The 144,179-nt window shown below is 42.9% G+C and overlaps 1 protein-coding gene across 4 annotated transcripts; it reads left to right on the top strand.

Annotated features, from left to right (window-relative positions):
• Positions 1-23,679: 23,679 nt before the first annotated feature.
• RBM33 (RNA binding motif protein 33) lies at positions 23,680-139,329 on the top strand. 4 transcript variants are annotated; one of them, XM_045564610.1, is made up of 19 exons: positions 23,680-23,980; positions 42,117-42,195; positions 49,169-49,217; positions 51,578-51,654; positions 53,191-53,503; positions 57,273-57,392; positions 66,873-67,044; positions 73,772-73,980; positions 78,126-78,411; positions 85,335-85,393; positions 99,281-99,413; positions 99,783-100,126; positions 101,383-101,664; positions 103,245-103,532; positions 106,723-107,355; positions 121,715-121,924; positions 124,783-124,971; positions 132,477-132,565; positions 132,895-139,329. In XM_045564610.1, the coding sequence occupies exons 1-19, from the start codon at positions 23,938-23,940 to the stop codon at positions 132,941-132,943; spliced, it is 3,624 nt and encodes a 1,207-aa protein (XP_045420566.1). In that variant the 5' UTR covers positions 23,680-23,937; the 3' UTR covers positions 132,944-139,329. The 4 variants fall into 4 exon arrangements, with proteins under 4 accessions (XP_045420566.1, XP_045420569.1, XP_045420567.1 ...); XM_045564611.1 differs by having other exon boundaries at positions 23,702-23,980; positions 121,718-121,924; XM_045564613.1 differs by lacking the exon at positions 57,273-57,392 and having other exon boundaries at positions 121,718-121,924.
• The last annotated feature ends 4,850 nt before the right edge of the window (positions 139,330-144,179 follow it).

Raw genomic sequence — 144,179 nt, 5'->3', positions numbered from 1 at the left:
CCCTGGGAACGTGTGTGTGCAGGAAGGCCCCGGGTGACTTTATTTGCTCTCAGTAAAGGAGGTGGGTCTTCACTGATGTCCCATGTCACATAATCACATCAGGCATCTGGGGCTTGTGCTTAGACCTGGGCATGTCCTTACATGTGAGTCTTGCTGTGGCAGTGACAGACGCCACCCAACAGGCAGTTCCAGCTCTTGTCCCCAGGTGCCGGGAAGCCCCCTCAGGTTCCACTGGGGCGGGCCGAGCCCAGTGAGCTGTGAGCGGAAGTGCTGGGGCCACTCCTGTGCGAAGCCCCTGCACGCTGGCCGAGGCCCTCCCGCGCTGTCCCCTCTGCCTGACAGCCCACAGCACTCACGGTGCCGCCAGCGCGAGAGGGGGCATGGGCAGAGCTCGGCACCCGCGGTGGGCACACGGCATTAGTGCCTTTTTAGGTGCCTTTTTAGAGGACGTTAGCGTTTGTTACCACTGCATAGTCCGGCCTGTTCTGAGATGCACGTGAGCTACACCTGTTGCATGAAAACAAAAAGGTCTGAACCCCCGTCCTGAGAGACAGAAACAAAACCAGCAAACTGTGTGACTCAGAGTTCATGAGACATGAGCTGGCAGGTGGCCCCTGGGGTCTGATTTTCAGCCCAGCCAATCGAAGGGACCCGTGATGGGAGACAGGGAGAGTCCCTCAGGCACACCAGGCCCTGCGCCGGGGATCCGCCCGGCCCGTTTGGGCAAATGGGACACGCGGTCACAGGGGCACTAAGTGACCAACAGCTGGCCACCAGCTCAGACAGGGCCAGTGTCTTGGTCCCTTCAGGCTGCTCTGACAAAATGCCACAGACTGGGCGGCTCATCACAGTTCTGGAGGCCGGAAGTCCAAGGTCAAGGTGCTGGCAGATCCGGCCTCTGCTGAAGGCCTGTTGGTGCACAGATGGCGCGTTCTGCCTGTGTGGAAGGGGCCGGGGTCTCTGGGCTTCCTTTTATAATGGCACTGATCCCACCCACAAGGGCTCCACCCTCACGACCCCATCACCTCCCAAAGGCCCCCCCAACACCATCACCTTAGCAGTTAGGATTTCAACATCTGACACTGAGGGGGACACGTTCAGACCCCTGCACCAGGCCAGTCGGCGGCTGAAAGACAGTCCGGAGGCCGACTGAGGGGTGAGCTGCAGCCAGCCCCGTGCGGCTCAGACGAGCTGCGAGCCCCCTAGCCCCTGTGCCGACAGCACAGAGACGCCCGCGTGAGCCGGGCAGCTCACCGGAGCCCGGGGGGGAGGAGCATCCCGGGGCTCCACATGCCTCCCTCACCAGCTTCCAGCGAGTAAGCTGCGTGTCACATGCTTTGCACATGGGGACCCGAGGCGCGGAGAGGTGAAGCGATTTGCCCAGGTCCCACGGCACAAAGCGGTCCATACAGCAGAGCAAAACCTCAGACGGGAAGAGGCACAGAAACCGGGTAGAAAAGAGCTGAGCTCCCAGTGGGCGGACAGACCAGGAGGCTGTGACTTTCCAGGGAGATGGCTAAGGACCTGCCGGCCCCGAGGAGAGGTGAGGAGGAGGCGGGGCCCTGGGAAGAGGAAGGAGCCTGGGCCACGGCAGCCGCTTATCTCGAAATCAAGAGCCCTGGCGAAGCCGGGCCAGGCTGGGCAATGAGCTCCGAGACCCTGCGGCCACACTGCGGTGTCGTGGGGTAACTCTCACCCCAGAGGGTCTCCAAACAGTCGCCCTCCTTCAGGGAGCACCCTGGGAACTGAGATCTTTACCATCGCCCAATTCCGGATGAACTTGTTAAAGCATTTTTAGTGTAATGAAAACATTAGATCAGTCCCGAGCAGGAGCAGTTGTCATTAAATCAATAGCCTGTGACTCCATCATGCTGACGGCTGACACGGCGCGCAGGTCTGCTAACAATGCGACCGCGGCCGTGCCCTCCGCCGAGCGACCGGCAGGGAGGGGCTGGCGAGATAGGAATCTGCTCCGTCTGCCAGCCCCAGACACCTTGGAGAGGGGACGGGTGGTGGGACGGTCTAAATGTTGCGGGCGTCCTTGAGAAGACAGGGCAGCAAGGGCGCTGGCTCCCCAGGGGACACACCGGCACCTGCACGACGGCCGCTACATGTGCACCTGCTGGGAATCTCACCACGTGCTGCACCTTCACCTCCTCCCACACGGGTCACACGGGCCGAAGAAAGGGACGGGGAGAGCAGGGGACAGAAGCAATCCCATAATAGTAGGCCAAAGGGAGCCCCTGACCATCGAGGGGAAGCCAGGAGAGGGGATGGGGGCTCTGCCACCCCTGGTGGGGGAGACCCTCTGGCAGGACCGAGAAAATACAGGTTTAGGGAACACTCAGAATGCGTCCAGGGGCTGCGTGTTCTCAGCTTTTTAAGAGGGATCGTTCCTGAGAGAAAGGGGGTGGGGCTAGAATACAGGAACAAGCTGCTGGCTCACCGATGTGCGCACCCAGGAGGGTCACACCCATGACACTCCGTTGTACGCACACACGTGTGTGTATCCAGGCGCACATGCACACACACAACACTCGCATGCACACACTCTGTGGGCAGCATCTGGGTGGACTCAAGTTCACCCCAGGACATCAGACAGCAGCACAAAGGTCAGGGGGCCAGAGCTCGGCAGGGGTCGCCTGTGGCTGAGCCTGGGGACCCCGGCGGCTCTGTGCCCCGCAGCAACAGGTAGACGAGGGTGGGGAGGACTGGGGTCCTGGCCAAGTGGGGCAAGATCCGGCTGGGGAAACAGAACTAACTAGAAAGGGCAAGGTGCTGGCGCGGCACAAGCAAGCTGGGACTGTCTGCAGACGCTCCCTGGGGAAAGTGGACAATCCACAGGAACTGCCAGAACACTTAGGGGAGTCAGCAAAGTGATTATAAAGCACATAGGTAAAAATAACAAATTTCCTATATACATTACAGCCAATTAGAAAACACAGGGGAGAAAAAGATCCCATCAACACTAACAAACCAGCCAGAAATAAATGAAAAACTATTGTGTTTTAGGGCAGTGAAATGACTGTACAACATGACAGTGGTGGCTACACGTCACCACACATTTGTCCAACCCCAGGATGTGCAGGGCCAGGAGGGCGGGAGCCCAAGGCAGCCGTGGACTTGGTGATGAGGCGTCAGCGTGGACTCACCGCTGTGACAGCCCCACTGCTGGGGCGGGGACAAAGGGCCGCTTGGGAACTCTGCAGTCTCCACTCAATTTCGCTGTGAAACTAAAACTGGACTAAAACTTGGACTGCAGGGCCACCTATGAGCCCTGCAGTCCAAAAGGCAAACTTATATCCAGAAAACCTGAGGGTGTGCTTATTAAATAACTGGTGCCCTGTAACCGATAGCCCTGCGAGACACGCCAGCAAAGGGATCGGGGACAGACATGTGCCAGCCCCCAACCCCAGGCTAAACCAGTGCCCCCAAGCCCGCTCCAGCAAGGCTCAGAGAGGAGAGGTGACCGCTCCAGCTGGGGAGCCACAAAGGCAGGACTAGCGCCCAGGAGGGATTCCAAAGCAGCCGCCCTCAAGCTCGGGACCCCGGGCCCCGGCAGGCGGCACCACGTTGTAACCCCAAGGGCTTCTCGTTTGGGTAGCCTGGGCTAGAATGACAAGGAAAGGCAGTTGTGCAATGGCCCGGTCCCCTTGGGGAGGGGGTTGCCAGGCCCCCTGGAAGCCCCTGGGCCCCTCACACACACTCACCTCCGCAGAACACCTCAGGGTCCTGGGCACCCCGGGCTGGCACGGGCCACAGCAGCAGAGCCAGCAGGGCCATAGGCAACAGTGCAGGCCCCATGCCCCCGACCGTGCCCACCTGGCAGCCTGCCTCCTCTCAGTCCTGGGCTCCTCTGGGCGAGGAGCAGGGAAATGGCATGCAAAGTCCCCAGGTGAGGCGCATGGCCCTGGAGACCTGCCCCGCCCCTCCCCACCCCCGCAAGTGCCACACCTGGGCCCCTTCAGGTGGCAGCTGTCCCCCTCCCACAGCCCCACCCCTCCCAGCGCTTACTGCCTCCTGTTCTCCCCCTCCCTCCAGTCTGGTCCCCTTCCTCTACGCTCCCCAGCCCCCACTCCAGGGCTCTGCCCACCCCAGCCGTACCCAACCTCCCAGGGTAGTTTGGCCTTCAGAGCCCAGGCTCGGCACTCGGCAGGGCACTGCCCAGGTAAAGGTGTGAACTCCAGCAGGTCACTGGGCCTCTGGCTGGGGCTGGGGGGGGTGGTTCTGAGCAGCTCCTCACCCCCGGCCACACCTCCCTGCCAGGCTCCTGTGGGGCCTTTCTCCTCCCGGGACCCGCCCTTCCCCTCCTCACCCCTCCCTCTCCTCTGCCCTCCTGCAATGCCCTCTCCCCTGCCCGCAGCCACCCCAGAAGCCCTGTAAGTGGAAGGGGCTCATGGGCCAAGCTCACGTTCGCATTTTGACAGGACACTGCCTTTAGAAAGCAACAGGGCCCCGTTCCCAGAGGAACCCAGTATGAAAAGCAGCTGAGCACCAGGTCACCGCCGCCACTCCGCACTCACAGCCTCCTTCCTGCAGGGCAGAGGCTGCCACTGGGGACACAGAGCCTGCTGGTGCCACCCTGCTGTGGGCTCAGAGGGCCTTGCGGGGACAGAGTTGGGTGAGAGGGAAGGATGATGTCTTGTGCAGTGAGGAAAATGCTTTTTAAATCTGAATAATTTCATCGTTGCGAGTGGGTGAAAGGCAGTAACTCCGGCTTGTTTGATGCTGAGCTCTTGGTTCCTAGACAGTGCTGCCCACTGCAGATGACAACAGGCAGGGTTTAGAGGGAAGCGGGGGAGGGGCGAGAGAAAGAGACAGAGGGTGGGGGAGGGAGGCACAGAGGGAGGGGGATGTCCGGGATCATCTGGTTCCTGCTGCCCCGTCCCAGGTCAGCCGCCCTCTGAGCAGCCCCCTGGGTGCAGAACAGCACTTGGAAACCAGGCTTGGGCTCTCACCGTGTCCCTTGCTGCTGGGTGTCCCTGCTCTCTCAGGGGACCAAAGGAGGACGGCCTGTGTTTACCAGCATGCACAGACACAGCTGCAGGACTGTGCTGGTCTCTGCACATACGTGGAAGAACCAAGGAGCTGCACCCATACCTCCCAGCCCAGTCTGGCACCTCAGGGGCCTTCCAGGCAGCAAATCCCTGTCCAGCAGCAAGGAACCTGGCTCTCTTTTCCTTGAAATGCCACTTGCTCAGTCCCCTGTCTGCCCCTGCCTTGTCACCTTCCTCGTGGACCTGCTGCCCAGCCCCCGCCCAGCTGTGTCATGTTATTGGGGCTCAGAGACTGAGGCCCAGACCCAGTGGCTTTGTGTTACGTCACTGGTAGCTTGCTGTGTGCCCGGACTGGGACTCAACTTCGGTTCACTCACTGTCGCCACTCGCACAGGTAGGAATCCCAGCCTAGGGGAGATCGCGTCATTTGCTCACGTACACTAGTTTGTAGATTTAGTGCCATAATTTTATTTCTAATCAGGGCAGCAAGGTACCCAGCTGAAAGACTACGTTTCCCAGTTCTCTTGCTGCTAGGTACGGCCAGGAGACAAGGTTCTGGCCAGGGAGATGTAAGCAGAGGTTTGGGTGGGACTTCTGAAAAGCTCATTATGAATGGGAAGACTGATGCCACGGGAAATTTTGCCTTTGCTTTCTCCTTGTCCCTCCCAAATGATAAGACTGTCTTTGTTATTCATGGTGGGCCCTGGTGGTTTATACCAATGAGGTGACCCCTAGTGGCCCCAAGCTAACTGTGAGACAGGCGTTGGTCACTGGCAAGTCCAATCATGTGATTAGAGGTTGGGGCTTTGGGACGGGTGCTGTCAGCCCGCCTTCTCTCCTCCGGGGAAGGGAAGGGAAGGGAGCAGGAGCCTGAGTTCCCTCACTTGGCCAGTCGCTTGACCAAGCACGCTTGTGTAATGTGCCACCAATAGAAACCCTGGAAAATGAGGCCCAGTGGCACTTCCAGGTTGCCGAGCACATGGATGTGTCTTGGGGGTGCTATGTCCCGATTCCACGGGGAGAGGGCATGGAACTCTGCAATGGGACCCTCCCAGACTTTGGTCGTGTGTCTCTTCATCTGGCTGGTCCTGGGTTGTGTCCCTATGATAAAAATGTATCATAAGCACAATATTTTCCTGAGTCCTGTGAATTGTTTCAGTGAATTATCAAATCTTAGGGGAACCTCCAGATTTATAGCCAGTTGGTTAGAAGTGTAGGTGGCCTGGGGACCCTACTTGGGGCTGACGTCTGGAATGGCCACAGTCTTGTTGGGACCCTGCCCTTAAACCTGTGGAATCGGGAGCTAACTCCGGTGGTCAGTGCCACAGTTGAATTATAGTACACCAGTTGGTGTCAGAATAGAAAAAACGGGAAATGAATTTTTGTTACAACTGTTTTGCTCCTTTTAAAAGTATATTTCGTATTTTAAAACAAATGCATAAAATTTTTAAAAAGGTATTTTAACCCTGGGAGAAATAAATAGTTTTATATGAAAGCCAAAGTTTAGAGGCGAAGCCGATGGAAATGTGGCATAGCTTTGAGCTCCTGCTGGAGTGTGAGCAAAAAGCCTTCTTCCCACCGACACGTGGGGCATTCTCCTTTGAGAGGATAGGGTCTAACGCTTCTCACTTGCCTTATGTGCTTTTGTAGCTTTTTTCTCTCATTCTCTGTTTGTTCCACTTCCCCGACAGCCCTGAGCACGCAGACCTCCGACCCTTGAAGTCAGGAACGCTGAGCTTCTCCTGGCGAGGCGGGGGTGGCCGGGGCCAGGCTGCTCGGGTGAGGAGAGTATTTCTGTTCCCAGTCTGGAGGGCGCGTTCGATTTCACCACAGAAAGGAAAGCTTGTTAGGATGCACCGCGTGGGCTTGGAGAACGAGGGACCGGCGAGGGGCGAGGCGTTTAGCGAACGCTGTCTGCTCCGTCCTTGGGCAGTCTCTCTTCTTGGTTCCTTCCAGCTCACTGGGTTCTTTTCTTCTTTTTGCATCTTCAGTTTTCCTCTGGGCTTTTCTGTTGCACAAAACAGAAAAAGAGAAGAAAAATGCTTATCGGATTACTGTCTTCTGCGACCACAGGAAATCAGTACTGAAGCTGGGAGGCACTGAGACACACCGTGGCCACTCGGGTGCGGGGAAAGGCTGTACAACAGTTCAGCGGGAAAGTGGCGCTCAGCTGGGCTGGCACTGGAGCCCACCACTCACCGGGGTCAGCCTGGCTGAGTTTTCCACATGCAGCCCCTGTGTGACCTGCATCTCACACTGTGCCCTCTCTGGAAGTGCAACGTTGGTGACACCAGCTCCTGCCCATCAGCTGATGCAGACATTCGACCGGGCGCTGTCCCCATAGGGGGCTCAGTCCCATCCATCACTGCATAGTATCCACCTGGTGGTCATCCCATGCTCAGCCCTGTGGGCAAATCCCAGCTGAGAAGCAGCAGGAAGGACGGGCAGACCCCACCCAAGGACAGACACCGTCCCAGCCTCCTCCGGGGCCACCGCTCTGCTCCTCAGGGATTCTGCTGCAGCCTCATCTGCCTGGGGCAGCCTGGCACGGCTCTGTAGGGCCAGGAGAGCCCAGTCCTCCAAATGGCAAGTGCATTTCAGCAGCGCAATGTGGGTTGGTGGGCTGCCCTCTCCCCCTACTTCACGTTAGACCCTCAGGATCCTGTATTCAAAACCACTTCATGAAATAAAAATCAACACACAGACACAAGCCACGGTCCTCTCTCCACCACGCGAGTGCCCGGGATCACACCTGCCGTCTGTGCTCACCTGCCCAGGGAGGTACCTGTTCACGTCCTGCCATCCACGCAGCCACAGGAAATAGGCTAACTGCACGCCTGTCCTTCATTCACCCTAAGCTGTCCATCTAGGAAAAGACTGCGTAAAGCAAACTTGTTCGCAGACTGACTCAAGCCCGTGGCCCCAAACAGTTGGCCCGACCCCCATAGAGACAGAAGCTCCCAGGCATCAGGGTGGCCAGACGCCCAGAGCCTGTGAGCATAAAAATGGTAATAAGCTGGGGAGAGATCGGGGGTCCCTCCTGGTGGATAGAACTGTCTCCCGCGCTCTGCACCACCGAGCGCCGGCTCCTTTGCATTCTGAGAAGGGGCTCAGGAAGGGAAGTTCACTTCTCTATGCCTGATAAACAACTTTCAAGGTCATGACGCCCAACTGTTCCCTGAGCCTGTGGGACAGCGACTGCCGTCCTGAGCATCCAGTTCCGGGCTGTTCATCCCAAAGCTTGTTCCATCTTCCACCAGACGTTGATGATGCCCCTTCTACATGCTGGGCGTGGGGGTGCGTGGATGAAAATGCACAACTCACTCTCTCCCAGTCAACCACCATGACCTCGGTGTGTTGCCACCTGCAGAGCCAGACGTACTGGAGTGACTCCCTGGGTGTGGGATGTGTTTCTCGGAGGAGGCAACCCAGGGGCAGGGTTGGGAATTTCCAGGGCAAAGAATCTGCCTCCTCGGCTCCCCAGGGCGGGAATCGCAGCGTCCCGCAGCAGCAGGCAGCCAGGGAGGGGGGATGCTGGTGGGCCAGTGGCACCTGGGACAGATTCTACAACTGCCCTGTGTCCTTCACCGGCTGCCCCGAAAGCCACCCAAGGGGAGGCTGTGAGCCTCAGATTCAGAGGCCAAACCAACCTCAATGCCAGGCAGCCTTTTCCACGTGAAACCACTAGATTCTATTTTTCTTTTTTTTTTTTTTTTGAGACAGAGTCTCGCTCTGTTGCCCGGGCTAGAGTGAGTGCCGTGGCGTCAGCCTAGTTCACAGCAACCTCAACCTCCTGGGCTTAAGCGATCCTCCTGCCTCAGCCTCCCGAGTAGCTGGGACTACAGGCATGCGCCACCATGCCCGGCTAATTTTTTTTTCTCTACATATTTTAGTTGTCCAGATAATTTCTTTCTATTTTTAGTAGAGATGGGGTCTCACTCTTGCTCAGGCTGGTCTCGAACTCCTGACCTTGAGCGATCCACCTGCCTCGGCCTCCCAGAGTGCTAGGATTACAGGCGTGAGCCACCGCGCCCGGCCTAGATTCTATTTTAAATGGATGCCATAAACTTGTATTAACATAGATTTCTTGTTTCAAGGGTTTTTGAGGCAAGGTAGTGTTGAAAGTTTACCCTCCAGGCAAAAAAGAATGAATAAGAAGAGAAAAATCCAATAACCTCACCTCCTTTGAGGTTTAAAGCACCGTCTCATTTACCGGGATATATATTTTTCTTTCATTGAATTGTTTTGTCTCTTTTACTTAGACCGGAAACCTCCTGGGCAGGGATCACGTGACCCTTCCGCTCCTGAGCATCACCAGCAACGGTGGCTCGCTGTAGAGCAGCGCGAAGGCCTGCGTGTCCCAGCGGCCCACGGACGTCTGCGGAGGTGGGAGGGCAGGGGCGGAGGCATCCCTTCTACTTGGTGTTGGTTTCCTGGCTCAGACGAGAGGTGACCCCTTTCCCTGGGGGTCCCTGGGGGTGCCTCCCTGGCACCCCCATACCTGCACAGGTGCCTGCTGGTTTTGCCAGGGACCTGCGGAGTAGCAAAGCCCTGGATCATTAATTCAGTGAGAACACGAGGGAACCAATATCCCCTTTTGGTGAGGGACAGACGGGCCAGGAAAGGGGCTTTCCCTGAAACTCCCGAAAGTAACTGTAGAATGAGCAAGGATGGTGAGGCTGGGTCTCCTCGTCCTTCCTCCCTATTCTCCCCGTCTCTTGTGCAGTGTACTCTCGCGGAGGGCTGGGAAGCAACACTGTGTTTGGGGGGATTCTGTGAGGGCAGGAGCCTCTCAAGACCTTGTATGGTGGGCAAGCGGGGTAACCCCTCGGCTGGCAGGATGGGTGGGCGGAGGGCAGGAATGGGGGCTGGGAGCCTGGGAGCGAGGGTGCTGCTGAGAACAGACACCTGGACATGAAGACCCCAGCTGGGATGGCGACAGGGGCAGGAAAAGAGCAGCAGTGTGTGATCCCCAGAGTGCTGAGGGCCGTGGTGGGGGCTGAATAACTCCAGGGCCAAGCTCACGGCTTCCTGCGGGACAGGATCAGCCAGAGTCCTGGCAGGAAACAAATAGTATGTGCAAATTGGGTGACCCAAGGAGAGTTTAATAAAGAGACTATTTATGAAGATCTGGGAAGGATTTAAGCAAAGAATGCAGGGACAGTGCAATACCCTGACGCCAGTAAGGCCTGGGAGCTGCTACCAGCCCCCAGCCCAAAAGGGCAACTGAACCCCAAAGAAGATAGGTGTAGGGCCCTGCAGAAGATAGGGGTGTGGGAACCTGCAGAAGACAGGGGTGTGGGAACCTGCAGAAGATAGGGGTGTGGGACCCTGTAGAAGATAGGGGTGCAGGAACCTGCAGCAGACAGGTGTGTAGGGAAGGCTGCACTTCGGGAAAGGTGACTGCCATGGTCTGAATGTTTGTATCCCCCCAAAACCCACATATTGAAATTGAATCTGCAGTGTGATTTTACTAGGTGATTAGTTACGAAGGCAGAGCACTAATGGAATTAGTGCCCTTAGAGAAAGAGGCCCAGGGGAGCTCGTTCGCCCCTTCCGCCATGTGGGGACTCACAGAAGGCACCATCCATGAGGGAGGAGCCCTCCCCAGCTGAACACGGTTTTCTGTCTGGGACCCAGTAGATGCCCGGTAGTGAGTGCTTCTGATGCATAAATGACCAACCGACCTTGAGCAATTCACAGTCTTTGGGACTCAATTTTTCCCACTATGAAACATGGAGATATTACTAAATGAACTCTGGGACCACTTCCAGCTCTACTACTTCACCAGTCATCCTTGAACTAAAGCTGCAGGAAACAGAACTCATCATAAAAGGTCTTTTTTCAATGGAAGTTTCGCTGCTCTCAGAACTCGTCCCGCGTCGTGACTCGCCATGTTCTGCGGGCTGCTACGCCGCAGGGTTTGTGACCTTGGGAACCGCACTTCTGACAAAACAAATTAGCCACTGAGCATCGCTATCTACCATTAAACTTCCCCAGCAGCAGGGCGAGGAGCGGCTCAGACCTCGGTTCTGATCTCAGTTGTAACAGGAGTTTAGAGCCATATGCGCCCCGTTGCCCGAGGCAACCAGTTGGATGCATCACACAACCACCGTAGAGTCAGGGCGCCTAGCTTTGGGGCTTCCTCCAAATCAGAAGAGGGACCCCATGAATGCCACCAGCCTTGAGCAGGTAGAGTGTGTCTTTGCTGAAATCCTGGGTCTCAGTTTCCCACCCAGGTTAACTGGTGGCCGGGGCCTTTCGAGAAGGACTCGTGCATTGGAAACATAAACATGGCAGCTCGACGTGGAAAGTGACTGCCCAGGCCGATGTTGATTCTTTGGTTCCCAAAACTCATTTCAGTTTTGTTTTGTTTTCTTTCATAATAGCCATTTGATGGGCTGAGCTGCTAATGAGAACAGCAACCTTAGACTAAATAAACCATTAAGTTGAGAACTTGGGTGTCCAAACAGGCATGTCTTTCTAAACTGCAGACTATTAGCAGGTTCACAGACATCAGCTGTGACGAGCAAGTTGCATTGAGTGGCCTCCGTAGCTGGGTTTGTTCTGCTCTCACAGCTCAGTCCTCACGCTCCCCCAGCAGGAAATTTATTGTGAAAAAATTATTCGGACTGGAGAGGAAAAGAAAAATGTGCATCTTTCATCCAATACTAAAAGGTAAGTATTTGACGAGTCGTATTTCAGAGAGAAACTGACTTGCTGTGTGTGTCTCCTTTCGCTCTATTTTCTCACCATTTAACCCAGGCAAAATCTGCATGTTGTAATAAAAGAGAATACAAGATTACTAAGACTTTGCATTTCAAAGTAGTTTTATGATACTGGAATTGCTGCACTGGAAAAACATGAATGCTATTATGAAAATGTGCTAACTCAATCAATTCAATTTAAATGAATAAAAGAGCTGACATTTAAAAGAAACATAAAGCAGATTTCCCAGACTGAACCGTCCCTTTGTAACGCAGTTAATCAAGTTATAATGTTAAATCATCCACTTTATGAATTCAAGTTTTGAAAATCTTGTTTTTCTAAAGTAGAATATACCTACCCAGCCTGGTTTGACTCTCCCCCGCTCCTGTTTTCCCTTTGAATAGACAGAACAAAGAGAAAGTGTGCAACCTTCCATACGACTGTCCTGAAGGAGCTCAAATTCCTCCACCATTCTTAAAGACACTATAATAATGCTGCTACGCAAGGACGCTTTGTGTAACATCAACAGGATCTCTAGCTGTCCCTTGTGACCATCACCATCATGGTCATCATCATCATCATCATCATCAAACTTGTTGCAATGTTCAGAAACAAGATTAGAGAATCCAATCGTAGATCTGGCTTGTTTTGGAGCATTTATTCAATTGTGAATCCAGTTAACAGGCCCTCTTTAATAACTTGTGCTCATAAATTGCATCACATATTATGCAGAAATACAAAACAGGACTCAATCCTCAAACTCGGCTTCAGCCCACGTTGCAAAACCGGCCGTTTCCGGGGAGCCGGTCGCCTGCAGTGCTGCTTCCGGCCAGCAGGTGGCGCGGCCCAGGCTCACGCGGCGCGGGAGGCCCGAGCGGGGCTCAGTCCGGGCGCCTGAGAAAGGCGAATTGTGTCCTCTCCTTGTTATTTTCTTTCTAAACACACTTGACAGCCCGTCTTTTATTAACACGTCTGCGTTCTGCGAGACAACCCCCTTGCAGGCCGGCGCGCGGCGTCAGCGCGAGGCATCCGCCAGGGGCGCGGACGAGGCTCCACGCGAGCACATTTACGTCTTCACCGACTGGGACGCGCGGCGCGGAGGCTGAGGGACCCGCAGGCCAAGGAATCTGCTTTGCCCTCCTTGTCTTTCACGAAATCCAGGTGCCAACAGCACAGAGATTGACAGAAATACGTTTTCCGCGTCTCTGCCGCACGTTAGCCTGCGTGGGGAGGACGTCGGGCCGACAGGCCGCTGCGGGGCCTCGCGCCGAAGGCGACTCTGCCTTCGTGGCCCAGTGACGGGGCCGCTGGCGCCGAGGGGCGGTGCCGGGTGTAGAGCAGGACTGAAACAATATTTTAGTTTGTTTGATGGTGACTTGTTTTTTTGCTCTTAGCTAACAGCCAAATTCCGCTTCTGTACACAAAGCTTGCTTGCTTATTGCTTGATTACGATAAAGAGCTAAAGCCATGCTCAAATGCAGTTAAAAAAAGAAAAAGAAAAAAACCGCACCGCAGGTGGCTTCCTGATAGGGAGGCCGGCTGTGCAGGGCGAGTGTCCTTGGGGAGAGAATCTCCTGGGAGGGAATCTCTTGGGAAAGAGTCTCTTATCGGAAATAACTAGCAACAGACTCCAGCAAAAAAAAACTATAAAAGCTTTGTTTTTACCCCAGGGCGGGGTCCTGATTTGTAAAGAGACCACTGCGTTGGTGCTCTGGGACTTGGACCCTAGCTCGAGCTAGTCAAAATAAAACTCCTTTGCCTTTGCAGCCTCAGTGACTCTGTGTTTCTGTTCCCGGGCCTAGGGGAACCGGCTTTAACAGGGGAGACCACGGAGGCAGCTGCCGGGTCGGAATCGTGGCCGCCCGGAAACGTGGCCGCCCGGAAACAAACAGGGCCACCTGGAAACAGGGCCGCCCGCAGTGGCAGCCAAGTGCAAATAGACGCCAACCCAGACATGGCAGGGTGCACTGTACACGTACTGCACACAAAAACTGCCCTGATAGCAGGTATAATACTGCCCGGGAGAAGGTAAGCTGATCCAACCTTCCTGGAGGGGAACGCGGCCAGAGGGTCAGGAGCATTAAAAACAGTCGTAGTCTTTGACTCATTCGCAACCTTGGAACTCTAACCCGAGAAAAAGTCTGAAATCCAAAGACAGACAAGACTATTCACTCCAGCAGTTTGTATAAGAGTAAAACACACGTCACATTCCAACTATTGTAACACAATAGTTAACTAAATTATAAGATATTCGTATGATTACATATATTTAGTCAATAAAGCCTATACATACTTTCCGAGATAGGCACCTGAAAGAACATAGCTATGTTGTCTCTAAATAGCAGGATTAATGATATTTTTAATGCTGTTCTTTTGTTGGTCTATATTTTTAAGTTTTATGCAGTAAACATGCTTGTTTCAGTAATAAGGAGAAGCATTAAAAACACTTTAAAAAGATATTTATTGAAAGTATATGAACAAGAATTTATGATACTGAATGGATAAAAGTACAAATCCGTATACAGTGTGATCTCAACTATGTAAGACAACCTACTGTACATAGAGGAGATAACACTGATACGTTGAAAGTGGTTATCACTTATGGATGGGATATGGGTAATTTTATTATTTTCTCCATTTTAAGTTGACTACAATGAGCCAACAGTACGTTTAGTATCAGAAAATAATAATTTTTTAAATGAAAAAATAAGCTATGACCCATCATTCACACTACAATAAAAATTAACAGCCAGGCACAATGGCTCACACCTGTAGTCCCAGCACTTTGGGAGGCTGAGGCAGGAGGATCAGTTGAGCCTGGGAGTTGGAGGCTGCAGTGAGCTGTGATTATGCCACTGCACTCCAGCCTGGGTGACAGGGTGAGACTTTGTCTCAAAAAAAAAAAAAAACAACAACTCAAAATGGATCATAGACTTAAATATAAAACTTAAAATCATAAAACTTCCAGAAGAAAACATAGAATAAAATCGTTGTGAGTTAAGGTTAGGCAAAGATTACTTAAGACACCAAAAACACAACTGATAAAAGAAAAAATTGATAAACTGAACTTCATCAGAATTAAAAACTTCTGCTCTTTGAAAGACAGTTAGGAATATGAAGAGACAAGCCACTGGAAGAAAGTATTTGCAAAGTACATTTCTGATAAAGACTTGTATCCACCTTATAAAAAGAATTCTCAAAACTTGATAATAAGAAATAACCCAATTAAAAAATGGCAAAAGGTTTGAACAGACATGTCACCAAAGAAGATATATGGAAGGCAAAGAAGCACATGAACAGATAGATGTTCAACGTCCGTAGTCATCAGTAGGGAAATGCGAATTAAAACCGTAGTAAAATATCACTACACATCTCTTAGAATGGCTGAAATTAAAAAGAAACACGAACCTGACGGTACCGAGTGCTGGCAGGGATTCAGAGCCACCGTGTCCGTCACGTCCTGCTGGTGCCAATACGAAACAGTACAGAGGCTCTGGAAACCAGCAGGACGGTTTCCCACAGTGAAACATACACTCCCCATATTGCCCAGAAATTTCATTGCTAAGCATTTACCCAAGAGAAATGCAAACGTGTGTCCTACAAAGCCTGCAAGCGAATGTGTATAGCTCTTTGGTATTTTTTCTACTAAGTTCCAATGTAGGTTAATGAGAGGTTTATTTGTGACTTTCCCAATGTACTATCAATAACTTTTGTTAGCTTAGTAAGCATTGGTAAACACACTTTCCAGCAGTAAAATATTTTCATAAGTGACTTTCAGTTCAAACAAGATATTCGATATGTAAGTGATCTTTAAGAAAAAAAAAGAAGAAGAAGAAGGCCAGATCTTTGAATGACTTGGGCATAGAGCTCAATATTGAGGATTAAAAATTAGCAATGGCTTAGTTGTGTGCTCTTTGATATAGACCACACTGTAAACCCGGACCCCATGGCCCTTGATCCAGCAACACCCTTCCCCTCCCCTGGCTCCTTACATATTGTGAATGTTTATATGCATTGCTCCATCATCTCTTTAACCAGGTTAAAATCTCCTTCTGGGCAGAGAGAGCTTAAACTGCAGTTTCACTCCCAGCACTTCGTGGAACGTTGTAAACGGCAGGTGGCAAGTGAAAAAGGAACAAGCAGTCGGTGGATGCCTTTTGGACGGGATTGTTCAGACTTTATACCGCTGGCAAATATTTATCTACTGCTCAGAAGCCAGCAATCCACCTTCCTTTCATTTTCTGCTGTTGAAAATTCCATCCTGTGGGTTGCACAATAAATGAATCTGACTTTGAAGTTATAGGAAGATTTTTTTTTTTTTTGGGACTTTTGTCTCTCATCCCTGGCTCTTCATTCCCTTCTTCTGAGTCTGGGGTTCTCCTGGAGGAAGGATGTGGCCACTGGCCCCATTTGGGCTGCAAGCTCTCGATCTCACTGCCTAAAAGGACAGGGCCCCCCTCCCCCAGGTGAGGTGTGCAGTGTCCCGGCTTGGGCTCCGTGCCCACCCTACACCAGTCTCTGAGGATGGGGGAGTGGAGGTGGTGAGGATAGGGTCCCACCTGGGCTCAACTGACCAAGTCAAGCCCGTCCCACCCAGTCACCACCAGGGTGGCAGCACAAGCTGTCCCGTTGGCCACGTCTTGGGGTGGTGAGCCAGGGAGAGCCCGTCCCCCAGGGAAGGGGAGTGATTCTCCTTCAGTAGATGGACAGAACAAAACGTGTTCACCACACGGGGCATCAGTCCTGGCTCAGACCCTTCCAGGTTGTGTGACCTTGGCCAAGTCCTCGATTCTCACATGACCCAGTTTCCTTATACTCTACAGGTGCCTTCCAGGTCTAAAATCCTATTACTCTAGAAGGAATGGGGACACAGGGTTTCTTCCTTTCCTAAAACCTGTGCCAGGACATTGATCCTTCCTGAAGTTTTAGAAACTACAAGAACTTGATGGTGTACTGATTGTGTAGCTGGGATATCGTTGTGTACCTTAGGAAATGTTAGCCTCTCCACTTCAAGTATAAATGAGGAAATCAAGGTCCAGACATGTTCGGTGACTGCAGCGAGGTCTCTCAACATCATAAAAGCACCCAAGAAATGCTCAGGATGCCCACAGAGGCACGGTTTCAGGAGGCTTGTCATTAGCCAAAATGGTAAGTTACATTGTAACTTTTCAATTGCAATAACCAGTGGCCAGATTTCTTTATACAAGCAGCAGGCAATACTTGAGGAACTGAATTTACGGATGTTAGAATGACAGTGCCAGCTTTTGTGTTAGGGTGGAGATGCTGGTACATGCAGGTTTTGAGAAAGATTTCTCACCCAGAGATTCGGATAGAAAGAAGTTTATTTTCCCTGGGTGGGGGCGGGGGGAGGACCAGTGCAGAGGTGGAAAGGGAAGAATGTGCTGCCCCGAAAACCAGCTATTGGGGCTTTTTAGAGAGGGTTGTAACATGGCAGGTACGGTCGAGGAACTGCTGCATCTGCCCCTTTCTTTCTTGCTGGCAGCAGGTAGATAACAAAAAACTGCGAGGACGTCAAAGTCCAAGGTTGGCTCTCCTGCCTTTCCTTGGAGAAGGGATTGTCATGGAGAGGTGATTCTGTCCTCCAGGTAGGGCTGAGGCCTGGAGCTCACACCCTGCTGTTCACCCGGGAACTCTTTAGACGGTAAAAAACCAGATTCTTAAAAAAACAATTTTCAAAGTGAAAGGGGCAGCCTTGCAAAAAATAACAGGAAAAGACCCAATCCTACAACGTCCCCAGTAACAGTTAAAGATCAGTCCTGAGTTCTCTCACTAACAGGCACCCTGCAGGAGTTCTGTTTTGCACAACTTCTGAAAAGAGCTGAATGGACCGAAAAGAGATGTAAATCTCTCCCCTTCAGAATTGTTTTTGAGAATCTGCTTTTACAGAGTTCCCCAGTAAACAGCAGGAGAAGGAGCTACAGCCTCAGCCACATCTGAGGGCAGAGTCACATCTCCTGTGATGATCCCTTCTCCAAGGGAAGGCAGGAAACCAAGTCTTGGACTTCGACATCCTTGCAGTTTTTGTTATCTACCTGCTGCCGCTTTTGTTGTCAGCTGACAACTATCGCTTTTTTCCTCTTCATCCCTCTTAAAATAAATCAGCAAGACACTTGGCCTCGCTGCTGGCACCCCCTTCTTCTTTGGGATGCCACGCGTCTGCCTGCTCTCTTTCTCTCTCTCTCTCTCCTCTAAAGGATAAAATAAATTTTTATTTTTATATATCTTAATCTCTGTGTGAGAAATCTCTCTCCACCCGCCATGAGCACCCACCAGGCTTTCCACCCAAAGAGGGAGATTTACATCTCTTTTCAGGGGTTGTGCATAACAGAACTCCTGCAGCGTGCCTGTTAGTGAGAGAACTCGGGATTGATCTTTAACCATTGCTCGGGAAATTGTGGGATTAGGTTCTTTTCCTGTTATTTTTGCAAGGCCGCCCTTTCATTTGTACATGCCATATTTTGGGGAGATCTAACTTCTTTCAGTAAGAACATGTTTTAGTAACTTGATCTTGCAGACTCGCTCCAGGGTGGGGGTGCTGTAAGGTCAGTAACTGAGGCTCCGTGTGGGGAGGAACAGTAGGAACAGCACGGTATTCAGCGTATGCCCCCACTGCCCGGCCCAGGCCCCGCGTGTCTCAACACGGTTTGCTGGATGAACATCTAATGCTAACGGGAAGCAAATACACTGGCGGCCAAGGGCTGTGGGCCCCTGGAAGGCAAACCCAAAGGCAGGGGGCACACGTGAGTAAACAGTTCTAGGTTGGCGTAGTGGGAGCGTGAATGTGACGATCGTGAGTGTTCAGACAATGCAGATAATTTGGACTCAGAAAAATAAAACAATGTTAGAAAGAAAAAGATGGGAGCTTGAACTAATTTTGGAAGCAGAGGTGTAACATGGACAAATGATAAAAGATAAGTTGTATGTGAAATCAGATAGATTTAATTTAGATAGTTATTTAACATTCTCACATTCAGAAGCAATATTTTATTTGCCTTTACACAATTCCCAGTGTTATTAATAGTATGCAGTAATTGTATACACGCTCCACAAAACGGAAAACCGTGATACTGAAGACACCTCATGGGCGGGCTGTGCACGTATGAAGGTGTGAGCTTTGTTTGTTTCACTGGCCTCAGTGCTCCCGCAGTGACTTCTCCCTGCTTCCCATTTGCAAAACAACAAAGGAGGAACGTAAGAAGCCAGGGGGGAGCAGCCAGCACTCTGTGGTGCCCAGGAGCACTGTCTCTAGATGGACACTTTAAACATGCCTCCAAAACATGATCAGAAGCAACAGTTTAACAGAATAACACCAAATAACGCATATGTCACACAAGCCATCATTAGCAAAAGGAACAAATTCTTGCTTCATAAACCAGAATGGTGCAATTGCAGTTCATTAGCATATTTGTACTTCATCTCCCGTTGCTTAAGCGGAGTAGTAGGATTATCACAGAAGTGATGCTCTTATTATTGTATTCTCTTAGGTGGCAATTTTTTATTTAACCCATTACTGAAAAATGTTTACTTTGATCAAGTAGGGTGTTTTCTAGGCTTTTCCACTGGAAATTTATTTTTTTCCACTATATAATTAATGAGTATTTTCTAGGGTTGAACTTCGCAACAATTTTGATATACTGTTTTCATAAAAATTTCATCATTCTTTTATTTATATTTCTATAGACACATGGTTTCCTGTTTCATTGAGTTCACCATAATCTATTATTGTTATTTAATTTGATGCTCATCTACTCACTGCTTTGGCCAGTGGAAGCCCATTAAATCTCACTTCTGTGTCCTTTTGACAAAACCTATCACTATTTAAGCACTTCCTTGATTTTTGGAAGGAACAGAATGTTCCAGTGTCATTTTGTACTTTCCATGCTCTGAAATCAGTTATTTTTTCCAAGTAATACTGGTTGCTTTTTAACAGTGGTATTTAGAAGCCAAGATCTAGGTGCTAGACGTGCTCAATAATATCAAGTTGCTGTTCACCAGGCCCTCTTCATGGACATAGAAACACACAAACACATACACATATAGACATACATATATTTGGATCTATAGCTATGAACAATTATCAAAATTATGAAAAAAATTGGTCAGAAAGAGATTGCTAAAAAATCAAAAACAATGAATGAGATCACTCTGATTCCTTCTTGTCCAATAACACACCACAGGGTAACACTAGTGTTTTCTTCATGTAAGCAACTCCCCTTTCTGACAGTGAGAAACTTAGCTTCATTACTCTTAGTATTTGACCAATTTCCCTATTCATAACCGATATTCCATCTTTGCTACCACCACTTCGTCCATGCAAACATCCTCATTACCTGCTTGAGTTCTGATTCCTTGAGCCCTGCCTCCCACCTGTGTGGAGCTCTCACGATACTTGTGTTCTGACATCCCAGTCCACCCAACCCTGGCTACTCCCACCTCATCTCAGTAAGGCCCTGAATCTCCCTGCTGGGCCCACACCTGAGGCTGATGTCCTGGTAACCTTCCCAGGTGTGGCTCTCCATGGTGAACTGACCCCTCATGTGGATGCCCTCCTCATTCTGCTCAGGAGGCTTCCTACGTCAGTCTGACAATTCGTAGGGACACACTCCTCACCTTTTGGTGCTCTGACATCCCGTGCTGGGCAGCCCTCTCACTGGGCCTGGGCTGAAAGAGATGCTTGAGCTCCGATACTCTGGGCCAGCACAGACCTCTTTACCACACCACCATCAGTGCCATCTAATGGCTTCAGGATAACATTGTTCAGGAAGGAAAAGGTAGGAAAAGGGAAGTAAAGAACTCTCTGGTCACTCTGGATAGTCTCTTCTTGATTTCTCACTTTCATCTTTTATTTCCTTAAACATTTCATGTATTTGCCTTTCTGACAATTTCAGTATCTGAGGTCCCTGGCAGGTCAATCTTTAGTTTGAATGTTTCTCTCACCTACGGTAGTTTCTTCCTTCGTGTATTTTGTGACCTTTGATTGTAAGGTTGATCTTACATTGTGAAAAACTTGGGAGTATAATTTGAAGAAGCACTTCCAGGATTTCCAGCTTAATTTGGGAGCCTTAGGTTCAGATTCCTTCACCTCAAAAGAAGCCCAAGAATTTGTTTCTTAGTTGCAGTGCTAATAAGGATGACTTCACTCAGGGAAACCCTCCCTTTCTTGTATGCTCACTACTTACTGCTCAGGTTTTGGCTCAGTTTTTGTTTTTTGTTTCTTTCTTGATCCCTTGGAGACTTAATTCCTAAAACCCAGCAATACAGTAACAACAAAAATGTTTGCTGAAGAATTTGTTTTGTAGCAAGGGGGCCCCTAGAATTTCCAGTCCTTCGTATCAAAAGGAAGGCTTTCACATTTGCTTTTATCTACAAAAAAAGCTAAGCTTTTAAGATACCGTATTTACTAGAATATGTATGAAATTGTACTGCTCTTGAGGTCTTCTTAGGTTTTACCTTTGATACTTGGCCAAGCATTATGCCAAGTAATGCTGCACTTGGCAGCAACTCCACTTGGGAGGATAGAGAAGAAACATACTGAGCGCAGGCAGCATCAGGTGTCCCTTATCGCCGTCTACACGGGCACCTATACTCTTGGCTTCTCAAATGCAGCTCAGGTGGAATACAGTGAGGACATGGGCTTGGCTCAGAAGTCCTTGGCACATGGGAACCAGTAACTTTCATATTCGTACTGAGTTTTATCTTTTAAAATCCCTACTCAGTTAAGAGCAACTACACTTAGGAGACGCTAAAGGTATGGCTTCCCACCAGATGTTTAAGGATTACTCAGTGCTTTTAAGCTAGAGGCTGTGTACAAGTCAGAGGTCAATTTTTACTATAAGCAATGTTGTCTGATACTACAGTTGACACTCCACCTGCATCAGGTTTCTAGGGCAAGAAAGTTAACCCAAGGTGAAATTTGTCTGTAGATAAGGAAAGGAGGTTTGTTAAATCTTTACCCAATTTATCAAGATCTTCAAACATTAGATGTCCAAGCTCAGAAATGTCTCCAACGGGTGTTTGATCAAAAAAGATTAGAGACTCTTGTTTTAGAGATATTGTTTCAAATGGTTTATAACTGAGATAGATGTCTTTCCCTCAGGTATAAGATATCTATGAGATTGTTTCATCTTTGTTAATTTCTTTTTTTGAGACATCCACCTCAAGATCACCACTGAAATCACCTTGGAAAACATCTTCTGAGTTAGGCATTCCACCCTCCATATTTCAAAACATAATGAAAGGTGATGAGTTTAAGCCACTTAAATGTGGATGTATCAGTGTGCTTTCTAACGGAGACCGTTATTTGAGGAGGTTGCTTACAAGGCTTATTTTATTTTTATAGTGATTTCTCAGTTGAATAAAAAGGCTCTTTTTTAAAACTGTTTTTGGTTTTTATTTTAGATAATTATTATTTACATTAGTTATTAATCCAGGAATGTTTACTTAATATTTTATTATGCAAAATTTCAAACATATACAAAAGTTGAATGAATTTTCCAGTAAACATTCTGTTAACTGCAGAGATTCTACCATTAACGTTTTATTATACATGGTTGTTTTCCCACATCTCCATATGTCTATCTATAATCCAGCGGTCCCCAACCTTTTTGGCACCAGGAATGGTTTCAGGGAAGACAATTTGGCGGGGAGGCGGGGGGGGGGGGGGGGGGGGGGGGGGGGGGTTGGCGGAGACAGCAGCCATGGGGAGCGGCTGTAAATACAGATAAAGCTTCTTCTTCGCTGGTGACCTCCTGCTGTGCAGCCGGTTCCTAAGTGTCAGGGAAGACAATTTTTCTACGGAGGGGGCTGGGGAGGCGGAGGCCAGGCGTGGATGCGTGGCCTGGGGGCTGGGGACCGCAGCTCTGATCCGCGGGTGGGATCGCGAGCCTCACGCCCCTGCACACTGACAGGTCGCCACACTGCTGGCTTAGGCATCTTTCTAAAGCACAAATCTTACGTAAATTATGTTCTTGAAACCTTTCCACAGGCCCCACAGTCAGAAAGATGTCCTGAAGTCCAGCGCGTGCTCTGCCCCTGCCCACCCCGGCAGCCCTGCGCTCCCCGCGCCGCCCCCATCCCGACGACGCAGGGTCTGCAGTTCGTGTGTCCTCGACCCCACGGCCACCAACCCCGACGCGGCCGCTAGCCCCGGGCCCTCCCTGGCCGCCGGGCCCGCACCTCCTGCCCGCTCACTCACTGCCATCTAGCCTTTCAGCCTTTCTCGCCGCCGAACGCCAGCTCCGAGACGGACGCGGGCGCCGTCGTGTGTTCGCGCCTTGTCCCCAGCGCCCACGAGGCGAGGACAGCGAGCACCGGAGCCCGCCGCGGCACAGCCGCCCACCGCACCAGCTGCGCGGGGTGCGAGGGGCCTTGGGGCTCGGTGGCGAGGGTCGCCGTGCGGGGGTCTTGGGGCTCGGTGGCTGGGCGTGTGGGGGGTCTTGGGGCTCGGGTCGCCGTGCGGGGACCTTGGGGCTCGCTGGCTGGGCGTGCGGGCGCGGTACCAGTGCGCGTGCGCGACTGCCCGACCCGGGGACACCGCGTCCCCGCCCACGTGAGCACCCGGCCCTGAGCTGTGCCTCCCTCTCCTCCCCTCGGCAACCCCGTCGGCGCCCACGACTGCAGGCCTTCCCCGCCCCCGCCCCAACCTGCCGCCCAGCCGGCGAATCCGGGTTCAACGCCGGGCGCCGTCGCGCTCCCACTGCCCCGGGCCACCGGCTGCCGTAAAACGCCGTTTTGCCGACTCCTGCAAAGCGCTTTACGACGAGAACCCGGAATCCACCCACGGCCGCAGTCGTCCCTGCCCTGCTTTGAACGTTTGGGCTTCAGGGGCTGCGCGGAGGCGGCCGCCGAGGGTTTGTTTGCGCTCCACGCGCGCCGCCCGTCCCGCGGAGGCGGCCTCGCAGGCCCCGGCCCCGGCCCCCCGGCCCCGCGCCCGCCGCCCGGCCTCCATCTTCCCAGGGCGCACCGCGGCGCGCGGGTCCGCGGCCATGTTGCGGTAGTTTGTTGTTTTCTTCCCGCGGAGGCGAAGGGGCTGCCGGGGACCGCGACGCGCCCGGCCTCGCCTCTGCGTCCTCCTCGCTCCGGTCCTGGCACGCGGTCTGCCCCCGAGCCCCCGTCCCCGTCCTCCGCCACCAGTCCCGGGGCCCGGACCAGGCCCGTCGGCCCGCCAGCTGGCTTGGTGGGGCGAGGCTGAAGGCCGGGCCCAGCGAGCACCATGGCGGCCGCCCTGGGAGCGGGCGGCGGAGCAGGCGCCGGAGGTACGTGGGGCCGGCAGCGGGACGAGGCCGGGCCTTTCCGCCCGCGGCAGACGCGGCCCGCGCCGGCCCCGACTCTGTGTCCGGCCCCTTCAGTCCTCTCCCCCGCATTCCTTCCCCATTGTCATCCTGCCCTGTTCGCTCCTCCTTTTCCCCGGTGTGCAGTTCGTGGTCAACCGAGGACTTGTGTTTTCTCCTTGCTTGCAGTGTGCCTGAGGGGTTAGACCCGTCTTCAGTGTTGGCGGGCATTAAGCGGTGACACTGGCCTTGTGTCCCCGGGCGCGGAGGGCGCCCCCCGCCCCCCGTGCTGGTGTCCGTTGGGGAGAGCGGGGCTGCTTGCCATTGGGTGTTGAGATTGCCGGGCCATCCTGACCACTGTAGATTGATTTCAAGCCCGTTACAAAAGCATAACTAAAAAACTCAAGCTTGTGAAGGAATGTGTAAGAACAGTATGGCACTTTGGAAAGTAAAAAGTCTTGAGAAATGGGTTCAATTAATTCTTCTGTTTTACATTAACTCATTTGTAACAAAAATCTATTTGTGTTTTGTTACCAGCATCTTATAAAGATGAAAACGGGACCAAAAAAGGTTTAGATATTGAGTCAGTTCCTTTGGGTAGTTTCTCTTGTTTTGCAAGCATATACGATATTGTTAGACTACCTATCTCGAACAAATTTTAGGTAGAATCACTTTCAGGTAAAATCACATCTTGTTGATTGAGAGTTTTCTTTTAAGATGTAGAAATATACTGGAAAGTGACTTTTTAAATGCTTGTTTTGAAAACTTAGATAAAGGAGACATGGTGAAGTGTGAACAATAGAAAGCATTTGAGATTATTGTTATTGAAACATTCAAACATTCAAAAACCATTCTAGTGTATACTCCAGAGGTGTTTTTTAGTAAATGTTTGTAGATGGGTACATTGCAATAATCCTGCTTAGGAATTTTGGCCCAAATATCAAAACATTTGTATGACAAAATGGAAAAACAAAACTAGAGATTAAATGTAGGAATGTTACTTCTGGCCATATGATTTAGTATATGCCACCTTTCTGTCAGTTTGAGTAGATGGTGTTTTGTCTGTTAGATCTCAGGCTTTCTAGTTAAATTTTTAAAATATATGGCTTGCCTACCTTACTTGGTTACCTTCTGGGAGTCAGAATTAATGTGTTTTTTTTATCATTTCCAGTGTAGTCTAGGAACTCCTGGGTCAAAACTTTTCATTAAAAAGACTAAGATGTTTTTACATGTCACTCTTTTTTTCACTAGTGTACAGTGGAGTTTTCCTGAGGCTATATGACATGTGAAGAAGACATTACACTGATGACTAGTGGAATGTATGCTTCTGTGTTTTCAGTTTCTCATTTTTAATTTCTAAAATAATAACTATGAATGAATATAATCCATATAAATAAAAGCTTTTGGAGTCCTTAGTAATTTTAAGGCCACAAAGTTTGAGAATTGTTATTTTAGAGGAATAGGTAGGCTTTATTCTTGATGTTTTGGAGCTTTTCTTTCCAGTTTGTCACAAGTGCCAGGTTTCCCATTGGTCTAAAACTCAAGCCAAACTCCTCACCAAGGTTTATGAATTCTGTGTGAGTTGGTCCCAGCCTACTTCACCAAGATACTGTGTGAACGTTGTCCTTACCTAGGAAGTCCATTGCATGAGCTGTACCCTCTGTGTGGACTGCCTTTGCCCTCACTCTTGCAGCGCTGACTCCTGATCAGTTGGTCTTGGGCTCCTGTGGGAGGCAGTCCATGAGAAATCATTCTACCTGAAGTTACATCCATCTCCTGCTTAGGTGCCTCTCTCCTCTTCATTCCGTGGCACCCTTCCTTGTTTTTTTTAGAACTTTTAATTTGTAATTTTCTGTATGTTATTTGCTTGTTTTTTTCATCAGCCTCCCCCATTAGACCCATGAGAACAGGAATGCTGCCTGTTTTTACCATGCATTCCAAGTGTTCCTGGCACATAACATATCTTCAACAAATACCTGACGAATGAATGAATTAATGAAATGTTGCCTTTATGAATCTGAAAAAAAAAATCTACAATTGTGTACTAAGTTATGTTAGTCAATTCTATGTTATTTACCTATGTAACTGACTAACCATGTAAAATTGGAGAAATATTTATATCGTCTGGCAGTACCTCCTTTACACCTCAGACTGCTTATTTGGCAACTCAGTTTAGCATGTTGCTTAGCACTGTGGGCCCCAGCCCCCAGACCGTGGCCTGTTACGATCCAGGCCGTGCATCACTGCCTGAGCTGGCATCCTCCACCCTGTCTGTGGAAAAATTGTCTTCCATGAAACTGGTCCCTGGTGTCAAAAGGTTGGGGACTGCGGGCTAGCTTAGTGGCTTTCGAACTTTTTAATTACAGTCCACCATAAACTGGTTGACATTGTGATTTAGTACACATATAAAAATAAGAAAAAAATTCATTAACAATACTAGTCCATACTCTGTACACCATGCACTCTGTTTTCTGTTTCATTACAGTAAAATGCTGGTTGTGACCTAAATTAATTTCATAATCCACTAGATGTTCAAGATGGTCAGTTTGTAAATCATTGGCCTCCTGTGTAGTAAGTGGTTAGTGTTTACTGAATAAAATGGATCTTGGCTATCCAGAATGTAGCCAGAAACTAATGGAATCTTTGGGTAGCCAAATAGATGTCACAAAGTGCAGGTACTTACAGGAGTGTTTGCTTAGGCTGTCTCTGGAAGATAACTTACTCTTAACTTTAGATACAGTTCTAATAAATCATTTACTGTTGCAGCCAAATAATAAGGTTGGGGAAATGGAACTGTTAACCTTACTAATAGAATCACACCTGTTATGTATTAGAGATTGAAAACAAAAACATAAATGCAAAAGCATGCCATTTTGGCAAAGGAGCAAGTAGTTTAATAACTTTCAAGATCTTCCAGTGCTTCATTGTAAAATACAAAGTAAAAACAAAAAATCAGCATATAAATCTTAAGAAAAAACCTCCAACCTAATGTTTATATAATGACATACAGTTCATAAAGCAGTTTATGAACTGCTTTATGAGTGAGTGCATTATCTCACATAAGATTTACAACAGCATTCTTGGGCCTTTGATATTCTGATTTTGAAGGTGAGGAAAAACAGAAATGGGTGCTTGTAAATTTTTGTTTTCTAGCTGAATCTTTTGAAGAAAAAGTTTTTAATGGAATTTTTCAAACATAGCCAATAGTTGAAAGAATAATGAACCCATATACCCATCACCCAGGCTCAACATTTATCAACATTTCGGCAATTTATTTTCATCTATTCCCATTGCCCACCTCCACCTTTGTGTATTTTAAGCAAATCCCAGGCTTGTAAAATTTTAGAGCAAGAATAAACTGTAGAGATGAGGTAGACTCTAGATAATAAACCAGTTTCTTAATTTATAGTTGAGAGAAAACTAGCCCAGAGAAGTTCAGTGACCTGACTGTTAGAATGGGACGTAGACTAGAATTTAGGTAGGGCTTTTGACTTTTACTTCAGTGTGCTTTCCAGTGTGTCAGTGCAAATCTGTGTCAGTATGTAATAAAGTGTGACAGTATGAAGCAGAGTGCAAAAGTTTTTCATTTGAAATTGTTAAAATGAAGCAAGTTTTAGTGCTTCAGTGGTAAAACTGGTAGGAAATTTGTGATACACTTTAATCCCTAATGGTGCTGGTAAATGAGGTAGTTTTATACAGATAATTATGTATGTGGAGGCCACTTAATTTTTTCTCCTTCAAGAAAATCTTTCACGCTTAATTTCTTAGCTTCAACCAAGAGAATTTGGGAAATGGAGGAAAGAATAGACTCTTCCATTTCAGCCATAAGGACTCTATCTAGCATTTCTTGTAGGGCAGATGTACTAGTGCTAAACTCTCTTAGGTTTTATTTATCTGGGAATATAATTGCTGATGGGTAGTTTTTCAGATATACAGTAGAATTCTTGGTTGACAGATTTTTTTTTTCTTTCAACACTTTAAATATTTTTTTTTTCCTGCCACCTTTTGGCTTCCATAATTTCGGATGAGAAATTAACTGTTAATCTTACTGAGGATCTCTTGTACATGACAAGTCATTTCTCTTTTGGTGCATTCAAGATTCTCTTTCTCTTTGGCTTTTGGTAATTTGGTTGTATGTAACGTGTCTTGGTGTGGGTCTCTGAGTTTATCCTGCTTGGAGAATTGACCTTCTTGGATTTGTAGATTCATGACTTTCATCAAATTTGGAAGTTTTTTTGCCATTATTTCTTCAAATCTTTTTTTCTGCCACTTTGCTTTCTCCTTTTGGGACTTCTGTAATGCATAGGTTGGTTCTCTTAATGATGTTTCACAGTTCCCTTAGGCTGTGTTCATTTTTCTTCATTTTTCTTTTCCCTGCTTTTCTGGCTGGATAATTTCAATACTTTACTGTTTATTTACATGCCTCAGTTTGGGGAGTAAAAGTTGGACATTTTGAATATTATAATGTGGAAATTTTGGAAATCACAATCTCTGCACTCTGCTGGGTTTGTTGTTTGTTCTGGGCTTCAGTGTTTGGTTTTTTAATGACTTTTCCAAGCTAAATTTCTTGACTTATGTGGTCACTGAAGTCTCCCTCTTGTTATCTCAGTGCTTAGCCAGTGATCGACAGATTTCCTTAAATGCCTGGAGCCACAAAGAAAAAAAATACTCTCCCTATCTTTGCTGATTGCTTCTAGCTGAGGTACTTCTTCATTGGTCATCTAGGCCAACTATAATTTTGCCTTGGCCTTCACCTTTTGCTTATGCATAGCCCAAAGATCAGCCAGAGGTGTAAATCTAGAGTGCTCTTGGTTGTTCTGAGCAGGGCCCTGCCCTGGGCCTGTGCATGATCCTCCAGATTCCTCAGTATACATGGGAGCCCTTCAGAGCCCTTGCTTATTCCCTCATGTATTTTCCTCCCCTGCCGCCTCTATCCCAGGCTTTTGGGTTGGTGTGTTGCTTGCCCTTTTCCACCATCCCTTGCCCCAGGGGACCCTGGACAGTGTACGTCTTTAAATGATTTTGACAAACACTGCCTGGGATACGTGAGCCCCGAAAGAGTTCTGAGGGGATGAAACAGGCAAATCTCTGAGCTGGTTTCTCAGGGAATCACAGACAGGTGACAGTGCACAATCACAGTTTCTTAAGAACTGGCCCTTATTGCCCCGTTTCGCATGTGTGAACTGCACCAGGAACATTGACTGCTGTCCCTGCCGCTGCCTCTGAGCTGGGAAATGGGAATGTTAGGCAGGTAAGGAGAAACACCACAATATGCCTTTACTACAGTTCAGCAGCCGCTTGCTTCATTAAGCCTCCCCTGCTTCTTGCTGGTTTTTGATGAGATCCTAAAGTTCCATAAAAGTTCGTCCTGGCAGTTTTTGCCAGCTTAATACTGCTTCAGTGGAGGAACAGATCTTTGGAGCTTCCTGCTCCACCATCTTCAATGATGTCACTCACCAGTCCAAAGAATTTTACATGGTGAAATTACATGGTTCATTCAATAAACAGACTTTCATTCAGTGTTTCAGGAATGAAAATATCTGCTGTTTACATTAACAGTTTGGAATATATCCCTTTACACCCTTTTCTACGCATGTATAAGTTATACATATGCACATATAGTGTGGCCATTTATAAGAATGGAATCATGCATTATCCTGCAGTTTGCTGTGTTTACTTATGAGTAGGTTTTAGGGATCTTTCCATGTCAGTAGGTGGGTATGGATCCACCATTGCTGTTTAACCATTTTGCTTTTTCACTATTTCACTGTTTCCTTTTCCACTTTTTCACTGTTGTGTATAATACTGCAATAAATGTGTAGGCACATCTTGGTGTGCTTATTCAAATATTTCTGGATGATAGATACCTCTAAAAATGGAATTACTATGTTGCAAGTTATACATAGTTAAAATTTTGTTAGCTGTTTTCAAGTTGTCCTCAAAAAAGGTGGTACCACTTTGTCCTTCCATCAGTACGGTATGCAAGTATTCCATTCCCCATATTCTCTCGAAGAATCGTTTTAACTTTTGCTAATCTGGGTGGAAAAGTAGCCTCGGTGTTGTAATTTATATTTTATTGATTTTTAGGGAAATGAAGTATCTTTTCATTTTTACTTACATTTTTCCTGTGAATTGCCTGTGCTTACACTTTTGTCAGTTTTTTTATTGGGTAGTAAATATCTATCTCATTATATTAAATAATTCTTTGTATATTGTGTTAGGGTTATTGGCCCCTTTTTATTGTGCTTGCCTTTTAACATTGTTATAAACTCTTGGAAGTTTCAAAATTATGTTTTGTAAAATGTATCAGTTGTTTTTATCAGTTGTTTTCATAGAGGTTTTGTCCATACCAAGAATTCCTCTATGCTTCTAACATTTTATGCTTCTGTGCTTTTTTTATATTTAATTTTTAATCCATATGTAGTTTTATTTTGGGTGGGGTGAGAATTTGGGGCTGCTAATAGTTCTAATATGATTTATTGAATTCTCCTGCTTTTCTACTTTTATAATATAATGCATTCCCCTTAATAGTTTTTAAAATTTATTGCTTCCAAGTATATAGCATATGTGTGTGTATATATATATATATACTTTAATGTAACATACTCATTTTCAGAAATTTCTGGGTTAGCCTGGTACATTTTTGAAAAATGAACTTCGGATTCATCAATCTGATTCTCTAAAGAATTCTGCTGGAATTTTTATTGGGATTGCATTGAATTTATGAACATAATTTGGGAATGATTAATATTTTTACAGTGTAGACTCTCAGCAACAAGAATGTCTATTAAGCTCTTCTTGTCTTTTAGTCTTCCAGCAAATTTTTATTACGTAGCTATGCTCTGCTGGGTGCTGATCTGAGATGTTAGAATACCTTAGTAAACAAACCAGGCAAAGATCCCTAGGGAGGGAATCTTCCCCAGGCAAGATCCTTAGGGAACTTGCATTAGTAAAATTTTCCTTTCCTGTTCTTTCACATTTCTTATTTTAATTCTAGATGTTTTATATTTGTTGTCATTGTAGATGGTATAGTTTTTTAATCCTATTTTATACTACTAAATTCTCAAATTTGTTATTGCTCTATGAGGAAGCTTTTTTATCCCCTTTTTGGGTAATTGAACTATATACAGCTGTCTTATTGGAATCTTATTTTAATAGATTGGTGCTTTAGATTTTCTAGTTAGACAGTCATATCTGTAATTTCTTCTAATATTTATATTATTTCTTTTTCTTGTACTTATCCTAGAAGCATTCATTGGCAGGCCCTTTACTATGATGTGCAATAGTATAGGTGATGACAGGCATCCTGATCTTGTCATCTTGTTCCTGAGTTTAATGAATGTTCTTTTAATGTTTTACCATTGAGTGTGGCATTTGCTATAGGTTTCTGGTAGTCATTTGTTTAGCTAAGAGAGTTTCTTTTTTTGAATTGGGTTTTTAATTTTATCAAATGTTTTCTGTGTGTCTATTGGAGTGATGTGTTTTTTTCTCTCTTCTTTACTCTCTTAATGTAATGTATTGGTACATTTCCACTGCTGAACTAACCATGAATTCTTGGGTTCAAAACCTTCTTGATCTACACATTTTGTTCTTTTTAATGTGTTGTTGGATTTCATTTTAGGATTTTTCTGTGATCATAAGAGGGAATGGTTTATAGTTTACTTCCTTTGTGTTTATGTTTGTGTATGTGCTATCCTGTTATTTGTAAGATATGTTGACTTCTTGGAATGAATTGTGAAGTTTTCTGGGACAGTGTAACATCTCTTATTAAATGTTAGAAGAAGTCTTATTTCCAAAGCCATTTGGGTCTGGTTCCTTTTTAAGTTATTTTTTCATTTTTTTCTGTCATTATTGGTTTATTTAGCTTTTCTAAAATTTAAGGATCAATTTTAATAATTTAAATTTTCCCAGAAAAATTATTCATTATGTTTATATTTCCAAATTAATTGTCATAGGGTTAAATAATGCTGTAGCTTTCTAGGAGTGCATGTTTATAGGTAAATTTTTTGAGACACTCATGCATGCCTTAGCAAATTGTCAGTTTTCCACAACTTGATTGGTCGTTTTGTTGGGTTCAGAATCCTAGATTTGGATTCATTTTTGTTAGATTTTTGATGGTATTTCTGTGCTGTTTTCTGGCATCCAGTTTGGCTCTTGAGAAGTCTGATGACATTCTTCTGATTTCCAATAATTTTTATGTATCCTTTTTTCTCTCCTTGGAAGTTTTTAACAGTTCCTTCCTTTCTTTGACATTACTTGCCTTAAACTTTATCTATTTAGCAATTTAGAAGTTTTCACTTCTCAAGTAGAGGGTCTAGATTCTTAGGAAAAGAAATGGGGTGTCACTTCCTCTAGATTCTAAGTCATGGTAAGAACTTTCAGTTGGCTGAGCTGAGGTGACTTGTTTTCTTCCTGTCTGCCCAGGATGGTGGAGAAAGAGCCTTATAACTTTCACAGTGGGAGGCGGAATCCTATCTTACATTAGGCAGGACTCAGATTAAGATTGATTTCCAAATGCTGGCACAGGAAATTCATCTGAAAAGCAAACAAATAACCAATATGCACTATATTTCATAAACAAAATTAAAAGTTCATTTTAAGGAGAACCTGTCCTGGGGCCCATGTGACATTAGGGATTTTTAAAACAATGACTATAAATTATTATTTCTAAAGCAACATGCTGTAGGAGCTCTTTCTGAAAATTTTGCTCGGTTACTCAGAAGGTTTTTTTTTTTTTTTTCCTTTGTTTTCCAAGACTGAGTCTGACTCTGGAGTGCCGTGGCATCAGCCTAGCTCACAGCAACCTCAAACTCCTGGGCTCAAGCGATCCTCCTGCCTCAGCCTCCCCAGTAGCTCGGACTGGCTGATTTTTTTCTATTTTTAGTTGCCTGGCTAGTTTTTCCTTTTTTCTTTCTTTTTTTTTTAAGTAGAGACAGGGTCTTGCTCTTGCTCAGGGTGGTCTCAAATTCCTGACCTGAAGCGATCCTTGTGCCTCAGCCTCCCAGAATGCTAGGATTACAGGCGTGAGCCACCGCACCCAGCCAGTTCAGAAGTTAATGGTTATACTGTGGGGCTCATATGTTCACTTTGAAGATTATTGAATGTTACCCAATTCTTTTTTTAGTTAATGTTTAATAAAGGGTTTGGATTTCCTCATCTAGAAAGCAAGGAATTTTGACAGTGATTCAGAATAGGAGCACATTACACATGAGAGTGGTGTTGAGAAAAAAGAAAGAAGGTTGAGAACCTTTGGAATACAAAGGTCCATAAACTTTTTATGTAAAGGGCCAAATAATCAGTATTTTAGGCTTTGCAGGGCACGTGGTTTCTGTTGCAGCTGCTGAACAGAAAGTTGCAGCTTGAAAGCACCATAGGCAATATGTGATTGAACTGGCATAGCTGAGTTCTGTTAAAAGCTCATTCACATAAATGGGCAGTAGCTAAATTTGGGTAAAAAATGGGTAGTAGGCCCTACTTGGCCTATGGGCTGTAGTCTACTGACTCTTGTACCAGACAATTGCTACTACCCTATTCCAAGCTGATAGTCTATACAGTCTCAAATCCAGGTTTAGGTTTCTGGAAAAGAAGAGGAAATAATGAGAATGGTAAGTAGAAGAGTTATGTTAGTTATAGGTAATGTAATTGTGGCATGATAGAAAATTATAGAAATCACAGTAGATACCTTTGTTCTTACTGCTAAGGATAATTGATTCCCTTATTAAAACAGAATGTCTAGTACAATGTTTAACCTTAGAAGGAAATTCTCCACATAAGGAAGGACCCACTCCACTGACCACTCTTGTTTTGCTGAATTCATCTTCTCTTTGTCCTTCAAGGATACACTGTTCTTCCCTTAAAATTCTGGACTAATGCGGGTATATTTTTCCCCCTTGGTTCCATTTGGTATGACTGATATAAACCGGAACTTTAAAAAGGATTTTTCTATATTCTTTTCTTTTTAATTAAAAAAATTTTTTTAGAGACAGGGTCACACTCTGTTGCCCAGGATGGGGTGCAGTGGCATCGTCATAGCTCACTGTAGCTTCCAGCTCAAGGGCTCAAGGATCCTCCTGCCTCAGTCGCCTGAGTAGCTGATACTATAGGCATGTTCCACCAGGCCCAGCTGATTTTTTAATTTTTGGTATAGATGGGGTCTTGCCACATTGCCCAGGCTTGGGATTTGTCTATACTCTAAAGGAGAACAGAGGGAAATAACTGCAGAGATTATACACAGAATAAAAACAGGCTTACTGAGTTCTTGCCTTAGCTTGCTTTTTAGAATGAGTCATTATTTTACTTAGCATAATGTCCTCAAGGTTCATTGATGTTGTAACATGTGTCAGAATTTCCTTCCTTTTTAAGTGTAATATTGCATTGTATATATACACCACATTTTTTTTTTTTTTTACCCATTTATCCCTTGATAGACACTTGAGTTGCTTCTACCTTTTTACTATTGTAAATAATACTGCTATGAGCATGGGTAAATATCTCTTCCAGTGGCTGCTTTCAGTTCTTTTGGATATATCCAGAAGTGGAATTGCCATACTGGTCATTGGGTTTAGGGTCTACTCTAATCCACAAGGACCCTCATTTTAACTAATTACATCTGCAGAGACCCTATTTCTAAGTAAGGCCACATTCTGCGATTCTGGTGAACATTAGTTTTTGGAGGACACTGGTGTGATAAAAATACATATTTGGTCTTTGTTCCTGGTGCAGAGCTCTTAAAACCCTTTGAATTTACTGTCCTCTTTCTATGCTAATGAGATTACTGAGGTGGGGGAGCTAGATAGATAGTGTCAGAGCTGGGCTGGTCATCAGAAAAACCACCTGTGTGTTTAGAGGGCTAGACCTTTCAGCCTCAACCCCAAGCCTCCCAGGAGAGAAGGGCTGGAGATTGAGCACAAACACTGTTAGCCAATGATTTAGGGGTTCAGGGATCTTCCAAATGGATGAGTGCATCCATATGGGAGGAGGGTGCTGCACCCTGACTCTTTGGACCTCGCTCTGTGTCCTCTGCACATGGCTGCTCATTTGTATCCTTTATAATAAATGGTAATAGTAAGTACAGTGTTTTCCTGAGTCCTCCGAAGTGTTCTAGCAATCATTGAACCTGATCGGGGGCGTTGTGGTAGCCCCCATATTTGTAGTGTTCTGCCAGATAGAAGTAGGAGTAGCCTGAGGGCACTCTCTTTGAGGCTGGCATCTGAAGTGGGGCAGTCTTGTGGAGCCGAGCCCTTAACCTGTGGGCCTGCCCTAACTCTACATTATTAGTGTCAGAATTGAATGGAGTTGGTGCAGCAGGACTGTTTAATCCAGTACAGCCAGCAAGTCAAACTTTCTTTTAATGTTACAAAAGATGATTGATGTGTAATACAACACATATCACATTTTAAAAACCAAACTCCCAACCCCCAAACAGAGCAGAACATGTATCAGTCAATCCTCATCCTGCTAATACTCCAGGTTCAAAATACTCATGTTTTCAGTTCCTTCTCTTTGTTCCTTTGTACATTCAGTTAGTCAGCATGCTTTGAAACTTCTAAATTGACAGTTTCTGGTTCATCCATTGTCTTATTCTCCACTCTGTTTCTTCACTATGATGTTCACCAAGTTTTTTCCCCTTCTCCTTGTTGCTTGGTTTGTAGTTATTTTGTTTGACAGTTGTTTATGTTTTATTATGTAGTTGTTGCTGCTTTGTGGTACTAGATTAGTTTTTCTAAACTGCAGTCCTGTTGTGTATTAAATACAGATTTTTCATGTTGGTTCTCCAGCAGTATTCCACATCTCTTCTGTCTGTTCTGACTACTTCTCTCTGAGAGTCTCTTTCAACCTACTTGGACTCCTCCCTGTGTTTGGGGCTTTTGCAGCACTTTTCAGCCTCTGTGCTGTCAATTCCCTGGAGTGGCTCATCTGCTTGACAAAACTCTAGTCATTCTCAGCCTGCATCTCGGTTATTATCTAGTCTGTCAAACCAAACTTGATTTTCCCCAGCCCCCATCATGTTGTATGTACTTTTTGTTTTGAAATGACCTCAAAATAATCTCCTGAGTTGAAGAAATTTTTACATAAATTTCAGTTATTCCATCAATTTCAGTTCAGTTGCTTTTTCTGCTGATAAAATAATATGAAACTTTAATGTTAGGTCATTAAATATGAAATGTCCAATTTTGAATCAGCAGTGTAGTTTATTATATCTCATACAAGAAGCACAATTAATTAAGTGTGCACCTAAACTATGAACATGGTGTTGCTATCTTAACGGTAGCTTGTTTATGCCAGCAGTGAAGAATCCTGGAGAGCGAGTGGCAGTGAAATTACGAAAGGTGTTTTGCACAGCTTGTTGAGAATTGAATATTGTTCCTTGCAAGAAGTGGTCCAAAGCCTGTAAGAAGTGGTAGTTGGCGCAAGGTCGGGTAAATATGGTGGGTGACACAGAGTTTCCAAGTCCTCCTTCTGTAGTTTGAGCAGCATTGTTCGTGCAACATGTGGTCGAGTGTTGTCTTGGAAGAGGATTGGCCTGTCTCTATTGACCAGTCTCATCTGCTTAATTGCAAGCATCCTTATCATTTTGTCCAGTTGGTTGCTGTAGACATCCATTGCAATCTATTGTCCAGGTTTCATGAAGCTCTAGTGGATAATACCAGTGCTCGACCACCAAACAGCACTATTAGCTGTTTTTGATGAATATTCGGTTTTGGACTGTGTTCGGGCACTTCATCTTTATCCAGCCATTGTGCCCAATACTTGCAATTGTCAAAAAGAATCCATTTTTCATCACATTTAGAAATAGTTGCCTTTATGCCGGGGCAGCAAAGAAAGGCAAGCTTTGAGACAATTTCTCTCCTGATGGAGCTTAATTTATGGGGAACCCATCTATCCGTCTTGTTTACCTTGACAGTTTGTACCTGCTCTCTCTCTCTATCCCCTCTACTGCTCTTTTTTTTTTTTCCCAATAAAGAACTTAAATACAACATATTAGTTTGTTGGGATTGCTTTTTGTAGAATGTAAACTACACAGAATAGATTTTTGTTGTCTTATACACCCCTGTATGTCAAGTGTCTAGAATAATGCCTGGCATATATTAATTAGGTGCTCAAGAAATAGTTGTCAAATAAATAAAGGACACAGGTTTCATGACCTCAGTTCTATTCATAGTTTCTGGTTAACTTGTACTCCATTATTTTGAAATGATCTCATAGCTAGTTTCCTTAGATATTTCATGGGGTCAATCCTTCAGGAAAATATTTTTAAAAATTATTTCTGCATGATCCTGGCCTATGATTTTGGCTTTTGTGGATTTAACTCTCAAATCTCCAGGAAGTGCTATGTAGCAGGATGACAGTTAAATTTCCTTCTGGAATGCCTGCTCTGATGCACAGTTTTAGATGAGCACAGGGATTCCTAACCCTAGCTGTCTTACCAGCATTACTGAGAAGTTTTAAAACATAAAAAATAGAGCCTCCTGAATTAAAATTAGGGAGGAGGCCAAGGATTTGTATACTTGTTAACAAGATTTCTAGGTGATTGTCATTAGCTAGCCTGGCATAAAGATTTACTGGTCTCAGCAGAATTGGATGCTCTAATTTTTTTTCTTTTTTCTTATTTGTTTATTTAGTTATTTGAAATAGGGTCTTCCCATTTTGTCCAGGCTAGGGTGCAGTGGCTATTCACAGGTGTGATCATAGTGCACTATAGCCTTGAACTCCTGGCTTCAGGCGATCCTCCTCAGCCTCCTGAGTAGTTGGGACTATAGGCGCGTGCTACTGTGCCAGGTGGATGATCTGATTAATTAGCAATATCTGCCATGGGTGATTGTGATTAATTCTTTCACTGTACCACTGTGAAAAAAGCCACGAATGAAAGTTTGGCTTATAAAATGTTGGGACTTTGTTCATGTTTTCATAGATAGGGAAAGTTCCCTGTTTTCCTGAAGTATATGTGATTTTTGATGTTTTTAAATTCATTGAGAGCAATTTTATGTCCTAACATCCGAGAGAATGTTCCATGCGCATTTAAGAACATATATTCTGTTCTTGTTGGCTCATATGCTTTGTATTTGTCTTATAGGTCTAGTTGCTTTATAGTATTGTTCAAATCTTCTATTTCCTTATTGATTTTGTATCTAAATGACCTATTTGTTATTGAAAATGGGGTGTCAAAGTCTGCAACTAATAACGTAGAACTATTTCTTCATTTTTGTCACTGCTACATATGTTTTGGTGCATATACATTTATAATTGTGTCTTGATGAATTGAACCTTTTTGTCATTGTACAATATTGTCTTTTTAAAACAGTTTTGGACTTAAAATCTATTTTGTCTGATATTAGTTTAGCCACACCAGCTCTCTTTTGGTTACTATTTATATGCAATATTTTTTTCCATTCTTTCACTTTCAACTTATTAGTGTTTTTGGGTCTAATGTGAGTCTATAATAAGCAGCATATAGTTGGATCATGTTTCTTATCCACTCTGTGATGTGAGAGAAGATAGTTGAATAGGAAATATCAGGAATTATTCCTTCCAGTGAAACACTGTTGACCCAGCAAGAACTGTTTGAAGCAACAATTTTGTAACTCTAGCACGGCTCTTGTCCACTGATGGGCTGGTACAGAGACTGTCTCTATTACTTCATCCCCTCTGCACTGAAGCAATTTCTCCTGCAGCTTTGTTCATTTTTTCTTTTCTTACTGGATCCAGGCATTTAAGGAAATGTATCAGCCAGGTTACTGGCTGACTTAGGGAGGTAACAGAATGGAGACTGAAGTGACCGCACTCAAGAAGGAATATAGTAAAAAGTTTTTGCAAAAATAGTTTGGAAGAGTCATTAAACAAGTAGACAGAAACCTTAATTAACAACAGTAATTTCTGGGGAAGGCAAGAATCTGATTTCCAGAGTTACTACAATATTCAAAATATCTAGTTGCCGCTGTTGTTTCTGATGAGAATTGGCCATTATTTCAGTTCCCTTGTAAGTGATGAGTCATTTATCTTTTGGGCTCTCAAAATTTTGTCCTTGTCTTTGGCTTTGAAACATTTTGACTGTGCTGTGTGTTTGTGGATCTCTGTGTTCTGTTTTCAGTTTGTTGAGCTTCCGGATGTAAAAATGACTATTTTCCAATAAATTTGGAAGTTTTCAGCCATTATTTTGAGTATTTTTTCTTTTGCCTTTATATGCCCTCCTTCTGCTATTCCCAGTACACATATGTTGGTGTGCTTAACGATGGCCCACATTTCTCTGAGGCCATGTTCAGTTTTCCTCGTTTATTCTTGGATACATTATCTCTGTTGATCTGTTTTCAAGTTCACTGATACTTCTGCCAGTTTCAGATCTACTGTTAAGCCCTGGCACTGAATTCATTTCAGTTACTTTTCAATTTCAGAATTTCTGTTTGGTTCTTTTTAATAATTTCTGGCTATTCATATTCTTTATTCGTTGTGACAGTATCATCATACTTTCTTTTGATTCTTTGATCATGATTTCATTTAATTCTTTGAACATATTTATAATGGCTACTTAAACATCTTTTTCTGTTAAATCTGACATCTAGTCCTCTCACAGGTGATTTCTGTTGCCTACTTTATTTCTGATGGATTATAGGTTATACTTTCCTGTTTCTTTGATGTCTTGTAGTTTTTTTTTTTTGGAAACTGGACGTTTTAGATAATATGTTGCAGCAACTCTGGTTCTGGTCTCCCTACTCTCCCACCCCTGGGCTTGTTACTGTTGCTTGCTGTTGACTCCTTTGTTGACTGGCTGGGTTATTTTAGAGACATCTCTTCTCACCTCCCCAACATTCCTCCCCCTAAGCCCCCCAACTCCTGCAGTGTGAATCTTCTGATGTTGTTCCTTGGGGGCGGGGGTGGGAGCATAGCCTTAGGCACACCCACAATCAACCTGGGATGACAGTGGTTTTGGCAGGGCCCTCTTTGACTGTCTCTTTCTCTGACCACACCTTCCACAATGCCTTGGGGCATAAATTGCTTTATGGATGGAGCCATTCACGTTCACGCTCCTTTGAATGGGTAGTGTCTGTGGTTAGTGTTTAAGGTTTGTTCAGACCCAAGCTTAGGCCTTTCCCACCTGTCTCTTTCTCCCTTTCTCTCCAGCACAGCAGCTGGTCTACAGTCTGTCTCTGTGTCTGTAGTTACTCCTACACTCTCCTCCTAATTACCTCTCACCGAAGCTCTCACTGTTTTTGAGAGCACCCTTTGGCTTGAAGTCAGTTCCTTTGGGAGAGTTTTGGAGCTCTCTGTTTTAAGGCCTCCCCACTCCTCTGCCCCCAACTTTCTGAGCCATAGCTCTTCTGCTGTAGGGTGGGGACAGTGCTATACTGGTCTCTAGTGACACTCTGGCTTTAGGAGCTGAGCACCTGGGGGATGAGGGTAAGGCAGCAGCCCCAGGTCTATTCAACTTGTTGCTCTTGGTGTGGGACCCCCCAGCCCACAGGGCTGGGGCAGTCTAGGCCCAGCAGTGTCTGTCCCACAAGTGGGACCTAGGTGGAAAAAGGCAGCCCTGCACCTCTCACTCACACTCTTACCCAGAACTGAGCCTCAACAATCAGTAGATGGGCGTAGGGTGAGAAATGCAGAGGTCCGGGCCTTCCAGCTGGATGCTGGGGGGAGGGACCCTGGTGTCCTTGGGCACACTAGTCTCGAGTGGAGTCTCAGCCTCACTGAGCTTCTGGGGGAGGTGGGAGTGGGCCCCGATTTAAAAACCATGAATTCTTGCCTTTGTTCTTAACAAATTTTGGTAGATTTCTGGATTAAGTGTCTTTTCATTTGCTGTATACCCTGAGAATCATTTCCAGAGGCTTTAGATGGTTGTTTTTAAAACAGTTTTCACCAGGTTCACAGGGAATGGGCCCACGGAGCTCCTTAGGCTTGTCATGTGGGAAGTGGAACTCACTGTTTTTTCACTCTAGGATTTTTATCTTTTTTTAAAGCATCAGTTCTGTCTGGTAGTGTTTGGTAAGAATTGATACATTACGTCATTAGAACTTTATTGGTTAGTTTCCAGCTCCATATTGGGAAAATTCCTGAAGCTTTATAGGTGTTTATATCATTTGGCCCTGCCTACCCCTACGTAGACTCTTTCTGGGGAAAGTTATCTCTGTCTGCTGCTGCTTCTCAACCCTCTTTGCTTGTATGTGTGCCTAGGACAAAGAACATTATTTTCCATTCTTTGAGTTTCCTAATAATAAAAATAACTTTATATCAGGTGCCACCCATTTGTCAGTTCCTTTATTTTAAAATAGATTGTCACATTTAATCTTCCAGCAAATTTATGAAATAGATAATAGCTTCATTTTATAGAAAAAGAAACAGGCCCCTAAAGGGCTCTGGTCTCAATTGCTGCTCCTGCACAGTCCATTTCAGTAGCCCCTTGACACACATGGCCAGCGGGCACTTGGAACGTGGCCTGTCCACACTGGGGGGATGCAAGATGTGCTATGCATGCAACATACGCACTTACTGTGGAAAAAGTATAAAAGATCCTGTTAAGGTTTTCTGTATTGCTTATATGTTATAATGATATTTTAGGTATACTGGGATGAATGAAATAATATTGTTTAAATTTCATGGGTTAAAGTTTCACCTGTCTCTTTACTTTTTAAAAATCTGGCTACTGGAAAACTTAAAATTATATACGTGGCTTGCATTATATTTCTGCTGCTCACCACCTCTGCTTCATTTAAATAGAGTCTTAGCTTTCATGATTTGGAAAAGTGTGAAGATTACAAAAAGTATTATAAAAGTCTCTAAATTATAGCAAATCAGCATTTTTGTCTTTTGTGCAGTAAAAAAATGCACTCAACTCATTTTATAAAGAAAACATTTTACTAAAGTTTGTGTTCTTAAGAAAACTCTGTTTCATTAGTGATTTTTCATGCCTAATAGTGTTCAGTAAATTCATTTTCTTTGTGTAGTTTTGTATTTTTACAATTTGTGATTATTAAATGGCTAGTGCATTTCTGACAGTTGTATATGGAACTTTTGTAATTTAAAATGTCAAGTCAGGAATCCTTATGAAGTTGTTTTGGTATTGGAGTTATTGGTATTGTATCTCTGTTTTAATTTGGTCAAACTGACCTCAGTGCACTCTTCCTCACAGATGACGACTTTGACCAGTTTGATAAGCCTGGTGCAGAACGGTCCTGGAGAAGAAGAGCTGCTGATGAGGATTGGGACAGGTATGTACACACCTGTGCTTCATGTGCACGTCTGTGCTGAATTCCTATTATTTTGTCAGTTGGCTGCAAGAGAGGTAGGTTGGTTGGTTGTTTTATTTATGTATTTAATTGCTGGACAGTATTGCTTGAAAGCAGAGAGGTCTTTACTGAACAGTGTGTTGGTTACCTGATGTCTTTTCTGGGTGGGCTTATTCCTACTGGGCTAAACTGAAGGGTTTTCAGGTAAAAAGCTGCCTGATGGGCTCCTGTTCTTGTCTGTGCTGTATGCAGGGCTGCCGGCAGAACACAGGTCTTCCTTTCTCTCTCTGGGTGTGTACAGTGATGGTACTGACTTTGTGGGCACCAGAACCATTATGGGCATAGTTGTATGCCAGAGTTCCTTTCTCTCCACATTGTACCCAATATTTGGCTAGACTTTAAATTCTTGCCATTCTAGTATGTGTGGAATGTTACCTTACGAATTTTAATTTGCATTTCCTGATTACCAGTGAAGATGAAAATATTTATTTAGGAATACACACATGCACACAATAAAAAAAAATCCACAGTGATGATAGATGTCAATTCAACATAGTGGTTACCTCTGGCAAGAAGATCCAATAGAAGTTAGAGGATGTGTGCTGGGAGAAGTACACAGTGGAGCTTAATGTGTGAATAGTGAGGTTGAGAAATGATGACTATTCTTTACAACGTTCTTAACTTCTTAAATACTGTGTTGAGGAAATGTAAACATTACTTTGAGTTGCAGTCAATTTGAAAACATTGATGCCCTACAAGTTTTAGAAAATAATCTGTCATGAAAACTAACTCTTACAGTCTTCATAAAGTTGATTACTTTTCTGTGACCCATGCAATGTATTGTCAGGATTCTTTAGAGAAACAGAACCAATAGGATATATATATATATATATATATATATATATATATATATACACACATATATATATATATATATATAGTTATATAGAAAGAGATTTATCATGAGGGATTGGCTCATGCAGTTACAGAGACTGAGAAGTCCCATGATCTGCAGAGCCGGTTCTGTAGTTCCAGTCCAAGCCCAGAGGCCTGAGAACTGGGGGAGCCAGTGATATAAGTCCTAGTCTGAGCTTGAAGGCCTGAGAACCAGGAGCACTGATGTCCGCGGGCAAAAGAAGTGTGTGAATTTGCCTGAACTCTAACTTTTTGGATGATGTCTGCCCACATTGGTGAGGGTGAGGGTGGATTTTCCTTACACAGTTTACTGATTTAAATACTAATTTTCTCTGGAAGCACCCTCACAGATATTCACAAAAATAATAGTTTTACTAGCTATCTGGGCATCTCTTATCCCAGTCAAGTTAACATAAAATTAACCAACATGCAGTCTATAAAGAAATCAATTAACACTTAGAACTAAGTCTTTTCTATAAAAGAAATAGTCTTACCAGGAAGTATTCAAGCTAGTTTTGTTTAAAAGACTGTGATGGTAAGCTGAATAAAATATAAAGTGGTTCTTTTACTAGTTTACTCATCATTTGGAGTTCCTCTTTAAATTGTCTGTTCATATCTATGTTTTTCTTTTTCATTGCTTGTTTTTTTCTTATTGACTTTAGGGATTCTTTATACTTTAGTTTTTGTTGCTTAGAGATACCTTCCCCCAATCTGTGGCACATGTTTCCTTAAAATATAGTTTTTAAATAGATTGTTCAAAATAACAGTCAAATTAATAATCTTTTTATTTTTTTTGATTAAAATATGAAACAAATTTATTTGGAAATGTTTTTCAGACTTACAAGAAAGTCGCAAGAATAACATAAAAACTCCCATTTGACCTTCTCTTAGACTTACTAGCTGCTTTTTGTTATAGAATCCATGTTATGGTTCTCACTCTTTACTTGTATGTAAAAGTTCTTTCCTGTACTGTTCGGCAGTAGATTGTAGGCACCATGCCCTTACTTCTGAATGTTTCAGTGTCTTGTTTTTTAGTGTGTATTTCCCAAGAACCAGGATTTTCACTTACATAAATATTGTATAATATTTAAAGTCAGGAAGTTTAGCGAACATCCAGTTCTGTTTTTTAATCTACAGTGGTTATTCAGATTTTTCAGTTGTCCCAATAATGTCCTTTCTAGCCAAAAAAAAAAAGAAAAAAAAAAAAAAAGAATTTCTTTTGTTCTGGTTCAAGATTCAATACAGGCTCATTCGTTGCATTTTCTCCCATTTGTTTCTTAATGTGGAAGAATTCTGTAGCCTTTGTCTTTTATGACTTTGGCATTTTTTGAAGAGTGCAGGTCACTTACTTTGTAGACTAACCCTCAGTTTAGGTTTGTTTATGTTCCTCATGACTAGATCCAGGCTGTGCACTTCAGTCAGGAGTGCTGGGTGGGTGGTTCTGTGGCCTCCCCAGTGCACACTTCGGGAGGCTCGGGAGGGATGTTGGTTAAGGAGGTTCTGCTTTTTGTCCTTAAGACACTCTTCTCTCCTCTGTATTCTGGATGTGTCCTCCATGTTTCTACGAAAGTTTAAATGTTTTTTTACAGTTAGATATATAATCTGCCTAGAATTGATTAAATTGATTGATCTTTAACTTACAGAGAATTTCAAGCATATGTGAAAATAGTGCAGTGAACTCTATGTACCATCATCAGGTTTCACCAACGACCAGTATGTAGCCAGCCTTGTTTTGTTCGCACTTTCTACAGCCCCCCTCAAGTCACAAACAGAATTTCTTCTGACTTCAGAATGTATCTCTCTAAAAAGAAAGAGTTTACAAATATGGCCATAATAGTTATTGTATCTAGGAAATAATTACTTATTAATAAATACCTTGTTAGCGTTCACCTTTCTCTGATTGTCTTATTTTTATGTGTGTGTGTATGTATGCATATGTGTATATACATATATAAAATACATGTATGAGTATATTATGCATGCAGTGTAGATACCTATCTGTGTACTTTTTTTATTGTTGGAATTGCGTCCAAATAGGGTCCATATATCGTAATTAACTTGTATGTTTTTCAAGTGTTGTTTCATCTTTTGTTCTGTGTAATTTTTGGTGAAGAAACAAGGTGGTTTGTCTTCCAGAGTTTCTGCTTTTGCTGATCGCATGCCCTGAGGTGTCTTCAGTGTGTCCCTTTACCCCTTGTATTTCATGTCAGCTAATAGTCAGATGCAGAGGTGGCTGGGATTTTGGGCTTGAGTTTGGAGAGGGCAGGGCTGGCTGTGTCTCAGGTGGGGTGTGGGAGCCACATGGGTCTGGTGGCCTTCAAGTGGTGATAACTCCCTCTTTTTCTCTTACCTGTGGTACTTCTACAAACTATTTGTTTCTTCTGAGGTACAGATTATACAGAAAAGACAGGATAGGTGATTGATTCTTTCCTTTTATTTACCAACTTTCAAAGTAATAAGTCAAGCTTAGCGTACTCCAGGGGTGTTTTATTTTTGAATCATTTTGAAATCATAGATTCAGATATTGGTTGTATTTAATCCATTGCAGTTGTAATATTGTCTTTATTGATGGTCAGATTGCTCCGATATTTGTTCACTTGGAATTTATTCAGGTTGGCTCCTGAGTCCATTTGACATGACTTAGCTGTCTTTGTCAGTTTTCTTGCTTTCTGCTCTGATGGAACTTGTTTTTGGTCATGGTGTGAGACAAGGTCCTAGTTTTTTACTGTTTTCCTCAGTATGAATAACAGTTGTCCCAGTATTGTTTATGAACAAGCTTCCTTTTTTCACTATCTTCAGTGACAGGTTTGCGTATATGAAGATTCTGTCACGTGTATTTATTTGATATGTGTAGGCATAAAACAGCCTCTTTATGCTGAATAATAGAGGCATACATTTGGAAGTTAAGGAGAAGAGTTTGTCAGAAATTGTTATAAGAAGCTCTTGCTGCTGTGTTGCATTAATGGTAGGTATATTTGGAAGAATATGTCATTGCTGAACCAGCACCTGAACATTTTAAGTTTAGAGATGTGCATGTCTCATCTGTGTTCAGGCAAGAAGGAGACAGCACACACGAAAGTTTTAACAAAATAATTTAGTGAAGGGGGACTATATACAGGGCAGGGTTTGAGAATTAATGAGGCTGTGAGCACCCGGGGAGTAGGTAGCAGTACCCCAGCTGGTGGGAGTGGTGTCCTAGAGCCCAGGGAGAGCTCTGGGGGAGGGGAGGCAGTAGTCTGTCCCCTCTTGGTGCAAGTGAGAAGGGAGGGGCCGGTCTTTCTCCTCCCACTTGGAGACATTCTTTCAGTGCCTCCCATTGGCTGAACCTGTCCGGAAGCCAGAGGCTGGGACAGCCTGTGTTGCAGTCCAGGCACAGAGCAGGCAGACAGGAGAGTGGACTGGAGTTGGGAGGACCCGGAGACAGTGATGGCCCCATGCGCAGTGGTCTACTTGTCACTTAGACTTGCAATTTTGAAAGGCTGCAGCCAAGTGGCTGACAACAGACACTTGTTTCCCAAAAATCGTCTTTTAGGATACTTCTGTTTTATTTTATTTTATTTTATTTTTTTATTTTATTTGGAGTTGAAGAGTGGCGCTGAGCCCCCATCGTGGGGGGTGGTGGACCCATTTCCCCCATTTCTGTTTATAAATAAAGTAAAAGTATACTTCCTTTCAAAGAACTGATTGTCTCTTACCTTTGATAAATATCTGCTGAAAACGTTGTTCTTACTCAAATAATAATTACTGGCGTGGAGTCTGCATTGAGCACAAACCTATTCATCAGCCAGTGCTCATTTCATTTCCTAGATGAGCTGCTGTTGGTGTCACTCAGTGTGACTGCTCACTCCTTTGAAACTACCAGATGTGGACCAGTCACTTCCATTAGTTCATTATATTTGGCAACAGTCTGTATACTTTTGATAGTTTCATATATTTAATAAGTTTCTTCTATGTATGTCCTTTGTGAGGATGCGACATTATGATGGCAATAAGAGGAGTATGTTCAGTTTCTTTGGGGTATGTGCATAGTAGTTAGGACTTGGACTCTGAAGCTGGACTGAGTTCACCTGGTGTCACCACTTGCTACCTGGGTGACCGTGGGCAAGTTATTTGACATCTCAGTATCTCTGTTTTCACCTTTAAAAAAATGGGGATGATGCCAGTATCTACCTGATAGGGTTATGATGTCATTTAAAAAGCTAGTACATGTGAAACACTTTGCATGGTGCCTGGCACAGAAGTGTGGTGAGTGGATGTTGTTGATTGCTTGAGTTATTCATATTATTTATGCTTGTTGGAGTCCCGTGGTGTAACCCTGCTGTCTCCCAGCCTGCTGTCTTGGTAGTCATGGAAACAAGTGCTAGTTTCCATTTGCTCTGTATTACACTCATTTTGTAACTTGTATAGTTATCATTTTTCTTTCAAAAATGTTTTTGTTTAGAAAAAATAGGTAGTCATTAAAGGGTGATTTCTTCTTTCCATGTACTTATCTTTATCTCGTCAGCAAAAGGCACAAATACTTCCTAGAGTTTTGCTTGTATCACTGTTAACACCTGTTTTTATTACTGTCTCAATTACCGTGCCCTGGGAAAATGGTATTACCTTCCATTTTCAGTTAAAGGGATGGTATAGAGGGATGCCTGTCTTCAAGGGCATGCTGTGTGTTTTTGGCCATCTAGAATCAAATTCTCAAATGGGGCTGTTGTAAATATTGTTGGCAGACAGTGTTTTTTCCCCCTGCCTCTGGAGGATAATTGTAACACTGAAGATACAAAATTTGTATTTGTAGATGATTAGTGGTTTAAAAGTGTTGGAAGAAGCCGTATACTGTTCTCTTACCAACTGTCTTACACAGGTCTGTGAAAGATTGTTTTTTTCAGGGGCTGCCCTTGTGTTGCGTCTGTCACTGCTATGGGACCTTAGGCAAGTTATTTAATGTCTTGTCCTTATTTTCTTTATCTGGAGATGAGGGCATGGAACTTACTGCAGATAATGTAAAATAACTAAGAAAGTCTTTAGTGCATGAACTAAATGATTTGTCCAGTTTCTAGCTCCAAAAGGTATATGAAAACATGCATTTTTGTTATAACTTAACATATATAGCAAGATAGCACATAAAAAATAAATGTGGTTTTTGAGTAAAATAATGCTGGTGATGATCTCTCAAAACTTACAGAATTTTGTAACCAGAACCTCATAAAAAAAGAGTAACAATCCTAATAAGAATATTGGTGTATGTAGTTAAACCTCCATGGGCATTTGCACCTAGAATCAGTCAATCTGATTGTTTCCTCCCTCTATATTCCTATGTGTTGGCCTTTAAAGACATTTGCTTCTAAGAGATTGATTTACCCATAATTCAAAACATAATCCAGTGATAGCCATCTTTATCAAGCAAAATGATTTTTTAAAAAAATAAATGCAGTGGAAAATGTCTTCAGCTTCTTGATTTGCTAAGAGTTTCTATTTTAATTAGGTGAAAACCTGCTCCCAATCACTTCAAAACAGAAATATGCTGGAAAAAATTGCAAAAGACTGATAGAACTTCCATGCTATGCAAAGATAATCCCTTTAGTTACTGTGATTTGATTTCACGTCCTCATCTTTTTTAAAATTTTTAATTTTTTTTAGTTTTTATCAGTTTGAGTGTCATATGGTCTCTTGTGGTTTGGTTTTTATCTTATTGGGCATCTTTTCCTGTCTCATCATGGGTTTTTAAAGATAGGAGAAAGCTTAAGATATTGCCTATTATAGTTTCTTTTACTTATTATTCAATACATCCAAAGAGATTAAGATCTCACAGTGAGGTACAAAACTAAGATTGGAAGTGTAGTGAGCCACCTCCTATAGCAATGCCTTAAAAGACAGTGTTCCCTATGCATTTGAAAATACATTGTTTTAATTAATTAAAGGGAAAGAAAAGTATAGCAGAGTTAACATGAAAATACCCAAACCCTTACTTTGGTAAAATTTGAGTGACCTACACAATTTTTAGTCTTACAAGGATAATCATTGACATGTCTCCTTTTTTCCCCTCCAGTGAACTTGAAGATGACTTACTTGGAGAAGATTTGCTATCTGGCAAAAAGGTAAGAAATATAGGTCCTTTTGAAATGAAGCAATAGTCATGTAATTGTACTGAAAATATTGGAGTACATCACTTATGCATGGGATGTATTACTGGAAAGTTGTGTATAGGTTAAAATTTTGTAAATTGAATTATTTTTCAAGTACACAGAGAGTTGACTGTTTATTAGTAAATTCTCTAGTAATTGTAACTAAAGAGATAAATCCTTTGAAGCAAATATTTTGTTTCCTACTATGTCCAAAGCAGTATAGCAAGTATTGGTTTTGTGACAACGGTAATATAAAACTACTCCTTGCCCTGTAGGAGCTGAAAAATTGGAGGTTAATATTTTGCATACTGGTTCTGGATTTCACTTTTTGGGGGCATTCAGAGATAAGCTTAAAGATGAACATACTCAAATATAGCAAACATTCAAATAAATAAGAATAAGTCTAAAACCTAACGTAGGTTTTTAAAAAGCCTTTTTGATCAAGTAAAAACTTTGAAGCAATTATCTTTAAGTGTGTATCTATTTATACATATCACTCTACCAATACATTTCAAGCATAATAAAACATATATAAAAGTAGATGTGCAAAAAAGCAAGAGATGAAAGTGAAATACTAAGTTTTTTATTTTATTCTTTAATAGTTTAAAAACACTATTCTCATTTAATATCAAGATATTTCTTTATGCTTAATTTTTAAAAGATTTCAAGTTAAGGCCTACTAGAGGAAGTGCCAGTTCTGCCACTTTCTTATAACTTACTATGTTACATTATTAGCACTATTTGTTTTAAACTTACTATACTTTCCTTTTTCTTTATTAATAATAAAAATTATTTTAAGGCACACGAATATGTTTTAGGATTCTCTTAAAGCCACTTTTTCTTCCTGTGTTGTTTTTTATGGCATCATCAGCCTATAGGTGGCCTGGCCTCAGACTACCGCAACTTCCCTTCCTTCAGATGGCTCTGTCATCATCTATAGCTCCAAGAATTAGTTTAGTTATCTATAAATCCACTTCATTTAATAGAAGTAAAGTGAAAGCCTAGTGAGAGAGTCCTAAGGGACTCAATCTTTCTTTGTCATGCGGGGAAGATGGTTCTGTTTTCTGACTGTATCAGTGGATTATTTTGCACACCCCTTTTGAAATGCTCTCACTTAATCTTTTGTACCTGAAGTGGATACTTTTTCCTTTGTATTTCTTTAAGATGGTTTAACAAAGAATAACAATTAGATGCTAAAAAGGTTTAAATGTAGTAAAATATTTTCCCATGAAGTTGGATTTCTATCTCTGTGTATCCTGGTTTGCTGTGTGTTTCTTTCCAGGGAGTTCCACTGGCCATAATTCCCCTGTGTGTGCACATGTTTTCCTCTTATAAAAGCTTTGGTCAGGATTCTTATCAATGAAGATAGAAGAGCACTGTTTAATAGTAATACTGACTATTCAGGGGAAGTGATCTTACTTGTTTTTATTTGATGAGTTGATTTTTGTAACTTGGTCACCTTTGGCTGAAGCCGGAGCACCCTCGGTGGTGGTGCGTTCTGGTGGTCTCAGTGAGAAGGGCCCGTCCCCTGCTTGGGACGTTTTGGAAGTTTGTTTACTTTGGAACAGTTTTAATGTTTTTCTCTGATTTCTTCTTTTCCTCTGTTCTTTCCTAACATAAATACATTGTATCTTGTAGGAATCAAAGCGTTCAGGGAATATAAAAAAGAAAGCCTAAAAAAATAGATATAAGTGGCCGTGGCTAACATTTTGCCTTTTGTCCTTTCATTCTTTTTCCATGTATTTTTAAATATAATTGAAATACTATATGTCAAACATTACTTCTTTTTAATTTAACATTGTATCATTGCCATCTCCCTCTTGTCATTAGGCATATAATGGATACATCATATTTCAGTGTTTGTGCACACTAAAGTCTATCTAGTCATTTCTGTGTGCATCTACTTAATTCTAAAATTACACTGTTTATGTTGTTTTAAAAATGTTTATATTTTGGATACTGATTCTTAAATTTAGTCATCTTTTAAGAATACCCTTCTTTTTTGTGTGTAATAAGGAAATATTGTTTGTAAGGGTCCACTAAAGGACTTCTTACCTTTTTTCTTTTGTGTTAGATTTAGAATAAATATGCTCATTGCACTTGCCGCTTCTATACTTGCCTGTGACATCTAAATGTTAGTCTGGGGGAGGCAGTAAAGATGCCATGTGTGGAATACTTTGATTGTCCCATGGTGATATCAAAGGGAGAGAATCTGGATGGCAAACATTTTAATATTGTAAGATTAGAAACAGTCCCATCAATGTAATTTTGCACTTTTGTAACAAGTCTTTGTGGAAGTGACACATATTAATTCGATTTCTTATTTTAATTAGAATCAGTCAGATTTGTCAGATGAAGAGCTAAATGATGATCTTTTACAGAGTGATAATGAAGATGAAGAAAATTTCAGGTACTCAGCATTACTTCATTAAAATGTTCTTTATTTAATTAAGCTGACATGAACTGTTTGTAATTTATAATTATAATGGGATATAATTGAATAATGTGGTATTATATCTTTAACATATGATTATATTCTAAATGGAATATTGGTATAGCTGGGAAAGCCATGTGGATTGTTCTATAAACAGATCAGCTGTTTAAAATTAGTAGGTCTTGCATTTAATGACCTCCATGCATGTTCTGTTCAGTTTAGGTTGTGAAAGCTCAGTACAGATATGTACTGCTCTTTAAAGAATTTTTTTATTTGGATGGAAGGCATTGGCCTCATACGCTTAATCCTTTTGCTTGCAGTTTGATGTTGCTGACTTTGTTCACGTTTCAGGCAATTTTTATTTACACATACCTGTTTACTGAATTACCATTTTGAAAATTCCTTTGGATTGTATTTTAGATTTGAGTTGACTGAATATATTGTAAGAGAGGACAGAGATACTTAGTATATTCTGGTAGGTGGAATAATTTTTTGAGTTTTATGAAGAAACACTGGGAAAGTAATAAACACACTTGCTGGTTATAAATGTAATTAACAGTTTATGCTATTTGTTACTGAACCATAGATTTGTAACAGATTTTCTAACATAAAGTAGTTTTTGCGGGTAAAAATATAGTTTTAAATTATTCAAACAGTTAAATAAATTTCCCACTTCCATTCTTTGACATCACTATTATATTTTGATCTTTTGAGTGAGTTATGTTGCCACTGAGAAATATACCATTGGAGTATTTTAGTCATAGTGTCTAGAAGTATGTGATATATTCAATTTTTTGTTAGAATTGGATATTAATATGTGTGAACATAGATTTATCTGCACGATCTTGCTTTTGAAGTGTTGTCTTGCACCTGATTGTCTGGCATTTAGCTGTTGTGATTTATTGGTAGGATATGATTCTTTATAGTTTTAAAACTCTTTTTTATTTTACTCAGAAATTATGAACCATTTTTAAAAGGTATTTGTGACTAGTATAAACTATTTGAACACTGAAATGTATTTCATACAGATTTTTAACATTTTGATTTTTTTAAAACGAATTTATAATTTGTACCATAGATATAAGAAAGAAAAATTGTTCTTAAAATTCCAGCTGATTTTCTGCTTATAGAATAATATTCCTGTTTTTAGTTTAAAATCTTAGCAAACATATTCCATCCATTTTGTTCTATAAATTAGAATGAAATATAGTCTGTTTGATTTCAATTATGGGCTTTTGCCAGTCAGACCTGCTTCCTCATCTGGTTGATGTGATGCTTTTGGTCAAATAACCTGCAACTGATGAAAAGTGTGTGCTGAATCTGGGGTGCTGGCTCAGTGTAGCACATTGGGCTTTGTTTTCCTCATTGTTGGGGTAACTGCATTTATCAGTAACTGGAATAACTTTTCACCAATCATGGTTTAAATCTTTGTAACAACTAATTTGTATAATGATTTAGTTTTGAGCTCCACTCTCATTGGATGCCTTTCTTTGTGTTTTTTATCCTCTCTAGTTCTCAGGGTGTGACAATTAGTCTCAATACCACATCTGGCATGGTTACATCATTTGAACTGTCTGACAACACTAATGACCCATCTGGAGAACAGGAATCTGAGTATGAACAAGGAGAGGATGAACTAGTGTATCACAAATCTGATGGATCTGAATTGTATACTCAAGAGTACTCAGAAGAAGGACAGTATGAAGGCCATGATGCTGAGTTGACAGAAGACCAGATAGAATATGTGGAAGAACCAGAGGAGGAGCAACTTTACAGTGATGAAGTGTTAGACATTGAAATCAATGAACCTTTAGATGAATTTACAGTGAGTCTTTTCTCCTTTGTATGGCCAAAGATAACCTGGCTTCCCATGCATAGGTTTCTAGACTGATTTGAAATCTATTTCCCTCCCTTGGGAGGGAGGGAAATTAGACCTTATTATCACTGTCTGCCAGTTTCTTTATCTGAGCTATGACAAAGTTTGTGTTGACAGCTTGTTTGGCTAAAGGTAATGCTCCTTTGTCATTCTGGAAGGCTGCAAAGAAACGTGACCTTGAGGATTGCACCCTAAGGAAGAAAACAGCTTTGTGTGGTGGAGATACCCTGTCAATTGTTAGAAGTACTTAATGCAGAGCTTTTATCCAGGCTTTAGACAAGATCTGATAAAGTCCTTCTAAGGTGAAAAGATTATTGACCTGCTAAAGACATCTTTAAGGTGCTATATTCCAAAGTGATTGATGTCCTGTTCATTCATCCTTTTTATAACTGAGAGCTGTCTAAACCTGAATAAAGAGATTGGAGGTTAGTTAGGAAATGTCACATATAATCTGTTATCTATAATTGGGAAGCAAAGATTGTGCTGATTTTTATTTTAGAAAGATGGTTTTGGTAGGTAGTTTTTTTTTTTTTTTAAGTTGAACCATCAAGACAGAAAAAGGTACTAGTGTTAAGATTACTCATCTCTGTTAATGAGTCATCATCAAGAGATTTGTTTTTTAAAATAAACACTTAATGCAATTTATGAGGACAGGACACAATCTCAGTAGTTGCTGTAGAATCCTAGGGTTTTCAGGAGTACAGGATCCCCTTGAGGCACAGGGTACAGGGGCTGCGGGGATGGGGTGGAAGTGGGCAGAGCCCGCCTTCTTGAGCCTGCTGGCCGTAGGAAGAGCTCTGCTTCTGTCGCTTATGTCTTCATTCACAGTAAGCTTGCAGTCCACAGAAAGGTTCCAAAATTGCTGAAGCTTGGTCCTTGATATATGTTATATATGAGAAATTTTGAAAGGGATTGTTTATGTGGAGCCTTGCAATGTTTAGTTCCAGTTATGATTGTATTAATATTTAGGTGTCTCAATAATTTTAAGATTTGATTTTTTTTTTGAATGCTTGCTCTTCAGTAGCTATAGTATTGAAAAAATGTTTGTAGTTTTGGAAAATAGAATCATGTACAAGGTACCATGGCAGACTTGTTATTTCAATAACCCTGTAATGATTTGTTTTAGTAATAAATCCCTCTCTAGTGTAGACAGGTCCTTCTTGTTTACTGGCGTGTTTGTATACTTTCTTAAAGTGGGACATGGTAATTTAAAATGCTTTTTGAAAATTAAATCAAGATCTTTTAGAAATGTGCCGTTATTCCCTAGTTACAGTATTTTATTATTTCTGCTGCTTACCAATAAAATAGGATGATTGGGTAATCACTCTGGGCTCCTTACCCCCTATAAATTCAATAGTTTAACAAATCTTTACTGATGTCCAAGCACGGGGGACACCAATAATTGTTAAACTATTAAATGAAACATGGGATTTACCTGTGAACTTAGAATTTAGTGGGAAAAATCACAATGTGGGAAGCGTTTGATAGAATTTGTGTGTGTGGCCACAGAGGTGGTTCCTCTCACTTTGGCATTCTTGGCAGAGTTTGTTGTGAAGAGAAATTTTAGTGAGGAATTTCCCTCTCATGTTCCTTTCTCAAACTTGAGGTTACATCTGGACCCCAGTTGTAATGGAATCCAACTAGATTATCCAACTTCTTGTGGTCTAAGATTCAGATATTGAAAAGAATAAAATGTGGCAATTTAATACTCATAGTACTTTTCTACATTAAAACGAATTAATTATTTTTCAGAATTTAAAAGAACCTTAAAGCAAAAAAGCTTTACGTAGAAATTCTGAGAGTGTCCATATGTTTGTACAGAGAGTGGTGAACTTCAGAGGTAGGAGTAATAGTTAAATGTCTTTCTCTAAGCAGTTGCAGCTTACCTTAATGCTCTGGTGTTACAGTTGTGGGCATTGTTTTTCCCGTTATTGGAATGGTCTGCAGTGGCTGCTGCCTTGCATAGGAGGAGAGACACAGGATTAAACTGTGAAGTGCTCCTTTCCAGCTGTCCTCTTGGGCTGTCACTAGTGCACAGGTCGTGTATTCGTCATGTGACTAATGAACACATGAGTAGATTGTGTCCCTGTGTACTCCAGTGGTATTTTAGTTTATTAATGAGTTATATAACTGTGTTTTGGTTTTTTTGGTCCTAGTTAGGATTTGTTAACCTGTGCGCTGAAGCCAGATTTGAACTCTGAAATGTGGATCACGAGCATGTTCTTTCTACTGGAGCCCCACCTGTAAAATCCCATGGAGGGGCTTTTGCGCCTAAGTGGGTTATGCACAAAACCACAGAGTTTACGATTGGAAAGGACACTGTTACCTACGAAGAAAGGAAGGGCCAAAGCCACTTGAAAGAGCTGGTAGCACAGCTCTGGTGTGCTTTGCTGCTACAACCCTAAGTAAGGTCCTTAAGTTCGTGCATTTTGTTGGTGCTGTTCTTGAGAGTGAATTGTGATTGCATTTTAAAACTTTTACTTTTGATTGTTATTATAGTAAGGAATGTATATTGCTTTAGTCAACAAACTATTAGAAAATGTTCGGGTGACTTATATTTTAAGTGCAGTTTATTTAGGGCCTCTAAAATGAACATAGAGATTTCATAGAAACTGTCCTGTAGAAACAATTTCAGGTTGACAGTTTATGTAAAGGGTAGCAGATTTTTGTTTCCTGGTGAGAATCCAGTGGCGTACACTATGCTTCATTGTATATTGGCTGAAAATTTCGATTAGCATTATCTGGCCTTATTTGAAATCTGAGTGTTCTGCTACCAGTGAATCATGGTAGTGATAATTGTTCTTTTTGTTAGGATGCTAACCATTTCTTTTGGAAAATAAAATGGAGTGTGTTTGGATCATCTTGAGAGAGAGGAAGTTGTGGGAACTAAGGTGGTTTGTCACCTAAATACAGCTGCTTTCTTTGGAGTTGTAGATGAGACGTTGTCCTGTGCTGTATGTAGTAGGTGGTTAATGCCCATAGGTGATTCACTCTTGGAAGGTTGTCTGCCTTTAAACCATTTTACTGTTCATTTTTAGCAAGTGGCCAAGGGACACAGGGAAGCCCACCTCCACTGAGTGGGATCACACCTTTTCATCGCTGGCTGGCAATGCCAGTAGAAGCCCTTCTTTCTTACGCAGTCGTGGTCTGCAGTCAACTTGCCTGCATCCTCCCTTCTTCCTAGAAGGGATGCCTGCCTGCTGATGACGCCCCTTATGTTTCCTAGAAAACGTAGAATTTTCCTCCCGTTTGAGGGAAAGGCCTAGTGGAGAAACTCATAATACCGTGATTTTAAAAAAGCTCCTATGTTGGATTGCCTGTACTTTTGTTGTCTTATATTGCCATAAAAATGGTGAGAGTTGGGTGTGATTTCAGCTCCCTTACTGCTGCTGAGCTCCTCTGTGAGAGCACAGGCACACTGTGTTCTGAAGATTGTTTTTCCTTGGTGCTGATTTGGAGAAGAGCTATGTAACAGGGCACTTGGAGTTGCAGCAGAGCCCATGTCACTAACCTTCGCAGCTGGGTTGGCTTGACGTGCTTTGTTCGTATTAACACGCAGAGGAGGTTGCATGCTATCTTTGTGCTTAGTGCTTTGTGCTCAGTCAGGTAGTTACCATAGTAAAATTTTCTATAAGCATGAATTATAAAGATGAAAAGTGCTTAAAAAACACCCTAAAGCTGTGTGAGAAAAACTTGTTTTCTCTTTAATGGCTGTTAGGATGAAGAATACTTGCAGGCTCGCGGTGGGCAGCAGGGGCTGCGCGGGCAGGAGGACTGTGTTGCTGGAGAGGCGTTAGATGAGATTACTGAGTCCCAGGTTGCTCCTGACACTGAAGAGGTATTTGTTCATCTTTTAAGAGTCAAAAGTTTGCTGGTTTTCTTCCCCCAGACATAAAATGAGCATCTTTTTAGCATTAGTGATAAGTTGGTAACATCTCTTCTTTGGATTATAAGTATAGTAAAAAACCTGAGCTTTCTAAACTTTGAGAAGTGAGTTCTGGTGTGCTTTGATTTCTAGATAGTGTTGTGCCCTTTAAGTGTGTTTCATTGTTTTAAATCTTTTATGGGGGTGTGGGTGGAAATCTTTCACAAATGTGATGTATGCTAGTGCTTTGAAAGTAGTGCTGTAATTATTTTTAATTAGTAACTTCAGTTAATTTGGATTATTATTGAAAAAATATTGCAGCGTTCCCTGTATTAGGTGCTGTTTTAGGTAAGAAACAAGGATGACAAAGCTTGATTCCTGCCCTCAAGAGACTGGTAGTCTAATATAGGGGAGAAAAAAAGACATGTGCAAATTCCTGTGCCTAAAAGCAGAGAAAGTGAAACCTCCCAAGGGAGGCTCAGACAGGGCTGGGAGCTCACTAGGAAACCTGGTGGGGCAAGGGGTTGGGTTGACGAGGTTTGTGGAGGAGGTGAACCTCTGTATCAGGTCTTAGAGGTGGATGTCATTTGGACTAAGCGACGTGGGGTGAGATGCAGGATTAAACTGGTGCTGTTCTCTAGCCCCAGAACCAGGTCCTATGGGCCAAGCATATAAGCCACAGAATCATTCTTCAGCCTGAAGACTTGCTGATTTTCTTTTTTTTTTTTTTTTTTTGAGACAGAGTCTCACTTTGTTGCCCGGGCTAGAGTGAGTGCCGTGGCATCAGCCTAGCTCACAGCAACCTCAAACTCCTGGGCTTAAGCGATCCTACTGCCTCAGCCTCCCGAGTAGCTGGGACTACAGGCATGAGCCACCATGCCCGGCTAATTTTTTTTGTATATATATTTTTAGTTGGCCAGATAATTTCTTTCTATTTTTAGTAGAGACGGGGTCTCACTCTTGCTCAGGCTGGTCTCGAACTCCTGACCTCGAGCGATCCACCCGCCTCGGCCTCCCAGAGCTAGGATTACAGGCGTGAGCCACCGCGCCCGGCCGACTTGCTGATTTTCTTAAGAATTTTCCTGATTTGTGTTTTTTCCAGTAATTTTCCTTAATACCTTTTCCCCTCTTTTTTCAAGAGATCATGCAAACTGATATTTATTGGCGTAGGCCATTTACTTTAGGTGTTACTACTCCAAGGCTTTAGAAACTCAGTCCATATTTATCCTTTCCTAATATAAATAATATTGTGGCAGTGTGTGAACCTGTATGTTGTGCACAATGTGAAACAAACATTTCCTGGACCCATCCTTTCTCCTCCTCCAGGTTTTCTGTCTCTTTCTCTCATGCTATTTGAAATTATTTGAAACTTAGAGAAAAGATAGAAGAATAGTACAAAGAACTCTTTACCCAGATTCTCCAGTTGTAGAATGCATTTAGTCCAAGGAACCAAGACAAAGCTGCAGGAGACCAGAGGCGGGTGTGTTGCTCACCACCGTGCTCTGTGGCACTCTCTGTTACAACACTAGCACCAGCCTAGGGCAAACCTGTAAAAGGGTGGTTGAGGCAGAAGACATCTGAGAAAAATCTAAGAAGCCAGTACAGGCGGGAGGGAAGCTGATATTGTATTGTGTTTTGCTGCACATTTTAAAACAGGGAAGGGTTTTGTAGATTTCTGTCTTCAGATGATCTCTGGAGATATAAACTGTTTTATTCTAAAGCAGTCAAAGAATAAGAATGTTAGCAAGTGTTACATTGCCTGGGTGCCTTATGGGAGTGACAGGGTATGGATTGTAGGTCTCCAACTTCAGTTGCTGAACTAGATTCATTAAAATGTTAAAACAAAAGTGGGCTGCTATAAAAGAATGGTGATCTTGTCTTCCATTTTCGGTGTCTTCTGGTGGGGCGAATGGAGAGGGAGGGAGGAGCAGGCAGAGAAGGAGCGCAGGAGAGACAGAGGGAGGAAGGCAGCACGGGACGAGAGAGGGGTCTTCGGAGGGACATTAGTGATCAGACCCAGCCTTAAAAAAATCAGCTCATAATGTGTGAGTTAATATGACAAAATACCTCAGACAGACAGAGAGGATTAACTTGGGGGAAAGTTAGAATTTTTTCTTATACTAATATGGATCTCGGATTGATCAAAGATTTCAGTGTATAAAAAAATAAACATACACATGTGCACATGCATACACATGCACCCCAAACTATAAATGTATTGGAAGAAAAGGTTTTAATCATGATATGTTAGCATTAGGCCTATCTACAAAACAAAACTCATCAAATATTAGAAGTTTATTTCTCACTAATGTAAAAAAATCCCAGAGGGCATTTTGGATCTGGTACTGGTCTTACCAGGTAATCAGGCACCCAGCCTTCGTCCGTACTTCCACTGTTCAGTTCTGGGGCTGCTGCTTCTGTCGTGGTCTACATTCCAAGCAGTGGGCTACAGGAGGACTAGAAGGCATCATGTCTCTCCTTTAAAGACGTACCTCAGGGTTCTCATACAACACTTGTGAATATATTGTTAATTAAACCTTTGTCATATGGCTGTACCTACTAGCCGGGGAAGCTGCTGCGTAGAGTGTTTTAGTTGACGTGTTCAGCGAAGATTGGGGTTATAGTTAGCGTATAAAGTTAATCAGGATATAAGAGTTAAAATTGAGTGTATAGCGTGTTTAGTGTATACTCTATAGGAAAAAGAGTGAATAATGTTATTCAAAAATAGAATAAGCAGCCTGGGCACAGTGGCTCAGACCTGTAACCCCAGCATTTTGGGAGGCTGAGGCAAGAGGTTCGCTTGAGGCCAGGAGTTCAAGAGCAGCCTGTGCAGCACAGTGAAAGATGGGGCCTGGTGACCCACCAAACGCACTGGGGTTCAGCTGCTCTGGAGATTGAGGCGGGAGGATCTGCTTGAGCCCAGGAGTTCGAAGCCACAGTGAGATCTGATCACACCACTGTACTCCAGCCTGGGTGGCAAAGTGAGACCCTGTCTTTTAAAGGGGAATAAAGTGCAAATGAGTAATAAGCATTTGAAAATATATTCAGTAAAATAAACGTTAAAACAAAATGGAGAATTTTACACTATTTTAATATTGGCAAACATCAAAATTATTGGTCAGATGTGGTCTCATTTAGTTGATGAAACATTTTGGAAACATTGCCAGGAGACAGTTTTTCAAGGGTTCTTCATTTTGCCGCATGTTTTGAGAGCAAATTGAGCAAAATTGCTGCCTGCCCTTTGTTCCAGAGTATCTTTTTGAGGATTTTTGCGTAGCAAATGGCCTTGAAGATACACTGTCCTTTGGAGCCAAGGGCAGCAGGCTTGCTTACTGCAGATTATTAGAGATTTGGGGTTTCCTATGTTCAGGGGTCCCTGCTGTAATACAGCCCGCTGTGTGTGCAGGGTCACCTGGCCCTTTTCACATGGCACAGTGGGAATGGGGCCTCAGGGAGCTGCTGCAGAAATGCCATTGCTGGTGTTATAAGTAATAAGTTGTCCTAGTCTCTGACTAGTAGTCTTGATCTTCTTACAGCCTCCATAAAACGGTGGCAGACTAACTTGTTAGCTGGCAAGAAGGATACAGTCTCAGACCCGTGACTGTTCCTGACAGTATCTAAAGCCTTAAAGCACTTGTCCTTTGACTCAATTCTACTTTAACAAATTTATCCAAAAGAATTAATCTAAGATGTGTTCAAAGATGTATGTACCTAGTTATTTATTTGTAGCATTGAAAATAAACGGAGCTGGCCAGACATGGTGGCTCACACCTGTAATCCTAGCACTCTGGGAGGCTGAGGCAGGAGGATCGCTTGAGCCTAGAAGTTCGAGACCAGCCTGACCAAGAGCCAGACCATGTCTCTACCAAAAATAGAAAAAAATTAGGTTGGCATGGTGGCACACGCCTGTAGTACCGGCTGCTCGGGAGGCTGAGGGAGGAGGATCGCTTGAGCTCAGGAGTTTGAGGCTGCTGTGGGCTGTGATGACTACACTGCACTCCAGCTGGGGCAACAGAATGAGACCCTGTCTCCAGAAAAAAAAAAAAAAAAAAAGAAATCAATGTCGATTTTTATGGAAGGCTAAATGAATCGTGATCTGACCTTACCATATAATACAGTATATCAAATGCTGCCTTAGCACTCTGTTTGATGTGGAAAGATGCTGATGGTATAGTAATTGAAAGAAGCAAGATGATATATTAATAATTTATAATTATAATTAATAATTCTTCCCCTTCAGCTCATCTGTAACTGCTTATCTAGATGTGTTTGCATAATTCTAAAAAATAATAGTCTGGATAAAGATGAAAATGGTGACCTCTAGATAGTGGGATTATTTAATATTTGCATTACAATATTTTATGATTTTTAAAAAATTATTATAATAAAAATAACTTTTATAAGTAAGGCAATATTCTCTCTTTCCTTTTAAAATAGGAAGAAACAGGGAAACACAAGGTGGTTAAAATTATGACCCTTTGATTTAGAAGGCAGAGAACTAGAGGTTGCATTTGTTTCATTCCTGTCATTTCTTGTTGCTGTTAAGTCTCTTAGTGAAATTTCCTAAGGGTTGTTTTCAGTATAAATCTTTAAAGCAGAAAGTAAGATCCCACCCACATTACATATGTTATCTTTTTTATACCATCTGCTAGGAGGCATAATATACCTAACCTTACAGTAGAGTATAGTATATCATATGCTGCCTTGGCTCTCTGACATGAAAAGATGCTGATGACGTAGTGAGTGAAACTAGATATTGTAATTAAAATTAATAATTATAATTAATAATTCATCCCCTTAAGCTGTCTCTAGTTTTTAAAAAAATTGTATGTCCCATAATTTAATTTAAATTAGAGTTTAAAAATATTTTATAAAATTATTTATACATTTACTTTTTTATCCTTCTTTCTTTGAAGGTTGGTTTAAGTTTTACCTTGTTGTTTGTTTTTTGTTTTGACTGAAAATTCTTTGTAAGGCTCTTTGTTTTTAGGACTTTTAATAGTCCTTATTTTGGAAGCAGGTGATGTGCTGGTCTTTCCCCCAGCAACAAATATTTTGGGCTTGTTTTCTTACAGTAGAATCACTGAATATTAGTCAACAAGATAAGTATTGAGAATGTGTGTACATAGTGCTATTTTAGGTGCTGAGAAGTAGATGTTGCTTACTATTTCAGCAACTTTTGTAAGCTTTGGTTTTGGAGAGCTAGTGATTCATCTTTTAAAAGTCTAAATAAATTATATAGTTCCCAGGGAGGAATAACGGTTTTAATGTCCCACAAATACCCGTGCTTTGGTGTCTTCCTAGTTCTTTCACCCATTTCTGTAAATATCTGCATTGTTGGTGAACATCCATTGTGCTCTACTGGGATTGGTAGCATGCCTTGCTCTGGACTGCTTCAGACAGAGGTAGAAGGCATGTTGCAGTTTTCTGGAAGACTTTATTCTAGGACCTGTGTTAGAGTGATCCGTGTTAGAAACTGAATTATAGAACTAAAAATCACTTAATTAATTTTAATTGAAAAGCCCATTTTAGGTGGCTCTTTTTATTTAACCTAATGTTCATATCCTTTACAGTTATGTGGCCACATTACTAGTTATCCTATTGTTTTCTAACACAGTTAAAAATGCTTGCCATTTTAAAAGTTTGGGCATGTTATAGAGAAAGAAATGAGAATTTTTAAGAAAATTTTTGCACCATTTAAAATAGTTAAAAAAATTGTGGTAACATTTACATTTAGGGGTAGGCATAGAAATGTACAGTAAATTCTGATACATGTGTACATCTAAGTTACCGACCTTGTATTGATAAGGAACATTCCATCACCCCAGAAAGTTCCTTCTTATTTCTTTCTATTCAGTCCTATTTCTCAGAGGCAAACTCTATTCTTATTTCTATCACCCTAAATTGGCCTTTCCTATTCTAGAACTTTATATAAGTGTAGTCACATAGTATGTGCTTTTGTGCCTAGCTTCTTTTGCTCAAAATGTTTTTGAGATTCATCCAAGTTGGGTATATTAACACTCCATTTTGTGGATACACCTCATTTGTTCATTCTCCTAATGATAGATGTTTGGGTTACTTCCAGTTTTTTTGTTATTATAAATAAAGCTACTATAAAGACTAAATTGTATATCTTTTCGTGGATGTATATTTTCATTTCTCTTGGTTATTAACTAGTAGTGGAATTTCTGAGACAGGGTAGAGGTATGTTTAATTTTATGAAAAGCTGCTCATTGGTTTTCCAGAGTGGCTGTGCCACGTTTTGATCCCCCCAGTAGTGTAGGAGAGTCACATTGCTCCTATTTTGTGGTGTTGTCAGTCTCTATGTTTAGTCCTTCTGGGGCCTTTGTCATTGTGGTTTTAGTTTGCATTTCTCTGACCTCTAATGATGTTGAATATACTATGGGGCTTTTATATATCTTGTTTGGGTCCAATTTTAGTCTCTCAAGATAAAAAGTGGGTTATCTTTTTATTTCTGTCTATATATGCTTGTGAATGGAATGCTATACATGGTTTATATATTCTTCATAGAGAAGGTATATTATTTACATTCACATTTTCTTCATAGCTAATATATCTTCTCTATGTAGAATATATACGTATACGTACTGCTTATATTCTAGATAGAGATGCATAGTTGTATATTCTGAATATCAAGTCCATTGGCATATACATGTATTATGAATATTTTCTCTGAGCCTGTGGCTTGTGGTTTCCATTTGTATCTTTTCATGAGCTGGAAATTTTGATTTTGATGAGTATCAAGGAATTCTGTGACCTGAGAAATCTTTGCCTACCTTGAAGTTGCAAGCGTACTATCCTGTTTTGTTCTGGAAGCTTTATAGTATTACCAAATTTTAGTTTAAGACTAAAATAGAGACAAAATCACACTGAATGGAAGAAGTCAACCTCAAAAGGTAATATGCTGTAATGATCCTACTTACATGACATTCTCCAAGAGATAAAATTATACTGGTGACCAGTGGTCAGGACTAGAGGAAGGCTCTGACCACAAAAGGACAGCACAAGGTTGTTTTTAAGGATAGAACTGTCCTAGAATGCAAACTTCTGGACCAGGTCTTGGGGTGCAGGTAAGCCTTGAACTATATCAAGAATTAAGTAAGCCTTGAACTCATACTGACACTCGAGTGTGGCTGACACCACTTGCTCAACTGCAGACCATTTGACAACATTCACTAAACTAGACTTAATTCAGCCCCTGATTACTGTCTCTTACTCCTAAATACGGGGCTTTAAAAAAATGCATCAATCTTGGCCATATGGTTTATCAAATTAACCTAACTGCCAAAATGTTGCCCTCCTGTATAGTTTTTAGCAAATGTTACCTGGCATTCCATTGACAAGCAATTTCATTGAATGGTAATGTTGGGCTACAGTATAAAAATCAAATTATCCTATGATTATACTGTGTAAAAATTTAAATATGTAAAGCTTTGATTTCATTATAGAAATTGCCAAAAATATTCAGAGTTTTGATTTTTAGCTACTGATTTATTTTAAAAACCTGAAAGATTTACTTTTAATTCTTAGAAAAGGCTACATATGAAAATCACCATGAAAGTACTTAAAAAATAAAGAGGTTCACCTAGGCCTTATTTATATATAGAGACCCAATGGTGGGTACCTGAAAAAAGAAAAAAAAAAAAATTCTTACGGGGGAACAAGCCTTAGACTTATTGCAAAGGAACTATTGTTAACTGTGTTTTGTTCTCTTTAGATTTCTTAGATTGAGGGTTGTATGCAGAATAAACTATATTCACAGCAGTGGTGACATATTTTACATTAAAGTTGTTTGGAAAGTCTTTGAACGTAATTATGGTTACTAGTTGAATGTTGTTGTGGAGTCTTTGCTTTGTTGGTAGTGATTTCTTTTCCCCCTCTCTGGCCTTGCTACTTACTGTGGCCTGTGGACCTGCAGTGTTGGCTTCACCTGGGAGCTTGTAGAAATGCAGAGTCTCAGGCCTCACCCTGGAAGTGCTGAGCTAGATTCTGCTTTTTACAAGATTCCCAGTGATTGCTCTAGGCGTTAAATTGGAGAAGGGCTGCTCTAGAGCATCATGGAAGTAGAGAAGATACTTTCAGGGAGCTGAATCTTGTTCCACTTGAAAGTGTGGTGCAGCAGGTACCTAGCAGGGTGTTATCTCAGATGTCACTCATTCAGATTTTTAATATTCAGCAATACAGAAATAATGGTATCAAACCATCAATAATACTGAGATTTTGGTGCTTTAAAATTCTGCAACATACTGAACAGCAGGTAGTGAAAGAGAGGGTATTGCAATCATTAGGCTGAAGATAAAGTTATAGTTTATAGTCATCCTTTTATTTTCAGGCATTTAAGTTCCAGCAGATGTATTTTCACTTGTAGGATTTAAAGTAAAGAGGATGTGTATTTGTAGTTGATCTTTTTACATAGAAAATGTTGAAGGGAAGAACACAAAATGTGTAGTTGATTTATTTTAATTTTTTTCTTACACATTTTCTAATAAAGTCATTTATTTTTATTAAGGGTAAAAAACATTTAAAAATTATGAATCATGAGAATAAAGGGGCAAATGAATTTCCTTTAAACTTATAAAAAGAATTTAAAGAACCTCATGTGCAGTGGTACTTGTCTTATATTTAAGAGTGAGTCACTGAGACTGATCTGAGGTGAGCAGTGACCCGTTTCAGTAGTACGGACATGAGTGGTACTTGACAGTAATAATTGTATGAAGAAATTGTTTTTAGTTTGGGGGAAAATTTTTGTGGGGAATACCGGTATAATAAAATTTAAGGTAAAAGTTGGTTTTATTGTAAATACATGATTAAAGAAAAAAATGGTTTCACTCTTTCAATAATTTCAGCCAAAGGTGGTGATAAGTTAACTCTAGACAGTGAGAATGAGGTAGAAAGGAGAATGAAGAAAGAAGGATTTTGGAGGTAAAACAACTTGTCTGGCAGTGAAGGTGAAGGTAGATGAGTCAGGTAGGGGTTAGGAAATGTGTGTGTGTTACTGGAAGGAGTGTGATGCCATCCCATATAAGTTACAAGGTGGGTTATATGTGTAGAAACTCGTAGAATCCTAGATTATTTTAATTTACATTGAATTTTTGCTATGATCTGTATTGGACTTGAGGCAATAGATCCAGCAGGAATTCTTGGAATTTATGTTTGTTCTCTCAGAAGTAGCAACAATGTGTAGGTCTTTGTATATTAATTGCAAGAAGGAATTTGAGCTTTTTAAACATTAAGTTAATTTTTAACGTTTGAGATTATTTTCTCCTGGAGTCAGGTTAGTGTTTCACATGGCTTTATAATAGGACTTCTTGCAGTACTTTTACATCTTAAGTATTAACAATCTAAAAAAAAATTAGCATTCTTTAATATTTAATTCAAAAGAACATGAACTCATTCTCTTTCCCTTTTTGCTTTGTATGTCTGCAATGTTAGGGAGGTATGGAAACTTTGGAACTCCAAAAGGACGTAAAAGAAGAATCAGATGAAGAAGAAGATGATGATGAAGAATCTGGACGATTACGTTTCAAAACTGAAAGGAAAGAAGGAACAATTATTAGGCTCTCAGATGTAACTAGAGAGAGAAGGAACATTCCAGAAACTTTGGGTAACTTTTTTTGCCTGTCTCCCATCCTTCTTCACTTCCATTTCAACTTCCTCCATAGTATTGTTATAATTAATCAAATAGGAATAGAAAGTCGACTGTAGGTGATTATGGATGCCGTCCAAAGGGTGGATGGTGTGTGTGAGGTCAGGGTGGAGTTAGGGTACTATAAAAGTCATTTAATAAGACAACTGTTTCTGGATTAAAAGTGTTTGAATGAAATGTTTATTTATTTATTTATTTTTTGAAATAGATTTTTCCTTCCTTTTTGAAGTCTGGCCTAGAGCTACTCTTGTACCTACCACGCGCTCCTGGCTAGTCTTGAGCACATGACACAAGGATGGTAGTAACAGGGCCATTTGACCATTTCCGAGGTTGCTGGGACTAATTCTGGACCAGAATGGTTTTGTTTTGTACCTTTTAGTGTCCTCACAGCCATCTTCTTTGTGTTTTCTGCCATTCCTCTCAGTGTTCAATGAGACAAGTTGATGTGTTTGTAGAAATAATTAAGTGAACATCATTCTGAGCAAACCTGGCCAGTGCAGATGTACAGCAGACTGTTGCTGATGAACAAAGAGCCTTTTCCAGTCGTGACCCCCTCTCTATTTATACAGCTTTTTCCATTGTCTGGTGTGAGTCAAGCTGTGGTTCTCACCTTTGAGTATCAGAATCACCTAGACGGGTTGTTACAACACAGGTTTTTGGACCTACTCCCAGCTTTTCTGATTCATTAGGTCTAGGATGGGGCCCCAGAAAGTTGCATTTCTACTGAGTTCCCAGGTGATGCTTCTCCAGAACAGTTGCTTGCACACCCCCTGGGATAGTGTCCTGCTCAGGAGGGTAGGAGGGCGTTAGGACAGAAGGCTGGTTAAATAAAAATCAAGACCTAACCTTCATTACTACCTTTATTGCTTCTTAAAACCATTGCTTATAGTTGTTTTTAGTCCAAACCATAAGCATATATCTTTAGGTAGCAGACATGAATTCTGTGGGAGGACACGAAGCTCCCAAGATGCACAAGTTAACAGTAGTGACTCAGGCTTACAGTGTTAATTTACTAAGCAGGATTTATGGAGAGAGTCTTTTGGAATCTTAGTGTTCTCTTCTTTCTTCCCCCTCCACTTTCCTTCATCTCTACCTTTTCGTGCAAGATTTTTCTCCAGGGATGGGGAACTTGTGGCCTTCTGGGTCCTTAAGTGTGGCCTTTTGACTGCATCCAAATTTTGCAGAACCAATCCTTTTATTAAAAGAGGTGCTGCAGGGAAAGTTGAAGCTTTTTGTGACTCTTCTGGTGCTTAAAAAAGAACAGTCTTGAAATCAGAAGTCCACAGGTTCACCTCTCCTGCCTGCAGCAGACTTTTCTTGTGCTGTGATACAAAGTTGCCAGTTGGTCTGAAGCAGATTTCTCAGAGTGCCTGAAGTTGGCCTTGGGTAAAAGGAGATGGAGCAAAGGTCTTAGAACAGGAGGATGGGAAAAAACAAAATACTTCAACAGGAGGCATTGGTAACATCATAGAACAAACTTACTGGAGCGAGGACATTGGGGTGACATGAGCAAGGGAAAGAGCCTCACCCCTGGCTGAACAGCAAGGGCAGCGTGCAGCAGCACCTGTGCAGGTGTCAGGGCCTGCTGGACTGGGGAGGGCCAGAGCCCGCGAGAGGGTTGCAGGGAAGGAGGAGGAGGTGAGGAGTCATCACCTCGGCTTCTTTGCGTCGGGTCTCATTATCTGGGTTGTGGCTTTGCATAAATTTAAAACCTGATATATGAAAGCGTAACTGCTCCTGTGAGTAGCTACAGGTTCTAAGAATATTTTAAGTCACGTGATAGTCAGCATTACCAGTAAGGGCCTTCCCCTCTGCAGTCAGTTTGCTGTTGGGCCACTGTGAATTTTGTGGATGACCTCCCCGCTTCCAGGCCACCCTCCCCTGACCATGATGCTTCTCTACCTTTGTCCACCTCCCTGGTCCCCAGCTGCAGTCATCTCATCCCTGCTCGTTTTCCCTTGACCGAAGCACTGATAACATCTTTGTTGTGAAATGTTGTTCTGCTCGCCTGTGTTTTTGTTTTTGTTTCATCTCTGCATGTCTTTTCAGGAACTTTACCTTATTTTGTTCTTTCCACAGTCATTTGTACTTCTTTTATTTAAATAAATTAAATATTAAATATATTTTTTTCTTTTTAAGACATTTGGTATCTTTTTAGTCATATAAATCTGAGACAAGTGGCTAAAAAGATTGATTTGTGGTAGACAAGTCACCCCCTTTGAATGGGGGTGAGGGGAGAGAGTATGGGGTCCTCAGAGGCAGAGTGGCTATGAGCATAAACAATTTGACTATTTACCATTCTTTTAAATGTTAAAAAAGGACTTATATGCATTTGTGTAGCATGTGATTGTTTTGCTAGATAATAGAGCAAGTGAGTATGGTACGTAAAAGTGCAGGCAGTCCCTGGCTTACAGCCGACCCGGCCTACGGTGTTCTGTGCTTATGAATGGGCTCCCATGGCTCCCCGTAAGGATAATTTTGAATTAAATAATTGAATTAATAATTGGGGAACTGGTTTCTTCTGCGCACGTAAACAAACCCGCGTGCGTCAGTGCTGCATTGGCGCATCTTTAGTGGCTGGTCTCGGTGTTCACATGGTCACTGACGCTCAGCATCACTTTCATCTGTAGCGTTTTTATTCCATTTTGAGTCTGTGTTTACCCTGACGACCATGCCTCCAAGGTGAAAGTGCACTGTGCGAGTCCAGCGGCAAGTCCGCAGCGAAGACAAAGGTGATTACGGTGGAAACGAAAGTAGAAATAACTAAGCTTTGCGAGAAAGGCCAGACGCCACCATTCACTGGGACAGCACTAGGCTTCGGTCACTCGACTGTCGGGACAGTTATAAAGTGAGAATGATGGACATGTGACAGGTAGTGCTCCAGTGACAGCGTCAGTTATTACTAAGCAACATGGCAGATTAATTATTGAAATGGAAAGGTTATTATTGATTTGGTTAGAAGGTAAAAATAAGCATAACATTCCTATTAGCCTAGCACTGATGCAACATTAGGTGAGTGTTAACCTTTAACGTCGTTTTTTGAAATTTCTCCTATCTCCTGTCTAAACTTTTTGTATGAGTTTATTTTTTATGTTCTATTTGTTGAAATTGAAAGAGCACAGTCATTTCTGTAATTTATTATTACAGTACAGGAATGTTATTTTTATTATTATTATTACAGTGTTACAATGTATTATTACCACATATGAGCCATTATAGTGTTATAATTGTTTTTATTACCATATATGTGCTGTTCATCAGGGATCCTAGTTACATACAAACCCAACCTAAAGACCTTCTCAGGAACATATCTCTTCCGTAATCTGGGGACTGCCTATACTTTTTGGCTGGCTCACACCTGTAATGCCAGCACTTTGGGAGGCGAAGGTGGGAAGATTGCTTGAGCCTAGGAGTTCAAGACCAGCCTGAACAACATAGTGAGACCCCATCTCTACAAAAAATAGAAAAATTAGCTGGGCATGGTGGCCCACACCTGTAGTCTTAGTTACTTGGGAGGCTGAGGAGGGAGGATTGCTTGAGCCCAGGAATTTGAGGTTGCAGTGAGCTATGATGATGCCACTGCACTGTAGCCCGGGCAACGGAGTGATACCATGTCTTGAACAAACAGAAGTACTTTTCTCTGCTTGTATTTGTGAACTCTAAGCTTAGTGTTTGGAAACATGAGTTTTCCAGTAATTGCAAAGTTAGTACTATTCCCAAAACAGAAAAGGGTTTTTCTGTCCATCAGATGGTTGGTTTCCTAAAACAGTGAGCTCCTTTATTACCATTAGCACCTCCCCAAATAAAAGATTAATTTTACATATGAGGAAAATGTTTATGGAAAAAGAGGATGCTGCAGTGTTTGGTAAATAAGAAATTTGCAAAAATTTTTACTTGTCAGTTTATTTGTGTGCTCCTAGTGATCAAAATACCAGTTTCAGGTTCTGTATAGACATAATTGCGTTTATTTGATTGTATAAAGCTGTTTTCTCCTCTCTGTAATGGCTCTAAATTATCTTGCTACTAGAGTATATATGTCATCTCATATGGTGTGTATTTTTTGACAAATGATGTCTTTTTAACATTTTGAATACAAATAAAAAACAACTTTTTTTGTGATATCATTGATGAATGTTCAAGAATACTCTGTTCTTTCAAAAGAAGAATCAAATAATGCTCTGACATCCCTGAAAGTCTGCATATGAGATAGTGAGTTCTCTTCAAAATCTAGGAAGGAGTTTTGGTTACTGTTGATCTATTTTTACATTCAGGTACGTATGAAAGACATTCATACATGTGACTGTCTCCACAGTCAAGGAACTGAGTATACGATTTTGGGGTTTCATTGAAGTTAAAATCTTAATTGGTTAGCATTTTTGTTAACCAGGGTTCTGGAAATTAAACCTTACAGAAAAAGGTTTGAGTGACAATTTTCTGAGGGATGTTACAAAACTATGTAGGAGATAAATTAGTTCATTACATACAAAGGATGCCATAGGGTGTGAGTGCGTAATTCCTTGTGGATCCCAGTTGAGCAGGCTTGCTGGAGCGTATATGTGTAAGGGAATGATTTATTGTGAATGAAAATGCCCATAGCCGTCCCTTGAAACAGGTTGTCACTGAGCAGTGAGCATCCCTCAAGTGTCAGGCCTGGAAGTCCAGAGCTGTTTGTTCTTTTGCCCTAGGAAGTGGTCCTCAGATTGTCTGTGAGAGCAGTGTAAGCCATAAATGAAAGACTGAATTTATTTCAGGGGCTTTTTAATTCATTATCTATGGGTAGGTGTTCAGATTTTGTGTTATTCTAAGTTTCATTGGTATATGTTAAATTATTATTATTTTTTTGCTTTAGTCTAAGGAACTGGCTTGTTATACCTACATAATATTTTCTTGAAATAATATCCTTTAAAGTTAATTTCATTTAAGGCAAAGAATTTGTGAGAAAAATATTTTTTTTATCTAGTGATAATTCAAAATTATTAATGCCATTAATGCCTGCAGTAGTTTACTCTCCTAGGTTTACACTGTGTTCCTTGTATTTGGAAGGTTTTTAAAAAGTGTTTGTTACTTTTTAAAAAAAATCTCAGACTATCATTTGTTATTTTTATTTTGCCTAAGTTATGTGTTCTATAAGTATTCATTTCCAACTATCATAAGATTATTTACATGCAAATATATATATATTTTTTAACATTTTAGAAATACAGTGTAAAACTTTGTTACATTGAGCCATATATCTCTTTGTTTTAGAGTCTGGACATAGTTCAGAAAACACTTAAAGGGAAATTAACATTTCAGTTGAAGTTACAAATGTAATTTCCATCCTGTCATATTTTGGTGACCTTTTGTGACAGCTTGTCTCAATTGGAGGAAAGCATTTTTACTTGCTGATTAAAGATGTCATTTGAAACCATTTTATTACTAAGGATAGCGAAATTAATCTTGACACTCAGAACCACTAGAAAAATAATTGCTGATTCACTGCATAAAATGTGTGTGTGAACCAATCATGTAGTCAAGATTAGAATAAAAGTCTGTGCTGGTTAAAAAGAGATTAAATTTTCTTTCAAATGGGATCTGGAGTCATTTGATGGGGAGGGGAATACCACAGTAACAATTTCAAGAAAATGAAAGGTGGCTTAGAGATTTGGGAAGAGTTTGGAGGTGGTGGTATCCAAGGTAGGAGGTAGACTCTGGTAATATTTAAAATTCACCCTTCACTGGGGAAGAAAGCATGAGAAGCCTTCTCAGTAGTATTCAGTGACATCTTTAGAAAATGTGCATTTATTAATGTAAGATATAGTTTCACAATTCAGATATTATTGTAAAGTTGAGGGACCATACGTGGATACAATGTTTTTTTTCCCCTCCTAGGCCTTTAGAATAATGTAGCATATGAAGTTTCTTAGGGTCAGAGCCCGTGCATTCCGATCCCTGAAGGGCAGGACAGAGCAATGAGCAGCTGGCGGCTGCTCCACAAATGTTTTTGCAGGAGTTTTTTCTTATGTGACTTTGCTCCCATCTGATATGGCTTCTGCATCAGACTGCATGCATATATGAAGTCTTTCTTCACAGAGTAAAGTTTTGTAAAAAACTAAATTTGGATCTTTGAAACGAAACATTATTAAATGAGTTTTTATTCTTTGTGAAATTACCTTTAATTATTCAACTTCAGAGTGAGTTCATTAATGTTTTGTTTTTAAAGGACAGTAGTCAAGAATTTGTTTTTTAAGTCTCTGTGCCATTGTGTACTAATAATGCTGGCTTTAATAAGAAAATAGTGCTGGTGTAGGACGGATGGAGATGTCTCCTGACCCATGTTGTCTCCTTTCAGTGAAAGAGGAAATGCTAGCACATTGCCTAGCAGTTTAAGGGCAGTGGTTACATTTAACCTCATCCCCTCTTTTTTAGCACATGTAAGTGGTCTCAAGTGAAAACAATTTAAAATTTATTGGTGATACTTGCATTTTATTACAAAGCAAGCCTGTCTTCGTTTAACAGATCTCACTAACGGGCAGTGAGTGTCGCCGGTTGTGTCACCCTTGCCACTGCTAGTTCAGTATTTACTGTGGGTGAAGCACGTACTGTTCCAGAGTTTCATTGTCACATATTTCTTTCCCGTTTGCTCCCCGTAAGTCTAGCTGGGGCTACTGGAAGGTATCTAACGCATATGCATCTTTTCAAATAGAGCTTTCAGCAGAGGCCAAAGCGGCATTACTTGAATTTGAAGAAAGAGAACGACAGCATAAACAAGGACGCTATGGCTCCAGGCGGGGAGGCCGGCGCGGAGGCCCGCTGATGTGTCGTGGCGTGGGGGACCAGAGGAGAGAGAGCAGTGAGAGGGGCAGGATGAAGGACCACAGACCCGCGCTGCTTCCGACACAGCCTCCCATTGTGGTAATTTGGGATTTCATTGTGGTTGTCCTAGAACTTTAAAACAAATGAAAGTATGCTTTTGTGGGTATCCTGTTGTATGCTGGTCTCCTCTGAGTCTGAAATTAAAGTTTAGTCGTAGGAGTTATGACTAAAACTTCTGCTTCATAGTCTACATGCGATGTCTACATAGTCTTAGAAATTCAGTCCTCCACTCATCTGGTAGGAAGAACTGATCCTGCACCATGACTACTCCAGAGGGAGGGTAGTTGTATGACCTGCTGCCCTCCAGTGACGAGAGCCACAGTGGAGCCTCGCTGTTGCGTTTGGCCTCTGCAGAGGGGCTTCTCCTGAGTGCACTGCATGTAGAATTCTGAATTTATTACAGGACTTAGGCAGTAGTTATTTATATTTTTTCCTTTATACTTTTTACCGTAGTTTTTTTTCTTACATAGCAATTTCTCATAATCACCATATCCTATCCATAAAAATGTTTCATGATTTAGGGATAAAGCATGTATTTATAATTTCAACCGAATTAGAATTTCCTCAGTATTTCAAAGTGGGACATCTTGGAAGCAAAGATAGAGGAATTGTGATTTTTTTTTTTTTTTTTTTGAGACAGAGTGTCGCTTTGTTGCCCTGAGTAGAGTGAGTGCCGTGGCGTCAGCCTGGCTCACAGCAACCTCAAACTCCTGGGCTTAAGTGATCCTCCTGCCTCAGCCTCCCAAGTAGCTGGGCCTATAGGCATGCGCCACCATGCCCGGCTAATTTTTTTCTATATATATTTTTAGTTGTCCAGATAATTTATTTCTATTTTTAGTAGAGACAGGGTCTCGCTCAGGCTGGTCTCGAACTCCTGACCTCGAGCGATCCACCCGCCTCGGCCTCCCAGAGTGCTAGGATTACAGGCGTGAGCCACCGCGCCCAGCCATGATTTTTTTTTGTTGTTGTTCTTTTAGTTAAGGTTTGAGATTTTATGGCTTTTTCCTTCAGAAGTCAACCTTCAAGGAAAAATATATTTAATACAAATGTGTCCACTATGTCTGTCCCTCTTACATTTTTATCTAAATTGAGGGGGAAGCCATACTTCACCTCTGTGTAGAAATGTCATATTTTAGGAGGCATTCGTTTGTGAAATAACAAAGTAGAAAAGATGATTTTTGTTTTGGTGTGAGAATTCCTGTTTTGATGTAAAGGAAGGGAAGAAGAGTAGGTGGGCCGATTATATGATAGTGTGCAGAATTTGATGGCATTAGTAACCGTTGTTTGCTTACACAACTGTTTTGTTCTTAAACATGTCTAACAGCAAAAAGGCTGGCCCTTTCGTTTCTTTCTTTTTCTTTTCTTTTTTTTTTTTTCCTTCCTTGTCCTCTATCCCTGCCCCAAGCCTATACTTGCCACTCAGCGAACAGCCAATTCAGCTGTTTTGGCCTCCTTGGGGAAAGTAACCACACACACGAGACCATTTTTTGTGTGACTGTCTCTGTGGTCCTGGGAAGGTCACTGAACTCTGTCTTCATCCACAAAGAGAGGGAGGACGTGTCGCCTACCTCCTTAAGACAGCTTGAACTGAGAGAATGTGTGAACATTTTGCAAACATCATAGAAGCGTCAGTTGGCCTGAATCTGACATGATGTATTTCTGGATTGTAACGTGGCTAATCTGAACTGGTAGAACTAACTGAACGAGGAGTAAACCAGAGAGCTGCCCTGACCGAGTCCAGCACAGCTTTGGACTGAGAGCCCCAGTCTGATCTTTGCTGGTCAGTGGTCAAAGGTCAGGGCCCTCTGAAATGAACTTACTTTGCCCCCAGCTGTGTTATCTCCTGGGTCACAGCACCCTCTGTCACGTGCACTGCCCACCCCAGAGCTGTTCTGGCCCCTTGGTTGTCACCCTCTCAGTTCTGGAAAGAGTGTTCTTGGCTCATGGCTCTGTTTCTACCCATTTTCTCCTGCGTTGGTTCTGTTCTTTCCACTGTCCCGAGTTGGGCTCTCAGAGGTGCCCTTGACCTTTGTCAGATACCACACTGTGGGGCCGTGGGCATCCTGGGCATCTCCTTTCTCTTGTGCAGCTCTTTCTCAGGTGTATAAGATTTTAATTATACTGTCCTGTCTTCTAGAATGGTCCTTTTTTCTCTCCTTTGATCTTCCCCTTTCTTTCTTTATTTTTTAATTTAAGTGTCTGTTTTTACTTGACAAATAATAATTGCATATATTTATGGGATACAGTATGATGTTATAATATGTATACATTGTGGAATGATTGGATCTAGCTAATTAATATATCACTTACCTTATTTTTTATATTGAGAATATTTAAAATCTGCTCTTCTAGTAGTTTTTAAATACTTTTTCTTTAATTGCATTGTTTTTCCAGGTTTTGTTCTTAGTCCTGCTTTTGGGTGTTGCTCTCACCTGGCAGCAGTACCCTTGGTGTTGTCTGCCGTCTTTGTGCGAGTCTTGGTTTCCAGCCTCACCTCTTTCCAGCTGTAGTAGCTCCCTTTTCTCACCTGTCATTGTGTCTCTCCACATGAATGTGTCACAGGTCTTGAACATCACTTGTTTATACAAACACATGACCTTCTTTTAAAAACGCCATTGTGTTCTTGAATTAATGACCATGCATTGTGGACATTCTCAGTTCAATTAAAATTGAACTTGGGTGTCTCTGTGTCGGTGAATGTGCTGGCCATGGCGAGTAAGATAGACGGGATCGCTGCTCTCATGTGCACGTTACAAACATGAGTTAGACAGAGAAGGGAACATGCTGGATTCTGGGAGCCTGGGTGCCAGCGCATTTGAGCTGCTAATGGAATCTTTGGAAAAGTCCTCCCTGAGGAAGGGTAGGTGGGCCAAGGCTGTACTCAGTCTAGTCTGAAAATTCTACTCATTGATCCTCTGCGGTGTCATCTTGTTCTCCATCAGGCTGTGGCCATTTCTGTCACCCGGCTCTTGCTGTAGCCTATTAGATGGTCTGTCTGTTCCCATCTCCTTTCCCTCGTCCATCTCACACAGTGCCCTGTGTGATCATCCTCTTGCCAAAGAGACCCTCAGGTATCCCTCATTCTACACATTGTGTATGGTGTAATAACACATCATCTACTTGGAACTCAGAAACCCTCCATAATTTGGCATCATCCCAGGGAAAATGGCTTGTTAAATTAGATGGCTGGATGACTAGTGTTCTACTTACTGCTTGTTAGCTCTGCGGCCAGTCTGATTAGTGGTTAAAGCAAAACCTGTGGCGTCAGAGTGCCTGAATTCCAGTTCCAGCCCTTCTGCTTTCCTGCTGCTTGATCTTGGAAAAGGAGATTGATAAATACGATCCACTTTATAGGATTGTGGGGAGCTAAGTCAGCTGCTTATGTACTGACCTTACAGTAGGCACTCAAAATGTGGGAGGGCTCATACCTGGCAGCTGTTGCTGTTGCTGGTTTCCTTCTCTCTAGTGTCTGGTTGACAGAATAGCCCCCAGGTCCCTGACTGCTCTGAGTGTCACTTCACCCTTGCCTTCTTTCCTCCTCTTTTTATTAATACCTGGCTGAAGCCACTCCGGTGTCCTAGTTTACCAAGCAGGTGGGTCTCTGCTGCCCTGTTTCTTTTGGGATATCTGTCCCTGACTGTGTGGCCTGTCTCTCGTTTTTCTTTATTGCCGAGTTCAGATGCCACCTTGTCACAGAAGCTTCCTCCTGTGCCCTGAAGGAGTCCCCCTCCTTCTAGGCCTGTCCTGTTCTCATGCCTGGGCTCCGAGCAGGTTCCTGATGTGTGTTCCATCTTTCCTCCCGGAGTTCCTGGAGGGGGGATCAGGGCTGCCGGCAGGGAGGGCCCAGGACAGCTTCTGCTCTGGCATGGTGCTTTGTTCAGTGTGGCAGGTTTGTTTGCTGAACGGAAATTTTTTCTTTTCAAAATTCATGCTGAGTGTTTTGGGACTGTCGTTTTTTTCACTCCTCTCCTTGAGATTGACTCAGTTGTGAGACAGTAGCCCTTGTGAATGGGTGGAACAGCTTATTTATCCTGCTCTTTTTGTACAAGTTGTTTCTATGAGCTTACTTCTAAAATTGTAACTTTGAAAATTGAGTCAATGTAAATTTATAACATGTCAGCATTCTTTTACTTTCCTTTTAAATGCTGATTTCTGTGAATTTTTCTTTTTTGTGTGATTTTTAGACTCACTCTCCAAGATTAATTCCTCCTCCGCAGCCACAGCCTCCCCCACCGCCGCCACCGCCTCCGCAGCAGCAGCCAATCAGAAGTCTGTTCCAGCAGCAGCAGCTCCAGCCGCTGCTGCCCCTGCAGCACCCGCACCACCCCTCCCCGCCACAGGGGATGCACATGCCCCCCCAGATGGAGACCCCGAGGATAATGATGACCCCTCCTCCTGTGACCCCGCAGCAGCCCAAGAACATACACATCAACCCACACTTCAAAGGGACAGTGGTGACTCCCGTTCAAGGTACGTGTTTTTTCTTTTGCTGTTGGGAAGTGCAGAGGGTTCCTGACTTGCAGTGGATTGACTTACGAACTTTCCACTTAGGATTTTTTGACTTTATGAAGGTGTGAAGGTGATATGAATTCAGTAGAAACAGTATTTTGAATTTTAAAATTTGGTCTTTTCCTAGGCTAGCAATATTTGGTACTATACTTTCTTCCGATGATGGGCAGTGGCATCGGGCAGCGGCATTGAACCGCGGCCCCCACTCATGTCCACGGCCATGAGGGTGGACAGCCTGCACTCCAGTGGACTGTGTCACCAGCTGGTTTTGCCAACTGTAGGCCAGTGTAAGTCTCTGAGCGCCTTTAAGGCAGGCTAGGCCAACCTATGATGTTCCATAGGCTAGGTGTATTCAATACATTTTTTAATTAGGATATTTTCAATTTACAGTGGGTTTATTGGGAGGTAACACAAGTCAAGGAGCATCTGTAATGTCATAGGTGCATCCGAAGGCATCACTGTGGCAGAATAGTCTTCACAATCAAGTTTGTAAGGATGAATTGTTTCTCTTGCTTCCTTCCCCATTCACTTAGACAGCTTTTAGCTCGATGGGTCAAGTTCATTTCTTTAAAAATATCTTTCTTATTTTATAATTGAGTACAAAGAACTGAGAGAACATTCTAAATGTAAAGCATATGTTCGGGGAAGCTGTTGAAATGTCTGAGTTGTTACGCTTCCTAAGTCTTATGGCGGGAATGTTTGCAGTAGAGAGTGTCCTTCTTAGGTTGCACAGTATGTCCCCCTTTATTTCCAGTGTCAGCTGGTGGGGAGGGACACACCTATCTTTTAACTATTAATTGTAATCAAATAACTGTTGATCTTACTATTACAGAAATACATTCCTGAAGCTAGGAAACTATTTTTGAGCAATTTTTATGAAGCACATATTCATGCATCTTTTAGTGCACATTTACTGAGCTACTACTCTCTTTATCATTTGAGTATATTGGTGAACAGGACAGACAAAGATTTCTGCAGTCATGAGCTTGCTTGAACCAGACAGAGACAGTCAATAAACAATAACCATAATAAATAAGGATTTCATATGGCATGTTAGAAGATGAAAATGCAGTGAGAGAAATGGAACAATTGGGGGAAAGGGTGGGTTGCATCTTAGCTGGGGCGATCAGGCGGCTTCCCTCAGCAGGGGAGAGTTGAAGGATGTCAGGAAGTTAGCAGCATGACTTGTAGGCAGTGGCGTCAGCAGGTACACAGGTGAGACCATGCCTGTGCATTTGCGTAACTGGAAGGAGACCGGCATGACTTAGTGGGGTGGTAAAAGCAGAGAAGAAACGCAGAACTCAGGGTGTGTAGGGCCTCTGACCCATCCTAAGGACTTTGGTTTTTATTCTTGTGAAATGGGCAGTGGTTAGAGGGCTTTGAGCAGAGGAATGAGTGAATGGGTTTAAGTTTTAAAAGGATCATCTGCTGCTGTGTTGAAAGTAGGCTGTAGCATGGCCAGGGTGGAGGCCAGTGTCTAACTGGGAGGTGACTACAGAAGTGCAGGTGGCAAAGGTTGTGATGCACATCAGTGTGGCAGCAGGGAAGGTGACGAGTGGTCAGGTGCTGGGTGTGGTTGGCAGATGGAGCTGACAGGATTTGCTTGATGGATTGGATGAGTGTGAGAGGAAGAGAGGAGGCAAGATGATGCCAAGGCACCTGAGCATCGGGAGGGATGGAGTTGCCATCACCTGAGGTGAGGGAAACTGAAAGTTCTGTTTTGGGTGTGTGAAATTTGAGATAGCAACCAGACATGCAGGAGGAGGTGTCTAGTAGGCAGTCAGCTACATGTTCAGGTGTAGTGTCTAGGCTCAAGGACAAAGTGGGGGGCTGCTGGCATGTGGATGGATCTAGAGCCTGCACCTGGGTGAGAGCCCTAGCAGAGGGGGCCTGTGTGGAGGGAGACCAGGGACTGGCACCTGGTGCACTCGACACGGAACTGGAGCTGTGGGTGAGCCCAGAGAGGAGGAGCAGGAAGGGGACTTGTGGAGGGCCGGGGTGGGCTGCTGAGGTGGCATGCACGCTGCACTTGGCGGTGGGCTTGGTGAGGGGAGGAGGTGTAAGCCTGCCTGAGACGGGGGTGCAGAATCGGAGATCATTTATTGATAGGCTTTGATGGTGTTTTGCTCAAACAGAAGTTGGATGATAATTGTTGGGAGGAAGTGGGCTTGAGGGAGTTTTTATTTTAAGATGAGAAAGGTAACATTGCACACTTACAGGAGAGAGCTAGTTGAGAAGGGAAAAAAAAATTGCTGATGCAGATGAGACTTGTCTTGGCGGGGACCGTGTGCACAGAGGCGGGATTGCAAGACAGGGGAGCAGGGTGTCCTCTGCAGCTGGGGCAGACGGCTGAGACCTGGGCATGGGGGCGGGTAGGTGGAGGAGTGTAGTGTCAGTTCTTTCCTGACACTTAAGTTTTCTCAGGGAGTAGCAAGCAGGAGGCCGTGTTGAAGGTCTGAACAGAGAAGCTACGGAGTCATCCTCGAGAGGGGCTGAAGGGCAGCCGTGCCCCAGCATAGCACGGTTGAGCACTGGAGGATTATGGTCCTGGGTTTGAAGCAAGACCAGCCTGTGTGGTTGTGCCTCTCTCCACCTGTGTTCACCTACAGGTAGTAGGTGTGGAATGGACAGTGGGATTATGAGGAAGCAGTGGGGGGCCATGCCTCTGATGATGGACCATGGGGGTAAGGCAGATGCAGGTGGAGAGGGGACCCGGGGCTGGGGGCAGTCATGGAGATCCCTGGAGAGTCGAAGGACGGTTTGAATTTGGGTCCTGGAGGGAGTGAGGTGGAAAGGTAGAAGGCAGTGCAGGGAATCAGGCTGCGTGGGGGTGGCGGAGAGAAAGGTAGCAGTCGTTGGTAAGATGGCCACGAGAAATGCAGGCCAAGTTGGCACGGACCCCAGAGGCAGGCACTGGAAGGGTCACTTCTGCATTTATTCAGAGGGGATGAGTGTTGAAGACTGGCTGTGCACCAGAAGCTGAACTCCCTGAGACATGAGCGGGGCTGTGGGGTGCTGGGAGATGTTACCTGGCACCGTGGGATTTAAGGCTGGGGTCTGGAGTCAACAACGAGATCCACAAGGAGCCCACCCACCTCCTGCCCCTTGGCAAGAAGGCTGTGGGAGAAGGACAGCTGCAGGTCGGAGGGCCTCAGGGGAAAGCAAGAAGGGTCCGGCATTGAGGAGTGTCATGGATTCTACTGATGGATTGGGGACTTGTTATTCCAAAGGATATATGGTAGAGAGATTTTGGAAGTTGGGAAAAGCCGAAGATAGGACTTTGAGTGTGGGAGACGGTCAGTGGCCTGGGACTGGGCCTGGTTCCGTCTGATGCTAACGTACAGGGTCAGAAGCATTATGAAGTTGTCCTGCAGCCTTGGAGTGGGGGCTGTGATGGGGACAGGCTGGCCCGGAGTGGAAGGTTAGGGACTCCCCTTGACAGGGTCTGTGGGTCACCACTGGGAGACCACTCTTTCAGGCCACTCGGCACGGTAGAGAAACATGAGGTTGTGAAGCACAATGGCTCCTCTTTCGGGTCTTCCTAAGCCCTTCTGACTGGCTCTGTGGCGTGTCCCTGTGTGCAGTGACAGCTCTTCCTGCCCAGGCCCTCACTGTCTTCTGTGGCCCTGAGTGTGTGGGATCAGCACGGCATCTGTCTCCCTCGGTGGCTGTGCAACGCGTGAACAAGTGAGCGCTTGCCTGCTGGAACGGGAAGGGTGGCTCTCTTTAAATTAGTCCTTTGCATGTTATCTACAGCTGTTGCCCTAAACTTGGAACTGTAGTCAATCTAACTTGTCAGACTGATTGTACTTCTGGCGGCATCTGTTATTATTGTGTATTTTCTTATAAAATTCAGTGGAAAACTGGCAGTCGGTAAGATGAACAGATTTTTTTTGGCTTGACAAAAGTAAGGTAGTATTAGAACTACAGAGTGGTAAAGCTGTAAGGAAACCCTCACATATCCTTTAGGCATGAAAATGTAAACTCTAAAGCCAGCTAGATTTTTTCACCGTGAAGCCGGGAGATTCAGTGCCACATGTTCCTTCTCTTTAATATACCTCTGACCTTCAGCGCTTGGTACACTGACCCAGGGGAGAGGGAAAATTGTCCTTGCTGGGTACAGATAGGCACCTCTTTTGAAGCAGTTGTTTATTCGGTAGTAAGTGAATGAGCTTACATAAGAAATCCCCGGTTCCTCTTGAGATACGCTGAGTATCAAGATGTCTCCTGTACATATAAGATATTTATCACAGATTAAACCAGTGATTCTTAGAGCCGCACGCAGATGAAACGTACATTCAAAAACCTTTTTTAAAAAAATTAACAACATGGACATCTTTTCCTGATGGCACATATTCTCTTTTTGAGGATGAAGAGTGTTCTGTTACATTATTGTTTATTTAAAGCCAGTTTTTATGGAAATTTAACTTGTTTCCAGATTTTCACTATTGCAGTTATTGTGATGAATTGAAAACTTAATCTTAGTCCATAAAATGTATGGGACAACAAGGATATAACTAATTAAGTATAAAATATTCAAATTTAAGGTTCAGCTAGACTGGTCTCTGACATCACAAGTTTTAAATTCTGTCCTGCTCACAGTGGTACAGGGAGGCAGTCGGGCAGCCTTGTCCTCCTGCCTGGAGACCCAGCGCCCGCCCGCGACCCCGTCAGGGAGAGCATGCAGACATGCCTGCGTGTTCTTACCCAGCGAGCGGCTTCTCCCGGGCCGGGCCAGGTCGTGCTCTGCTCCTGTCACCTTGTCCTCAGCTGCTCTCTTTTGTCCACTGTTACTCTCTTTGTCTTCTGTCTCTTCTGTCATTTTTCACACAGGTTCCCCTCCCCCCCAAGAGAAAAATGGAAATTGCCAGCTCATCAGAGGCTTCTGTGTAAGAAATCCATTCTTTACCATCACATTGTTTCCCTGAGGCCCTACCTCAACTTCTTGCTCTCATTCTCCTGGTTAAAGAGGCTTAACATTTCTGTCTTTTATTGTATTGGAATTATTTGATAGGTATTGACATTTACATTCTAAGTTAATATAAAGTAGTACATATGATTATGTTCTTAAAGATCTGGGTATTTTATATTTGGTACTTAATCTTAAAAGTTATGTGTTTATATTGTTTAATATGTAGTTTTTTTCTTTCTCACATTCATTGTAATCTTCTGAGGTTAGAGATATTCTGGTTTTGTCTGTCTCCACAGTCTAATATTTAGCTTCAGATACATAATTGATGTACAGCTAGCTGTATTGAATTGAAGGGGTAGATTGTATTTTATATGAAGTCTTGCAAGTTGACCCACTCTAGTTTAAAAATTTGATTCGTTGGATTAGTCTCTCAAGGGAGGGATGGACTTCTGCCATTTTTACATCTTGTAAAAGTAGGTTTTTCTCAATCACATGTTGTGTTTTTCTACGGCCACACTACCCTGAACACGCCTGATCTCGTCTGACATTTTGTGTTTCTTCAAGCAGTGACACAGGCCCATATATTCTGTCGCTTGAAATTAAACCTGTGGAATTACAATGTTAATTATCAGGCTTAATGTATGGAATTCCTTGAGTAATTATAGTAAATAAAAAATAGTTTATACTAGCATTCTATTTTTAAGGTAATTTTGATTGACTCCTAAGGTGTGTCATCTTTATGTTTCTCATTTACCAGAACCTTCTTAAAAACATGCTGCTAAATTATAAACTTCACCTGACATGTATTAGTTTTCTGGGGCTGTCATAACAAAGTACCATAGCCCTGGGTCTTAAACAACAGAAATTTATTTTCTCACAGTTCTAGAGGCCACAAGGTTAAGTAAGATCAGGGTGTGGGCAGGGCTGGTTCCTTCTGAGGCCTCTCTGCTTGGCTTGTAGATGGCCACCTTCTTGTGTCTTCACATGGTCTTTCCTCTGTGTCTGAATTTCCCCTTCTTACAGGGACACCAGCCAGGTTGGATTATGGCCTACCATGAAGACCTCATTTGACTGTAATGACTTCTTTTAAAGACCTTATCTCCAAATGCGGTCACATTCAGAGGTACTAGGGCTTAGCTTCAACACACTAATTTGTGTGAGGGTCTGGGGGAGACACAGTTCAGCCCATAACACCTGAGGATGTGAGAGCTTCTTAGGTGCATCTGCCAGCACATTTTTAATGAGAAATATAGCCAGCACTTAAGTGGTGAGTTTTTTTTTTTCAAAATGAAGATCAGTAAGTTTTAAAGAGCTTAGACACGACTGATTTAGCCCTAAAATGTGAAACTAACATCTAGCTTCTTCCCTATTATGAAATATCTTTTTAAAAATGATACAATTCCTTATTCTTTTGGTAGATTGATGGAAGTTCTACTTGTTTACAACAAAAATAAACTAAAAGTCTTGGCATAGTAGATTGTTATTTGTAACATTCCTGCGTTTTGCTATTTGCCCTTCTCTGCCTGCCCCGTTTTCTCCTTCCCTCCTCTCTCTCTTGTGATTCTAGAGGATTTAAATTGAAATCTGTATATGATTGGGGTAGAAAAATATAACTGGGGTTCGATAGGCTGGGTAACCTGGATAGGGATGTGAAAACAAACTAGGTTTTTATTATAGAGGAATACTATCTTCTTTTGTTGGAAGATGATTTTAATTGTAAATAGAAGTTCACTATTGAGACTTAAGCTTTGGTTGTGCTATTATTGAGTGCTGAAAAGAAGAATTCAGCTGTCTCCCTTTCTTTTATGGAATTGTTAAAAATACTAAATGCTTAGCTTAAGTGTTAACTTATTATTATATATATGGTACACATGGCATGTATTTTATATTAACTTTCATACATTGTCTTCCTTTTCCAGTGGGTTTGGGTGTTGAGTGAAACTATGTGTAATGCCCGGTGTTTTCCTTGCAGTGCCCTTACTGCCGGTCCCCAGCCAGCCGAGACCCGCGGTGGGACCCCAGAGATTCCCAGTGAGTAGCAGCTGCTCCTTCTGCTCTGAGAGGGATGAGCATACATTTACTAAGAAATATTAATATAGCAAATGCAAGGGGTTCCAGCCGAATATAATTTTAAGGATATGTAAATATTGACTATAATCTCTGCAGTAGAAAATGTTTGTTAAAAGCTTAAGGTCAATGGATTTTTGAGAGTAGAATTAATTTTGTTTAACTGTAAAATTGTTGAACCAGGATCGTCAGTAGAATGTCTTTCATCTTAAAGAATAAGAATTTTGATTTTATTATTGCCTTGTGTTAAGTGAGAGAGGGCTTTGCTTTATTAGAGTGTGTGCGTGTGCGTGTGTGTGTGGGCACATGTGCATTTGTACGTGCATAGGTGTGTGTATGAAATTCTAGCAAATAAAAATGAGATCTCTACTTGATTTTTTAAAAGAACTTCTACAGTCTTAATGAGCCATTGGTTTTATTTTTAAAATGAAGTTTTTCACTTTAAAATATCTTTAAAAGAAAGCACACATTCCCTCTCCTTCTCTCCTTGCTCACTGCCCCCTTCATTTATATATACACAGGCCTGCATACTTTGCTGTGTTTTCCATAATTTTATCCATTCTTCTAAAATATTCTAGCTAGAAGAAAAATGTCTGTTAACTAATTGTATTTGTTTAAATATATACATTTTCATTCTGTTTGAATTTTTGGTTTGATTAGTAGTTCATTCATGATTTTATTAAATGAGTGAGTACATAGTCTTTTTAAAAAGTGTGGGGAAAAAAGTGTACCAGACCGTAAAATTGTAACATGATTTTTATGTAAAGCAGAGATCGTCTTATTTGGCTAAACAATCTGATTTTCAGGAAATACTCAAATGGCCTGCTTGACTGTTTAACTTGGATACTTCAGTGGATAACATTTTTATGGCATTTAGTAGAAAGATTTAAATGAAGGATGTGAGTGTATAATCAGGTGATTATTTAAAAAACGTTAATATTGGATTTAAGGTTCAGAGTATTTTTTAGAAACTTCTTTGATTTTTAGTTACTATTTATGAATTATAATCTGATTTCTGAAGCTAGTTCTTTTTTATTTCATTTTCTTGTATTTAGCTAATTTTTTCTTTAGATTACTTACCAAGTTCTAAAAATTATTTTTACAAATTTGAGTAATATTTGTTGAGTACCAATCTCTATTCAAAGCACTTGTCTAAAAAACTAAGTTTTATTAATTGCATTACTCACGATAAGCATGTATGTTTTTAGTCATTAAATATATTTCTTATAGTGGTGTTTATCTGCTAGTTATTGTAAAGCACAAACATCTTAAGTACTTTTTGTTTTGTCTCAGAATTGAACATCTGTTAAAATCATTCTTGGACCTATTTTCATGTTTTATTTGTATTATGGGGATAAAATTTGATGTGAAAAGTAAGTTATAGTTTAAGAAGTTAACATAAAGCAATGTTTTATGTAATTAATATTTTTAAAAAATGTATTTACTAATAGAGAAATTAGAATAGTCACTTGAAATTTTCATTTACTTTTATTTTCAATTTTACAGATAATAATTATCTGATACTAGAAGGAAAATCTCAAAATACTTTGAGGATATCACAAGAGGATAATAAAATTTTCATGAGAAATTGAATTTATTCTTAAGTTATGGTATTCTAAGGATGGTAAATATTATTGAATTGCAAGGCATATGGAATTGGAAAAGTTTGTGCAAGGCACGTTTTGTTTTTGAGTTGAGAAGTGTGTGTGGGTGATAGGAAGTGGTGGGGCTAGAAATTAGTATGTGTATGATATAATTTGAGAAATGTTCTCTTCAGCTCAAGTACTTACCACTATTTAACACTTAACCTTTCTTTAAGCCCCATATGCAGGAGTTATAGTGAAGTTGTGGTATAGAAAATGTTGTGTTCTACTTATTTCTGTAAGTTATTCTCCCTTATAGAAAATAATCAAATGTGGAATCTGTTTTTAAAAAATTACAGTAGAGGTATTCTGTTTTTAAAAGGTCCATCAAAGCTTTGTTGGGGAGGCTATCTCCTATCATTTTACTTGTAAGCCAGATCTTTGTTGACTAAAATTATTTTTTTTCTACTACTAGATTAAACTTGGTTGCTATGAATGTGAATTTAATTTTGTAAACATCTAATGAGGACCCCCTTAATGCCACGTGCCCTGCGTAGTGCTAGTTCCTAAACTGTAAAATGAACCAGCGTAATTAAATGAAGCCTCACTTATATCTTGAAGCTAATTTTCACTTGAGTAAAAGTAAAAGTAGTGAAGACAGTATTGTGGTGGCTTAACAAAGCCCTTTGGAGATTTCTTATGTATGGCTGGATGCCCTTCATTTTCTGTCCTGGTGCTTTTCTATAGTTTGGGTTTAATCAGTATTCTCTAAACTAAATCTTGCTTTATAAAATGACTGCACATAAACACATTCAAGTTAGGAAGCCTAACTTCACATTCATCCCAGGGTCTGTTTAAATCAGTGTACTTCCTTGGTACACAAAAGTAGATTTGAATTTAGAAATGTATGCACCAGTTTTCATGAAATTTGCAAATGAGCAAATCAAGAAGGTTCACTGTGATCTTCCTTTTCCTCCGCTTAGGACCCTTTAAAGGCATTCTCATTGCTCCTTGCATAGGTATGTTCTGTTCATATCTTCATACATAGTGCATATGTAGCTTCTTTACGTCAGTCAGAGTTGTAAGTTTACTAGTATTTGTGTGACATCCTGTTAATGTCCGGGGATAAACTCATGCACAGAGTCCCAGTCATCTTGTGCCTGGGGGTGTAGATTTAGCCAGTTGGCCTTGTGCTTAGAAGGCATGAGGATACCATTGTGGAATAAATGTGCACAAGAATTTAATATGGAGTTATCTTGCCACTTATCAGGAGCCCTACATAGAATGAGTAGTGTAGAGAAGGGGTGTATGTTTTCATTTTTATATTTTTTACTTCTTTTTGTTGTTTTGAAGACTACATATGTGAATTTGCATAGAATTACAGAATTGAGCTCTGTACCCAGTTGACTAAAGAGTGAAAAAAGGCAGACCATAGACAGAAATACCGCTAGTTTTCTAAATTTTAAAGGATGTACAATACATTCTTCTCTTTTCCCCAACAGTGGTAAACTTTTAAGAAAGTAGTTTTTTAAGAAAAAATTCAGTTTAACAATTTTATGAAAATGTTAGAAATACTTAGTATGTCTAGAAATTTTGCTAAGTGATAATACCTCTAGTTTTTTAATTAAAAATCAACAGAACTCAAGGCAACTTAATATGAAACACTATTTTCGTAGTATGTAAAATTATTTTAAATTATTAAAAATTATTTTTTAAAATTCAAATCCTAGGCCAAAATTTGGTATTCTAGGCTATGCTTAATGTAGTAAGACTAATATTTTTATTTCCTGTTAATGAATAGCAGAGAATTTAATAAACAATTTTTAAAATAAAAATTTGAATGTCAAAATGATAAATGTCTTAAGGAAAGGATTCTTATTTTTGATCATTTTGGAAAAATTGCTTTATCTCTTGGCACTTGAGCCACCGGTTCTTTGTACTTGGTTGGGGTTTTGTCCCCTAGTCACTCATTTAAGGAATTCCATGTAGCACTTTGTGATTTAGGCTTCCATCTATAAATTAGATTCATGTACTTAATTTTAGTTATAGCTGTTAGTGCGGAACTCTGAAACATTTCTTCTCACTCAAGCCTTTGTTCCTATTGACCATTTTATTTTTTCAAATCAGAATTATGAACCTATTTTTGCAATTATAAAACATATCTCATTGATGGCATAGCAGAGAATGAATATTTTTCACACTCGTGTTCATGTCAGAATATTAATCTTCCAAATGTAAAATATGTCTCATTATTTAAGTTGAGTTGTGAATACGTACTTCCATGAGCTAATGGGCACGTTCCCGTGTGAGTGATGTGCCTCTGCTCTGGCCCTTCACTCCGCCCGGTTTTTCTCTCTGGCTTCCTGCCATCCGCTAGTACACTCACTGGGCCGGGAGCATTTCTGTTCGTGTCAGGACCTTTGAATGCAATTTCACAAAACATTGCGTTTTTTTCCTTCAAATAAGGAAGTATAAGTGGGAGGCTAGTTTGTTTCCCTTTTTGAAAGTAAGATTCTTTGTTTTTATTTGAATTCTGTTTTCAATTCCAAATGTTCTATGTTTTACAAGTTAGTCTAATTGATTTCTCTTTCTACAAAGGCTGTCCCCTGATGTTTTTGTCATTAAAGTTGTAAGTCCTGTTCTTATCTATAAGTATATTTTCTAGTCATCTATTTGTCCTCAAAAAGATATGTATTATTTTTAATGTTTGCCCACTTAAAAAGGTAACACAAAAATGTCAATTGTTGGAATATTTTAAAGTGTCACTTAGAGATTTTGCCAAACTAATTTGTTTTCATTTTCAGTGCGGCTGCTGTTTTTAAGCTTATATGTATCTCCCAAGTAACTCAACACTTTAAAGATTCTTGACCTAGGGTACTTTAAAACCTATTTACTCCTTTGATTTTGTGTTTGTGTGTTGGGTAAATGATGATATTTTGTATCAAGTAATTTGGCTACTGAATAATTTCTTAGTGCTCTTTGTTTAAATTAAAAAGAACTATATTCCAGCCTGAGCAAGAGTGAGACCCCGTCTCTACTAAAAAAAAAAAAAAAAGAAAGAAAGAAAGAAAGAAATTAGCTGGACAACTAAAAATGTATAGAAAAAATTAGCCGGGTGTGGTGGCACATGCCTGTAGTCCCAGCTACTCGGGAGGCTGAGGCAGGAGGATTGCTTGAGCCCAGGAGTTTGAGGTTGCTGTGAGCTAGGCTGACGCCATGGCACTCTAGCCTGGGCAACAGAGTGAGACTCTGTCTCAAAAAAAAAAAAAAAGAACTATACTTTTAAGTTAAAATTCATCATCTTAGCAATTACGTTATTACTTTGACCCAGCAAATGAAATTTGCATCTGTGTTTACTCTGCAGTTACAGCACATCACAGGTAGTTTGGACTACGATGTGGTATGGTATCAGGTGGTGGTGATTGACACTTCCTGGATATGTCTTCTACGCCATTTCATGCAAATCATGTTTGATGAGACTGCTGCATCAAATCACATTTCTTTCTGATTATAGCCCTTGCAAGATGAGAATCCAGACTTTATTCCTTCCAGGAAAGAAAATCTCGCCTGTGAATGCTTACTGTTTTTACAACATGCCTCAATGCCTTGTAATTATTGGCACTTAAGGAAGAAATGATGGGCATTTTCTCTTACCAGATCTATAAGTAGTAACAGGCGAATGTGGTAGGAGATCCTTCTAGCTGTCAAACATTGTCAGGCTCGCAAGGAAAGAATGCAGTTTAAAATGCAGGTGACATAATACCCAACATTCTCCACTTGCTGGTGGGTTTCTGATTAATCGTGATTACCATACATTATCATACCATCAAATTTAATCATATCAGTGAATTCCCATCTGCATTAGTAACAGGAGCAGCTAAACACTGTGGTAACAGCTATTAAAGAAGGTGGTTTATCAAATTCAGTAACCCTTTAACTTGACTTGCTGTTCTGTCAGCATGCATTGCCTGTGTTAGGTAGAGATAGGCCTGGGTTAACACATTAACTGCCACATGAGTTGTATTTAACTCACGCTAGTTTGAGCTTGGGGCCTAGTGAAGCATATGTAATGCACATGTCTCTTCACCTTGAGAGCCGCAAGAACTATTTTTCAAGTTGTATATAACTCACGTACAGAAAACAATAAAAAATAACAAATATTTCATTAAATTAGAAAGGACCATTTTGTTTTCAAAGCTTTTATTCTGTTTTCATAATAAAGCACTGTGGCCCCAAGGAAAAAATTTTTTTTTCTAGTGTGGCAGCGTGTTAAAGTCCCCACTAATAACTCAAAGGCCAGGGCATACTCATTGAAATCATATAAAATTGGTTTCTTGTAGAATAACTGTTAGAGCCATACAGCTACTTTGTAAAAACTGCTTTTTAAAGTGTGTAGTAAACTGCAGTTGACCCTTGAACAATACAGGTTTGAACTGGGCGGGCCCAATAATATGTGGATTCTTTTCAAGCAAACACCAGTGGAAGCTATACAGTATCGTAGGGATGCAAAACCGCATATACAGAGGGCCAAGTTTTCGTATGCTCAGGTCCTGGAGGGCCAACTGCAAGACATGAGCATCCTCTGGGTTTGTGTATGCTCAGGGGTCCTGGAGCCAATCCCCAAGGATACTGAGCAATGACTGTATTGTTTAATGGCTAAGTAAATCCGTTACGTTGACACGAACACTTTTATACATTCTTTTCAGACATATAGTGTGGCATATACAGCCTTAAACTCAAGTACAGTTGGCCCATCTGCAGTTTGTTAATTTTGCCTATGAAATGTTGGACAATAACACAAAGTTTCAATCTTGGAACTCCTCTCTGTGCCAAGAAAATCTCTGATGTTTCTAGTGATGTCCTGCTAAGCACAGCAGTTTTTTTTGTTTTGTTTTGTTTTAATATTTATTTTCCCAGGAGTCTCTGATGGCCCATACTTCTGTCACATGTAGTTTTTACATAAACTTTGAAAAAGGTCCTATTTTATTGTAAAGCATCAAAAAGCAAATCTTCCAAAAGAAGAATTTTTTGACTTTGAAAATTTAGTCCTTTTGGTGCGTGGGTCTGTGACTGTTGACTGATGAGGATGGAGAGCGGTTCTGCCCCCGAGATCCCACGCTGCACCCGTGCTCGGCTCCTTTCTCTGCCCACGTGTTTCCTGGTCCTGTAATTTTGTCATATAAGGGGAATCATACAGCACGTTTGACTTGGACTCTGGCTTCTCTCTCGTAGTATAACGAATTTGAGATCTCCCCATTTTGTCACAACAGTTGGTGGTTTGTCCTCTTTTATTGCAAGTGGTGTTCCAGTATATGGATGTGGCACAGCTGCTTGTCCAGTCGCTGGGTGGACGTTTGTGTTATTTCCAGTCTTTGCTGTAGCCATTTGTGTACAGCTTTTTGTGTGAACATTAAGTCTTCAGTAAATGCCTGGAAATGGGATTGTGGGTCATATGGTAAGTGTATTCACAGATTGGAATTTTGAGACAAACTCTGTGTTTTCATTTGATATAGCTAATACTTAGTGCTTTGCTTTTTTAATCGGTTCTTTTTTTCTTTTCTTTTTTTGAGGAAGTACAGTCTTCCTAGAGCCTTTATTGTTGAAGATCAGTGGTAAATAAAAAAAGTGAGTTATTACTAGTTTCCAGGTTTTGCTCAGAGCTTGCGTTCAGCATCCTTTTGGAGCCAAAGGTATCACTATTTTCTACATTTTACAGATGGGAGGCTGAGTCTTAGATTAAATTGCTTAAGTTCGCATAAGGGTGCAGAAAGTAGGACCAGGACCAAGGTAGTCTGTATCTAAAGTCCATTCTCTTAATTCTCATGCTGTACCCTCTCCCTGAATATTAAATTGCACCTCAGTAGACTGAGTACAAAAACTGGAATCCAGTAAGTTGAATCACAGTGTAAGACCCTAGCCCTCACTAAAGACTGAAGGGAAATTTACTACGGCAGGGCCAATCGTTGGGTCGGGTGTTTGTGGGGAGCTGGTAGGGTGGGGTCGTGCAGGAATAAAGAGTTTTTCCTTTTATGAAAGCATGTAAATAATCTTTTGTAGGTTCATCATAAGCAGTATTTTGGACTAAAGAAAAAAATTGTTTTTTTTTTAGCTTGTGGGTGCTCTTGTTTCACTGCCTGAACCAAGAACATTATCTTAATGTATTTAAGTTTTATGTGGTGATTTAATCCCCCAGTATGAAACCTAGTTCTTGGCACTGGGTATATGCTTCTTTAAAATGTTTAGAATGCCTCTATATAAAAGTACCTTCTAGGAAAATGAATATAGGTATTTAGACAAGGCACAACCTGATAGAAAAAAATCTATGGAGAATACTGAAATAAGAGGATTAAAACATGGTGATAGAAGGCTGTAATTTTAATTATGTTAGGGGTCACTAGTGGTCTTTATTCTTTTCATTGAACCCATTTAATCAATTAACTGAGAGGTGTTCTTAAGTGTCGGTTTCTTATATAGTTCTTTGCATTTTAAGTGAGATTAATAAAGGAAAACATGTTGTATGGAAAGGTTGTAATTTATTGAAAGATTCATGAAGTTTCAATGACATTGTTAAGGGTATTTAATTAGTCTTATTAAAGTATACTGACTGACCCTTTTAGGGAAGCTGATAAGTCACATAATAGCTGTTAGAGCCTTTTTATTCTTGGCTTTATACGATTAACTTTGTGCTAAGCAATTTATGCAAAGTTTTTCATCTTTTTTTTTAACCGAAGTTATCAGTTTTTCCTGAATGGGATTAATATAGATAACATCATATAATTAACAAGAGATGTAAAAAAGTGAAAGTACAATTGGTATAAGAATTTTATGAGAAAGAATGATAATTTCTCACCTTGGATTTTTAAAGGGATATGAAGAAAAGCAAAATAGAGCAATTATTTGAAAGGATTAAAGTTGTCTTTTATTTCAAAAGGTAGAATTACGTTAGTACTAAAAGTTCTGTTAAGTGAGGTATTCACAACTCACTAACAGTTTTAAAATAATTCTGCATTTGACAGAGGGAATTGTTAATGCATTCTCCTTTATTCCCGTGAAATGATAGAAGTTAATAAAGGAATGATCACGTCAAGAGAACCTCTCATGCAGTGAGTGTCAGACTTTGGAGCCATGTCTTACGTAGCTTTGCCTGCAGACAGATTCGGCTCAGCAGGAGCAGCGTGCTAGGATGAAAAGAACAGTCTATAAAACAAGAGTCTGAGAATGTGGGTTCTTGTCCTTAGTTGTCTTCATCAACAATATAACCTTGATTAATTCATTTTAACTCTGTAAACTGGAATTTCTTTATCCCATAAAGGGGGAGTGACTTGTCTGCCTGTTTGTTGGAGCTGTATTTATGTCAGATGCAATATTGTACTTGGTTTGTGCAAGTCAGGATGTGAGTGAGGCTGCACGTAACAGAAAACTCAGTTAACAGTGACTTAAAAAGCTGAGCCAGGTGTTTTATTTTTTGCCTAAAAATGAGGACGTTCTGGGCTGGTGTGGCAGTTCTGTGACATTATCAGGGACCCATATTTCCATCCCTCCATCCATCCCCCCCCCCCCCCCCCCCGCATGCGCTTATGTGTACACCAGGCTGAAAGCAAAGGGGCAGGGACAGAGGTGCAGGCTAACTGAGGCAGCCCGTCCCACAGCCGATGACTGCTCCTGTTGGCCACACCCTTGTGACGTGGCCACTGCTGTTACAGCTTGGAATATGGAGTTTTTAGCTAGGCACAGTGTTATCCTGAATATAATTAAGGCTCTGATACTAAGGAGGAAATGAGAATTTATATTAGGTAAGCAACTGGCCATCTTTTCCATGTGGCTAAAACGTATGCCAGAATTTAAATTGTATAATTAGAGAAAAAGGGAAAAGTGGCACTGTGAGCTTCGTGAAACCTATTTGTTCTATTTCTCTTCTATTAAAAAAAAATATTGCTAACAATAATTAGGATCTTACAACTTTAAAGTTTTAAAGTTTATTTAATAGAGCAGTGGAAGCAGCACATCTGCCTAGATGTTCTCTCCCGTGTCCAGGATCTGACATTGCCAAAGAGGTGATCTCTTTCACTCTGGTGTATTTCATGGAATTTCTTTCTCAATAGTGTCTTGCATTATCCGCCCCTTTTTCTGATTTCCTGCCAGCAGTTGGCCAGTGTGCAGGCATTTGTCATCTTGGAAAATGAACCATCCTGACTTCTTCCTGATTGGATTTGATTTATTTACCATTATGGTGGTCCCTTTCCCTGTGCCAGCCTCCCTCCTCAGTGACGGTCAGTGTGTATTTTAGCTTCTTTTGGCCCTGTGGATTTCATGTCACGGTCTTAATACCCTTACTGCCCTTCACCTGGCTGCTTCAGGTAATCACATCTCTCCTGTGTTGTGCCCAGGCTCCTATCTCAAAACCCTCTTGTCCCATTCTTACTCTATTTAACCAACTTCCAAAGTCAGAAATTTCCTTGTTTACTCACCTTGAGTACACTCTTTCTTAATCTTAGGTAGCATCTCTGGTCTTACCTCTTTTATGAGTCTGTCATGGGTTGATTAGGTGGTAACTGCTAATTTCTTTTATGTGTACCAGCCAGCCGTGGAATTTTGAGACTGATTAGGGAATGTGAAAAAAAAATCCTTACCGTTTGCTGTTCTTAACGAGTAATGCACAGCACAGTGTGTAGACGTACATGCTCTGGAGGGGAGAGCCTGGGTTTGGATTCAGGCTCTGCGGCTTTCTAACCTTATACCAGGCGAAAGTTATCTAAATGGTCAGAAGATTTCCGTGAGCAGAATTCCTACCTTGTAGGGTTGTGATAGGGGTTAAATGAGTGAGCGTAGGGGCTGTGGGCCTCCTGGGAGGTCACCAGTGATTGTCAGCCAGCAGGAGCAGTGATGTGGGTGAGCTGGAGGCCCCCCGAGAACACGCCTCACTCTTTCCCAGCTGCTAGTGAATGCAGAGCCTCTGAGGCCCAGAGGAGGGGGAGCCCAATTTGCGTGGGGCCTGGATGGTCATGTGTGGGAAGCCCACTTTACGGGGCTAAGCCACGGAGGGTTTGGGCTGTGATGATAGTCTCGTGCGCCCCTCTGTGCGCCGGTACTGTGTCCCCCAGCTGCTGCAGATGCTTTCCTCCCGACGGGTGCTGTTTCTCCAAGGACTGCCTGACACTGGGGGGGAAGAGAGAAGCCAGCCCCCACAGCCCTCTGCACCCGGCCCACAGGTCTAAGTGTGACATGCGCTCTGAGCCCTCTTCTAAGGATGAGGCCAAAGTCCAGGACTTTTACCTGAAACTGCATCTTAGCTCCACTCCATCCCCTTCCTGTCCTGCTTCCCTGAAGCCCTCACGTAGTCAGGGACACAGATGCTCAGCTCAAGCCCTGCTTCTGCCCACCTGAGGCTCAGCCTGGTGCACGCTACTTTTGCCCACTTTCTGTTTGCCAGAACTGGGTCTCTTGGCCATACTGCCCTGCAGGGCGGGCTGGGCACTGTAGCCTGGCGGTGCTTATAAGAAGACGAGGGCACAAACGTGGTGAGCTCTAGCAGTTTGTCTCCTTTAAGGGGAGCATGGGGACTCATGTTCACATAAAGCCAAATAGCATCAATATGGATTCATATTTTATTTAGCATTCATGTTCCTACAACATTAACAAGATAATTATTTTCATTTTTTCTGTTAACTTCCATCCTTAGACATAAAGCCATTTTCTAGGACTTGGGCAAATTCAGAAAATTACATATATAGCTAGCATGTTGTATGGATAGAGAGTTTTGCCATTATGAAAACTTGCTCCTACTAGATTTCACTTTTCCTTGGGCATTTTCTGTCTTAAGGAGTTAGTCCTCATTTGTTGATCTACTGTATTTATGTTTGTGATTTGTACCCTGTAAAAATGCCTTGTTAATATTGTATGTGTGGGTGAATAATGATTACTAAGCACCAGCTTTTGAGTAAGAGGACTTGACTGAAGTCCACCTGTGTGGTTTTTATGAGTGCCTTGGGTCTTACAGGCCTGTCACTCTTAAATTAGATCTGTGGCAGAGAACGGGAGACTGGCCTGGGCTGTGCCTTTCACAGCTATGTAGGGAGTGGATACCGCGAACTATATGCCGCTTTTCATTTCTTCAAGGAACAGCTGTTTCTAAAAAACGGGGAGGTGGTCCCAAGGTGAAGAAGGCAGTCTGCACGTTCTTCTCACTTGTCTTCTGCAATGACGTTACATATTTAGAATAGAAACTTAACAGTATTTCTGTCTTACAGTAAGCCGGAGAATTAGATTCCTTTATTCTTCTGTCTCTATTGTGTTGGATTCACCAGGACTGTTACTTGAGTTGTGTGAGAATTGCCAAAGTTGCTGCGTGGTAGGGAGCGTGGAGAAACGCGGGCGCAGACCCAGAGGCTGCAGGGAGAGCCCAGTCGATAGAAAGTAGCCTCCCGTTTGCCTTGCTGGGGGCTTCCTGCCTCGTCACCCGCTTAGACTGAGTGTATATAGTATGTTTTCCCACTTATAAATACATTCCCCAGTTACTGACATTTACTGGGCTGGTTGTATCTTAATTGACCTCTTTATCGAGAGTAAGAAGCGATGCTCCCTAATGCCAGACATTGGTGTGGTGAGGATTTCCCTGATTTCACTTAAACTGATAAACGAAAACTACAAGAATTTAAGGTTTGAGACTTTGTGTTTCACATTTCAATAAGTACCTAATATTTGTGTTTTTATGAAGATGTAATATTTGTGTGTATGTGTGTATTTACTAACCACTGAACAACCAGGGATAATATTTGTGTTTTAAACACAATTTTTTTTTATCGTATAGTCAGCAGTCTCTTCAGGATTGCATTGTTCTTGCTATTCCCTCGATAGAGTGGACTTTTAAAGGGAGAAGGAAGGCAAATGTAGTTTGAAAAAGTGTTTTCATTGTTATAAAATGTTGCATTTAGAGGGAATAGCTAATTGTATTAGCAACAAAATGACAGACATGGCCTTAGAATTTTAAGATTATAAGAAAGAATTGCGATTTTTAAAAGTTGAGAAATATTGGCTCATTTCCAAAGAATGAGGTGCTATTAAATGAATATTAATTTGATGATAGTTAATAATTAATGAATTATTTATTTTAGGAACATTGAAAAATGTGAGCATTTTTTTAAAGTGCTGCTTCTTATGTAAATACAGTGATTTAAAAAAATATTAAGGAGTACTTGAAAGGCTACTTGAATATCCAGGAATACTTGAAAGATGAAGTGATTTTATTTAATAGTTTGTCTTTAATAGAGTTCTACTAGTAACATGTAGTTTTTGAAAAATGTTAATTTGTAAGAGTTTGTTTAAAGTTTTTTATTCAAAGGAATCCGACTAATATTTCTTTTGTAGTAATTTGATTTCTTAAACATTTCACATTTTTCTAGTATGTCAGAGATTGCTGATTTTTGTTATGGTACAAATTGAATTTCTTTTCCTTTTTTTGAAGTGAAGCAGCTTCATAGCTGTGGCTCATGGTTGTGTTAAATAGGTAGCAAAGAATAGCATCTTTGAGAAGGTGAACGCCATGAGCGCTCAAAGCAGACATTTAGTCTTTTGGATTACTGGGAAAGAAGGTCACTAATTTCGTGGATTTCATTAAGCTTAAAAGTAGTATTCTTCTGCTGCTATAATAATATTAAAACATTGAATTAATTTCTAGATGCTGCATTTTGATGTTTGACTCTTTCATTATTTGTAACATACTATTTTTTATATTTTATATGTATGGCCATAAGGACATTTGGTTAACAATGGACTGCATACACAGTGGTGGTTCTGTAAGATTATAGTACCATATTTTTAGTGTACCGTTTCCATGTTTAGGTATGTTCAGATACACAAATACTTACCATTGTGTTACAGTTGCCTCGGTAGGCTGTTCTGTACAGTAGCACGCTGCACAGTGTGTAGCCTAGGAGCAGTAGTCCACACCATACAGCCTGGGTGTGTGTGCAGTAGGCTGCACCGTCTAGGGTTGTGTTGTTAGTATGCCCTGTGGTGTTCAGGTGATGAAATCGCCCAGTGATGCATTTGTTAGACTGTATCCCTGTCATTAAGTGACTCATGACTCTGTGTGTGTGTGTGTGTGTGTGTGTGTGTACAGAGAGAGAGAGAGAGAGAGAGAGAGAGAGAGAGACTGACCGTAGGAGATAAAATACTTGACATTTTCAGAGGGAAATTTGTACCCACGTATACATTTCTCAGAATTACAGATTATTTTTCTGTCTTTCACCCCATTTTCCTGTTGTTGTAGGGCCCTCCAGAATTCGCACAGCACACACCTGGACCTGTTCCCAACAACTTCAGTCAGCCCCCACGACTTCCTCTGCAGGACCAGTGGAGAGCCCCACCCCCACCTCAGGAGCGAGATCCCTTCTTCTTAGGAGGTGTGTAAAGATTGAGTGGCGTGGAGTAACTTAAGAGAAGCTGTATTAGGTGATGTACCCAAACACAGGTATTTCTTAGATTGAATTTAACTCCCAGTAGGAGATTTTGTTAAGAATGTCAGAGTTTATACTATAGCAGTTCTGCCTATCATTTCAAATGGTAAAATTGCACATAGTTGATATGTGAAATGTGAAAATCTTATATACAGGAGGAATTTGTTCATAGAAAACGACAAAGCAATCTAGAAATAAGAGCCAAAATCTAGAATTTCCTGCCTACACTTGTAATGTTTGTTCACAGTAAGATCAAACTGCTTTTCTAAGAAGCTCTTTCTAACCTGAAGATAATGTTACTGTGCTACCCTTCAGTTTCAGGTGAACCGAGGTTCCCAAGTCATCTTTTTTTGGAACAGCGAAGTCCCCCTCCACCACCACCTCCTCCCACGCTTCTTAACAGCAGCCATCCTGTTCCTACTCAGAATCCTTTACCATTCACACAGCCAGGACCAGCATTTAATCAGCAAGGACAGCAACCCGTGTTCCCTAGAGAGAGGCCTGTCAGGCCAGCCCTGCAGCCTCCGGGTCCGGTGGGAATTCTGCACTTCAGCCAGCCAGGGGCAGCACCCACACGGCCTTTCATCCCTCCCCGACAGCCCTTCCTGCCTGGCCCCGGGCAGCCCTTTCTGCCCACTCACGCGCAGCCCAACCTGCAGGTATGTGTCCCGGCGAGTCTTGGGGGGGAACCTCTGTGTATAGCTGAGTCTTTGTGTTTTATTCACATTTTTATTCTAGTCTACTAATTTGTGGTTATTTAAACAATAAGGGTTTTAGTCTTAAATGTACTGTTTATTAAAGACAACTTTTTTTGGACAATATTGCTTTATCTCCTCAATGCTAGGAGGAATTGGAAAAGCAATTTGTCATTTTTGGGGGGAATCAAAAAACATCACCTTTAGGATTTTCTAAAAGATGTACTACCAGTAAAATTAGGGCATGTTTTGATAATACATTTGCTCATCTTTGCAAGATTTCTTGAAAGGTTTACCAGTGAAAATAAAACATTTGGTCAAATTACATTCCTGCAATAGACAATGAGTGTGTGTTGGTCTTCACTCATTGTTTGAAAGACGTGAGTGCCCTCTGCCGACGGTTTATGTTCCATGGCTTGACTTCCAGTATCTGTAACATCTTTTTTACCCAGTGTGTTTCTTCTTGTATTTTAGGTTTACTATTAAAATATATAGCAATGGTAACTATATATTATGTATTAGTCAACTATTTAGGAACACATAATATGTATGTCTAAGCTAAAAAAGGAAAATGATTGATTATTTAGGGTGTTAAAGGGAGATAAAAATGTTAACACTTTTCTTTTTATAAAAAATACAGTTAATACATCTCCATTACAGAAATGTTAGAACATAGTTAAGTATAAGAGAAGGAAATTAAATAATCTCGTTATGTAGAAACCCTCACCACTGACATTTGGGTGTGTATTTTCTTAGCCCTTTTAAAGTGCTTGTGTCTTCACCACCATGCCTTTTTCCCCCAGTTAACATATCATTATGCTCTTTTTGTGTCAGTGATTGGCTTTTACTACATCATCTGAGAGTGCTGCACAAGGTTACATCTTACGGTGTTGCTGCTTTTGCGTGTGTGTGTTGGTTTCAGTACTTTGGTGTAATAGTGCTTTAGGGAACGTACTTGAGGTTATGAGTTTGTTTGTATACTTAGTTATTTCCTTAGGATAAATTCCTGGAATTACTGGATTGAAATATAAAATTTAAGGTAGTAGCTTTTGGCTTATTGCTGCATTTAAGATAGTATTCATCAACAAATCTTAAGTGAATTTTGATACCACTTAAAGTTTCTTTCTTGTGTTGAGGTTTTTCAGAAAATGTGCTTGACATGGAATGTACCTGTCATATCCCTTTGTAAACCATTGTTTCTCTTTCCTTTGCCATGGAAGGGGCCGTTGCATCCTCCACTGCCACCTCCGCATCAGCCGCAGCCGCAGCCCCAGCCGGCTCAGCAGCAGCCCCCACACCACCAGCACCAGCCCCCACCCCAGCCCCCACCCCAGCACCAGCCTCCCCCACAGCACCAGCCGCAGCAGCACCACCACCTGTCCGTGCCGCCCCCGCCTCTGATGCCCATGGCCCAGCCTCAGTTCAGGCCTCACGTGCAGACCGCCCAGCCTCAGCCAAACAGCAGTCGGGTGCAGGGCCCCCAGCGCCAGGGGCCCAGGCACGTACGTATCAGACGGTGCTTCCCGTGTCTTCCTGGGATGGTTTTTAACCTGTAGAAATTCAGGGGCATAATTTGTGAGGTAGAATATTTTCGAGTTCTGATTTAAATTTGTAAAACATGCGGTATATTTTTCTGAAGTGAATTCATATTTTTAAAAAAACCCTTTGGAACTTGTTTTCTGGACTGCAGAAATTAATAACTTACCCTTTTGTGTCTTAAAGACTGTGTTACTATTTAGTATCTTTTATATATCTAGATATTTCTGTAGGGATAGATATTATTAATTAATGGACACATAACTTTAGAAAATACTTTTGGGTGGTAGTCACTCTGCCTTTGCCAGTGGCTTATTTTTTGATGCATAAATTTTCTCTGTCTCTTTGGGCTCTGAATAAATAAGTAAATGAATCGAGGAAAAATATATTGAATATCCTGCTGCCAGGAACTACTCTAGTTCCTGTAAATACAACAATGAGCAGAAGAGACAGATTCCCTCCCTTCAAGGAGCTTGTGTTCAGCCGAGTGAGAACAGCATGCATTGATTTGTGGGGTTACATTTTCAAGTGCCGTCAGCAAGTGTGCGGCTTGCTGCACAGCAGAGAGAATTGGGGAGTAATGTCTTGCTCTGAAAATAAAAGGCAGGAGTCATTGCCTTGTCCTCTCTTAAATAACTATAGATGAGGCTTTTGTAATTCAGTGTTTCAGGAGAGAGACGTAGTATGGCTTACAGATCGGGTTCTCTTTTAGGACTGTCCACTTCACCCTTGAGCTTTAACCACGTCACTTAGGTACTTTGAATCTCAGTTTTCCTGATGTTTACCTCTTTTTGTTGTAAAGTAACATTGAGACTAGAATGATATAAGCAATAAGAAAGGATTTCCATATCTGAGAAGAGAGTGCTCTATGACCTGGGTTTCGTTTGTTAGAATAATGACATGCTGTTCTCATGAGCCTTGTGCCGTGGCCGTTTGGCCTGTGCCGCCTTGGGGCTACCCTGCCCTGCTCCCAAGTTCTCTTGTGTGCCTGCAGCTCCTCCAGGGGTTGGTGCTTTCTTCAGAATCCCTAGGATGAATGTGACCAAGAGTTTCTTCTCCAGTAAAGCTGCCTGACATCTTTCTTTTCCAGGGAGTTATTTTTCTTAGGACTTAATGTTTGATTCTTCTCTTATTCCACGTTAAATTTAAGTGACTAGGTAAAACAGTAGCACCATCAGTCCCACTGACTCCTTGTGGCAGGTGGAAGGCTTTTTTGGGGCTCTGTCAATTCTGTTAAAAATGTCAGTCCCCCAATCCTGAAGCTCCAACTGAAGATCACCTGGTGTAATTTCCGAAAAGAGGGTCCCATCTGTAGGCAGGTGCGAGACCTTTACCGAGTTGCGCCTTAACAGTGGGGTGTACCGCTGCGTAGGTCAGGCAACACGCATGAAAAATGTATTAATGAAGAGGAAAAGTATCTGCTCCCTCAAAGAGAAATCATTTACTACTTAGAATAATTTTATTACATTTTTATTTAACAATGTGCCTTTTAATGTTCCTTCTGCCAAGTTTCTAATTATACTTAAAATTTTTCTTCTTGTGATAGAATACAACTTCTCAGAACGTAACCAAACGGCCCATGCAGCAAATGCAGCCCACTGCCCCAAGAAACAGTAATTTGCGTGAGTTACCGATAGCGCCGTCGCACGTTATGGAGATGAGTGGCAGTCGCTGCTCCTCCACGCCCGCGGCTCAGGTGAAGCCCATCGTTAGCGCCTCGCCGCCCGCCAGGGCTGCGGTGGTGTCCAGGAGCTCGCAGGGAAAGACTGAAGCGAAAGTCAAGCCAGTTAGCCCCGTGGCTCAACCGAAAGAAGAAGCCAAAGTGGAGCCAGAGGTAGGACCTCTTCCTGGTTAAAAAGTACTTGGTCTTGCACAGAAAGCCTTAGACTCAGCCACACCTCCAGGTCACTCTCGTTAGTAAGTCATTCACAGACTCTCTCCACTTCTTTTCAGTGGGTCCTTGTTTAACCTAACTGCCATGTTCATGAAAGAAACATTTGTATTCTCACTGGTTTACAATATCAGAATTTATATATTTGTACAGTTGCGGTTGTATTATGTAGAATCACTGTATACCAGGACTTGGCAAACTTTTTCTGTGAAGAGCCCAGATATTTTGTAGATATTTTCAATTTTGTAGTCTAAACTGTCTGTAATAGTTACCCAACTATGCCATTTTAGCACAAAGGCACTTTATATTCAATTCTTAAGCGAATGGGTGTGCCTGTGTTCCAGTAAAGCTTTGCTTGTGAGACCAGGTGGCAGAGACCAGATTGGGCTCATGGGATGTATCTGCTGAGCCCTCATGTGCATACACTGTTGCCTTTCTGTGACTTCTTGTTTTACGTTGTAAAACCCTAGAAGATAGGACTGATTTTTCTGTTGGTCTTTTAAGATTGAGGGGGAGGGGGTTGGTTTGTTTTGAATTATAATTATATATGTTGTTGCTAGCTTTTAAGTAGGTATGGAAAGTTGTGAGTATATAGTAAATGCGGGTGAGTAGTTTACGTGGCTTTCAATCACGGCCTTCGCCTCTCACTAGCCTTAGTCTCCTCTGGTGAGAGAGGCTGTGACAAGGTGGTGTTTGTGCTTGGACGCGGCGAGACCGGCATGTGGAATCTGTGTTGGCATCAGTAACTTTTATGTGAAACACAGTAACGGTGGCATGAAGACTTCCCTTAGATAAGAATTTAGGCTAGTCATGCTTTCTTAATTTTATAAAACCAGTTAAAAATTTTTTTCAGTCAGATTTTCTTCTAATAAATTATTATAGCAGTTGTAATGTACCAAATTAGAAATGAAATACATAAAATTTAAATAATGAGTTAACATTTAATAAACTGTTATTAGAAGAAGGATGTTTTTGGGTTTAAAATCAATATATGAAAAAATAATGTAGATTTACAAACTGGATTGGCATAGCTCATAAAAAATTTTATCTTGCTTTTGGTTTATATAGCCAGCTCCTAACTCAGTATGTATGAACTTAGTTCAGAAAAATTAAATTGCATACAGATTACTTACATAGGAACCAGTGGCGAAATCATAAGAGAGGAGTGACCTTTTAGGCATCCTGCTGGCCACATCTGGCAGTCTGTTCCTTTCATAATGGTTGATTTAGGTGCATTTGTAAAGAATTCTTTCATAGAGTTACTTTAAACAGATACTTTATGATTGAAATGGAACTTGCGAGTCACCATAGTATAAGTTGAATGTCTTAATTCATTTTCTTTTGATTTTCTTGATACATAAATGGACTAGGGTTATAATTTTTTTTTACTTTTAAAAAGAAGAGTCTTCTGTTTGTTTTCCTTAGCTGAATGTGACTTATTTTCTTACACTCAACTCATCGGCAGTGATGTAATAGAGGATGAATCTATTTAGATGCAAGTCTTTCCCAAGTGTTTCTATCTATATTCCGAACATACTTTAACTCTCTTGATTGCTTGGGGCGAGATCCTGGGGCTCGTAGCTGCTCCTGCATTTTGGAGAGGGCTCCTTGGGTCCTGGCGACATGTGCACAGCCTCTGCTACTCCCTGGACCCCCGTGGCCCTGCACTGTTGGAACCCTGCGTCCGTGTCTCGCTGCTTTTCTGCCTTCCCCCATGTCACTTCTTGCTCTGTGTGCCTGCCTGTGTTACAACTCTTCGCCTGCCCTTGTGTTTGAGGTTTAAAGTCTGTCCCAGACTTGGAAATTAGGTGACTGAGTGTGCCAGAGTTCCCTCCGAGGTGACAAGCAAGCCCCGAATGGGCCAGTGTCGAGCTCTTGGGCTCCAGGAACGCCGGCTGGCTCCTCAGCCACTTTTTGTCTTAAGTTCCTAATTCTTAAGGTGTGTTCAGGGCAGGCAAGATTGTTAATAGCTGAATTCTGGATAGATTAAATCCCTGCCACATGCTTTTATTAAGGGTCTGTGGGTATGGATGATTTTAAAGAATATCGTTATAATTTTTAAAAATGTTTAACTTTTTATAAACTTTTTTATTGGATGCTTTTCATGAAAGTTACTAGACTTTTTCAAAGATTTTTTTTTTTTTTTTTTTTTTTGAGACAGTGTGTCATTTTGTTGCCCTGGCTAGAGTGAGTGCTGTGGCGTCAGCCTTGCTCACAGCAACCTCAAACTCCTGGGCCTAAGCGATCCTACTGCCTCAGCCTCCCGAGTAGCTGGGACTACAGGCATGTGCCACCATGCCTGGGTAATTTTTTTTTTTCTATATATATTTTAGTTGTCCAGATAATTTCTTTCTATTTTTAGTAGAGACGAGGTCTCGCTCTTGCTCAGGCTGGTCTCGAACTCCTGACCTCGAGCGATCCACCCACCTCGGCCTCCCAGAGTGCTAGGATTACAGGTGTGAGCCACCCACCGCGCCCAGCCAGATTTTTTTTTTTTTTTTGATAGACTTTCAGAATGTCTTGGGGCTGGAATATTAAAGGCATTCCTTACATACCATTAATATTCCAATACTGCAATTGGCAGCATTTTGATTCTGAGCAGAGTGCATGAGTTCAAGGTCAGAGAGATTGACTTGTGCTGTTCATTATAACCAATTATTCTGTGACAAATGAGTTTGAGATCAGGCTGAAAATTCTGTACAAAAAATCAATAGTTCTAATCAGGCCCTTTCAGGTCATTTATACCCCACCTTTTGTTGGTTTGTCAGGGAAGAGCCAGATAAAACCTATGTGACAGCAGCCTCCTACTGCTGCCATTCCTGTTTGAAACATATTTTGATATCTTAAATGAATAGTTTAATTGGTTTCAAACTTGTAAATGAGTGGAAATTTACATTATTTCATTTTTAATATTCTGATAAGATTTTCCAAATTAGCTTTAGCTGTGTAATTTTTTTTTTCCCTCCCCAGAGGAAAGAGTTACACTTAAAGTCTTTAAGCAGATTTTGAATGACTTCTTTAAATACTGAACTAAAGGGTTTTTGGAAATTGTGTTTTCTTAGTTTGTTGAAATAGACTGGCATGGTCACCTTGCCTTGTATAGCAAAGTAAACCGTGCATATTTTCTATTTAGTTTCCTGATGAAGATGAGGAGACAAGGTTATATCGCTTGAAGATAGAAGAACAGAAACGCCTAAGAGAAGAAATCCTAAAGCAGAAGGAGTTACGACGGCAGCAGCAGGCTGGGGCCAGGAAGAAGGAGTTGCTGGAAAGACTCGCTCAGCAGCAGCAGCAGCAGCAGCTCTATACCCCACCGCCCCCGGTGGAGCAAGAGGAGCGGGCATCTTCACCGTCCCCCACCAACGGGAACCCACTGCTGCCCTTCCCAGGTGCACAGGTCAGACAGAATGTGAAAAACAGACTTCTTGTTAAAAACCAAGATGTCACTGTTCCAAATGTTCAGCCCAAAACATCAAATTTTATACCGTCTGGTGCCAACATGCAGTATCAAGGACAGCAGATGAAACCACTGAAACATCTGAGACAGGCCAGAACAGTCCCTCAAAGTCAAACTCAGCCGCTGCATAAAGTCCTCCAGATAAAACCTGCAGACATGGAAGAGACTGCCCGGGTGGCGTCCATTCAGGGCCGGCCCCAGGACATGAAGCCTGGTGGGAAAAGGACTGTCACGCACAGGACAAACAGCGGTGGTGGAGATGGGCCCCATGTCAGCTCCAAGGTCAGGGTGATTAAGCTGTCAGGCGGGGTAAGTTGACAAGTTTTATGAGTTTCTCTTTGAATCTGTGTTTCGCTTAGAATGTCCTGATTTCCAGAGAACCTTTCAGAAGAAAGAATTAAAAATTGCCTCTGTTACAATCATGTAGACCAACCTCTACCTACTTGAAGTTGGTATAAGAATTATCATTTAAATGCTACAGTGATGCATTGCTTAACTCCAGGGATATGTTCTGAGAAATGTGTTGTTAGGCAGTTTCTTCATTGACAGAACCTCATGGGGGTGCTCACACAAACCCAGGTGGCATAGCCTGCTGTACACCTGTGCTGTGTGGCATGGCCTACTGCTCCTAGGCTACAAACCTGTGCAGCCTGTCACTGTACTGAACACTGCAGGCAATTGCAACACAGTGGTATTTGTGCATCTAAACATGCCTAAGCAAAAATACAGTATTATAATCTACAGGACCATCATCATGTATGTGGGCCATCATTGAGTGAAATGTCATTGTGTGGCACTGACTATACTTCCAGCTGGGACCCATATTGTTTCAGTTGTCTCCTTTGAGCCGTCTTAATGAAAGCCCAGTGTGACAGTCCCTAAATTAGGGACTAAATTTCTCAGGTTTAGCTTCTTTTATTAGATAATTTGTGATAGAATCTTCGTTAGTTTTAAAAATAAAATTTCCTTTACACAAGAGAAATAACTTAGCTTTAGATTCGATGAATCTTTTGTTGGAGTGAGGATGGTGGGCTGTGTGTGTGTCTACTTTTAAGCTGCGTCATTCCAGACCACTACCTGTCTTCGTTTTCAAGACAGTTTCCTCTGGTTTAAAAAAAAAAAAAAAGGAATAATAGAGTTCTAAATTAAAGTCATGTATGACCATACTGCCTGCTTTCAAAGTGGAGCATGCCTTAATTCTTTCTTCTACTTCTGATCAGTGCCCATTTCAGATCATTTTCAGTAAGGCACAGGAATTGCAGTTTTCCACTATAGTTTGGATAAACTCAGTACTCTAAAATAAAAAAGTTACTGCAGATGGATTCTAAAGATTCTCCTATAAAGAAGTGATCTGTAGAATAGTTTTTTCCTTATTCTACCATGTAGTCTTACTTAGTGGTAGTTAAGCAATTGTTACCTCTTGCTTTAATGACAGTGAATTCTATATAACTGTTGCACTTTGTAACAGTGCTACCTATTGTGTACAATTTGTATTATAAATCGAGGAAGAAAGGAAAGGAAAGCTGTAAACACAGGCTTTTTGGATATACCAACTAGCATCAGTTACTGAAAAATATTTTTATATCAAACTTAATTCCAAAATCATGCTAATTTTAAAATAGAAAAAACAAAGGAATTTTCCATGAAAATAGCTTATTTGTTGTAGATAGCTACTTTATCTGCTGCTCTTTCCCCAAAGTGTTATTTATTTCTTGATTAGAAATAGTATTTTATTGCTTTCTGTAGGTATATAGCAGTCAAGATTGACTGAGAAAATTTTTAATGGGGGCTTGTAGAATAAGGATGATGGTTAGGTTGCGTTTTGTTTGCATTTGCCAAACCCCGATGGATCAGTAGTGACTGACTGGTATGGTCTGTTGGGAAGGAATTTAGATGTATGAGAAGACGCTGTGATACGTGAGTAGCCTCAGCTGTGGATACTGACCTGGTGAGTGGCTGGGTTTCCATCATCCCTGTTCAAGAACCTGGGTGGAGTGGTGTCATGCATGACCTTGGGGTCACCACATAGCCGCTGGCCTAAGACAGTGAATGGATGTCCTGGTTGAGCACAGCCTAGCTTGCCGTATGCTCTGAGTGTATCCTTGAACATTTCTCTGTGAGTCAAATCAAATTTTATATTTAAAACTTTGAGGGGAAAACATTAGGGGAGTCTGAAATTGAAAGAGACCTTTTGTTATGAGGTTAATCAATCCCTATATATGTGAATTTCTATTATTTCCCCATTCATATTTTATTGTCTGAATTTGGTAGGTGAGATTACAAAAGGAGCAAATTAATGCTGCTTATAAATAGTGTTAGATATCAGCCAATATTACTTCTAAAATTTCATATGCCTCTCTGAATATTATTTATATAAGTAGTCTACTTAAAGAATTGTATCTGATAGAGTGGATCTCTTTTTATTACTTAGGATATAGAAACATTCTCTGTTCATTTCTCAGAAAGCTATTTTTAAGTATTTAATTTTAAGAAACCAAATGATCAACCTTGCTAAATCATAATTTTATTACCAAAACATCAAAAAAAAAAAAAAACGCTTTTCAAATAGTAACCACAAATATAAAAAAGATAAAAAGTTTACTTAGTGTAAATTTACTATAGTCATCTCAAGCCATTCTTTGTGATTAAACACAAGAAACAGGAGTTAGAACAAGCATATGGCATGAGACATTCTCTGCCTTAAGCCATCGGCCTCCATCTTGCAGGTTAGGGGACATGGCGTAGTCTTTGATGTGTTGGCATCTTGGCCTCCGTTTCCCATCTGTGTGACTGTGGTTACCTAGCCTGAATGAATCCCAGTTTCCTCATCAGTGGAATGAGGATCAGCTCTCCTCCCAGGAGAGGTGGTAAGGATTGTGTTGTGACCCAATGTGTACCTGATAGTAGCCTCAGTAAATATTACCATCCTTTCCTTTTAGTCTAAGGAAGAAAAATGTGGGTTTTGGGGAGCAGCTGTTTATAGTGTTCTTTAAGAAAATGCAAGCAGACAGTGAATTCAGCTGCCTTAATCTAATCAAGGTAATGAAAATTTTAAGGATTTGGCAGCAAATTAAGTACACAATCCTTTATTTTATTGGCCACACAGAAAAATGGGAGAAGCACAGAATGCCCCAGCAGGAAAGCCAGCTGTCCAAGGATGAAACTCTTGTATTTTATTTTTAAAAGGCTGTCAAAGTGCTGTGTGCAGAGGTCCCGATTTATTTGTGTGATCTTGCTTTTGGGGATTGGACTGCATTTGTAAGTTCCTTCCGTTCCTACCCTCTCAAAAGTTATTCCCAGGTTTTTTTTTTTATTTATTTAGAGAGGTGATATATACATAACCTGATCTTTTTTGTGGGGCAAGGAGTGAGGGATTGTTTTATTTTCACATAATTTCATTTTAAGAGAAGTTATAAGAATACAAGGAACCTGCACATACCCTTTGTCAGATTCGCTATTTATTTATGTTCCACCAAGTTTGCTTTATCCTTTATCCTCTCTTTTTGTCCTTTTACACACAAAAAAACTTATTTTTTCCCAAACCATTTGAAAGTGGACTAGAAACACACTGTATGACCCCATAATAGAGATATTCTCATACAAAACCACAGTTGTACATTACCAAAAATCAAGAAGTTTAACACTGATACAGTACTGTCATCTCACCCACAGCAGTGTTCAGATTTTATCAGTCACCCGACCTTGTCCTTTGTACCCCCTGCCCCTGTCCAGGGCCCCACCCAGGATCTGCATTGTACTGTCGTCTCCTTGCTTCTGCTCTGTGCTTCTTGCCCCTGACCTCTATAAAGAGCCAAAGACAGTGTTTTGTGGGAGGTTTGTCTCAGGCTCTGTCTGACCAGTTTCAGGCTGTGGGGTTTGCAGGAACACCAGAGAAAGGCTGTTGTGTCTGTCTCAGAGCATCCACTGAGGTTTGTCCAGTCTTGGCAAAATTAACTTTGGTTACTGGGGTGAGATGGTGTTTGCAAAGTCTCTCCACTGTAGAGTTACAATTTTACGCTTCATAACTAGTAAGTCATTTATGGGGAGATACTTTGAGAGTATTAAATATCCCATTTTTAATCAAAATTTCACTATTCTTAGCAGATACTGCTGTTTTTCTAGTGGCCACACCCCTTCTGTATTTATTAGCTGTCATGCTCCTACTCTGATAATTTTCTCTTCCTCATTTATTTATTTATTTACATCAATATTGGCTTATAAATTCTTGCTTTATTCAATGAACTATCATTATTGCTATTTATTTTGATTTTAGAATTGTCCCAGATGGGCCAGTGAGAGCCCCTTTAAGCTGGCTTCTGTGTCCTTTGATATGTCTCCATCATTCCTTGAACGTGTCTTTACTTTCTGGCGTGAGAAGATGTTCAGGCTCATCCTGTCCTTTCCCTGCGTCGGTTCTGGAATCAGCCCTGTCTCTAGGAAGCTGCGGGTCCTTGGAGTGGAGGTCTGGGTGCCAGGTGTGCCCACTGCTGTTGGCTCTGGGTGTGCTGGTCTCCTGCCTCTGGTTACTGGTTATTCAAGATCCAGCTCCAGTCTGCCTCTGGGGGCCTCCTGGGCTGCCTCCCCGCACAGTCACCCCCCTTTCTTTGCTCCGATTCTGTCCCCGAGTAACCTCCCTGGCCGCTGGGTTACAGAGCTCTGTCTCCTGGTGTCCGCTACTTACTTGAGGCGGAGTTTGGTCTTTTATTCATTTTTTTGTCTCTAGGATTTAGGACAGTTGCAAGTACATTATACATATTTAAGAAACTTAAATATTAAGTTAATAGCAACATGGTTTATAGTTTCTTTTACTGAAATAGCAAAGGAGTTGACACAGGCTCCACCGCAGTACTTCTGATGAGGAAAGTGATAGTTGTTTCTGTAGACATTTAGATGACGCCAGAAGTAAGCAAAATTTGGAAAAAGACAAACATTAATCATTATTTATTCTTGTAGCCAACTTCTCGTGCAAAAATTTATCATCCCTTCCTGAACTGATTTCTTTATTTATTTTGCAAAATGGGGTCGTATCATATGTCTTTTTTTTGCTGCTGTTTGAATGTAGTTAAATGGTAAGTCTTGAGTGATGACTTCTTTGTGGTGAGAGCCAGGCAAAGGCCGTGAGCCTCTAACCTTGTGTGCACTACTCAGGGGGCCCACACTTAGTCCCAAGGTCCAGGGCAGAGCACAGGGCTGTTCTGGCTCACTCGATTTCTGGCCGAAGCTAACTTCCTAGGGTGGTCTCTCTCTGTCAGCGCCTAGGAGCAGATGTGTAGCAGAGCTGAGAGGGACCAGATAGAAGTGGTCACATGGAAGTGACGCAGGAGTGAGGTTCCAGAGCCTGAATGGGAAGGACAGAACCGTGGATGGACTTCTGATAGAGACGAGCGTTCTGGGAAGACCACACGCTGACAGAGACTGAGTGTAGACAGACTGCTCGACACAGAGGTGGGGGAGCCGGGGGGGGGGTGTACCCAGGTGCGGGGAGGACGTGGAGGGCAGGCAGCTCCTGAGAGGTGAGGGCCCGTGGTCCCACCTTGCTGGCTGCCCTCCAGTGCCTTTCTTTGGGTAGGGAGAGTTGCAGAGTTGGCTTGGTGGAGTTTGACCTCATTTGTTTAAAGGTGCTGATGAGTAGTAGTAAAATGGCCAAAAGGCAAATGGCAGAAGAGAGAAAGAAGAATGGCCATGGGTAGTCCTGATCAGTGACTTATTTGATAAGATATATAGTCTAGAATCCTCCTTTTTGGGAGAAACAATTACACCTAAATATGTGTTGAAGAGCTTTGAAATGTTTTGGTGTGGGCAGAATTGGATAACTTCCAAATTACTTTTTAAGCATTCCTAAACATGTGGCCTCTAAATGTAGATAAGACAGACCATTGGTCATTAGAGGAGGGAAATCCCTTTTCACACATAAGAATTTCTACACTCATTAATTTATGATTTTTTAGAGGCATGACCGTTGGGGAGTGAAATAAGCATTTAAATAACAAATAATTCACCTATAGTTAGGAGTCAGGATTTGCAAATCCACCCTCCCCAGCAGAAAGAGAATCTGCTTTCTCCCGTGCCCTGGGTACCTTTTCCCCCTAACTTTTCACAGCCTGCCAAGAACAGGTGCCCGGCCACCTTCCCTGCAGAACTCGTCCGACTCTACACAGCCGCCTGCTTTTCAGAACCTGGAGCCTCTGCCCTGAGTGAGGGACTGTGGCTGGAAAAGCCAGACTGCCTAAGAAGCCCCAGCGTCCAGAGGGCCCAGCGTCTCTCTGTGAACAGTCCTTTCCTATTCAGACTGGAAGATTTGCCCTGTTGAAATTGGAGAATCCTGGGGGTATCAGATCCCCTCAGAGGCTTAAGTCTTTGGTTTGTTCCTTCAAAGGCCAGCTAATTTTGCTTCCTAAAGATTTCCCCAAGCCTAATGTCAGAAAGATAGATTGTTAAGAGAGCAAGCACTTGATAACTGTGCCATGTTTCCACCATACTGTAAAGCCAAATGCATGTGCCAAGAGAGTCCTTTTCTTTCGTGAAGCCCAACAGTTAGGAGGTCTCTGCCCTGGTCTCTTTACCCTTAGAATTTGGTTTCCATTCAACTCTGTAGACCCCTTACGAGAATGAGCTGGCAGTGCTAGGTTTAAGTTGTTTCCAGGTTTTGCGTGCTTGCCATTACAAAGGGGTATTTTATTGCAGAGAAGGAAGAGAATGTTAGCTTGTTTATTTCCTTTTACCTTCTCTTCTTTAATCTAGCAGTCTTCAAAGAAAAAATAGAGGAGCCTTAAATGTATTTATATTTAGAAACTTCATGTAGCATGCATATCGTTTATTGTCCAGATTTTGAATGAGCCTTATAAAGATTACAAGGCGAGGCCCAGCATTGTTGTAGTTAATGGAAAACTGCTCAGAGAGGTCTGCGGGCCGGAAGGTCAGCAGCATTGCCAGTGACAGTGAGGTGCGGCCTTATCGGAAGGAGGACTCATGAGAGGCTGCCCAGGGACACTACACCACTGTCCTTCTGTGTGTCCTGACAATGTTATCTGTCCTCTCAGTACGCAGTATCAAATGTCTGTCATGAGTACAGAAATTAATTTAATGTCACCTGAAGACATGCAATTAATCTTTTAGAGGTTTTCATAATACCTTTACAGAAAGAGTTGCCAGTTTGGCGGATTTGGATTTTGGGGTTTAGAAGAAGATAAGGAAAATTAATTTTTCATCAGGGTTAATACAAGCTAGCAGGGCCACAAAGGCTGAGAAAAATGGTTGGGGAATTTGTCAAGTGTTGTCACTCTAGAATAATGCTGCTTAACGTCTGATAGGTATAATCAAGAGTTGAGATTTCTATAGAGAGGGATTAATCAATTTGCTCGCTGGTGAATGTAAGTCAGTGATATCACTTCTTCATGGGGTTTAAGAATGAAAATAAGATTTGATCTGTCAAATTGCAGGAAGCCCTGACAGTATCAATAGGCATTTTTATCTATACATTTAAACCATTTGTTATAAATAAATTTGTCCTGCTTATGTTGGTGGCTACAGACCTCATTTTTTGTAATGATCAAGCTGATAAAAAGTATTCCCTAAGTTTATGTAATTCTGATACTGCCTCTTTTATATATTATATATATATGTGTGTGTGTTTTTTTAAAACTAGTCTAGAAAGACATTTTATAGTTTTTATTGAAAGATGATCATTTGTGGAAAAAAACAACATAATGTTTTTAGGTTGGTCTAAGATAGACCAAACTTCTTTTCTCTCCCATCTGTTTTGAAGAAAGTATGAGATATTTAAAATCGTATCTAAATATAGTGTTGTTTAAAGAGTTAAAAAGTGAACTGTACCACCCTGGAGAAATTCAATTTCAAAGTGAACTTTTTCTGAATAGATTGTCATTCTGCCATCCACATATAACCACTTATTTGCTTATATTAAGATAGCAGTTTTCTAAAATTCCTAATTTAAATCAACAGTATTTTTGAATTTACATAACTAAGAACTGATAATTTGGAGATCTCTTTCAATGCCGTAACTATATGCATAGGATATGGAAGATTTATAAAGAAATGGGTAGATTTAATTTGGATTGGTTCTTATTCAAATTTTGTCTAAGTCTATGTGTAATTATGAGTATAAAAATATGGAATCAATTTGTCTCTCAGATGTAATTAATTGAAGGATTTGTCCCTGGATAATTGTACTAAAACATGCTAAAACCAAAAGTCAAAACATCATATTAATTAACAGGAAATTGTTCTGATACACTCAGTAAAAGGGAATTGAAAGCATTATTTCCAAATCAGTCACGCCACATAAATTCAGCCAAGGGACAAACTCCTCTCCTGGTCTTGCACTTCGATTTACCTTTGTTCCATGAGGACTCGATGTTTCGGCTGTACAAGCCAAGGGATGACACAGAATGGAAGTTGGGATCATTCTGTTTAACCGGGGCTTGCGGGAAACCAGGGAGAGGCTGAATGTTACCGTGTGTGGCCCACGAATCAGAGTGCGTGGGAGAACCAGGCTGCGGTGCCCTGCACAGTGGGCAGCCGAGTGTGGGCGGGTCAGCTGCCGGCAGTCTTCACATAACCAGTAGCTGGTTGATGGGTGGTGTCTGCAGTACCCAAAACTCAAATTTCCCTCTCCTTAGCATGGCTGCGATGATACTTGAGTTTTTGGTTAAAACTGGACTCATCAGTTTTCAAATGATGACCTGGACCACTAAGGTGTGTCAGATGCAGTTCAAAGTAATGCTTGCGTACTTCATGACAGAAATCGTAGATATCGACCATCGTATGGGCTGAAGTGGATGCTGAAATAAATGTCTATCCATTGGGAAAGGTGAAATAAAAATTTTCTCAAAAATAAAACCACTAAAAAGATAAAATTTGAATTTGCTGTGCAGGATCCACAGGGCAGGTTGTTCAAATGAACAATCGGTTGAAGAATATGACTCGAAGGGACAAGTTCAGTTGGTCCAAACTATGTTCCTGGCCACAACCTAGTAATGTGTTGGCTGGTCATTTTCTAGTGTTTACTGGAATAACTTCTGGAATTAAAAATTTTTCCCTACAATTAGCTTTTCATTTTGCTAAATTGCAAGAGAATAATTTTTTTCAGTTGGGAAAAAATTTTCCACTTTTCTTACAAAGTGAAATAACTTGTTACTTATACATAAGCCTTGAATGTTTAGCATGATCTTCAGAGAAATTAAAAAGCATAGCATTATAGTAGCCCTTCATTTAATTAAAGCGATTTAATTAAATGGTGATTAATCCCATTTGTTTCAACTCTTGCTGAAAATAGTTACGAATGTGTTAGTGTTAAGTTCCTCCCCTAGGAGGCAATGTGGGGTCCGATCTTAGGAACCACGGATCTGTACCAGCACTTACTGTGCGTGTCACCAAAGTTTGTTTCATGTGCACAATGAGGATGCTGATACTTGCCTTGTAGGGAGGATTGGAGGAAAAGCATGTCTATACAGACCCTGGTACATTTCTTGTCAGATGTTCAACAAATACAATCCATAGCTAAGAATTGAAATGTGTTGAATGATACCAAAACTCTTGATGATGATTCAGATTCTAGGAGTGCCTTGGAAGTTTGTATTGTAAAATTTTACTGTATAGTTTGTTGCTACAGCAGGTATACTTGTCTTGACTATAAGCAAGTCCAGCACTTACCCAGGCAGGGCTCTCCCGCTTTTCAGCGAGTGGTTTGTAGGAACTGTTTTTCCTAAAAGTTGGACAGTCGTCATCCCAGTCTGTGTCTGACGCATCCTCCTCTCCCTGTTGATCAGGGACTCGGCAGGCCGTGGCGGTCTGCCTGTCCTGAGGGTGCTGTGGCGAGCAAGTGTCGTGACCCTGAGGAAGAGCCCAGCCAGCCCCAGCAGCGTGCCCTGGGGGCTGTAAGGACCCAGAGTGGTGGCCCGGGGCCTCCATGAGTGAGCAGGCGGCAGCCGCTGGCCTGGAGCTTCCTGAGCAGGGCAGAATAACCGGACAGGCCAAAGGCAAGCGTGGCTGCACTGAGCGCAGCGGAAGGTCGGGTCTCCATCCACGGCGGCTGTCCCATCGTGGATACCATTTCCTGTCTTTCCAGGCCATTTCTCAGGACGTGCTAAGGGAGCATGACAGCAGGACTCCTTTGTTATGTTACAGGATCTCATACTCCAGCCACATAAGTAAATCTGAGTTTTTGTCAAAAGAGATGAGGAAAGACTTTTTGTAATATCTGTATTTCTGAACTTTAAGTAGAGTCAAGCCTACTTAGAAAAGTAAACTTTCCATGAAAAGAAGATAAAAGTTTAGAACTTTGTTGCTCAGAGTTTTTGTCTGACGTTAATATCGTCAGACATAAATTGTCACCGATTTCTTATTCAAAATAACGAGCATTTTATTATTTGGAGTGTTTACTGACTCAGTGTTTATGTTCTCAATTCCCAGTTTAAAAATTATCAGACTACTACAGTGTTTGTGTTTATCACCCAAATACGTATGCCCATTATATGCCTTAAAATAGGTAGATAATAACATCCTACTTTTGGTGCAAGCTGTTCTTTTTAAAGTTTACTGTGTAGGTCATCTTGTTTTTATAATAGCTGTAGATTGCTAGAGAAACAATGACCAGAGTAGTCATCTTTTTGTCCATCATATTACTTGGGCGTTGTTTTCTTTAGGTGCAGGGTACTGTCTTATGCGTGTCTGCAGTGTGCCATGATACTTTCTGATGCACGTAATGGTATTGCTAGGCTGAAGGGTGGCCGTTTCATTATCATGGTGACTGTTAGTGAATATGTATGTACAGAATGACAGTGGCTTTAACCTAGTATTCTGATACTGTAGTCTTTTTTTTTTTTTTAGCACATTCAGAACTATTCAGCTTTTAAAAGTACAGCCTACTATTTATTGACTTAATTTCAATAAATATTTCAGTGCTTTCTATGCACAAGACATTTTGGCATGGTGAACAAAGCAGACTTACTAGGATCTAAGCCACTGGTTTCTCTAGAACACTTACAAGATGCGTATGTTGTAGGTGTCATCAGAGACCTGGTCGGTTAAGCTGCCAGGGAGCTGATTTGGGTGACTCGCGTCGGTACACTGGAAGTCCTTCTAAGAGAGCAAACCTTCACGGTCCACTCGTTTGTCCACCTTAGTGGACAGGAGGGAAGTGGGAGAATCACCGGCAGGAAGCTGTTATGTAGCTGAGCTGGGCGGAGGATTCCGTGGCCCGACGCTGGCTCCATCTCATGTGGGCCCTCGTGGCCCTGGAGGCTGGTGTGAAGTATTGAGGCTTGTGAAAGAGAAACGTTTCTAGTGACCATGTGACTGAACACATGCATAGCGAATTTGTGAGTCTGGCACTAAGATTGTACACCCAGGAAACACCATTTCAACAGGATTTTAGATAATGATAGGTCACTGGCTCTTAAGAAAGATGAGGATATGTGTTATATATCCTTAAATTTTAAAATTTTTTAGTATAGAAAATCTCAAGCATATACAGCACTAGAGAGAATTCACATAGCTTTTTAAGATAAAGACTTTGAAGAGTTATTCACTTAGAATAGGTCATCCCTGCCTGGATGGGATCCCTGCTCATGCCCTGGGTGCAGGACCTCGTGGAGGAGTTTGAAGAAGCACAGACCTCCAGCCTGAGTTTCTGTGTGGACCGTGGTCCTGCAGGTGGTCTGCCTTCTCACAGAGCTGCCATTTTCATCTGGGGGCGTATCCGCTGTGAAATAGGAATGGCTCCCAGTCAGATCAGCACATGTCAGGCAGTAATTAGATACATCATAGAGTCACAGAATGTTGGGGGGATCCCCTCTGGTTCAGTCATCCATAGCCCTGGCAGGATGACAGCAGATGATCACGTTGTCCTTTACTTTGCTCAAATGGCATGTTACGTTAATTAATATGGGTTATTAAACCAGCCTTGCATTTCTGGGATGCATCTTACTTAGTCATGATATGTGATCGTTTTCCGTGTTGCAGGATTTAGTTTGCTACTATTTTAATGATTTGTTTTCATGTTTGTTTATGAGGGATATTTCTTGCACTTGTCTTTTGATGTTTTTGGCTCTTGTATTAGGGTAATACCAGGCTCAAAGAACCGGTGGGAAAGTTGCTTCTTTCTCTTCTGTGTCCTGAAAGAGATTGTGTTAGCTTGATAGTCTTTCTTCCTTAAAAAATTCCATGGTGCAGCTATTTGGGCCTGTGTTTTTGTGATAGATTTGTAATTATTAATTCAATGTCTTTCCTTCTAAGAGGTCTATTCAGATTTTCTCTTTTTTTGTGTTACTTTTGGTACCTGTGTCTTTTACTGATGTCCATTTCATCTAAGTTGTCTAATGTGTTACTATAAAGTTGTTTGTAATAACTTTTCAGTTTCTGCAGCGTCTATTGTGATGATCCCACTGTTTCCTGCTTTGGCTAATTTGTCTTCTCTCCTTTTTTCTTGGTCGTTGTACTTAAAGGAGTATCGATTTTGTTGATCTCAAAAAATCCAAATTTTGGTTTCACTAATTTTCTCTGTTTTTTGTTTACTGTGTCATTGCCTTTTGCTGTGATCTTTACCGTTTTCTTCCTTATACTTCAGGTTTAATTTCCTTTCTTTGAGAGAGGGGAACTAGCTTGAGGTAAAGAAGGTAAAGGCCCATCAAATGATTGATTTCTAGATCTTTTTCCTTTTTGATGTAACTGCTTTAGTTGAATCCCCTAAATTTTGATGTGTTGTATTTTTGTTTTCATTCAGTTTGGGTTTTCTTCAGTATTTTTATTCCTATTTTTATTTCTTAGCCTGGCTTGCATAGCCCTGTTGCTGCACAGTTTGGTGGCCAGCAGTGATAGGGAAGAGATTGTGCTCAGGCACGCGGGCCCTGCCTAGCCACCTTGGCCGGTGATTGGAGCTTCCCGCCAGCTTCCCAGGCAGCCGTGTGGGTGTAGCTCCTCCAGGCCTTCTGTGGCTCTTTCTGTTCCAGAATCTCCTCACTAGGTTTCTCACATTTCTGGCTGCTCTGTTGCTTGTTCTAACAGGACCACGCCAGAGGCTCAGATCCCTGAGCTTCTGGAGCTTTCCCGCTGAGTTGGCTGCTCTCCTGCTGTGCTGTGCAGCCGTGGGGTGGGGCTTCCTCCCCAGCCCTGTGCGGCTATGCTGCCTGTCTGCGGGGAGGAGCCCCCATCAGGAAGGCTGTGGACTACACTATTCTTACATCTTGGGGATTAGTGCTTCTCCGTTTGTTGCTGTACATTTGCTGATTTCCAGGGTCCTGAAATGGTTGTTTGAGGCAGTTACACTTGCTTTGGAGAGAGATTTGCAGACCTTTTCATGCTGCCATAGCCAGAAGTCCTGACTGCGTGTGACATTTCATCTCATCTTTTCTTGGGTCCCTGTTACTTTGAGTAGTCATAACGAAATTCTTATTACACCCATCTTCCTCCAGTCCGTGTTCCTTCTCTTTGTGGAGCGCTCTGTTCCACGAAATGGTCTTTGAAAGATATGTTTGAGGGGGAAGAGCAGGACATGGCTATGTGGGCTTCCTCTGAGCTAATGTGCCAGGTTCCCACTGGAGACACTGGCATAGTGGAGCCTCCTGGGTGAGGTGGTTTACTAAGCAATGACTGATACTGCATGTGCCTATTGATGCTTAGAGAAGGCGTCGTGCTAGTAAAAGCCTTAATCTTCCTTTTCAAGTTCGAGCACCCATTTCTATTAGGATTACATAATTTAGCAGGACAAGATCTGATGTCCTTGCCAATCTACCCTTTCTTTCCTGACCTCCTGCTACTCTTTTGGAAAGGCACTACTTTTAATACCAAAAGTAGCCTTGCACTCTGTGCAGAGGTATTTTGTCTTGCTGCCTGGTGGTAGGAGCAACATCAGTAGCACAGCTTGAATGTGTCCCTGCTTCCTAAATTGATTAACAAGTTTTAAGGCCAAGAAATGAGAGAACTTTAGTAAAACACAAAAGGTGAGATTCCTGATACGTCTAAAGTTCTTAATAGAGTAAATGCTCTCCTCTGACACGCACTTGCTCTGCGGGTGGTAATGGCACTGGTAGCTCTCAGCAGAAGGAAAGGAGTTTCTAGCCAGTGGTTCTGGGATGCTCCTCCTATTGCAGACTTCATGAACACAGTATTGAAAAGTACACAAGATTTGAAGTCGTGGTGCCCACGGGGTGGGTGGGGAGGGGAAGGCCCTGCGACGCACCCCACGCTGCGCAGCCGTGACCGGCAGGAGCTGGGCCGATTGCCACGTAGGTTAGGTTTGAATAGAAGTTAAGTTTTAAACTTACTTAAGCAGACTGTCAGATTTTAATAAGAAGGCTCTTGAAAATGAATAATGTATGTTGTAAATGAAAAATGCATGTTGAATATGAAGTATTTTTAAAGTTAAACAGTAATTCACTGAATTAAATAGCAGTTATTTTAATCGCAGACCTCTTAAATGAATACAGTAATTAAAAGAGATATTATAGTTTTAAATTTCAAAAATATTGTTAAAACTTAACCACTGTCCACTGAGAAATGTCCTTACTGGCTCTAGAGAGATGACAGGTTTGTGTTACACTGCTTGCAATGGCTTTGGTTCCCAGGTGAATGCTAACTGTGGGGCTCCCCGATGCTGGGGGGATATTTGGCGGAGCAGACCCTGAACCCCACTCTGCCTTCTTGGTTTCAGCAGGGAGGAGAGAGCGATGGCTTCTTTCACCTTGAAGGCCAGCCCCAGCGGCTTCCTCAGCCTCCAGAAGTGGGACCACAGCCTGCCCGCAAGGTGACACTGACCCGGGGGGGCCTCCAGCAGCCCCCACACCTACCACCGGGACCCCACACACACTCGGCTGTCCCTCCAGGGATCAAAAGCATCCAAGGAATCCATCCGGCGAAGAAGGTACTGCTCGTGACCTGGCCCATGGCACGGGGCTGTGGTTCCAGTGCAGGGGGAGGCCCGGTAGTTAGGAAGAGTGGATGACCGAGGGCAGTTTGTCCAAACGGTGGTGCCTGGCACGTGGTAGTACTCAGGTTAGTAAATGAGCCATCATTTCCTTTGTTCTGGCCTTGAAAACACAGGAGCATTCTCACCAAACCCTGTTTCCCTCCTGGCTGACTTAACGGCACAACTCCAGTCGTAAATCACCCACAAAGGAGGGGCTGGTTCCCTGCAGCTCTGAACTGTTTGCTCTGCAGCATCCATGCCCTGGAGACAGCCAGGCGGGTGCGTGTCTGTGTGTGTGTGTGTCTGTGTGTGTGTGTGTGTGTGTGTGTGTGTGTGTGTGTGTGCGCGTGCACACGCGTGGAACCCCAGCACAAGCGTGCTCTCCTTTCTCTACTGGCTGGTTCACTGGAGACTGAAATGTGGAGTCAGGTGTGTGTTCATTGATTTCATAGTCATAAGCCCAGTTCAGAGAGAGGAAACTGAGGCCTTTGGAGGTGAAGTACCCGGCCCGAGAAAGTGGCAGGGCCACGGTTCCTTTAATCCTTTCCTTGACCTGAGGATTAGAAGGTGTTTCTCTGAGCTCAGTCTGCCAGAGGGGCAGCACCACACCCCTTCTCAGGGAGCGTGGCTCTCCTGTTGTGCTCTAGGAGCACCGCCTTGCCGCGTGCTTAGCGAGAGTGCCCTTTCCCTCAGCTTCCAGCGAGAAGCATCTTCTTAGGCTCCCACAGTTGTTCCGTCTCTGCCGGAGGGGTAAGAATGGCCCTGCAGTGAAGTCTCTCTGTGCAGAAGCCAGCACTGCTCATGTGATAGGGCCACAGTGCGGGAGAGGGGAGGCAGCACCCTGCTCTGTGCTTCCTCCAGGAGGACTGGAAGCCCACTAGTTCATCCCCCTGCTCATCTTGCCACTAAGTGGTCGTGTTAATATTAAGACCATTCTGCTGGGTGTGGTGGCTCTCGTCTGTAATCCTTGCACTTTGGGAGGACGAGGTGGGAGGATCACTTGAGATCAGGAGTTCAAGACCAGCCTGAGCAAGAGCAAGACCCTGTCTTTACCAAAAATAGAAAAATTAGCCAGGTGTGATGGTGCGCACCTGCAGTCCCAGCTACTCAGGAGGCTGAGGCAAGAGGACTGCTGGAGCCCAGGAGTTTGAGGTTGCTGTGAGCTATGATGACACCACTGCACTCTAGCCCAGGTGACCAGAGTCAGACTCCATCTCTGAATTTAAAAAAAGACTATTTGAGTCTCTCTGAAGTATTTAAATTTCTTTGTATATATTATCTCATTAACACCTTATGATAGGGGAATAGACATAATTACTCCATTTTGTAGCAGGAGACAAATGTATAGACACTTAATGTGATCAAGAAGTGGTATCTCCAGTGATAAGTGATGCAGTCTTTAAAGATTGTTCCAGTACGAATTTTCTTTTTTGAGGTGTTAGCCCTGAATAGATGATGAGAAAGACCTTACAAACCACACACCCCGTACAGGTACATACATAAAGTACTTGAGTTTCTTACTTTTGAACTTCTTTTACTCTCCTATAAATGAGGATATTGATATCTCCTATCTTATTTGAGCGATTATGAGGATTTTATACAAAGCATAAAAAAAAACCCCTGATGCCAGACATATAAGTAAGGTTTGGTAAAGGATTTTATTGTTAACATCATAACTTACTACAGCTAGCACAGAAGAACAGTTACTTACTGTTGGTTGCCAGCCAGTGTAACTTGCAACTTTTGATATGTGTTTGTGTTGAAATCTCTCTTTGCACTGTTTAAAAACTCACTTGACAGGAGTGGTTTGTTACCTCCTGCAGAGCGTTGAGAGACATTGAGGTGTCTCTTAGTCTCCCTGTGTGCTGGTGCACATCCGCGTCCTGAGCGTGAGCTCTGGTTCCACCTCTCTTTTTCTGTGCCTTTTTCTGTGAGGGACTGGGAGGCCATTTTTGTCCCTTTCTACCCAACTCTGGGACAGAACGAGAGTAGGACATCTGGAAAACCTAGAGCTGTTTGCTGCTATTTGGCCTTCTATATTTTGCTGTTACTCTAAGCTGGAGAAGTTGGGCAGTGTTCTCTCTTATCCTAATTAGGAGAAAATGCTAGAAATTTCAACTGTCTCCTCTTTAAAGAGCAGGGATTTTGAACCCTGGACACCTTTAAAAATTGATAATGTTGAGACCCACCTTAGACCAGCAAAATTGCGATTGGGGTTTGAGGCACACTCAGTCATTGCTGTGTCTTTTGTTTGTTTTTAAAAGCTCTGCAGATGATGACAGTGTGCATTTAGGGGTGAAAGTGCTGTTGCGGCATGTGCCTTTGAGGGTTTGGATGGCAAATGTGGATCTTCCTAAGACGAGTTGGGTCCATGACGCTGTGGCTTGTTGTGACCACATGGCAATGGGAGCACAAGCAGGTTCCACTGAGACTGGCCTGTAACACGATGGGAGGAATTAGGGCTCTGGGTCTGAATCCTTAACTGTGTTACTCGCAAAGGGTTTCTGAGTCCCCATGTGCTTCATCTGCCCAAGGACGCTGTCACCAGAGTGCCCGAGGAGCACGACTGCGCGGCAGGCACCCAGAGAGATTCAGGCTTTGTCAGTTCCCTCCTATTCCTCCACCTAGACTTGCTGGATATTTTTGTCTTGTTTGAATATTAAACCATTCTCTGATAGTGGATAGAAAACTACAGAAAATTCTGTAGCTCATGGTATGTTTAATGCATTCTGAGTTATTTGCTAACTTTTGTATCTTAGTAGCTGTGATGAAACCCAGGTTCAGAACAGATGCCTGTCCTTTGTCATTGCCAGGCCATCATGCACGGGCGGGGCCGAGGGCTGGCCGGTCCCATGGGCCGGGGGCGCCTGGTGCCCAACAAGCAGAACCTGCGGGTGGTGGAGTGCCAGCCGCAGCCCTGTGTGGTGTCTGTGGAGGGGCTGTCCTCGTCAACCACCGATGCCCAGCTAAAGAGCCTGCTGATGTCCGTGGGACCCATTCAGGTAGGTCACCTGGGAGTGTGACGTCTGTGCCAATGTTTGTCATATCTGAGACAAAATCATTTCTTGATATAAAATGCAGCATCCATTGTGTTGGATACTTTGTATTAAACTACTGCTTGGGAAGAAAGATAAACATCTATTGTGTGTTCTTGACATCAGAATTTTTCCCTCAAAGTTTGGTTATTTTGAAATTTTCAGATTCTTAGTTAGAAATTTTAGGAAATATTCTAACTGAACAAATTATCCTTTGAGATCCTCAAAGGATCGTAAAGTTCACACATGCACACATACAAGTAAATTTTTTGTTCCCTCAAATCACTTGTTTTATTTGTAATAATTATTTAAGTTTTAAAGTATTTAGCCTTCTTGTCTTTAACTTTCAAAAACAGCCTCACTTGTTAACAGCTCTGGAATTTGGTTTAGATTTCTGCAAATATGACAGTCACTTGGGCTGTATGTTTGTCTCTTAGTTTTAAAGCTGGCTAATTCTAATGCTTAAAAAGTCCCTGCAGAGTTCAAAACCAGCCTGAGCAAGAGCGAGACCCCGTCTCTACTAAAAATAGAAAGAAATTATATGGCCAACTAAAAATATCTATATAGAAAAAATTAGCCAGACATGGTGGCACATGCCTGTAGTCCCAGCTACTCGGGAGGCTGAGGCAGGAGGATCACTTAAGCCGAGGAGTTCGAGGTTGCTGTGAGCTAGGCTGACGCCACGGCACTCACTCTAGCCTGGGCAACAGAGCAAGACTCTGTCTCAAAAAAAAAAAAAAAAGTCCCTGCAGAGCTAGCTACAGACGAAATGGGTGAAAAGGACCTGAACACGATTCCGGGGCTGTTGGAAACCCTGGTCTCTGCAGGTCCCGTGCCCATAGGGGACCCGGCAGTGAAGCCGGCCTGGGCTCCGGCCCCGTTTCTGGCCTTTCCCGCCGGTCTCGCCCTCGGTGCCTGTCGCTGCCGCCCTCCCGCATCCTGCTTCCCCAGCAGCATCTGGGTCTGAGGGCAGAGCACTTCGGAAAGGTGACTGATGGCAATTTTAGGGCACCCAGAGTAAACGTTAGTTTTCTGAGTAGTACAAAGTACTTTCTTTTACGAATATCTTAACGGGCTCTTGCTTCATGGGTAAAAATTTGGAAACGTTGTCAGACTAGGTAGGTACGAGAAATTAATTTATAATATGTTTTAGATCTCCATCCACTATTGAGAGTTCCTAGGAAATGAGGAGTTTCTAAAAAGTGAAAGCCTTTCCCAAACTGCCTGTTACTTTGGTTTACTTAATGCCACCTTCATTGGATTCCTAGAGAGATAGGTTTAGTTTTTATTTGTGTGTAATAATGAAAAAAGTTAACCCCAAACCTTAGCTTCTTTCTTTTGTTGGAGACAGGGTCTTGCTCTGTTGCCCGGGCTGGGGTGCAGTGGTGTGATCATAGCTCACTGTAACCTCAAACCCCTGGGCTCAAGCAATCCTCCCACTGGAACTATAGGTGCATGCTACCTTACCCAGCTAATTTTTGTATTTTTGGTAGAGATGGGGTCATGCTATGTTGCCCAGGCTGGTCTCAAACTCCTGGCCTCAATCGATCCTCCCTTCTTGGCCTCCCAAAGTTCTAGGATTATAGGTGTGAGCCACCGCGCCTAGCTGGCATCTGTTTTTAATAGAGTAAGCTTCCCAGTGGTGCAGATAGGAATACATTCTCAGTTATCAGAGGCACGAGGCTTATGTTCAATGATAGGTTATTTCTAAATGGTTGGTCATAAATATGGATTAATTCGCAGGAACAGAATTGAACTAGAGAATTTTATGTGTATTAAAATGTGGTTTTAATGCATGTAAATATCTGAAACTCAAAACAAATGGTGATTGAGAATTCTGGGTCAAATAGCAGTTTAACAGTGAGTCCAGATTTTTAAAAGTCAGAGCAGAGCCTAGTCTAATTACGTCTGGACCACAGAACAACATACTTGGCGGGGGACTCACGTTTTAGTGCGGTTTCCTGATGGTCCTCTTGTCTGCCGGACACTCTGCACTTCCCCTGGGTGGAGGTGACAGCGTTGTCATTTCTCTGTGGGACCTGCTGATTGACAGACTTGTTTCGTCATGTGCAGTCTTGGTCACTTTCGTGAATGTTCTTGAGTATGTTGCAGTTATCAGGATCCATGTCTGGAGAGCAAGTGCTGTGTGCCTGGATCAGCACTGCGCGCGGCTCTGTGGCTCCATTGTGAAAATGAGCTTGGAGCCACCACGACACCCCTAGCCTCTGTCTTGTCTGTCTTAGAAATTGAATTTGGGATTTTGTGCTGTGGCCTTTTTCCTTCCATTTGCTGCTTTCTTCTGTTTGAAAAGAATTAGAAATTATTTTGTTGTAAGTAAAGTTTGATTGGGGCCATTTAAAATCCCAGCAAAAGCAACGTTGGAATTGATCGATGGCTTGTTTTAGTTAGAAGGATATGTAAAGGGGAACAAAGTTTTCTCAGTGTAGAATGCCATCACAGGCAGGTCTGGTGAGCTGCCCTGCAGGCGCTTGAGGAGGGGGACAGCCGTGCCCCTGCAGGCCCTCCCACCCCCGACTAAGCAGAGCCCTGTCCTTTCTGGCCAGCCTCAGGCCACTGGGAAAGTTTGAGTGGACATTCAGAGATTTTTAAACACTGCATTCACAAGTGCTAGGTTTCTTAATTACAACAAAACAAAAAACTGATAGAACAAGCTTCGGCCATCATTAGATAGCTGAAGAAATAATACTGATAAGTATAAATATTAAAGAGCCTTTCATAACAAGACTTCATTATGGTTTAAATGTATACTTCAAAGGGTCAGTGCTAAGTGACCCAAGGTTTCAGCGCCACCTTCCTGGTTTGAGGGGGAAAAAGTCTTTCTGTGTGTTTTGGGATAAATGGTTTTTTATCCCAAAGGTTTTGGAATGAAATGTCATGTCTCTGCTCTGGGATGTGGCGCCACCTAGTGCTCACTGTGGTAACACACGTGGTGGTGTCTGGACCAGAGGGGGACCCGTATTGCTTTGGGCCTTTTAATGCTAGAAAATTCTAGTCACTACAGGTTAACTATACTTTTTAAACCCATTGAATCTGAGAACTTTTTTTAAGTGTAGCAGTGATATGGTAGCCAGTTTTCCTATCAGATTAGTATTTTACTCTCTTAAACAATATTCACAAGACTCTCTAGAAAATTCATTTCAAAGGCATTTATCTATAGGCTCATTTACAGAGAAGGCAGAATGACAAGATTTTGTAGAAATGTCATAACTAGGATGGAAATGGTGTAAGTATAATAGTGTGGTTCAGAATTTCAGAGGAGAAAGGTGCAGTCAGAGTGAGAACCACGTGATGTTCCTTAACATTAATATGAAATGAGTCAGAAAGAAGGTTCCACCCGAAAGAGGGGGGACTGTGGGGTTGCGGGGAGGCCAGGCCTTGCTCTCAGGGAACGGGGAGGTAGATTTCTGCCAGTCAAGTGACCTGCTTACGTTCTCTCAGTAGCGACCTCTGGGGAGCAGCCGGGATCTTCTGCTCCATCCTCAAAGACTAAAACCAAATTAACTGTTAGGACCAGGAATTAAGTTCATTGTAACTTTGGAAGCCCCTTTACTTAATTGTGTTTATTTCCTTGTTGCTGGGTTTTGCCTAAAATTGTGTTAGGAAGAAAAAAAATTTGTGTCTTATAATAAATGAAACTCCATGATGTAAAAATGAACAAAAGACATAGTTTCCTCTGAAGAGCATAAAGTTTGCAGTCCTTTAGTGAGTAAATGTATGTATTTCTCTGTTTTGATTCTTAATAACATGAAAAGGCAGCACTGGGCATGAGCAGCAGTGGTAACAATCGATGGCATTTGGACCATGCCTGCACATGCCAGCCACGGCTCCGTTCACTGCCTGCGTTAGCTTATTTATTGCTTCCAGCAGTCCTGTGGGACTCAGAGGAGATAATTAGCCATGGTCAGCTTGTTTTTGGCTCTGTGTTGGCCCTTCAGAATGTAGCTGGCTGTAGGAGCAAGAGTCTGGGCTTTGAGATGTGACTTCAGTTCAGATTCTGACTTTGCCATTTGCTGGTGTGCAGCTTTTAGACAGAGTACTTGCCCCTTGAGAGCCTCGGTTACAGTTGAGATGACGGCCACGCCCCCACTGTAGGGATTCAGTGAGAGAACACTTGTGCCAGCCGTGAGCACGGCCCCCACACAGCGTAGACACGGTGAACGTTAGCGCCCTCTTCCCTGTGAATCGCATTCTGATCATCCAACCTAGGATCTCTGGGCCGAGCCCTCTGATAGGTCACTCGTGCTCCAAAGACCCCTCCCCAGAGTGCTGTTTCCATGAAGTCCCCCAGAAGACCCTGGTTAAGGTGGGATTCTTGGGGCAATAAGACACTGGCACTCAGGGGCTTGTCTGACCCCTGGCCACCCACTAGACATGCCCACATAAGATAGGCCAGACTCTCCGCAGGCCTGGCAATTGCAGATGATTTTATCACCTGATTCTAGCCTGTAAGGTGAGATTTGCATTTGATATACTGAGAACACAGTATTTTTCTTCAGAGTATATACCTGGAAAATACTTACTGAATGAGTAAATAGTCAGTTTAAAGAAAAGTTGTGCGTCTGTAGTTATAATAGTGTTCCACAAAACTTGTCTATGTATGTGAAATAATAAGTATAAAAATAGTTTTGAACCATCTAGGAAACTACAGAAAACAAAAGTCCAGACTGATTTCTGCACTTTTAGTCAAGGATCAGCCTCTCCCTTACTTTAGGCAGCGTGATTCTAAGCTGCAAGGGAGTGGGCTAGACCTCCTCTCAGCTCCTCTGATGGGCACAGAGTTCTAGAGCTGGGAGGAGCCTCCGCAGAGCAGCCCAGACCTGTTTCTTTTCTCTTTCTTTCTTTCTTTCTCTCTTTCTCTCTTTCTCTCTTTCTCTCTTTCTTTCTCTCTTTCTCTCTTTCTCTCTCTCTCTCTCTCTCTCTCTCTCTCTCTTCTCTCTCTCTCTCTCTCTCTCTCTCTCTCTCTCTCTCTTTCTTTCTCTCTCTCTCTCCTTTCCTTTCCTTTCCTTTCCTTTCCTTTCCTTTCCTTTCCTTTCCTTTCCTTTCCTTTCCTTTCCTTTCCTTTCCTTTCCTTTCCTTTCCTTTCCTTTCTTTTCCTTTCCTTTTTCCTTTCCTTCCTTCCTTTTTTTTTTTTTTTTTTAAGAGACAGAGTCCCGCTATGTTAGCCAGGCTGCATTCGAACTCTTAGGCTCAAGCAATCCTCCTGCCTCAGCCTCCTGAGTAGCTGGGACTACAGGCACGTGCCACCACACCAGGCTAATTTTTTAAATTTTTTAGTGGAGATGGAGTCTTGCTGTGTTGCCCAGGCTGGTCTCACCACATAAATCTAGAAATGGATTTTCCCAAAAGAAGAGCATGGTATTTTCAACATGCAGATTCCGTCTGTGAATTGGAGAATGTTGATAATTGTGATGTATAAAATTAGTTTTTCTTGTCCATTCCTAACGGAGCAGTTTTTATATTACTAACAAGGTAAGTTGAGATGAGATAAATTCTTCCAGTCGGTGCCATCAGATCTGCCGCAGCGTGGGCAGCAGTTAACGTGAAGTTGCGGTCACTTTGGGGTGTTGAGGCCTGAGCACGAGAGCTGTGTTGCAGGGAGAGACAAGAAAACGAGAGGCCGGGCTGTGCCGGGGAGGAGTCCTCGGCCGCCGTTGCGGCTGATGGGTGACACCTTCCTGATGCCATCCTGCCCTCACCTGGTCACAGAAGAGGGTGGCATTTTCTTTGTGGAAGCTTCTCCATAGTGTCAGCAGCTGAAAATCACCTGCAGGATGACGCATAGAGTGGGCGCAAGCTGAAGACGAGTCTGGTGGGTTGGGAGGGACACAAGTCTCCACCCAGGAATACAGCAGAATTTCAGAGGCCAGAAAAGCCATATTGCTGAGAATGTACCCAAGAGACCAAGTTTGGGGGCTTTACTTTTCCTGTTAACTTAACGATAAGTGAAATGGTCAAGAAAATTGTTTTGCGTCCATTTTTTTATATCAGAAAGAAAGGAGGAAATCTGGCATTTTACTAAACTTGTTTCAGTTGGCTGTTGTCGGGGGGCTGCATGCTGGGCAGCCTCGTGGTGCCTCCGGCCGTGGGCGGCCCCGGGGAGGTGGCCCTGTGCACACGTCCGCAGTGCTCCGTAACTGGAGAGCACACTTCCTGGGGACGCGTACGCACTGCTGTGGGAGCACTGAAAGACAGTTCTGCTAGTCTTGTTTGCTGGTAGAAGTGCTATGGTATCAAAATAGAGAGCAGTTATTTCATATGCTGTATAACTTTTTTGAACATTTTCTAAGTCGTTGATACTTTTAGCTGTGTGCTTCCAGTGCAGATTTTTGAAAAATACTTTAAATGTTGTAAGTACTTTTAAAGGACTATGTGTTACTATTAGTTACTTCCTTAGCTGTTACAGTTCACTGAACAGCAGCCCAGACTCACAAATAGTTCCTGGCCACTGAAGATGCCGTGTTGAGTGCAGTTCCTCAGGACAGGGTCAGCGTGGTGCCACACAGCAGACCTGCCAGTGACAGTGACTCGTTGAAGAGTCGGGGCACCTGTGCTGTGCCCCAGATGCAGGAGATAACTGAGAAGGACCCCACTGTGGAGGTGGGGGCTGCCCGGGCATCACAGAGCATCGCCTGGTAGATGGCCAGGCTGTCCTCCTGCCTGCCCCGTACCCCTAAACCCGGCTCTGAGGCCTGAGGAAGACAACACCATTCTCCTCCTCACAGTGAGTTTGAGGAGTGGCTCTAAGTTGCCTTTTTCGGATGTGTCTCTAAAAGTCTTTACTGGGTTCATCATTTCTTTCAGTTGATCTTCACGAACTCATTTGCTTTTTGCTACAAAGAATGGCCTCTCGAATAGTAGTTTTATGCGAAAGGGTGATGACTCCCTTGGAACTCCTAAAGATTTCATTAAGATACCACTTGGTAATCTCAAACTTTCTAAGTACCGAGCGTGACTGTGTCATGCCGAGGCAGCCCCAGGCACAGCCACCCCCACGGCGGCCCTGCCGGATGTCTGGGGAGGGTGAACTTGGTGGCTGCTGTAGGCCATGGGGTCGCCTCACCAGCCAGCGGCAGCCTCTGATGTGATGGGGATCGGCGAGGGGCCACTGAGCCTCACTTTCTAGGAAGACACGGGAAGAAGAGGTGCCTCTACGTAAGGGCACCTGCCACCGGCTCTCACAGAGAAGATCGGGCAGCCACGGTGGCAGGTGACGGAGACCTTAGCACCAGCTGGGGGATGTCAGTGCTGTTGTGGGAATGATTTATTGAAGCGCTGCTTTGGGGAACAAAAGCTGCCAGGGAGAGGGAAGGGAGAGGGAGTTTGTTAGAGTGAGCTAAGTGTCAGCCTGGACTCACATTTTGGATTAAAGCTGAAAATGCATGAATATACATATTTTTTATTTTTACCGTTTACAGTGAGATATTAAAATGTTTCTCTGTTTTCTTCTCTAGAGTTTACAGATGCTTCCCCAGCAGCGGAAAGCCATAGCTAAGTTCAAGGAGCCAGCCCACGCGTTAGCGTTTCAGCAGAAATTCCACAGGTAGCGGTGCACTCTGTACTCGCGGTGGTGTGGGCGCGGGAGGGGGCTCCATTCTGTGCTGTCCCCTGTTGCCATGGCAGGTGCTCCTGTCGCTGCAGAAGTGCAGCAGGACACAGAGCAGACCGCGAGCCTCCTCATCAGGCAGAACGGCCTTTTTGCCGGGTGGAGGATTAGCCCTGGTTTGGAGCAGATGTCATGCGTGAGGCCGCCTGCGGGTGGAGTAGGCCCTCGCTGGTCAGGACCCCCCGTCTGCTCTGGCTTTCTGCCCCCTTGGGCAATCAATTGCGATGTGCAGAGTTACCGTTGATTGTTTCCTTAAATTTTCACAGGCATATGATAGATTTATCCCACATAAATGTGGCCCTGATCGTGGAGTGACTTCTAGCGGGAGCCCTGACCTTGTGCTGTACACACACTGTGGGATTTCTTCAAGGAAGCTGCCAGCCGGCGCAGAGTCCCCAGGAGCTTAGGTCTCTCCGGGCTGTTGCCTCGAGCGCCAGCCAGCCACAGGGTTGATTCAGAAGAGCTGAACTTACACAGCCAGCTGGAGTTCGGTGTTAGGTTGATCGCTTCAGATTCTGTTGTCACCGCAAAGAACTCCAAGTTTTTCGTTTTCTTTTGTTTTCTAAGTGCTTACGATGCATGTAGACATTGTTCTTCGTGATCTGACTGTATGATCGATCACAGTGACTTAGATTCAGGAAAGAACATTAATGTCACAAATTCCAAGTATTTTTCACAGCAAAGAATATTTGATAATGGTTGCGCTTATCTTCAGTGCAGGCTAGAAAAGAGTCTTCCCAACCAAGCTTAGCTTGAGTGGGCTCCTCAGAAAGCTCTCAAAGGCTCCTGTAAAACCTAGATTGAAATTTGGGTGATTATTGATCGACATTTGCATATCCTGGAAAGCCAGGGTATGAGTGGGGTGGTTGGGAGTGGTGCCAATTGAACGGAGATTCTGCTTCTTGTCAGTATTTCTAAAGCGCCAACTGTATGCTCCTGGTCCCGAGGTGAACTGCCCACTTTTTTACACTCTTCTCCAGTCAGGCAAGGGCTCTGGCAGGCCCCTGGCGTGGCACAGAGCAGGGTCTGCCATGCCCTTGAGGTGGCGGAACAGCCTGAAAGTAGGACAGACCTGTCCAGCTTTTTCTCTCTTTTCAAATGCAGCCCAGGGTGGCGTGTTTGTCTCGCCGGCTCTGTGAATGTGATTCTTTGGGAACCTGGCTATCATTGCTTTGATTGCCCTTTTTTTTCCCGAAGGCCACTTGAGCAGGGGCTGCACTGTCCTTTATTGGACCTGAGATGAGGCAAGACTGTGGGGCTGTCCGTGGCGTGTGGCTTGGGGGTGGCTGTCTTCCAGGGACAGCGTAGCCCAAGCTGAGATGTGTCTGTGTCATCGTTGAAGCCGCTTTTAGCAATTCTGGGTAGGTTCCCTTAGGTGAGACTGACGCTGCACAGAAACCTTAGTAGAATTTGTTCTGGGCAGACACTGAACAAAGTGCCTTACTGTCTTCTGCTCATGAAGTGTTTCGCTACTTTGGATATTCTAAAGTGGACCTGAACCATTTGAGCAAATAATACTAGGGCATACTCAGACTTTTTAGCTATGTTTTATACGTACAATTTCATGTCACATTTATTAATAGAATTAAGGGATCTAGAAGCCTGTTACCACTTACTGCCTCTGGAGCGAGTGTGGCCCTAGGGCTGTCGGCCTCCGGAAGGAGGGGCTGGGGATGAGGGCACAGGCTTGTCTCCTCTTGTGTCCACAGTTGAAATTTTATATATTTATTCAAATTAAGTTACCAAAACAATATTAAGAACTGGAGAAGAATATTCCAGACCCTGTGAGACCTTGTGTAGCCTGGATTCTAAACGGCATTGTGTGCTTACGGGAAACACTGGCAGCTGCAGGTGGGGGTTGGCGGCTGCTCTTCAGAAGCAGCGGCCCCAGGAGACCACAGCACCGTGGCTGTGCTGGTCCCCTGCAGCTGTGCTGCCGGGCGCCTCTGGCCCAGACAGCCCCGACCCAGCTTTGGAAGACGGGCTCGTAAGCCAGCCCTGCCTGGCGGTGCCGGTGGGGGACACCCATGCGACAGGTCCCTTCCCCTCAGTGGCTCCTCCACCATCAGGAGCCACTGTGCTCACAGTTAGATGCCGATGTGCTCATATATTTAAAAAGCATAGTTTATTTATCTCAGTCCACAGAGAGTTACGTCGAAATGATGAGTTTGGTAGCTCCTGGGCTCTAATTTTAAAGAGAGCTCCAAACCACTTAGTGTACCCAAGGGCAGTGGGAAGGCTTACTAACTTATTTTATCACCGAAAACTTCCTGATGCAATAAAATGAGTTTAACAAATTTTTACCACTTTCTGAAGTAGTCTGAGTGTGCTGTGGTTTAAAAACCAACAATCTGCACGCAGTCTCTGAGAAGCAGGCACGAAGCACACGGCAGGCAGCCAGTGTTAGTGACGCCAGCCCGGCCCGGGCACCGTTGCTCACAGCAGGCGCCATGGCTGCTGGAAGGTCTGCGTTTGGTGCCGAGTGTGACGGGGACCGGGCAGGTGTGTGTCTGTAACTGTGCACACACACAAGTTTTCTCTGGGTAGAATGCTCCGGAAAGGCCATCAGCAGAGTCTCCCGGCCTGTCCTAAAGCACCAGTTAGAACAGCCACACACAGTCCCGCTGCTCTTACTGCAAACGACCATTGGAAATGGGCTCTTAGTTCCAGACCATCCCAGTAATAAAGAGTTAGTTTCCTTTAAGGAAGCTGCGGAAAAGGAAAGAAGCAGAATTAGAAAGTAATGTTATTTCCATTTTTCTTGCGCTTCTCGCTTTTCGCAGCGATGTCAGACCGCATAAGCTGAACCCTCGTGGAAGATCTGCTGCAACCATTATCTTTGTTCTTTATTTATCATGCATTTAAAACGAGAGGCAGAAGCATTTAGCATACTGTGTAAATATGGACCTTTTAAAATCAGAATGTTACTGGGAATGCTTTCAACTCAGCAACATCTTAGCTATTTGTTAGTTCTTTTGTGTTGTCGTATCAAAGTTTAATGGATACAGTTCCATAATTGTTGATGTGTTTGTGTGTATATTCGATTTTTATAAAGATGGTAGTAAGTCAATACATTTATCCTGATCTGTGTATTATTTGTTCACAAATTCAAGAAGCCTAACGGCAGTAAATACCAATATATTTCATAAGGTAAATCAATAGATAATTATGTGGAGCCAAGTTACTTTTCTCTTTCTTTTTGCGTTACCTTGTTTTGATTTTGTGATGTAATATAAGTTCACTTAGCCACGTGTCTGAACATAGCACTGCATTGCCATCGGCCGGCCCCATTGTTAAGTCCTCATGCGGACACTCTTCTAAAGGGTAACTCTCGTCTCCTTTCCGAGAGAAATGTTGAGGGGTCCCCCTCTCAGGACAGGCGGCGTCCTATATAGGAGCCTGCACCCTGCCTCGCTGGAGGAGAGTTTATGGGTTGGGAGCGGGAAGTGGTTTCATCGGAACTGTTTCTAATATGGGTAGTCCTTAACGTGATTTGTAAAGGTCCCGGACCAACAGTTGTTTAAGCTGTAGCATTTCTGAATTGTGACAGAGCTTAGATCCTGCACCCAGCTTTTTTTTCTGAAATAGCATTTTGATGAGTTCTGTAAGCAGAAGGCTTTGTTACTGAAGGAGGTGGGAGGAGTTTAGTGTGAAGGGGAGGGAGGGAGGGAGAGGCCCGGGAGAGGAGGGTCCTGTAGGATGGGGAAGCTGTCCTCCCAATGTTAACAGGAAACTTCTAGCACACTGGCCATAAGGGGAGGTCATCGGTCACGTGGAGAGCTCGCAGGCCAGGGCGCCTGCAGGCAGCAGGGGAGCGTCCGCTGGATGAATCTCACGGCAGCGGGACAGGGCCACCCTCCCGGGCGCCTGCGTGGCTCCTCTTATAGGACCCGGGCACGGTGAGGCGCGGCAGGCGCAGAAACCCGAGGACCTGGAGCCTTCCTCCTAGGGTGGGTTTTAAGAACCATCCATTTTTTGTTGTTGTTGGTTTTTTTTTTTTTTTTTTTTTTTTTGGCTTTTGGTTTTTAATTTTGGTCTGTTTCTTTTGTTTTTTATTTGTCACTTTAATGGGAAGGTAAGCTCAACAGGCTCATAGTCCATGGACTGACTTGTTGAAGACAGGTTGTAGTCACATAATTGCACAAAAAAAGGGGGTCTGTGTGTGTGGCGGCCGTAGTGTTGTTCCTGGACATTGCAGAGTCCTGGAAACGCCACTTCTCTGTGGCTTTCCCTCCTTTGCCCTCGCTGGAGATAGGAGCTGCCCAGGAGTCGAGAACCATGTCCCAGTGCAGGGTCTGCAGGGCCGGGGTCCCTGGGGGTGACTCCAGGCTTCTGCTTTTCTGTTGTTCCTCCTGCCTCCTCTTCGGAGGACTCAGCTCTGGCTTCGCATACTCCCTGGCAGACCCTTCTTGCCCTTGTTGTATTAAGCTATAACCCCCATCCTCTTTTTTTTGTTTTGTTTTTTTCTTTTTGCTTATTTGGAGTGGGAGGGGAAAGGGTGGGAGAGAGAGAAAACTTGAAAGGGATTGTTTGGTCTTTAAAACCTTGTAAGTGGTGTATTCTAAGACGGGTAACTATTGGGGTGTTGAAGGATAGGAAGGGACTGAGAGGTCCCCCCCAAATAAAGGAAGCCACAATAAGTGTAGATGAATTAGGAGTAAAGTTTAGATACTTTACTGTATTTAACAAACATTTCTACTGACCTCAACTATTTTTAAAATTTGTGAATGAAGTGTTATTTGGGACATTCTTAAATATGAACTCTCCCAAGGCATTTAGCCTTGACTTAATATTAAATCCTAAGGATTTTATGTAAGGTTTTTTGCAACCTATTTAATTTTTATCATTCAAAATACCTAACTTCTTAGGTACATAAACCCATGGTTTTGTGTCCTGGAACCAAAGCAGAACCACTGATTCATATTGGATCCCAGGTGTACTGGTGGCAGTGTGGTCGGAAGGGCCGTTTGTCTCACACGCTGTCACCTGTCTCTGCTAGAGGATGTTTTAGACACCTCAGCTCTCTCTGTCATGTTTGGTAGGAAATCTTTAAATTTTGACGGGTGGATGGAACAGGTATTTTTAGTGAGACGTTTCTTGAGTACTTTTTCCTTTTACTTCTAACCGACTAAAATATACAGAGGTCTTCATGCTTGGTGTTTTGCTTGTTTTTAGTTCGCTAATTTTAAAAGGTATGTAGAAAAATATAGGGCCTTTAAAAGGAAAGAAATGTCATGTAGTTTTTTATCTTAATATGTTCCAGAGTGGACAAGCAGACAGGTACTGTTTTTAATGTATTCTGTGTTTAATAATTTAACGTACTCTAGAAAGTAGACTCATGACATTCTCTTAGCATGATTTTCTTTTAAACTGCTCTTCATTTTAAGGGCGCATGTAGTGGAAGCTGATTTTTAAAGGACTTTAGACTTTATGCATTCTACAGTATTTTCTTAGAATGTATACAATTTTAAAATAACATGCTCACACAACACGTTTTGCTATCAACCCAGGAGCAAGTAATCACTCATTTTATAATCCAGCTTTGCTTTTCACAGGTGTGGCATCCAGAAAGGTTTCCTCTGTGAGGGCTTTAACTCTTGGGCTTTAATTCTGCTATTTAATTTTCAGGTATAACAACGACAAAGCACACAATCTGTTTTTTCATTTTTGAGCTGGTTCTGTTTGTTGGACGTTACTGTTCTCTTCTTGAGCCTGTTCCTTCCGTAACGGCACGGCTTGGCCACGCCACGCGCTGGGCTGTCCCTCTCCTTGCTCTTCTCTTCTTTCCTGACTCCAACTCGCCCGCCGGCCGGACGCTGACCGCTCCTTCCCGCGCTGAGACCCTGCGCTGTCCCTCGCTTTCCGGCTCCGTGGGTTTCCCCGCTGCCCTCCCGCCCTGCTGCCGCCCTGGCTGCCGAGGGGCTGTCCCTCCTCCCCTCGGTGTTCGGTGCGGAGCCCCGCCCTGGGCGGGGGCGTCGTCAGTGCTTTTGGTCTGCGTTCACGACTGGATCACCCCTAAACCTTTGCTTTGACAGGTCTTGACTCACGATTTATTCCTCCAGGTCTGATGGGGAGAATAACATTTGATTCTGTTGCTTTGCAGTTTGGCCCTGTAGGAGTTGGCGATGCAAAGGTGCCGGCGACGGCGGCGCGCGGTGGCCGTGCCATTAATCACCCCTTCTGTTTCTCACCCTCTACTTTGCAGGACCTCTTGTGCGTGGGCTCAGTGTTAGTAGTAGCGCCGCTCATTCCGCTCGGAAGTGACGGCCGTCTGGCCTTGGTGCCGCCCTCGCCGACTGGGGCCGCGCTGGCCGTGATGCGCACGCGCGCTGGGTGCCGCATCCGGGCGCCGCTCTGGTGTGGGGTGTAGTCTGTGTTGCCTGGGAGTGCTTGCAAGTTCAGAAATCGAGATGGCTGGATTGCATTCCCCTGGGTTTGATCTACTTCCTGTTTTCTGCCAAGTGCCCGACGTTTACGTTTGTGGAAATGACGTTGCCTTGTTTTACCCCATTGTTCACTTTGCGTTCATGGCTGCGGTAACTTTTTCAGGAATATATGTGAAGAATAATAGTGACGTAGTTAAAAAGCAGATGTATTGTTGTGTGTATCATTTGTGTGACTTCATACCAAAAAATGTGTTTCAGCTTTACTGTATGTAATTTCAAAGGTGTGTTAATAAAATCTTGCAGTTCCCACTCTGATTCTGCGGCTCTCGTGTTCTTGCCACTCGGATTGGTCCACACACATCTTCCTCAGGTGCCCAAGACAGGGCTCCCGCCCTCCCCACGAGGACTGGGCTGGGGGTTTCTGCAAGGAAGGGGGCTGTCCCCCAGCCCCTGGGCTCTCCCGCGGCTTGGACGCAGGTGTCTGATGGGTGGGCGCGTGAGAAGGTCGGGGACCTCTCGTCTTCTCCACATTCCCCGCTTTGCCTGACTCGGAACCGACCAGTTGTCAGAGTATGCTCTGTTTTGTTTTGGGTGGGGGATTTATAGTCTCCTTTTACGTTTTTTTAAGCATTACAAATGATTTTTACAATTATTCAGAAGAGATTTGTATTCTAACATTGTAATAAAAGACTGAAAATGGGGACACTCAGTCGACTATAGTGCCATGCTTCCACCGTCACCCTGCAGGTTCTGTGTTCTGTGCCGGTCGTTTGAAGAGTTGTGATCAGTCCTTACGCTACTCTGTGTCCATTTTTCATTTAATGTATCAGAGGCATTTTTCACGGTGCTGAAACTTGCTTGGAATCCATGGTCTCTTTTTGAAAAAATATTTTTAAGTAAAGCAGCTCTGCTTCCAGGAAATGTTAAAGGAGACATCCAAGGAGAAGTGACCCCAGATGTTGACGCGCCCCTGCAGTGTGACTGGTGGGCTTCCCTTCCAGCCGGATCCTAGGGCTGGCATCTGTGTTTGGGCCTCGGGGGCAGTAGTTCAGGCTCCAGCACACCCCTCACCTGCAGCCCCATGCTTCCTACCTGTGGAAAGCACGTCTTCTGCTCGGTGACTGCCATCCCCTTTTGTCCCCTGAGTTTGATGGGAGGTGTGAGGCTCGAGTGACTGAGCCTCTGTCACCCCCGGTGGCAGAGCCTGTGGGCCAGTGGCTGTGACGTGGTTTGAGCAGACAGGGATGTGGTGGCACCCTTGCTGGGCATCCTCACGGCCCCGCCAGGCCCACATGCGGGTCTGACAGAGCCCCTGGAGGGAGGGACTTTGGGGCAGAGCGCAGCCGTCACACACTTGGCGTTCCCAGCCTGTGCTGATCGCCTGGAAATGGGCTTAGTGAGGTCACAGCCACACGCTCCCCAGAGCCGGAAGTGAGCCGTGCAGGACCTGAGGCCTGTGGGTCCATTCCTGATGCATTTCACCCCTGCAGGACGCACGTTCTAACTCCAGTGACACTGACACAAATGGGTGCCCGCCACAAGCAGGGTGGCCTGCCCAGGGCACAGTCATGGCGGCTGCCAGGGAGCCTCTTGGCTCCAAAAGCCACCTTCTGTCTCACAAAAAGCCATGGTTACTTTAAAACTATCCATATTTTATCACTCTGTTCTCCCCATTTGCAAGTATGAGAAGAAAAATGCCTTAGTGTGGACCTAAGTAAGGAAGAAAGAAGGCAAGAGAGGGCTGATTTGGGGGGATGGACACTGAGAAGGGAATGATGTACGACAAGGTGATGTATGTGATTAATTTCTCACGTCTGACTTAATGGAATTTTTAAACCTAAATCATAACTTGAAAATGCCATGTGATTAGACCAAAAAACAATTTTCTTCCATTTTAATGCGTATTCCAAGAATAAATCATTCTTTGGTTAAAGCCTGGACTTTGCCGTGAGTAATGAGATCCTCACAGAAGATGGGTGAGCACAGCTTGGGGTTTCAGGTGGAAACGAGGGTTCCTTGGACTTCAGGGGACGTGCATGGCGGGAGCTCCCGTGACGCAGCTGGGCACTTGCACACGGCTGTTTCCTGACACGCCGCCCGCGCTGCAGGGCTGGGTGCGCGTTTCTGCAGCGAGTGGCGTGGCGTTGGTGGCAGGCCCAGGTGTGTCCCTGCTGCAGACACGGGTTTGCAGGTGGTGTGAGACGCCACAGTGCACTGGTGAGATCTCACCCTGTCCCATCGACAGGTCCTTCTCTTATTGAAAAACATATTTCCATAATTTGAAATGGATGATTTATAGTCAAGTCTGAAGGGAAAATAAGTGATGGCCGGTTCTGTGGGCAAAGCAGTGCTGAGCACTGTGCCTGCAGGAAACGGGAGCAGAGAACCCTGCTGCGCGCCGCGGGCGCAGCTCGCTGTGCCGGGCCTGAAAGACGCCGTGGCTGCCACGGCTGAGGCTGCGCTGGGCGGTCACGTGCCCTTGCTGACCTCTGGTGCTGCCTGCGGACTGCGGCGGGAGGGCGGAGAGGTCGCTGGGCCTCTGTCCTGCCGGGGTGAAGACGTGTGTCCCGTTGGCCGCACGGGGCCAGGCTGGGGTTTGAACTCGGCAAGCTGGCCCCAGGCCCTGCCGTTACTGTGGACTCTGCGAGGACGCGGAAGGGTGGGGATCGTGTGACACGCTGCCAGTCCCCTGTGGCCTGGTGTCCACCCACCTTTGGGTAAGTTTGCACCTTGCCCGACCACAGGAGCTGAGGGTGAGATTTCAACAAGTGTCAGTCTGTGACCTGGGAAAATGGGACCCAGACGTGTCTTAAGTGGCTGTCACACCCCCTGTCCCCAGTCCCACATGTATATGTGTTTATATCGTAACACGATTTAGGAGCTCGGCCCCTTCTCAGCCCACCCGTAGCTTTGTCTCCTCCCTCCGCAGTGCCAGGTGCATTTGTCCCGGGAGAGTCGGCCGTGCCCCCGGCCCTTGGGTGACGCAGCCACTACGGCTGAGTTTATGCGGCCGGACCACGGCTGCGCTGGGTTCTGAGCGTGCTGCCCGGGCCACACGTCATGCCCAGGAAGCCTCTGGGCTTGGTGTCCCCGAGCTGTGCGGAGGCTGCGCCGGCCTCGGGCCTGTGCCGCCCACCGTGACCATCAGCGTGTGCTGCCTGTGGCACGTGGAGCCCAGAGAGCCGCCCTGGGGAAGCCCTGCGTGGTCGGAAGCCGCACGGCAACACAGGATGGGGACTGACCCCTCAAGCCTCCAGTTCCAGTCTGGGAAACGTGGGCTCCGGTGTGGCTCCTGTCAGGGACGAGCGGCTGGGAACCGTTCCCGGCAGCCTTGGCAGGGACACAAGGGGGGCTTGTCAGACCTCCCCACCGTGCCTTCCCCGGGCCCTTTTCCAGTGAATTCATGATTGAGTGACAGTGCAGCTTGGGAGCCCCCCAGAAAGAGCACCCCGAGTCCGGGCCCACAGGCAGCCTGTCTGGCTGCTCCCCCACACCCTTCCGACCGCCGGGGCACTGCCCTCACGGCCGGTGGCCTCTGAAGCTGAGACACGCGGCACGTGAAACTCACTCGCAGGCTTTTGCCCCGGCTTCGGGGGTGAGCCTGGGTGTTTTCAGTCTTAGATCCTGGTAATGTCTTGCCCCTAAAATTTGACAATGCAGAGAATGTTTTCTCACCACTAAGGGATAGCAACTCTGGTGTCTGAGAAGTGTGACCATGTCTCATTCTACTCTGAAAGCGCAGGGACAGCTTCTGGGGTCACTCAGGGTGGAGGCCCCTGCCCCGACTCTCCCACACCCCGCACACTGGCCTGCACGCAGACTCCGCCACGTTCCGAGGGTGGCCTTGCTCTGAGAGCGCCGGGAAGGAGCATTCCAACGATGTGTTCTGAAGCGCCCTGAAATTCTCTTTGGATTAATCAAGTAAAAATACTTGTGTAGCAAAATTAATAAATTAAAATCTTGGTTCTTAGAAAAAAAATTTAAAAAGCTAATAAAGAGAAAAAGGAGAAAGTACAAATAAGAAATGTAAGGGAAGAATTATTGATAAAAAGGAATTTTTTATTGTGGTGAAATATGCATAACATCAAATTTACAATCTTAACCGTTTGAAGTGCACGGTTCTCTCTGTGATACTACGTACACTCACGTTGCTGTGCGGAGGAATTCTACTGGACATGTAGAGACCAGATACAACTGCTGCTACTCAAATTGTTGCAAAGCATTTAAAATGAAAGAAAAGTTCCACATCTTTCTTAGGAAGCAAATAAATCATTGGCATCTGAAGCTGAAAGAGCACAGGAAAAGGAAATTACCGTACCGACAAATAATATTTTGAATATCAATGCAAAAATTCCTAAGTAAAATACCAGTGAACCAAAGACTGCATTAAGAAACATAACGTTGAGAAAATAAATCACCATGACCAAGTGAAATTTATCCCACAAGTGCCAGGGTGGTTCAGTATCAGGAAATCTATTATAATTCACAATGTTAGTGGGTATAAGAAAAACTGCGTTATTATATCTGAAAAATTCCTTTGCCAAAATTCAACATCCATTCCTAACAAGAACTTTCAAGAATATAGGAATAGACGGGTCCTTCCTTAACATGATAAAATACATACACCCCGAATCCTAAAGGCGAGACCCCGTGTCTCACTCAGAGACATCCTTGCTGAGGTCAGGAACAGGCTGGGGCACCTGCTCCCTCTGGGGCTGTTTAACACGGTGCCGGAGAGATTAGCCGATGAAATTAGACAAGAGGAAACAACTACAGGCATGAGAATTTGAAAATAAATAGTAAAATTACTTTATTTGCAGATGACATGATAATATACCAAGAAAACCCTAGAAATTGATGATAAATTGGTTGTGAAAAATGAAAATTCAACAAGGTATCAGGATATCAAATTAATGTAAAAAATCTATAGGCTTTGCATACACGAATAAATAGCAGTTGAAGGATAGAATTAAAGAGAAAATTTCCATGTATAATCTCAGCAAAAAAGGTAGAATAGGAATAAATTTAATAACATTTTCAAGAAGGAAATCGTAAAACCCTCCTGAAAGACATGTGCTGGACTTAGATGAATGCACAACACGGCTACTCCCAGGCAGGCTCTGCTAACATCCTGCCCCTTGGGGAATAAAACTGGTTCTGTGCCC

Source organism: Lemur catta, chromosome 11 (genome assembly GCF_020740605.2).
Source record: "Lemur catta isolate mLemCat1 chromosome 11, mLemCat1.pri, whole genome shotgun sequence".
NCBI lineage: Eukaryota > Metazoa > Chordata > Mammalia > Primates > Lemuridae > Lemur > Lemur catta.
Note: the sequence above shows the minus strand (reverse complement) of the source record. Positions and strands in the feature narration are given on the sequence as shown.

Excerpts from the sequence above, each read along its gene's own strand:
- RBM33 (XM_045564610.1), top strand. The coding sequence starts at position 23,938 with ATGGCGGCCGCCCTGGGAGCGGGCGGCGGAGCAGGCGCCGGAG. Across the intron at positions 67,045-73,771 it reads GAACATTCCAGAAACTTTGG|AGCTTTCAGCAGAGGCCAAA; the intron begins GTAACTTTTTTT and ends CTTTTCAAATAG. Across the intron at positions 107,356-121,714 it reads TGATTAAGCTGTCAGGCGGG|CAGGGAGGAGAGAGCGATGG; the intron begins GTAAGTTGACAA and ends TCTTGGTTTCAG.